The following is a 133,702-nucleotide window of genomic DNA, read 5'->3' on the forward strand; positions in this document are numbered from 1 at the left end:
ATGGATACAGCTCAGAACTCTAGTTTCAGCTGTGGTGTAAGGACTCAAGGACCTGACCGTTGAGGGAAGTGTCAGGCACAATTCCCAAATCTAGACAGTGAAGAATCCACACAGCTCCACTGAAGTTTCAGGGGCAGATTAGTTACCTTTTCCTTAATTTCTGCTTCACAATCACCCAGCTCAGGTTGCTAGTAATACCTGAAAGATGTTTTTGGTCCATCAAATCCATCAGATCCATCTCTTGCAGTCATTTCCAGAGCATCTGAAAGATCAGGCCTCTCGCAACTACTGCATGTACTCACCAATGATGTCCACTGGTGGTGGACACCAACCTGAGATGTTTGAAACTTGTTCTACTCTTGCACCATTTACCAGACCTGGAGCAGGTTTTTGAAACTTATAATTCCAGTTTACCAGGAGAATAGTCCCTGCCTTCTGAGACCTGCAGGGCATTGTGAGCTGGATCTTCTTCCGCCTCTTCTCTAGAACTTATTTGGCTGTGAAAATAGTGAAGTATTCACAAGGACAGAGGAAGGAAAAATAACTCCTTGGGCTGTTTAGGGCATCCTTATGAGAAACAAAAGAAAAGTGGTGACTGAAGGAGCTCAGGGCTGAGCTTTCTATCCACACCTATCCTCAGGGCTGAGGCACCTTGCATAGCATGACCAAAATCTGTCTGTCCAGGAGGCAAACACAGAACAGTCCCCCAGGCTGCAGCTAGTCATCCCCGTTTCAGCAGGGTTGTCAGCAGAGTGACAAAAAGGAGCTCAATTTGCTGCTTAAGAAATCCCAACTTATGTTCCCTGGGAGGCTGCCACAATCTTCCCAGGAGCAAGCTACCCAGAAGAGATGGGAAGAGCAGAAAGGAGAGCAATGCATGCCCTTACATTGAATCTATGCCTCCTTGCTTAAAAAGAATTAAAGATTCATTGAGCTAGAAGGAGAGGAAGATCAAAGGTGAGTATAATTTTTAGTTTAGTAGTGAGAGCACTTACCTAATCTGGAGTTTCAGTCTTCCTCCAAGAGCTGTTTGTGAATTCCAACCAGGAAGGTGAAGTACAAATGTAGCGTGAAAGAGAATGGGTGACTCTGGCATGCACAATTCCCCTTCCTGAAGGACTGTCTCAGCTGCTAAGCTAAAGCCTCTTCTGCACTGTCCCAATTTCTTTTCTCTCAGAAGATCTGTTTTCCACTCCTTCTCAGCTACACATCTTCAGCACAGACTTAGCCTATTGACCTGACACATGGTTTTCTCCATAACCAGTGAGACCTTGATCATCACCTGACCAAATGCATAATCCTGGCAGAAACAAGACCCACCAAGGTGGTGAAGTTTCTGGGCACATACACAAGTTAACTGCTGTACATTTTAGGTTCTTGGAAATTAAGTGTCTTCTGAGTTAGGTGTGTCTAGGATTGGACAGGAGCCTTTTTATTTCAGCACTGGATTTACATACCTAAATTCTGCTTCACACTCTTCCTTCAGATGTGAGGGTCAAGTTAATGACCCTGAACTTGAAAATGTAAGAAGAGCTGTACCAACTCAGACCTCTTATTTAGCAAAAATGTCGAGGTCAAAGTAAGTCTATAGTGATACTTCCCCAGCATTTCTGTCATCTTGCAGCAATCCATGGCTTAAGGTCTTCCTGAAATGCTTTTAACAAGCTGAAATTAAGATTACTGTGAGTAAAGGCACAGACCTTGGCTCAGTACTCTCACTCATCCCAGTGAGTAACTTTGTTCTGCTATCTTTTGTCATGAGGGATGGAAGGAATTTACGGATAACATTGCTCTCTGATCCTCTGAAGTGCTTCATTCATTGCCTTTCTCACATCACACAACTCACAGATCTTTCTCATTGCCAGAATTAATTATCTGGAACTCCATGTGTTCAACAGCTAGTTAAACATGATGTGTATAGTCCTTACATGAAAATGTTCACATTTCCTACTGAAAGAAAAAAAATATGAATCTGTTATGTTCAGAAAGTGTACAATGTTATTTCCATTCACAAAAATACAAAAGAGAATGATACTGACTATTATTGCTTACTTGAGGGAAGAGTTTAGTAATGGTTAGGCTTAATACATTAACTGCCATCATCTCCCACACACACTGGACGCTTCTAAGTGAGGCTTTCCAACAGTACTTGTCTTAACAGCATGAGGCTGAATCTACTTCCACTTTGTGGAGCCAGTGGATACATGGGGTCCTGCACACTACTACCTCAGACAAGGATATGAGCTGGCTCTCACCTTACTGTCTGTAAGGCTGAATTGCAGTAGCCCATAGAAAGTTGTGCTGCTGTAGTAACATATAAAATTTGGCCAAAGCAGCCAGAATCAGGCCCCCTGCTCTGCTACAGTATCTATTACAGGTCCTGCACAGGGAGAAGTTTGTGTACAATCCAAACAGACATTGCAGTTGGATAGGCTTTGTGGTAGGTATTGATCAGTGCTGCTATTTGCACTTTACCATATCCACTTGCTGTGCAAAGAAGACAAATTCTGCTGGCTCTCTCTTTGCATGGGGGTGTTAGGGGCAAGTACATTGAGCTGTGACAAGACCGCAGTTCACAAACTCCATACCTGCTGGAGAAATATCAAAAGATGTAGAGAGAATCAGTGACTACCAGATCACAGAACTGTAGAATGCTTTCACATCCCTAAAACAGATGCTGTTTTCCAAACTCAGGAGAGCTCAACCTATATTTTCTGGAAAAGGTCAATATTGAGCAACTGGACCACGCTTTCTGCTTCTGATCCAGACGACCTTTCTCCCTTGCCTTCTCTTAGAAGCAGGGTCATACTCTGAAGTCAATCCATCAAAGCTTAGATAAATTCTGTGGGAACAGCAAAAGCTCAGACAATGACTGAAGTTGATGCTGAAGATGCCTGGTCCAAACCTAATGTGGCTGCTCATGTTGCCAGGAAACTGTTAGGAAATGTACAGGACCAGCAGCTGCTACCTGGCCCTGGTAGCCAGGGTGATGGAGGAAATGTTACAGGAGCTCTAGGCTGTTTGGGAACTCCCTGTTCCCAGAGCAGATCTTCAGCCAGAGGTGCAGTAGGTTTAAAGAGAAACAGAACTGTCATTAACAAAAAAGGCAGGATCTGAGCAACATCACTTACCAAAAACTACCAGGGTTGAATGACATCTTTCTTAAAAACAGCAAATGAAAACGAAGCAAGAGGCCAAACTTCCTTGCCCTTAACCATCTGAAGGCTGGGATTTGTGTCACAGTGAGAGCAAAATCGAGCTCCTTTCCCAATTCTGTGCTTCACAGTATGTGTTTACAAAGTGCTTGAGGAGAAACAGGTTGGCCCTAGATTTGTCTTGTTCAATTTGTCTCCTTAGATAACTAATGTTTCTCCAGCGTGACTGCTGGAATAACTCTGTGCTATCTCTACAACTAAGCATCTGCTTTTTTTAATTGAGCTAGGGCCTTTTGTGCAGAATACAGACAATAATATTGTAGTTAAGTATTTTTATGGCAAAAATTAGAGTAATCCAAGTTTGAAGGCCCAGTATAAGAAAGAGATCCTTCCCTTGCCTTCTGAATATAGCTGGTGCACTCGGCCAAGTGCTCAGCAATGTGTGTGTATAAAACCAAATCCCTGGCAAGGGTCAGCCAAACCCCTGACTCCAACTGGAAGTCACTCATCTCCCTTCTGAACCCTCTGAAATGCCCATCAGGACTCAACTCTCAAGCCTTCACGCCTTCAGAAGAGGAAGGGGGAGGTTGGAAGTTCAGAGGACTGAAATCAGTCCATTTACCCAGATCACTTATCTTAATTTAGCAACCTTTCTACACCCAGCTATGAGGCTGATCATTTCTATTCTGTGAGTAGAAAAAATGCTGCAGGGAACTGATGTGCATGGGCAGCTGGTTTCACCAGGATGAAAAACACACATTAAAAATGCTTTTGAAGTGCATTTGGGCTTCCCTTTGGGAGTTTACAAAACCTGCAGTCAGGTACCAGAGAGAATTTGTCCCTTGAAGGGAAAGACAAGAATAAAATTAGTAAGCAATAATAACCAAACCTATAGGTGTGACAGATGGCATTGAATGGGCACCTGCTAGAATAACATTCAGTTACCACATTTAACTTTTACCTCACGTCCCCCAGAATTAAATGTGTTCTCCTGTTAATCATGTAGATTGAAGAGGAAGGCATGAGAATTTGAGCCCCAAATCTAAGGATGTTAGGAGTTGTCTTTACACCTCCATTGAGTGTAGGAAACACATGATGAGCAGGATGTAAAGTCAGAGGAAGGCATATGGATGAGGTGGGGCAGATGGTCTGACTCCATGATGCTTTGCTCTGGTTTACTGGAGTCATTCTGCTGAGAAGAGCCAGCTGTAAAGCTTACACAGACACAAGTTGCTTTCTTGTGTTCAGACAAACAGCCCCAGATGAAGAGGTTTGACCGCTCTGCCAGCAGTAAGGGTAATTTGAGGTGTTGGTAGAGAGGAAACAGAACTGGAGATGAAGGTCAAGGAGAATCAGTCCTGGTGCAGTGGCATGGATCAGCTGGACAAGCTGCCGTACCTCTGGGATACTCAGGGATTTAATAACCAGACTAACTGTGACAATTGTTTTTGAAAAAGCCTGGTTAAGCTGACAGAAAGAGTAACCAGAAGAGAAAACCACAGATTTCAGTAAAAACAAAGCTTTGAATAAGCACCAAACCAGAGTAGATAAGATGACTTTGTGAGAGCAAAATAAAACGTTTGATTAAAACGTGGTGAAATTGTCCCCAAATACATATCCATCTATGATGACACTTCAGTATAAACCCAAATTAAAAGCATGACAATGGGCTTTATTTAGAAATATCCTGACCTTTCTCATATGACTCTTGTCCTGCCTTCTCGTTACTTGTCATTCTCAGTCACTGCATCTTGCTTAAATGAAAAGTGTAAGCTCTCCAGGGCATGGGACTGCATCTCTCTTTTTTTCTTTTTTTCCTTTTTCTTCTTGTTTTTGGTTTTGTTGTTTGGTTATTTTTTTTAATCTGTTCTGTATAACAATGCATGCAGCAGGGAGACTCTTTAAACTGTTAAATAAAACACAAACAAAACATTTTATCTCCAGCTTTGAAACTTCATCGAATTTCTTCGCAAGAATTAAAAGCAAATCGACTCTAGTGTGGGTATAGGTAAGAAGCTGTTTGCTCATGTAAGTAAAAGTTGGGCTAAATAACAGTCACAGAGAAGCAGTGTTTGTTAAATCACTGAACGGTTCCTGGGGATGGATGAGCAGTGGAAGCCCATTGCTTGGGATTTTGAGAGCGAGGTGGGACAAAAGCAGAGACTGCACTGCAGGGCTCGGTGCGGTGCCCCGCTGGCAGGAAGACGAATGAGAAGCCCTAACAGTCTTCTCTATTTTGTTCTTCTATGATCCTTATAAGAGAGATTGATGCTGACAGCATCCAGGTGGTGCGTCCGTGACTCAGCTGTCACGTCACTGCTTACGGCTTAAAGCCAGTGAGTCAAGGAATGAAAAACAGGTGGAAGGAGGAGGAGAGCCCTCCTGAAGTGCTCACCTCCAGCCATCTCTCGCTAAGCGAGCAGGGCCAATTGCAGACCACAGGGAGACAGGAGAGGAGAGGCAATGACAGAAGGAACGGCTGGTCACCTTCCTCCAAGGGCAGCAGGGTTGCAAGCCATTCTCCACGCCTTGCATGGCGTGGAAGAAAAGCCTGGTGTGAGTTAATGGACTTTTGTGAGCCAGAAGTGCCCACTCTATGTGGTAGGTCTGGGACCCGCTGACTCTCATAACTATGCTCCTTTGGCAAAGCTGAGGATGAAGTAAATACTGAATCCACTTAGTTTAGACAGAAAAGATAACATCACAGATGCCTGGCCACGTATTTTCATCAATACATAGTTCACTGCTATGGATGTGATTTCAAGTGACATTCTGAGAAGTGGTCTGCTATGTACTAATGGCTGTGGCACCAGACACTGTTTCTCTCAAAAGCCAGGAAGTCCTAGAAGACAGAAACAAGACTCACTGGAGGCAGACTTCTCATTCAAGTGGCTTCTGAGGCACTGCTCTCTGTCTGAGAAGGTCCACAAAATTAATCTGCCACACCCAAGATCTAAACTTGAATCTCTTGGTTTTTTTGCCACTACCTTGTAATTTCCAGTAGCAGAAGGTGAATGGCATGGTCTAGAAGGTGAGCACTCCACTGCTGTCTCCAACTTTGGGCATGACCAAATTCTAACACATGGAAATCTCTCCAGGGGTGGAAACTTCATAGCCTCCCCCAGAATCCTTCTGAAATGCATCATAGTCTCTACTATTCACAAAAACATTTACCAGCATTTGGTGTTCTTTATTGTTCTTTCTTTACACACACACCCGCCCCTGCATTTTAAGCCTGTAATTAATTGTCTTGTCCATCACAGATAGAGACAGCAGGTAGCTCCCTCTCTTTTGGTGGTAGCCTTTCACACATTTGACTACTGCTACATTGCTTCCTTCATCAGTCTGTCCTTCAGAAGCTCAGTCCACTACACCTTTCTTCATCACTGTTTTTTTCTAGAGCTCTGGCCATTCCCATTGCTCCCCCTGAACCTTCTCTCATGTTCTTGACTGGATAGGGCTGGGTGATAGGTTGGACTGGATGATCTTGGAGGTCTCTTCCAACCTGGTTGATTCTATGATTCTATGATTCTTTTGATATGCAGTGCTCAAGCCTGAGCACAGGACTCTCTAGTCAAACCTGTCTACTCATCTGTTTCATAACAGCACATCCCTGTTGACTTGTATCCAGCTCGTGATTCCAGTCACCCACAAATCCTTCTCAGAAGAGCAGCCAGCACTCTGTACATCCCTGAATGCATCACCTCCAAGCTGTCCCTGATGAATGACACCCTGATCTCCTTCTCATGTTATCTCTGATTTGCCACTATTATTTGGACTTCTCAGCTTCTCCTTCAGCCTGCCAGCTGTCATCCCCTGCTTATAAGTCTAATAAGTGTTCCCCATCCCTTTGCCACTGTCTTTACAACCAATCTAAATAGTACCAGATGCCTAGGGAGTCCCAACTTCCCTTTTGGCAAAGACCAGCTGATACCTCCTTCTCCATTCAGCTCAGTTTTGTAACCATCCTACAACCTTTTGGATGTTCCTGCAAAGTAAGGAACAATCTTCTCTAGTTCCCTTACTCGAATATAATGTCTAACAGTTCTTAAACCTTTTTTAAAGTCCAGATATATGACACCTGCTGCTTCACTACACACACACAAAAAGAAGATTACATTGGTGAAACACAACCAATTCTTGCTGTAAAGAAAAGTGTGCTGAGTGTCATGTACCCCTTTACTAGAAGAGTTTTGCATGGTTTAATAGCTGCCAGGGAGGTTGGCATGCATTGGCACCCTCTTGTGCAAAGTGCCAAGCAAATGCTGAACCAAAAGATGGATCCTGTACCAACAAATTGACATTCTAATTATTTCATTTTCTCTCCCCCCCAAAAAAAAGAGAAAATGCCAATGCTTTCCTTATCAGATTTCATATTGAAACACCTAGAAAAACAAGAGTATTCATTCTGCAAACCAATTTTATTACAACATGGCCATTTCTTACCAAGAGGTCCCAAACAGGTACTAGTTATTGACATCACCTAAGTCTTGGTTTTAACTGCATTAAGTCTTGCTTAAGACTAACATAGATCATCTGTCTGCAGTCCCCTCACTGTCTGCTCGCTCACTGTCTGCTCCACCTAGGATGCAAGTCAGGCAGTTCTTCAGTTTTCAAACCTGTCTGCTTCCAGTATGAGTGACACATCTTATGGTGACACAACTGCTGCAGGGTCTGCAGGAATTGTCTGAAAGCCAAGAGTTCTGTCCAAAGGAAGGGGAAAAATGGCAAGGATATAGTTATGTGAAATGAATGAGTAAAAGGCATCAACTCCAAGACTGCAAGGCACCACAAGTGAAAACGTGTCGTTTTGCACTGCCCCTGCTCTGCAAAGTAAACCAGGTTTTAAAAGTGCTAAATCATGGCACTGGTTGTGGCAAGCAATGAAACCTGATCTTATTTTATGGCATTTTGATCTTCACAGACATGAGGACGACCATGATCAAACTAGAATATTTCCAACCAGATAGAGCCTGTATGTTTGCAGAGCACCTGTAACAGCAAAACGTGGGCTCTGGTGTTGCTTCTGGAACCAGAGAGTTAGCAAAAACTAATGTTGTTTGTACGTGCAAAGCATTTGGAATTAATTAAGATGTTGTGCTCTATTTAAGTGTGCTTTTAATTACTTTTGATTAGGATAAAGAGGATCATTTTCTTTTACCAATTCTCAGGGTATTCAGAACATCTGGAAACCAAAGTAATTCTTTGCACACCAAGTCATTACTGCAAGCTTCAACTTTTCCACAGAAAATGCTCCATGAGTAAGGAATGGCAGAGGAGAGGAGAGGAGAGGAGAGGAGAGGAGAGGAGAGGAGAGGAGAGGAGAGGAGAGGAGAGGAGAGGAGAGGAGAGGAGAGGAGAGGAGAGGAGAGGAGAGGAGAGGAGAGGAGAGGAGAGGAGAGGAGAGGAGAGGAGAGGAGAGGAAGGATGAGGAAGAGGAGGAGAGGAGAGGAGAGGAGAGGAGAGGAGAGGAGAGGAGAGGAGAGGAGAGGAGAGGAGAGGAGAGGAGAGGAGAGGAGAGGAGAGGAGAGGAGAGGAGAGGAGAGGAGAGGAGAGGAGAGGAGAGGAGAGGAGAGGAGAGGAGAGGAGAGGAGAGAGGAGAGAGGAGAGAGGAGAGAGGAGAGAGGAGAGAGGAGAGAGGAGAGAGGAGAGAGGAGAGAGGAGAGAGGAGAGAGGAGAGAGGAGAGAGGAGAGGGGAGAGAGGGGAGAGGGGAGAGGGGGAGAGGGGGAGAGGGGGAGAGGGGGAGAGGGGGAGAGGGGGAGAGGGGGAGAGGGGAAGAGGAAGAGGAGAGGGGAGGAGAGAGGAGGGGAGGAGAGGCTAGAGGGAAAAGAATCAGCAAGTCCATCTTCATCCTAGGATCCCAGCAAGCATATGATCTTTTACCATGGAAGGACTGCATTACAGAGAGAGCCCAGCCAGGCAGGGTTCCACCTGGCACCTACCAGCACCACGCTGCCCCAGCAGATCCATGCTGATGGAATCGGGAGGCAGGCACAGATGCCAGTGATTTACTGGGCGTGCAGGAGGCTGCTCACTTTAATATATGGCACATATGGCATGAGAGTGTTAATGGAATTTATACTATAAAAAAATTACCTCCACACAAAGTATGGAATTACTTGGGAGGATTTATGCAAGAGACATAAAATCCAGTGGAAACAGTGTAACCTTTCTGAGGCTTATTAAGTTTTCTTTTTATTTAGGGAAGTGTCTTAATTTATGGGAGGTGAATGCTGGGGGGGGGGGGGATCCTATAGATTCAGTCAGAACCTAGCTCTTGCTGTTTATAGACTACCCCAGGTACATTCTGCTCTTGTTTACATCAGGAGTAAAAGTATTTGAAGTCACTAGGCCAAATCTAAAATCATCTGCATGGCACTGTTGAATGGATACCAGCACTATGGTACCAGTTGAACCCTAAATGATGCTGATAATGAGGAGGGGAAATGGAAGTTAAAAAGTGTCAGTAGAAAAAAAAAAACAGAGAGAGAGAACATTTAAAAAAGCTTACTTTGTATCCTGCTTACTGTTGTTGTATCTGTTACATTAAATATACATCAAAGTAACACTCTTCTATCCTTGTCTGTGCCAAAGCAGTAAGATGCACAGCTCCCCGAGGACAATGGGGTTTCCTTGGAGCCTGCAGGACAGGATGGTGCTGGCTCCTTGGTGCCAAGGACAATCTTCAGCCAGGTGACTAAAGAAAAGATGACACTGCAGTAACCATGCTGCCTCTCCATCAGTGCTGACTCCACACCCACACTTTCCACCAAACCATGACAGTGTCCCTCAAAAAGTTGTTCCTACAAGAAGGCTTAAATTGATGCTGTGGTGAGAGGATAGTGTGCCCAAGGGTTACACCATCTCTGGCAGGACTGACTAGCCAGCAAAGACAATTTCAGTCAGCCACTGGGTATATCACAGCATCTGTAGCACAGAGTGGGGAGGTGGATAGAGGGGGGAAGTGCACAAATCCTTTGGAAAACAGGTTTCTGTTCTTCATCAGTCAACACATCTTACTTGGTGCATCTAAATACTGCACAAATTTCATCCTGTACTTTTCCACAGCTGTATCACTACAGCATCTTAATTTCTTGCAGACATTAACAAATGCAACCTTAAAATACCCCTTTGAGGTCAGCTGGGGTTATTAACTGGAGGTAACAGTAAATGAGCTCAAATAAATTTTGCTCTGGTAGTTTTCAACATCACTACCCCACTCCTCTGCTTCAGCTTCTCCCTAAAATCACTGCCATGCAGCTTGCAAAAGGGAACCAGAGCTGGCTCCCCAGTGCCTCCAGTCCCAGAACCAGTCAAAACAGCACTGGCAGAGGCTGGCATCTTGCAAATGAAACTGGTACATCAGCATCCCTGAAGCCCAGCACTGTGATACTGTGATACTGTGATAATAGGAACACAGAGAAATATCAGATGGTGTTGGACAGAGAGGCTCTGTCCCAGTCTTTGGAGACCTTGCCCCTGGAAATGGGTTTGAAGTGAAACAGTGTGTCTTCTCCTCTCATTTGTATAAGCAGAGGACTTTTATAATTCCTGAATGAGGAACTGCCCTGACCCCACCCAGCAGGGGAGAGTCCCGGGTGGGGCAACCAGCAGCAGGGGGAATATGTGCCTCAGACTCCAAATTTTGCCACTCTGGTGATGATTAGAACATGGCACATCCTGCCAGTGACCCTCAAGGAAGGCACAGACACAGGTTTCCTCAGCTGATTTCCCTGCTTCCTCCAGCCAAGGCAAATTAGGGTCAGCTGCTGGATTTGTGGGAGCATTCTCTTCTAGCCTTTTGGACCATCTCCTTCACCCTCACCTGCACCACTTCTGCTTTTTTTGCTGTTACTGTCCATCTGGTGCCTTTTTCTCCACCTGCCTCCATCCTGTCCTCCCTTCTCCATCCTCTGCTCCACATCTGTCTTGCTTCTCTCATGCTCCTATTCCAGCTCTTCAGGATCCACACCTCTCCCCACTCTGTCCAAATCCACCGAGGACTGTCCTCTATGCCAAACCTAACCCACAAATATCGTTTGCCACTTCCTCCTGCTTCACACACCTTCCTACAGCTGCAGCTCGGCATGGTCCATCCCTCCTGCATCCACCCTGGGAGCACAGAGAATACTGAGAGGCAGTCCTCAGGCTGTACCCATCATCCCAGTGGGATGGGCAGGGATAAAGAAAGCTTTCCCAATGAAGGTCTTTCCCATCACCTTTCAGATCAGTGCACACAACGCACAGGGACTGTGCTGGGCACTGACAGAATCCCTCACGATGGGAGCTGTTGCCTCCTCTGTCTCTCTGCTGTGCACAGGTGAGAATGTGAGAATCATAGAATCACAGAATCAACCAGGTTGGAAGAGACCTCCAAGATCATCCAGTCCAACCTAGCACCCAGCCCTATCCAATCAACTAGACCATGGCACTAAGTGAACTGAGACCTCTCAGGCTTATCAATTTACCCAGCCTGGGGTTTTAGAAAGGGATGATGTAGCCTGGAGAGCACCTCTGCCATCAAACTTGGAGCTTCCATTCCAAAGCATAGAGTTTCTTCTAGGCAAAATATCTGTAGCATTTTTTTTTCCAGCTCATGGCTGGTACATACTGTGGTGGGTTAAGGAACATCCCCCCCCCACACCTCACACACTAGTGAAATTTACCAGACCAGCTCAGACAGCTTGGAAATAAGATAAAGCTATATTTACAGCAAAGCTAAATTTACAAGAATATATACACAACATATTTACAAGTATTTGCAATTATATACAAATTAGAAATAATACAGAAATTCAAATTCCCTCCTGGACAACCAAGAGAAGCCCAGAAGGGGCTCAAAGCTACCCCCTCTCTCCCAGACAGCAAAGCTTACTTGTTATCAGTTAACCAAGGTTAGTGGAAAGATTAGCGCAAAGGACAAGTGTATAGATTCCAATGCCTGGGAGCAAAGAAGTCAAAAGAGAGACAAATTGTTTACACTTTGGCTTTTTACCCCTTTTAGCAAACCAGTGAATGAGATGAACTCTATCATTATTTTCTTTTTGCAACCAATGATCTAATTTCTCTCATTTGAATATTCCAATTAGCCTCAAGCCAGCACACATACACATGTCCATATTGCATTGGCTCCTATGTAGAAGTGTAAATTTTCAGCTAACAGAATGCAGTTATTTTGGGGAATAATTTGTCCAGGATTCCCCAGAATAACTGCATTCTGTTAGCTGAAAATTTGCAATACTGTGTACGAGCAGCAGTGTGTACCAGCCACAAGCTGAGGGGAAAAAAAACCTGTGCAGAGTGCTAATCATAGAATCATAGAATCAACCAGGTTGGAAGAGACCTCCAAGATCATCCAGTCCAACCTAGCACCCAGCCCTATCCAATCACATTTGATAAAGTTCTATTTGAATTAAAACCACAATCTCACAATGGGAAATGTTTACAAAACTTAACCACAGACATCATAGTCTTTGTTAAGTACAACAGGATAAGCACTGATTTCGACATCATTCTGTATCACAGAGAAATCTGAAAGCAATATTCATATTTCATTTATTCTTCAGTCCACCAAAACTCCCTTTCAAATCAAATCACTGTTAGCTGAAAGCAATTTTTTGTTACACACACACACCCCCAAAGAAAAAGGATCCTCACATTTGTTTTGCTTCCATCATTTCAGTCATACTTTTCACAGTTATTTCGAATGATGCCCTGCAAATCTTTCCTTGTGCTACAAAAGCATTTCAGCATCTCTCTGAACTCGTCTTTTTTTTCTCAGTGCCATTATCTCCTCAAGCTGTGCAACACGGTCATCTCTGCCTCTGCTCTCATACACAGCCACCCAGAATAAACAGAGGGAAAATATCAGCAAATGTGAGTCTTTCAACAAGGATCTTACACGTGCTTTCCAAACAGTGTCTGATGTGGTGTGTGGGTAGATCTGCCTTTGAAAGTGTCACTAAGGGGAGATGCCTGGAGGATTTCCCATCCTCCTAGTTTGCCAACACTGCCAGCATTTCCCTACAAGCACATTAGACAGATGGGTGGGCAGAATGGCTTTTACAAACTCCCAGCCAGGACTTCTGCAAAAGCTGTGTTTGCCTGCTTAACAGTTCTATAAATGGAAAAGAAGAGGGTGGGAAATGTAAGAAGCTCTCGGTCCTCGTAAGTGAGCAGCTTTAATTGCTTGTGCACAGCAGCTGGCGTGGTGGCACAGCCCTGAGCGGGGATGGAGGGGGCTTGGTGATGCAGAAGCACGGCCGCTGAGCCTCACAGAGCTGCCACAAAATCCCACCTCAATTCCAGCCTCCATTAGAAGCAAAATATGCAGAAGAAAGGTGCTGAAAGGATATAGTGGGCTTTTCTCATAGACCTGTCAGAATGGTTGTGTACTACACCCTGCAGAAATGAAGCCCAGCTATTTCAGGGTTGTGGGATCAGGTCGTCAGGCCAAGTCCACCTTGTCCCACATGCTGTGGTCCAGGTTCATTTGATGCCTTGCTTATTTGCTGACAACCATGGAGACCTCTTGGCTCATTTCAGTACCATCCTTGTTATTCATAATGCACAGTTTTAGACTTAGGCAGTGTTGTACAGGACATGTAAGTGTTGTACAGGACATGTAAAGCCAAAGCAATGGCTCTGACCCAGTTACGGTGGGGGCTGGCAGCCTGCAAATACCAAATCTCATCACTCGGTGACTCCAGCAATGGGCCAGGCAGGTGGTACTTTGGATAAGAGCTCTGCAGCAGAAGTATCTGATTCATTAAACTCTCTTCACATTCCTATATGATATTCACATATATTGTATGAAAACATATATTGTATATTTGGATTGTCTTAGTCACCTGTGGATGCATTACCTAGCCCCGTTCAGACCTCACAGTAAGGCATGTGTGATGCCTCCACTTGCCAGGGCTCTTGATGCTGGTGCTGATGAAGCCATCTCCACAAATTAACAAGCCAAATCTTGCTCCTGACTCATTGTGGCATTTCCTGAGGAATTCAAGAGGAAAAAGCACCAATGCAAAACCTAAGCGTGGCAGCAGGGCTGACACCAGCAGCTGTAGCCACACCAGAGGGCACAACAGAGGAGCAATTCAGCACAGCCAGAAGGATAACAAAGCACAGGACAATACTGAGCTGCCAAAAGTAAGGGCGACTCACAGGGGAGTGTATCAGTGCCTTTGGCTCCTTCCAGCCTCCAGGCTCTGCCTTGTCCCCCACTGCCATTTGCTGCTGTTGGGTTATTCAGATCCCTTTCTGTGACCATCCTGGCTACCAGGCAATGTGGTGAACCTGCTACAGCTGTTTTCTCGTAGGTACTGCAACGTAAAGGGGTTACACCCACAGTGCTTACTTCTTCCACATATATTGCTTGCAGTTTGGGATGGTGAAGTTGTGATGGGTGGAACTGCCCTTGTCCTTGGGCAAAGAAAGACCCAAGTCCAGTTACAGTTCTCCAGGCAGAGTGATGTATGTGCTTGACAAATCTTGGTTTAGGTCCTTCAGCATCAGAGTGATGGGAAAGGAAAGGAAAGGAAAGGAAAGGAAAGGAAAGGAAAGGAAAGGAAAGGAAAGGGAAAGGAAAGGAAAGGAAAGGAAAGGAAAGGAAAGGAAAGGAAAGGAAAGGAAAGGAAAGGAAAGGAAAGGAAAGGAAAGGAAAGGAAAGGAAAGGAAAGGAAAGGAAAGGAAAGGAAAGGAAAGGAAAGGAAAGGAAAGGAAAGGAAAGGAAAGGAAAGGAAAGGAAAGGAAAGGAAAGGAAAGGAAAGGAAAGGAAAGGAAAGGAAAGGAAAGGAAAGGAAAGGAAAGGAAAGGAAAGGAAAGGAAAGGAAAGGAAAGGAAAGGAGAGCAAAAGGAAGGGAAGGGAAGGGAAGGGAAGGGAAGGGAAGGGAAGGGAAGGGAAGGGAAGGGAAGGGAAGGGAAGGGAAGGGAAGGGAAGGGAAGGGAAGGGAAGGGAAGGGAAGGGAAGGGAAGGGAAGGGAAGGGAAGGGAAGGGAAGGGAAGGGAAGGGAAGGGAAGGGAAGGGAAGGGAAGGGAAGGGAAGGGAAGGGAAGGGAAGGGAAGAAAAAGGAAGGGAAGAAAAAGGAAGGGAATGGAAGGGAAGGAACAGGGAGGGGATTTTATGGCCCAAGCCCCCCATATTTCAGCTTCCTGGCACACTGGTTGGTATCAAGTGTCTGAGATGCCCAGGGCACACAGAAGGCTGCTCCAGACAAGAGGGAGCTGAGCACGAGTAAGCACAAATCACCTATGATTGCAAGGTGATCTTCTCTGGTTGCAAGAAGCCAGAGAAGAACAAAATCCTGCTGTCAAGCCAGCACTGGAGGACTTCTCTTGGACTTGAATACTGTTTTAAGAGAGCAAACCCCCTGTATCACTGCTCAGGAGACCATGACGTGTCCAGAGGCTGGCAGCAGCACCGGTCGCATGTCACTCAGCCCAGACGCAGAGCCGTGTGAGGCTCCCTTTGAGCGACAGCTCTGCAGTGGGAGCTGAGCTGCACAACCCTTCCTCCACAAAGACTGGGGGGGGGGGGGAAGAGACAGAGAGAGAAACAAAGCACTTCAAATTTGCCATTGCCTGTTTTTCATCTGTGCAATTCAGTTCATGCTTTTCTTGAGAACAGCAACATCCTCCAGAGTCTCCTTATAACCCTCCCTGGGAAGCCATGCCTCCTGCACCACGGCTGTTCCCACCCCACATCTCCAGCACACACAGCAGGGCTACTGCAAGGACTCTGGCTCCAAATCCTCCTCTCCTTCTCCCCATCACCCAGAAGAGATGTTGGCCTTAAATCAGTGCTGACTTTAACATTTTAATTACCTATATGGAGTTGTCCCCTCCTGGTTTTATTAAGTCAGTGACTATTTGGGATGTTTTGCATATTAGCATCAACACTACCTTGTATATTAGCATCAACACAACCTCTGATGCAGCAGCCATCAGAGGTTGAACCTGTCACAACTATATTCCAGTGTCACACCAGTAATCCTTTTCCCAGTTAATTGGCCCAGACATGCTGCACATACCATTGTATAAAGCTCTGGGTTTAGCTCTCTGGCAGTATGAACTAGAAACTGGCTTTGCTCCTGGGCTGCTGTCCTTATGCTAGCAGCATGGAGATTCCCAGGCTCATGTCAGACATGCTGGCATGCTCATACCAACCGAGCCCAGCACAGTGTGGGGAGCCTGGAGGGATGGGTACCAGGGTAAGGACACATGGAAAAAAAAAAAGATCAGAAACTGTGAAACCAGGGCAGCCAGGACACTAAGGAAGCAAGCTTCCTTCCACAGATCATATGCAAACAGTGTTGTTGCAAGGTCAGAGGGAGGAGGATAATTTGAAGCACCCACCCACATCACTGTTGTCCTCTGGGGAAACATTCCATCACCTATGGAGAGACTCCTAAACCAAGCCTTTAAATCAGGCACTTGAAAGCTAATTTAAGCTTTTAAGTGTGTGACAGAAATGGTTTCTTTTTCCCTGCCCTCAGGTTTGTTCACCTTATAAAGGCACAAAATAGTATGTTTTGAACACACTCTTACACATCTGTAGGTGAACTGTATATTGCACTGTTAATTGGGAATTAAAGATCTCTAACCCAGTAGCACCAAGATAGCAAATTCATGAAGCAATACAGCCTCTTTTCTGTTTCTCAGTATGTTATGCTCACTTAAATCCCCCAAAATGCCTGATAATTATCTCAGCCAGGTTTCCAGTGGAGTAGTACCAGCATCTACAACACATCTACATCTACATCCCCACAGAAGTGGGCTCCCCAAAAGTCTGCAGAGGAACTACTGACTCCCCTGTCAAGCACTCAGTGACCCAGTAACTCCACCAGGGCCATGGTGGAAAGGAAGGAGCTGCACTACAGGGCTGGAAAGGGCTGGGTCTCATCCCATCCCTTCCAAACCTATCAGGACCTCAAGTGAACCCCCTGATCCACATCAGTGCTATCAGAGGCAGCACAGGAAGCTGCGAGCTCTAAGGTTTGTTTCAGCTACTCCTGGCTCATGATGCTCGGCCATGAAGATCCAGCACAGGTTAATGGGCTGCAAACCGCCAGGAAGGGTTATTAGCTCCAGTAAAGATTGTGCACTATCAGTGCTTCTTGCCCTGGGATTTCTGACCTGCTACTAAGCTCACCTGTTCTGCAATTATTTTTTCCAGGAATCTCTATTTCCTTCCCTATCAACTTTCATCCAAGTCATTTGTTTGTCTTTTGATTCTCTCATTCCCTCTCCCAGCTGCAGGTTGTGATGCCTACCCTCTTCACTGGCACAGAGGCCCCATTCTCTTGCAGCAGCAAAGCAGCTTGTGTGGAGTGCTGGTGACATATTGTGGCTGGGCTGGTTAATCACACGTATTCCCAAGAGCTACCAAAGCTGTTTGGATCCGAAATCTGATCTAACAGAAAACACTCCTCCTGCTCCCTAAACCCCACACAAGCCAATGAGGGCTGGGGCTATCCCCCTGCTATAGGCTTAGCTCTTCTGGTATGGTAAAACATTGATGTCTGACAGGTTCTATAGTACTAATGTATAATTCTATACATGCATGGAGTGGTATTTAATACAAGGTCTCCACTTTAAAAAATATTCTGATTTAAGCTTGAATTTGTTGATATTTACATATAAAATTCTCAGCTTAAATTCTCAGGCCTGGCAGGCCCCACAGTCCACACTCTTAATTACGGCTCTGATGGGGCTCAGTGTATCACAGTATCACACAGTATCATCAGGGTTGGAAGAGACCTCACAGATCATCAAGTCCAACCCTTTACCACAGAGCTCAAGGCTATTGCTTAAATCTATTGACTTGATAACATTAAATATGCCTAATTACTTGCTCCTGACTAGTGTGGACATGTTGTGTGTAATTTACTCCATTCATAGAATCATAGAATGGTCTAAGTTGGAAGGGACCTCAAGGATCATCCAGTTCCAACCCCCTCCCGTAGGCAGGGACACTGCAGCAGTTGCTCCAGGGGGGAAGCATCCACAACCTCTGTGGGCAACCTGTTCCAGTGTCTCACCAGCATCACTGGAAAGAACTTCCTCCTAACATCTAGTCTAAACCTCCCTTCTTCCAGCTTACACTCACCCTATGCACTTCTGGGGCAGATCCTGGCTCTGTGTCTAATTTGTGTGTCATCAAACAAAATCTTAGGCACTATATGTAAGAGAATCATTTAAATTGGCATCACTGTACTGACTTGAGAAGAAAGGGCATGCTAAAGCCCGTGCATAAATTGGTATCAGTTTATGTATTAATTGTCATACGTTGATCAAGCCTGTATTTATGAACTTCACCGACCTGATCAAGCCTGTATTTATGAACTTCACCAACCTAGAGTCTAAAGAGACCTCCCCATATCAGCAACTCAAGAGCAGTTGCAGCATCTGTGAGTGCTCCCAGCAGAAAATGTTTCACCTACAGCATAGCTGCACAGAAGCACCCAGAAAATATTCCAGTCCTTCCTTGTGCCCTCGTGCCAAAGTGACATTTCAGAACTCCAATATCAAGTCATTTAAATACTGCCAGTTCATGCAGCATCTCAGTCTAACAGTAGGCTTACTTTTTCCTCAGAAGAGAGTAGTGTCTAATCATGTCAGGATTTTCTTAAGTAATTCTGCCTCAGGGTAAAGAGTAGTTTTTTACACAACAGCAATGGATCTATATGGCTTTAAGAGGCAGATTCTCCTAACGCTCAGGGCCTGGCTTAGAGGAGGCTCCTGAACTGATTCTGTCAAAAAGTGTTTGCATTTTCTTCAGGGCGAGTTAGAGAAGGGGAAAAAACCTAAATGCATTTTGACATTTGTATTTCGAGTGTTATCTGTCAAATATGCCGGGACCAGGTCACAAATTTCCCAGAGATTGCCCTGGCTATCCAGCCTATCAATAGCAATCTGGAGCTCATATGTGATCTGGGCACACTGATGGGGTGCAATGACAGGTTTTGCATTAGGATGGAGGAGAAGCAGGGGGCAGCTAACGGCATCTTTAAAATCGTATAAGAGCCTGCTCAGGCAGTGAGGTCTGACAGGCAGGTCGCAAAAAAACAGAGAGGAAACAGAAACCAGAAGGCAGCCCAAGGCCATGGCCATGCTACCTGGATCTGATCAGTGGCTTCATCACACGAGTCTTTCATCCTTTAAGATTTGTGCTGCTGTGGGCAAAATTACTCCGTAGGCAGTCCTGACCTTTCGCTTCCTATTTATACCTTAATTCGGAGCAAGGAACCTTTCCCAGTATCCATTTCTCTGAAACCAACCAGGACCAGAGGGACCACGCAGGGAAAGGCAAGCAATGTCACAGGGAGCTGAGGGATGCTGAGGACCAGAGCTGTCCCAGGTCAGGCATCTCCTGCAAAGCCCTGGTCTGACACCAGGACTGCTCTGGCAGGACAGACATCAGGACTTGCGGGTGCTGGTGGACGAGAAGCTCAACATGAGCCAGCAGTGTACACTTGCAGCCTGAAGGGCCAACCATATCCTGGGCTGCAGCAGGAGAAGTGTGGCCAGCAGGTCGAGGGAGGTGATTCTTCCCCTCTGCTCCACTCTGGTGATATCCCACCTGGAGAACTGTATCCAGTTCTGGAGCTCTCATTACAAGAAGGATGTGGAGATGCTGGAGCATGTCCAGAGAAGGGCCACTGGGATGATCAGAAGGCTGCAACACCTCTGCTGTGAGGACAGACTGAAAGAGTTGGGGCTGTTCAGTCTGGAGAAGAGGAGGCTCCGAGGTGACCTTCTTGTGGCCTTCCAGTATCTGAAGGGGTCTTACAAAAAAGCTGAGGAAGGACTTTTCAGGATATCAGGGAGTGACAGGACTAGGGGGAATGGGGAGAAGCTGGAGATGGGTAGGTTCAGACTGGACGTGAGGAGGAAGTTCTTCACCATGAGAGTGGTGAGACCCTGAAATGGGTTGCCCAGGGACGTGGTTGACACCCTGTTCCTGGAGGTGTTTAAGGCCAGGCTGGATGAGGCTCTGGCCAGCCTGATCTAGGGTAGGGTGTCCTTGCCCATGGCAGGGGGGATTGTTACTAGATGATCTTTGTGGTCCTTTCCAACCCTGACTGGTTCTAGAATTCTATGACTGCCCTGGCAGGACAAATAGCTCTTACTGAAGACATCCAAGAGCAGCCTTGCATATGCCTGTTCATAATCAGTAGCAGCAGAGGACAGAGGGTGTTTAGATTCTACCTTGCTTCATCTATTTAGTCCCCAGGTTCACTATTGATTCCACTTGTGACATTAGGCAAAAGCCCCCATCGACTACTGAACCATTTAGGATGATTTCTGATACTCCAGCAGCATCAAATTATATCTGCTTCAAGGTGATCTGCCAGCTCTGCCTCTCCATCACGCAGCACATGGCTGTTTCCAAAGCACCCAATTTCAACACTGTGTGCAGAGGAGATCTGCAGCTCCCATTATTACACAAAATTCAAATTCCATGTGCTGATTACATCCCTAGGTAGAACACATTGGCATCTCTAGCAAGCCAGCAAGAGCCCACCAAATCTTAGATGCTGCAGGTTGCATTAGCTGCATTGATTTGTAGACCAGGGATGCACAAACGGATGGCACACTGTACACTAACACTATAACAAAAATGCCAGCTAAATGGAATGCTGTGTAGAGAGATGTGAGTTGCTTCCAGGTGTAGTAATAGTCAGGCTGAACCGAGGGGAAAAGATGTTGGTGTGTTTGTCACTGAGTGTTCTTGAGATCCTGTGTGGTAAAGTGATGCTGATCTGTTTGACCACAGATGACATTATGCTTAATGAAAGCGTGCTTGCCCCAAGGTATTCCAGGGATCATCAATACCATGATTCCTGCTGCAGATGCTGACAACCATTTAATTATGGATGCTTAATCACTGGTGGTGGATTAGCCCCTGGTCTCCTCCAAACAGAGGCATGTACGTGCAGCAAAAGCTGAGTTTCAGAGCCCAGGCAGCTTTGATTTCCCATAAGGTTGTCCCTGCACAATGAATACCTTTCAATCACATCCAGGTGGATGGGCACAGACTTCAGTAGGTGTTTGCTTCTCACATAGTGAATCTTTCTTCAGAGCAAGGGCAGAGTCCACAAGAAATACTCAGCAATGGACTGCATTTTTGGAGGGTTTGAGAGATCAGTTTTGTGTACAACGAGCCAAGGTACCAGTTCAACATGTACTATTGCAGGGGGCACCACAATTCCCCCTGTGCCATATGACAAGGAGCATACGTGCCATATTCATCTCATCTGCCCCAAGGTTTCTGGGAAGGATGTTCTGTAAAGCTCCAAATCTTAAAAGCAGTTGACACTGTGTACCTCTTTTCCCTCTCAATTTAATTCCAGTCTGGCCCTGGTAGCTTCTACCCCCACAACCTCTAACTTACACTGCACACAACCAGTGCTAAGCTTTTGTAATCCTTCCTCCCCAGTGGGTTAAGATATTAATCACTGACACCATGAACAGGAATCATTGGCCACCACAAGATGGATGGAGTCCCTGGAGGGCAGGTGGGATGGTGAGGTGGCACACAGAATGACTCTCAAAATATAGCTACCATCTATTTCACAGTATTGATAGATCTGAATATCACCTCCGTACCTGTTAAGAATAGTTTACAACATTTAAGGGACTTTTAATACCCATGTTTTAGCTGTAATTCCACTTTCCCACCAAAATGTAATGTCTTCTGAATTCTTCATCAGTGCTGACAAAACCAGCTCCTGTTTCTCCATTCCAAAGAGGCAGAAATAACCTATTAATAAGAAGGAATATAAAGGGTAGATTCATTTTTTAGCAGCATCAAGATGGCAGAACCAGGATACAGAAAGAGATGTGAGTGCTATGGCATGGGCCCATCACAGGAGGTGTCACTGCCACTGCAGAGCAGAGCAGAAACAGTTCTTTTTTTATTGATTTTGTAATCAGATTGGTTCCCTGGCATCAGAACCACTGGGAATAAACCATAAGGGACAGTTTGGTGATGCAGCAGCAGCTTGGAAGAGCAGCAGGGACACTCACTGAAATAGCCAGACCATGCCAGGCAGGAGCAGCCCAAGTATTTAGTCCTGGAACAAAACTCAGTGCTTCTGTTCTGAAAAGCCTCCCAGCTCATCCCAGCACAGCCAGAAACCTCCAGCCAGGCCTGCACCTCCTAAAGCTGCAAAGTCATCAGCCTAGAACTGGCCTCCAGGCTCACCCAAACAGAAGATGTGTTCTGTTCTCCAGAGAGATGTATCAGTGCCGGGGAGTGCACTGACAGCCTAACAGAAAAAAACGGGGCTAGAGCTGAACATTTTGGAACATCTCGCTGTCACCTGGCCCAAATACAATCTTCTCCCAGCTGCAGAAATGGTTCCCTTGTCTGAGATCCCAGGGTGCAAACTCTGAGGAGCAGGACTGATACCATAACTTCAGCAACTCCCTTCTGTCACAGCATCAACCAGACCAAAAATGATGCTGACCACCATAAATGCTCTCAGCATCCTTCTGTCCAGGTGCAACTACATACAATGCAGTTTCCCTTTAGGGATGAGATCATGCCAATAGGACAACTCCAGAAATTCTTAGCAAGGTCATCCTAGGACAATCCACAGCCACTTGTACCTTGCTAACAGATCAGATAAATATTTAAATCACATGTTAACTTTCTCACCACCTACTTGTAAAGCATCCAGATCATCAGGAAATGCCTTCTGTAGCCCATCAGGGAGGTATCAGCCTGCCTGTTGGTCAGCATGGAGCTCCTTCCTGATGGTGAAGAGGAGTAATAGGCACCATAGGGGATGAAGGTATGTCCAGCAGAGTGCCAAGAGATGTATCCTCAGCGCCTTGTGCCAGTGCAGGGCTGACCACATGGGCTGGGACATGACTCCATCCTGCTCTGCCACTGCTGAGCTGAGCTGGGCAGTTGCAGAGATAGTTTGGTATCCGCTTAAAAATGCAATAAAACCCCTTCCTCTTGATGGACACATTTGCAGCATAAATAGTTATGTCCTCTTTATTTCACTCTGAGGTTTAATTAATATATAAATCAAACGCTTATAAAGCTCACAAATGCTTGGGAAGATGTAAAATTTAATTAGTTTCCCCACACAACTCCATATGTCAACTGTTAGCTCAATTACTCTTTGCCATGAAATACTGACTGCACTTTCCCATATTAGTAATTTTCCTCTATCTCAGAGTCATGGTTAATCAACACCCTGAACTCAACACACACACTCCTGTTAAATTAAATATTGAGCACAAGGAGCAAGAGCCTCTTTAATGAAATCACAGCTGGATTTTGTTCAGAAATGAGATTCTCATGCAATATTGGGGAAAATTACACGCTCAAAGGTGCAGGGCAGGTTATCGCCCCATGCTAGCATGTGCTACTGGACCAGCTCACAGGAGCTGCACCCCCGTGCTCAGGATCTCACATGGAGCACTGGAGGAAGAACATCCCTGTCTGAGTTTTCTTGGAGCGAGAGAGGGACAGAGCAGTTGCTGGTCAGGCAGGTGCTGGAGGAGATGAGTGGAATCTGAGAATGAATCATAGAATCACAGAATCAACCAGGTTGGAAGAGACCTCCGATCTCATCCAGTCCAACCTAGCACCCAGCCCTAGCCAGTCAACTAGACCATGGCACTAAGTGCTTCATCTAATCTTGTCTTGAACACCTCCAGGGACGGTGCCTCCACCACCTCCCTGGGCAGCCCATCCCAATGGCAAATCAATCTCTTTGGGAAGAACTTCCTCCTAACATCCAGCCTATACCTACCCTGGCACAACTTGAGACTGTGTCCCCTTGTTCTGTTGCTGGTTACCTGGGAGAAGAGACCAACCCCCACCTGGCTACAATGTCCCTTCAGGTAGTTGTAGACAGCAATGAGGTCCCCCCTGAGCCTCCTCTTCTCCAGGCTAAACAACCCCAGCTCCCTCAGCCTCTCCTCATAGGGTTTGTGTTCCAGGCTCTTCACCAGCCTTGTTGCCCTTCTCTGGACATGTTCCAGCGCCTCAACATCTCTCTTGAATTGAGGGGCCCAGAACTGGACACAGTACTCAAGGTGTGAACTGACCTGTGCTGAGTACAGGGGGAGAATAACCTCCCTTGTCCTACTGGCCACACTGTTCCTGATGCAGGCCAGGATGCCACTGGCTGAGTGAGAAGGCACAGGCACTAGATACGCTGTGATCAGCCCATGCACATGTGAAGTGCAGATTTGCAGCAGCTAAAAGACCACGGCAGACAAAAGTGTGTATGTTGAACACACATTAAAGCATGTTTATGTCAGCCCCCAGTCTGGCAGTGAGCCTCCGTACAAAGCAGCACCTCCACTGCATTTATTCCTATTTCAGTTTTTTCAAGTGACAACGAAATGTCAAGACCCTCATCTGGAAAAGGGTGAGTAAGCTCACCACCCTCCCGGGGCCCTGCTCCTCCCCATTGCCAGCCCCAGCAGAAGGGCTCACACCCAGGCTTTCTCCCCAGCCAGGCACGCCATGGGGTGACTTGGACGTGACCTTTGCTGGCTTGACCGCAGTGCCCAGCATGCTTGGTTGCTCCTGGCACAACAGCAGACCGGCAGCACCCCGGGGGCTCCCAGCCGAATCCATCCCACCCAGGTCAGATCCTGCCTGCCTGTGGGAAGCAGGGGGATATGGTCATGACTGTGACACTGTGGCCGATTGTTTGGCAGCAACGATGCCAGGGGCTGGATATGCTGTAGCAGAGAGTGTCACAGCCAAGGGGAAATTAAGAAAGCTGGGGGGATGCACTAAGCCCTTTTTCTGCCTTCAGGAAGACTCCCTTGGAATAAAGATGCCTTTAACACTAGAAAATACTTTATGCTCTTCTTTTTCTCGCTTCTACTGCATGCCTATATATAATGTTCCTGTCTGTGCTGAGAATACAAACTATTCATTTCCCCTAAAGCCATTTGCTTACCCATTTTGCTTTCCAAAGCTGGTGCAGGTGCAGATCCTGTCCACGACCATCGTGCCTGAGCCACCAGTGCTACCTGCCTTTGTGACTTCTGCTCAGAGTTATTTACATCAGGCTTTTACAGCCCAGGGAACATTTCCCCTTACTTTTGTTCTCAAGGAAAAGGCCTGCTTGTCACTGACCTCCTGGCTTGCCCCGGGAATTTGGGTGTTGCTCCCTTCCCTGTAATGAGGGAGATGCAGACCCTGCTACCAAACCTGAGATGCTGCTGGAAAGCTGTAATCCTTGAATGAAGCTCTCCTATTTTACTGTACACAGTACAAATCTCCCTTAAGCCCATGAGATCAAGTGAGAGTCCCATTTCCCTGTTCACTGTGACCACCACCAAAAAAAAATTACAATTTCAAGCATAAAACCACTCTGGAGTGTGGTTGTTGAGTTGGGTTTTTTAAGCCATACTGATAAAAAAAGAGCTGGAGCTCAGATGCAAAATAAAGCAATTTTCATCCTCTAACTTCTTTTTTTCAGACAACCAGCTTGTTTCCTTAATTCAAATTAGCTCTTCATATTCCAGTCCCATTTTATTTAATCATATTTTTTCAATTAAATTCAATTGTCTGTGATCTTCTTAACTTTCTGTGCTTCCCTGCATGTCTAATACTGACAAACTCTGCATTTTTTCCTTTCATTTCCCCTTTGTTTTTCAAGCTTGCAACATTTTGCTTAACCAAACCATCTTCTGGCAGAGCCATGGCTTGCTCTGATGCTGAGGCACATCTGTGTTGCCCAAATACAAGCAGTGGGTACTAAACCCACACTGCTGGGAGAAGGATATGTGTCCCACCAGCCATCTGTCTGTGCTTGATGTTGGGGCATTTGTGCTCCCCACGGACAGGGAGAACACCCAGAGCCATGGGACACAAGGCTGGGGCAGGCTTCCCATCTTCATTGTCCAAGCACTGGGTCAAAGCAAAAGGATTGCTCTTTTGCTCAAGTGTTTCTTCAAAACACAGCCTTTATTTCTTTAGACTTTCTGAAGGGATAGAAGGAAGTGTTTCAGGAAAAGCATGGTGTTAAATAGGGTTACAAGTGCCTGGGGGAGTTCAGACCAAGTCAGACTCTTAATATCAAGTGTCCAATATTCAATGCCTGCACTGCATCCATAGCATATATCCAAGCTATATACAAGATTTTTTATTCCTTAAGAAACTCTTTCACAGAGCTTTCTCCAGTACTCCCAGCACTCCAGACACAAAAGCACAGCTCACTGTCCCATACTAGGTTCAAACTCACCCCTCTTGCAAGCTATGCATCAACTCTGAAGGCCCACACATGTCTCCACAGCCAGCCCCTACCTTTGGTCAGAATGAAAGGAACCTGGACCACTCAACAGAGCGGAAAAGCAGCTGTCAGCAGTAGGGAGGATTTGGGGACAGGTTTTTCCACAGCTGTGAAGCACCCAGAGAGCAAAAGAACCTCATTGGAGGTGATAAAGCTGCCCCCTACTAAGAAAGCTGTTGGCAGTGGGCAGACTTGAGTACTGTGTTCAGTTCTGGGCCCCCCAGTTTAGGAGGGACATTGAGATGCTTGAGCATGTCCAGAGAAGGGCGACGAGGCTGGTGAGAGGCCTTGAGCACAGCCCTACGAGGAGAGGCTGAGGGAGCTGGGATTGTTTAGCCTGGAGAAGAGGAGGCTCAGGGGTGACCTCATTGCTGTCTACAACTACCTGAAGGGTGGCTGTGGCCAGGAGGAGGTTGCTCTCTTCTCTCAGGTGGCCAGCACCAGAACGAGAGGACACAGCCTCAGGCTGCGCCAGGGGAAATTTAGGCTGGAGGTGAGGAGAAAGTTCTTCACTGAGAGAGTCATTGGGCACTGGAATGGGCTGCCCGGGGAGGTGGTGGAGTCGCCATCCCTGGAGCTGTTCAAGGCAGGATTGGACGTGGCACTTGGTGCCATGGTCTAGCCTTGAGCTCTGTGGTAAAGGGTTGGACTTGATGATCTGTGAGGTCTCTTCCAACCCTGATGATACTGTGATACTGTGATACTTGAGACAACACTCTAGAAAAGGAATAAAGTCAGGAAAGGTGCAGCAGCCACAGAATAAACTTCTACTTATACAGAAACAATGTAGATTGTCAGCTACATCTTTATCTGGCCAATTCTCCCATGCAAGAGTGTAAAAAGCAGTTAGCATCTTGCCCTGCTCAGTGGCCACCAGACCTGGCATTTGCAGGGGAGATGCTCCTGCAGGGCTTGTTTGGTTACTGAATTGGGGGTGTTTTGCTGCTTTTAGGCTGTAGCAAAGTCTGGATGTTTCACTGGCAGTGTCACCACGATGCTTTCAGGCCTCCTGGAAAGGTTACAGGAACCAGAGGACCAGAGACCAGGTGAGGAAATTCTATTCCCACCACCTTTTTTAAATACTAATAAATGCTTAGTCTCTCTGGTTATGATAAAAAGCTGGAAACAGCCCCCAAGTGTATTTCAAAGCTGGAAGGACCAGGAGGCAAAGAAAAAAAGGCCCCCAGATTTATTATTTTATATAATCAGAGAATAATTGGCAAGCAGACGCTGTCTGCAGCGCACTGCCTTTGGGGACTCGGGATTTCTAATAAGAAATCCATGGGGGAATTAGACGTTGTTTCAGTGGTGTCATGGCTGACTTACAGGGATGCACCTGGAGCCAGAAACCACACTCCAAGTCATTGTACTTCACTAAAAGCAAAAAGAATGTAGGTGCCACTTGTAAATCCTTGCAAAAAGTGGGTCTGCTGTGGAAACAGCGATAGCCCCTTAATTATAGCAGCGCTTGTGGGAGCTGTGATAATTAGGATATTCTGGTGTTCTGGAAATCAAAGTGGTTTCTATTCTCTTCTTTAATTAATTCAGGCTTTTATCTGTGAAAGTGGAGATGAATTAAGGTCCTGCTCTGGGCAAAGCGCAATGATGCAGTCCCTGGCAGGATGAAGGCGCTGGACCCCAGGACTTGGGCAAAGTCTCTCGCACTGCAGCATCCCTGGCCTCCAGTTCTGAATACTTTGGGAAAACGAAGGGGAAAGGTTAGAGGGAGACATGCCCCAGGCAGGACTTGCCATGCTGCACACGTATCACAGGGACCTGCTGCATGAGGCCGTGTATCCCTGTATCCAAAGCAGAGGGCAGACGCCTGCCAGTGGGAATTCAAGGGTGGCAGCTTACAGACACTCAGCATTGTCACCTCCCCATGCTGGAAAAAGTGAGTCTACCTCTATAAAAATCATAGAAGAGGTATAAAAATACGATGTTTGTTTTTGCTTGCTCACTCAAAGTGAACTAATATTATATGTCCCTTTTATTTCCCCCTGGGAGGAGTTGATTTTAGGAGGTTTTCTCTGGCAAACCCCTAGGCCTGTGAAATCAATTTGAAAATCCATGCAACCGTTAGAAGATGACAACAGCAGCACTGGCCTTGTGGTAAGATCGTGCAATAGGACTAGACACCTTCATGATGTGAAATTGTGAGTGTGTGGATGGTAGGGGGAAGGTCTTAGCAGTAAGTGAAACCTCCAGGTGATTGGACAACCACAGTGCTGGAAAGAGGAGCATCTGCCACTCACCAGAGCTGAAGGCAGCAACCCAAGCCAATATATTGCAGTTAACCCCCACAGCTAATTAATCAAATTCAGCCCTGTCAATGTTATCAGGGAGCTGACTGGAAATGATTCTTCATGTCAAAGTTTATTTTTAGGTCCAATAAATGAGGACCCATCCTGGCCAAGCCATGCTCCAATATGGGGCATCTCCATCCCCTTGTCATTTCCCATGCAGTGAATTCTGCTGCAGGCTTCCAAACCACAGGCTCACCACTAGAGCTGTGCCCCAGAACAGCTTAGTGCTGAGTTAAAACTGTTCCACCCAGGAAGAAACTTCATTTCAACATCCACCTCGTTTCATTTCGGGTCTTTTCCTGGTTTATCCTACTAGATGGCGCCTGCACGACAGGCGGAGATGAGCCCGGCAGCGCCGAGCATCTCTTCCAGGTCTCCTCCGTGAAGGGCTGGCTGATAAATTAATTCTTTTCTCTGAAAACCAGGAGTTGTGAAAGCGATAACCTGCCAGGAGCAGATTAGCAGCAGCAGACCGTTTTCTGGTAGCGCTGTGTTAACCGTACTTTCCCACAGGCTCCCCCGGGGACACTTCTAGACCTCGGAGTGGGCATGAGGCTCAGCCAGAAGCTGAATCCGCAGGTACCCTCTGTGTGTGTGAGCCCTGTACAGACACTTCCAGACAGAGCATCCTCCTGAGAACCCTGGATGCATGGCTGTGATGCCAGAGCACTCAGGAGGCTGCTCAAGCTGGAAGTGTCTGGTACAGCCCATATGCCATCACCCAGGCTATTTAGGTGAGATGTGCCCAAAATTTCACCAGCATTTACAGGTCATGAGCAGGAGGCATGCAGCCGATGGGGAGGAGCAGGCAATCAGCGTGGATGCAGACTTCAATTGACTTTTAGGACCGTACAGCCACCATCACCCTCGCACAGCCCTTGGGTGGGAGGAGGGCTGTGAGGGTACGACCCATTGCTCCCCACCTGAGATACTCAGGGAAGGACACAGCAATGTGTTGTCCTGCCTGCAACCTGCCCACAAGCCGCTCCCCTCTGCCTGCCTCCTCTTCACAGCTCCGTGAGGATACAGCCAGATCCATCCCCAGCATCAAGAGGATTCAGTGTTACCCCCAGTACTTCCAGACAACCCCAACAGAGTCAAGGGGCAACAAAAGGTTCTTCAATGAACAAAGACACTATTTGCCCAATTCTGGCTTCATCGAGCTATCACAGCTTGCCCCACATTCACTTTTGCAGCTCATTTCCCTTGCACATGCCCTCTGTTTCACAATCGAGCTGAATTAATTTCTGGTCCTCATTTGCTGTCAATAATTAACCACACGTTATCAGTTCTTGCCTTTATTGTACATGCACCTTTCCAGCCCCTCAGCTCCTCTCTGGCCTCGATGATTTTGGCACAGCCAGACCACGTGCCAGTCTGGGTCATCGTACTGGTGAGCCTCCCTAAAGCTCCTGTTGTCCTTCTAACCCAATTTCCCAACACAATTGGTATCACTGGACCCCAAGAACACAGATTTCAGCCCAAAACTCAGCTCTGGAAAGGCCAGAGGAGCTACACTTACTGACTGCCTCACCAGATGGGTTTAGTTTGCAAGTGCTAGGTTTGCCAGTTACTACCCCTGGGGTTCAGGGGAAAGTGGCCATGACATTGTGGGTGGCAGGGTAAGATGGTGCCCTCAAGCTCTGTTACCTGAATTTGCTGGTATACAGCTGCTGCTGCCCAGTGCTGCCACACCCACTCAGGCCTCTGGTGCATGCTGGCCCTTGGGCTAGCACATGGATCTCTGTGATGCATCCAAGGGATGTGGATGCAAGGGGAAAGTGTCATGATGGGGTTGGGGACCACTGCCTTGCTGTATGGATACATGCCCTGGGACTTGAGAGGACCACTCAGCTTACTGATGAGATGCAGGGCAGGCAGGAAGCAAGCTGGCCTGGTACACCCTTCCATGTGGCCACCTCAGATGGTTTGAGTATCCCAGCATGAGGCCCAAGGCTCAGTGTCGGAGGTGGAGACTCTCCACAACTCCCTGGCCTAGCAGCCAGAATCTGACGAGGTTCATCTGCTCACCCTTGCCACACTGTGCTGGCACAAGGGCACTGACAAGTCTGCCAGTGTCAACATTGAGCAGCTCCAAAGCAACTGCCCAGCCCCATGGCAGGGAAAGATAGGGATGAGGGGACACAGGTGGCACCACTGCTGAGGGGACAGCAGGGGCACAGCCAGCTGGACACAGGGGCACAGATGGTGCTGCCAGAGAGCCACAGCTCCAACCACCAAGTGATAGGCCAGAAAAGACAACTGCTGGGAGAAGAAAAGTCCAGCTGACACAGGGAAAGCCCTTGCTCTGGACCAGCAAGCAGAGAGGAAATACAAACAACATACAAGCACGCTGGGTAGACGAGAAATTAAACCACTTTGCAAGCACACATCAGGTCTTCTCATCAAAATGGCAGTTCCTAAAGACATTTCCTGAGCAACCAACAAAGCCTGTCATGGACCAGGAGCTGAGGAGGTTACAATTACCTACTGAGACAACTGCAGGAAAAATTGGAACTGCAGGACTCAAACCCAGACAGAGCTGGCCGCTGGTTAGAAAAGAGGGAGAAAGGCAAAAAACGTGTGTTCATTTTGAGGCACTTCTTTGTGACAGAAAGGTAGAGAAAAGCAGAGGATACTTTAGTGAAAATGATAGGAATAAAGAGCAGAAATTGTTATTTGAAAAGGAAGTGAAATCTTTAAAAAGCAGAATTCATTGTTTTGGGATAAAGGAACCCCAGAAGGCTGGAAATGATCATAAACCCATAACAGTAATCTTATCCCCTGCAAGGGAAAGGTACAGAGACCCACATGGTGCAACCACAGCATTATGGGGACCTGAGAGATCAAAGAAGGATCACATAAAATTAATCTTAATGACCAAGGCAAACAAGATATTGACTAAGAGTTCTACAAATTAACTAAAAAGCAAGACTTCTTCTTCACATAACACAGGAGTGCAGGTTAAAACATACAGAAAGCACAGGAGAGTTCAACAATTTCAGGAAGAAAAACTTGAGTTGCCACAAAGGGCTGATCATAGCATACAAATTGTTGTTAAGATATGCATGAGGAGGCAGGGACCACCACAGGGAAGGGGGGGTAAGGAGTAATCTGGGTCACTCAGCAGCTTTCAGTCACAGATGGACTTCATAGAAGCATGATGAAGTACAGATATGCCAACGTTCCTCCTTCTCCGAACCATGCCAACAGTTTTTCTCACCTCTCCAGTATTCCCCAATATCCAGGCAGCTCTCAGCATCTCCGAGTTAGCAGCCTGAACATCCCTAGCTCCTGAAGCAAAAATGCAAGCTTTACCCAGCAATGCCATGTCTTCTCTGCAGCCTCCCCACATCAGCAGGTTTCTGTACCTCTCACTCTATGGGTGTAAGAGTGGATATGAGAAAGCAATGGGTAACCCCTCAAACTGAGAGGGTCCTAACTATACTCCACAAGCCCGGACTGCCCTGGCTGACAGCTGGTCCCATTTGCAGGAAGCACAGCAGAAGGAGGGGAGGGAACGCCTGTGGAGGATGGGCTGGGATCATCCAGAATGGAAAGAAGTGGGACAAGCCTCATCCCAAAAACACAATGCCCATGTGCAAGATGGGTGCAGAGGGGATGACAGCAAAGATCAGGAGGTCAGGAAAATCCTCCTAACTGCAGAGGCAGTGAAACACATCAGGCTCAGATATATGAGGCTGCACATCCCTCCATGTAGGTTTCAAACTCAGATCCAAGCAGCATCTCCACAGCTATGCCGCAGTTCAGGGACAATGCCTTCAGGTCCATCCTCTCCATGCTTCTCCCTTCCACTGACTGAATGAACCAAAGCTCCAGAGGGATTGCTTTTATTTTATTAAATCCCTGTGGGTTTGACCCAGTGTTTTGCCTGGAAACACTACTTTTAGTGCCAGCTCTCGGCAGCCTGACAGCGCACTGTTGCTGGCGTATCAGAGCGGGGCCAGGCGGCTGTATGAGGGCTGGTTCCGACCAGACAACTCTGCCAGAGCAGGGTTAAGAGCCATTATCTGCTGCACACGCCGAGGCACAGCTTTTAAGAGAAAGCATGCAGTCCTGATAGCACCGAGCCGCACCCTTCCATTAAAATGAAACGCTGGCTGGCTCTGAAATGCACTTATAAATAGAAATGTAAGTCTGCCTCAGACTACTGCCTGTAACGGATACCGCGTCCCTGCAGCGTCAGCGGTGATGCCCTCCTGCCCCTGCGTGTTTAATCTCCGCATGGCAATGCCACCTCTGGAGGGCAGCGCGGAGCGGGGACTCGGGATGGGGCCAAGGCTGGAGGGTTCACGGCTTCCACACGCTCCTCACCCTCGGGCCGGGCGGTGCGGGGCCACGCAGCGAGCCTGGCTGTATAGAACCGTTATGAGCCCGCGGTTCCGTGCCAGGCTGTGCCGAGACGGGACAGACGATGCCAAGCCACGCTGTGCTGTGCCGAGCCGTGCCGTCCTGGGCTATGCGGCCAGCCCGGCTACGCAGAACCGCGCTGGGCAGGGCCGCGCCGTGCCAAGACCAGTCGGACTGCGCCGCGCTGTTCTAGGCCATGCCATGTCGCATCGTTCCGCGCCGAGCCGGGCTGAGCGGCGCGGGTGCTTGGCGGCCGCCGCCGGGCACATGGGCAGGGGGGCGGAGCCCACGGGCTGACATCACCGCCCCCGCCTCACCGCTGCCGGACGGCTCCGCTCGCCTCCCGCCGTCCGCCGCCGCGCAGAGGTGAGCACCGCGGGGGGACGCGCACAGCGGGATTCGTCCTTCGGGGCCGGCGCGGCGCGGTTGCCCCACAGCCGAGGCCGGCGCCGGCGGGGCTCGAACTTGCAATCCTAGGGCCGCGGCGGGAGTGCAGTAGAGTGCCGGGCGGGGGTGTTTCTGCTCGGCTCGGCTCGGAGGCGCAGCCGGAGTGCCCCCGCTTGGGGTGGCCGTCCTGGGTCCTTGCCGCGCAGCACTCGGTTACGGGGCTCGGCCGCGGGGTTCCGGGACTAGTTGCCGGAGCGGTTTCTGGGGCGGTCTCGGCCGTGGCCGGAGTGGTGCAAGTGTTGGATTTGAGGCTGAGGCCAGGAATTGCCGAGTGAGCCGGTGTGTCCCAAACGCGGTGATCCTTAGGGAGAGGCCAGTGGGATGCAGGTCCAAGGGGCTGCTATGGGGAGTGTCAGCTGGAAGCATTTCCCGCGGCTTCAGGACACGTCCGTGCAGGTACAGGAAACTACCTGGCACCGGGCACAAACTCGCCTGCAGCCAGGCGTGTTATGCCCTTCCAAGTAGACTCGTGATGTGGTCCTGAGCGCGGTGGGGTGGATGCGCAAGTCAGGTTGTATTCCACAGAGAGCATCTTGTGCTAAGGTTCCACTCCTTCGTTTCTCGACTTGCCGGATGCTTTGAGAAGACGAGTGGCTTCTTCCAGACAGCGCTGATTTCTCAGCAGTGAGGTGTAGAATCATGGCCAGGGCCCACAGTCCCTCAGCAGCAGCAGCAGGAAGCACCTGTGTGATTCAGGTGCTGATGTGGGCACTTAGCAAAGGTGCAGGGAAGCTCTAGGAGGGGACAAAGTGAAGAAGGGTGAAACCTGCAAAGGGATTAGAGAAGTGGTTTTGTAGCAGGACCATGTCACAGGTGATGGGGGTCTTCAAGAAAAGACTGGATGAGGCACTTAGTGCTATGGTCTAGTTGATTGGTTAGGGCTGGGTGCTAGGTTGGACTGGATGATCTTGGAGGTCTCTTCCAACCTGATTGATTCTATGATTCTATGATTCTATGTGACCTGGGGTGGAACTGTCCCTGTTCTATGATCCTGTCTGGGGTGTAACCTCTGTCAGGGGGTGCATGGGGCCAGGACAGCCACGTTGCTGGATTAGAGGGAGCTTGGGAGAGCATTCATGTTTGTGAAGCGTGCACTCTGCTGAGCCCAGTGAAGGAAAGATGGGTACTGAGGACCCCAAATCCCTTCCCTTGGTATGGTCTAAACAAAACTAGTGCGCAGAAAATTGCCTCCCACGGCAAGAAACCGAAACTGAGAGACAGCAGGAAAGGAAGGCCATCACCCACAGCATCAATACTCCTATGGTCTGGCATCCTGAGGAGCTGGAGGACTAACAAGATTTAAATGGTCCATCAGCTTAAGTTTTCTTCTCTTGTAAAATCACATTTGCTGGGAGACAAATGCACAGTAATACAAGATCCCATAGTCAGTGCACATATTTAATTTCCTCTGTGATTGTGAAGAAGAAAATGCTGATGACTCAACAAGTCTTTGTTAAAAACAAAACAAAACCCAGACCAAACCCCAGGAAAACAAAGTTTTGGAAAGCATAATGTTTTTGTTGTTGTTCTTTGCTTTGTTTTTTTTTTTTTTTTTTGGGGGGGGGAGGTTGTTTGTTTTGCCTTTATTGTTAGGAACTCTGCTTTGACTGTGACCTTGTAACATCATATTCATAAATAGAAGCAGGTTTAGATTCAGGGGAAACACATTTTTCCCGATGGTAAAAGAAGTAGGCCAGCCCCACCAACTCTCTTGAGAAGTGGGAAAGGCACTGGCAGCTGTGGTTAGAGATGTCACAAACCAAGAATTCAACACCACCACCAATTTGTTATCCGTAAGATTACCATCACTAATTAGAATTAGCTTTTTTTTGTCAACCCCATGATGGAGGAAAGTGATAATTATCTACAAGTTTTTGTTTTCTGCTTCTTGGTAGTGTAGATTTCCTTGCAGGTGGATAAAGCAGCGTCTTCGTTTGGGTGAGATGTAGCTTAACTGAAAGGATAAAGCATTTTGAATGTATGTCAGTGCTGTGGGAGCCTGCATCCCATTCCCAAAAGCTCTTAGGTACTTCAGGGCCTAAATCACTTGAACATTTTCCCCAGGGTTTAAGGAACTGAGACATAAATTCCTTGAATCCTTTTTCCAGGTTCCCTGATTTTCTAGTGAGTCTAAAGCCTTGACTACAGTAACACATGCATTTCCATTTAGGTTGTCTGGCTGCACCACGGCAGTCTTTGGGGAAAATGCCCTAGGAGCTCCCCATAGATCACAGGCTTCAAGAGTCAGGATCTGCAGATAATGTGTCCACCACTGAAGTATACTGATGCCAGCTACTGATTGTGGGCAGACACTAATACATCCCAACATGCATTGCTTTGGGTACCTAGGATAAATTAACATTGCTTCAGGTACTAAGCATAAAGTAACATCTCACTCCAAGGGTGTCTTCTCCAAAGATGGGTGCAGGAGGCAGTGCTCCAGCAGAGCTGGCTTTAAAGAACACACTGAAGACCATCTAAGAGGGATCCCAGATGGACAGAATCAACTGAGCAGACAGCATCGGTTCTCTCTGCAGCAGCCAGTTGTAGCTGGGCACAGAATGGCTCTCAGGAGTGGTGGAGAGATACATGGTGTTTGTACTCATCCAGCACATGTGGCTCTCACCTTGGGGCTGGGGTCCTTGGAAGAAGGCGTGTTCTGTGCACACCTACATGTGCACATGTGTGCACACGTGCACCAGACTTCCCAGAGAAGGCACCCCTGAGTTGGAAGCTTCTGCTGTTGCTTTATACCAAGGTGTTCTGCTTCTCAGGCACCTCTCCTGCCCATCACAGCTGCTCAGCACAGTAGTTATGTCTATAACACGCCTTAAACATGCCCTAAGGAATGTAGTGTGCTCAGGCAAAGCAGGTGCTATGTTCAGAAGGCAAAATCATCACTGTAGTCATCCTTCTGTCATCTTTTCCTACTGGAGCCACCTGCTACCTTTCTCTTGCTTTTCCTCCAGCACTTCCCAGGTCAGTGACACCCTGTCTTCTTCCTTCTTCCATGTTGGTTTCATTATCTGCTTGCAGGAGTGAGGAAAAATAGAAATGTGAAAGAGATGGCCAGAACAGCACACACAGAGAGCAAGATGTTAGAAGTTTGGTGTTCCTCAACAAAAAAGACTGGGTGGATTCACCTTCTGTGCTGACCAACCTAAGCCCTGTGCTCCCTGGCCAAGGAGACCTGGGATGTCAGACCTATGACATGTTTCTGCCAGATACAGTGAGCTGACTTCTGGTGGAGATGATCTCTCACTCATCTGGATCCCCAAACAGGACCAGCTTCACAGCAGCTGCTGGGAAAGGCAGATGAGGCAGAGCATGGCCAGACACAAGCTTTGTTGCCTTTCCTGGGCAGACCATCTGATTTTCACCACTGTGCTTATTGAGGCTGGCTCAGAGTGCTGTGTGTCATGCCTGTGCTTCAAGGGAGGAAAACAAAGGATCAGCAGGAGCTGAGCTGACCTTGTGCCATTGGTTGTATCTTTCCTCCACCCCATACTGCCTCCTGGGCCGTCTTCTCTCTCCATGTGGTCCTATGCATCCTCTGAGTCACTGAGGGAGGCAAAATCAGAAAGGCAAGGGAATGCTGATCTTGGAGACCCTTCTAACAGGCACTGCAGCATGGCAATAGCCAATCCAAATATTTTTCATGCACACACAGTGCAATTCCTGCATGTCTTTCCTGGAAAGACGTAAAGAGGTTTCAAACAGTCAGAGCCTGCCAGCTCTCTGTGGTGACTGGTCTCACCATCTCCAAAGCCTTTGAGCTCCCAGCAAAACAGCACACACTACCTGGAGAGGAGCAGAAGATATTTTCTCCAGCTGTCTTGTTGCAGAAGCACCTTCTCCCATCATATCTGGCCTCAGGGCATCATTAACTCTACCTGAGAAGCTTCCACCATCCGAGGTTTTGGATGCTTCCCTGCTCTCCCTGCACTTTGGAGAGGAGATGGCTCAGCAATGGGTGAGCCTTTACTTGATAAGAACAACAAACAAATTGAGACCCCCCCCAAAAAAAAAAGCAAGAGAAGCCACATAAGACTTAAGTACAACATCTGAAGTTATAAACCATTCTTTTATGTCTCTTGAGAACTGTGAGATGATAAACAAGGAAAATAAACTTCTTATTCAGAGTCACATCAGCAGGATAAAGTCCCATGTGCTGTGTCAGCATCTGCTTTACCAAAACTACATCTATGCTCTCCACAATCTTATGCTCAAGCCTCTGGGTTTCTCAGGCTTTCAGATTCCTATTTTATGAAGTTTTATTACAGGGAAAGTTCTTGCCAGGCTTCTCATTATTCTATTGACATAACAGGCACAGGCATCAAGACCTTCTTATAGAAGAGCAGAGGAATCTCTTCAGATAAGGACTTTGCTGCAATGAAATGGTATTGTAAAAGTCCACAGCCCTTCAGGAACAAATCTGGGAGAAGCAATTTTGGGGTGGTCTCTGGCAGAACCTGCTGGGAGCTGTGCTTTGAACTACATGGGTCTGATGAAAAGACTGGGCCAGACATTTAGTTGCCAATTCCATATCGTAGGCAGGTTCCTTCTCAACTCAGCATTAACACTGCTTCTATAACCTTGGGAAAGGAAAATGTCCCTGAAAAGTGGCCACAGGTTGGTGTATTTATATAGGCAAACTGTAACCAAAATGTCTGAGCTCGTGTGGGGAAAAAAGAGCCTCTGCTGCCTGTATTGGAAATTCTGGTGGCCCTTTCTCTTCACTGTCCCCTGGTCTGAAATAGCATTTTTAATTTCGTTCATGGTGAAGAATATGTCACAGTCAGGGACATGCTTTTGGCTCCCCTGCTGGCTTCTGAAACCAACATCCTCAACACTGATAAATGTTTAGACCAGAGGCTGTACAGAGTGAGGAGGGTCAGTGGCTGTCAGCCCATGTTTTCATTAGCGGGTGATGGAGTAGGGAGGCATGTACTGAATTTGTAGGTGACACTGAGCTAGGAGAGACTGGAAACATTATAGAGGAGACAAACAATTAAAGATGATGCCAAACTGGGAGAGCTGCTTTTAAAAAAAAACAGGGTATGTGTTGTGTCCTGTGCGGTAGGACCAACTGACCGCGTGGACACTGGGTGAGCGACCGGCCAGGCAGCGGCCGCAGGGAGCCAGAGGAGGGGCACCATGCGCCCGTGAGTCAACAGTGTCACACAGTTGTGCAAAAGCAAACAGCCTGCTGGGATGAAGAAAGAGAAGCGGCACGTTGGGGAAGTGGTGTCTCTGCTCTGGCTGGTGTCTTTTGACGGATGGACTTAATGATCTTAGAGGTCTTTTCTAAACAAAGCAACTCTTGTCTGGTTTAGGGGCTTGGTTGGAAAATGCCGTTCTGGGCATTCTCCAAGAAAAAGGAGAAAAGGAAGAGAGGCTGAGTTGTCAGACATTCGGCAATAAGAGATTTGAGGGAAGAGCTGGGTTTCACTCATGTAGGAAAAGCTGAACAGAGACAAGAAACCCATTCTCAAATGCAAATGTGTCTGCAGAGGAGGAGGGGGCAAATCATTTGCCGTGTCCTTTGGGGGTAAGAGAGGAAATGATGAGGCTAATTGGATTGAGAGATACGGAGAGGAGAAAGCTGCAGGAGCTTATGGAAGTGGTTTTAACAGGTAAACACCTGATAAATGAGAGTATCAGATAAACACCTGTCCTAAGGCATGGTGAAGTAATGAGGACCTGTGGATGCTGAGTGCATCAGAGTGGAGAGCTGTGGCAGAGGGACATGTAGCAGCCTCCAGAGTCCTGCGGCAGGTTTAGGGTGACAGCAACGCTGCAGACCCCACAGCAGGTCCATCCCCACCATGTCACAGGGGACAGCCTCAGCACTCAATGATTCCTGCTCATGGCAAGACTGCTTCTCTCAGGGTAGCCTCTTATGCCACCTTCCTGCTCCAGAAGTAGAGGCACGGGGTGAAAAGCCCCCATTCCCCATCAGTGCTCCCTGCCCTTTGGGTGAAGGGGATGAAGGACGGTGGAGGGGGAAAGCCCAGCTTCCATCATTTCCTCATTCTCACCAGCTAGCTGGCATACTACTTTGGTTTGCAACATGGCTTTTCTGGATGAAGTAATATCTGTGGGTGATTTATCCCTCTTGCCAGTTCCTGGTTTGTATCATTGAGGAGTTAACTCTACTTTGGAAGGAGAAAGGGGGGAAAGGAGGAGCAAACCTGGTTTCCCCAATCCTTCCCTCACCTGCAGAGCAAAGGGTCTTTCTCAAGTCAGACTGGGCAGGACTGAAAGGTCTCATGAAGTGTGCATGGGAGCTGGATTTAAAGTAGCTTTAGATAAGCCTTTCTCTTACTTAAATCTTTCCTAGTCCCAACAGGTACATGGTACTTGTTGTGCTCCTCACAGAAGCACTCTGGGTGTGGGAAAGAGACCTAAATGCTTTCTTTTCCCTGGAAACAAAACAGCTCTAGCCAAAAAAGACCTGAGTGGAGACATCAGGCAGCAAATGCTCCTTTCCAGCTGGGGCTTCTGGAGGGTTAAAGCAGGAGATGCCAGCAGGCAGGGCACTGAGCAGAGGGCTCTGCAAACAGAAGCTGTAGGGCTTTGGCTTCATGGTACAAAGGTCCCTGCATGTAGACCAAAAGTCCCCTGTGGACAGAGATCACCCCTGTCTCTCCAGAATGTGTGTTTGTAGGACCACGCTCTACGGAGCTGGGTGCCAGCTGCAGCTAGAAGAGCCCAAAGGGACTGTCCTGATGCAGAAACCATGATGTTACTCTGCCATGACTTGACCAAGGGCTCTGCAACATCGTTTGATTTCTCCTGCAGCTTGGTGGTCTTTCAACCCACATGCTCATTAAAGGATGTAGATAATAATCATGTGCTTTAGCTCAAATAATGCCCAGCACAGAAGCTGAAGCACAGAGCAGGCTCTGTGATGACCTGCACAGAGTCAAATCCACAGCTACATGAGACTCAGTTGTGGTCAGTCTAAACCTAAAACCTGACCTCGAGTGAAAACATAAAAGCAATTGTTCTAGCTGTCTCAAGCTCTAGCCATGAAGCTGAGCTCAAAGACAAGCTTTTGTGCAAACAGGAACTAGTTTTGTTGCACATGAGATTTCTGCCCTGTTCTTCAGCATATTTTGTCTCAGCAATATGTTTAAAACATTGGTTTGTTGTTTGGTTTTTTGTTTGGGGTTTGGTTTGGTTTTTCACTAGAGTTACTATAAAGCTAAGTTGTCTTTTATCTGATAAATCTGAATACCAGGGCAGTGAAATGGGTCTTGATTTTTCTGGTCAGAACTGAAATGATGCCTTGTGCCTTGCCACCACATGCCCATCCCTCTTCAGGGTTTGCAACTCAAACATAGACAGACTGTGAGTTACAGAAACCAGCTAGGCTATCCTCCTGCACCAGGGAAAGTGAAAGGAGCCCAAAAAGATGGTCTTAATGTTAAAGATGTGGTCAAGGATATCAGGGTTGTCCCAGGCAAACTTGGTGGTGTCCTGTTATCATTGCTATCTTGGTCCCACACGTCTGTTGAAAGGGGATAAGGACAGAGCCAGCTCCCTGCTAGTGGTGGGAGATGATCTGCTTGGCAGATTGACTCTGCTATGAGCCTGGTGACACCTGAGTGGGCTCCTGCAGCCCAGCTCTGTCCAGAAAGGCTGTCCTGTGGCAAAACCTGAGTGAGGCCATTCAGTGTGGGCAAAGAGGCAGAAAAACCTTGTTTGCCTGGCACTGGGCCTAAGCTAACAGCCTCTGAGCTTATGCCAAGCCTCAGGTGCAAAATACGTTGAATTATCCATGTTTTTCTTCTGTGAGAGCCCCCTCCCTCTGCCTGGGCAACAGAGATTTGACTGCTTCATTTCACCTAGCTATTGCTTGTCTAATCCCGTTCTTTTGGGCAGGAGTGGCCTTCTGGCCAGTTTTGGTAGGGTGCCTGGCAGAAGGGAGCTCCCCATCTTGCTCGTTGCCCATCTCTGCTATTGTCCTGCAAATAACAACAGTAACTGTGATGCAGTCAGTGGACTGCAGACAGGAACAAGCATGCTACAGCTGGCTATTGCATCCCCACTCAGTGATACAAAGGTGTCATTGACAGTCTAGCTGAACAGCAGCCTTAGGTTGTATCAGATATTTTAATTAGGGAACTGCTTCCCATTTAGCATCGGAGTTAGTTTACTTCCACTGGGCTGTGCTTTAAATCATCTTGGGGCATCTTTGGTAAGAAACTGATCTTGAAGGGCAGGTGCCCTAACTCAGCAGGGATGCCATTCTCTTAGTGGCAAAGATCAATAAATGAGGTTTATTCAAGGCTGCAGCATGCTACATTTGTGTCCAAGCACAGGTCTCCTCTGCCTTCAGGTGACTCTGCAGTGTCCTAGCCACAGTGCTTCACACTGACCTTGGGTGGGTTGACTGTGCCGTGAAGAATTAGCTTTAGGAGGGAGAGTTTTAAGCAGACAACACATTGCCCATGGGTGCAGAAAAAGCATGAACACAATAAATGCAGGTGGTGGTGGGAGATGGGGGGTCATGCTCCACAGAGAAACAGAAGTGCAAAAAGCTGTTGCCCAATCAGACACTATTTCCAGGCATCTGTTAGGCAGAGACCGTGGCATCTGTGTAGGTAAAATGTGGTTATGGTGAAAGAGAGATTTTCTTCTTGTTTCTTGGGGCTATTTCAGTGTTTGGCAGCAGCGCAAAAGCAGTCAGCAGCCGGTGGCAGGGCCCAAGCTGCCGTCCCGCCAAGGGCTGTGCAGCAGGGACACATCCTACTCCAGAGCTCTGACAGTCAGAGCATGACTGAAACAATCACACCAAAACCCGCAGAAAAGATTCTGAGGCTTCTTGCTTTTTAACGATCCTGCTGACTTCAAAGGCCATTTAATTCTGTCATCCTTTTTAGTCACAATAACTGGAGACAGCAAAGCTGTTTATCTCCAAGCATTTCCAACATCTCTCTACATGTTCGGTGGCAGTTACAGGGCAGAGAAAACACACAACAAGAAAATCTGCTTGCAGCAAAATTCACATCCCAGTGGGAGCAAAGAGAGAGCTTTTGAGGTGCTTTAGATTGATTATGAAACGAGTCTGTGGGTGACAACTGCTTTATCACCCTGAACGTTGATTTCTTCCCTTGGCTGAGAGCCAGAGATGCATCTCTCTATTTCAGGATAACATTTTGTGTGTACAGGTGGTGGAAAAGGGTGGGGGAGTGGCAAGGGGCGTAAGAAAGAATTCTCCTCAGGCTGAACAATAGCATTACCTCTAGTACAAATAGTTCTGACCACAAATACGTTTGGGTGGAGCACTGCTTTACTTTTTTACAAAGTAAAGCAATGTGCCTTTGACAACGCATCTGATAAATGGGGGAGAAGGGGAAAAAAGCCATCTTTGAGACAGAGCTGCTTTCCTTTGCAATAGGGATTTTGCAGCACAGCTAGTTGTGGTTGAAGAGGACTGCATGTTGCTCTCCAGCCTGAGCTCCACCTTGAGGTTGCTCTTCATCTCTTCAAATCCCAGGTGGTCCCTTCACCCTCCTCCCCTGTGTGTTTCTTTTCCAAGCTGACTGTCCTTGTCGTTTCTCTTACTCTTTCCCTGTTCTAGCTTTTACTCCCTTTCTTGGCAGTGGAGAGAGCAGAACTGCTGTGTATCGAATATACAGTAATACAGTAGTGTTTTCTGTGTTGTCTGGTATACATTTCCCACTAATTCCTGGACGAAACATCTTACTGGCTGTGATACACAGGGAATATACCGTGCAGGGGTGTGTGCTCTGGCAGCAGCCTGGCACAGGCAGCATGACCAAATCAGCCTTGCAGCACACAAAAGTCTTCTGCAGGTCTGGAACAGAAGCAGGATCTTTCAGAAGCATGAGTAACTCTGAGTTTAACAGGACTCTCTTCCTCGCTTAGAGCATGACATAAAGTCTGTGTGATATGTGTGGAGCTGGGAAAAGAGTTCTTAAAGAGAATTCAACACTTCTTTGTCTCTTGTTTTCTCCCAAGAGCACTTCTTCCTTGCATATCTTTAGTCTTTGGGACAATGGGGTGCTTGGTGAGAGGCAAGAAGAGCAGCCATAGAAATAGCATTGTTACCAAATTGATTTTTTTCTGTATCCAAGACAGTGAATTATAGTTTCAAGGTCCAGCTTTCCATGAGGCACAGGACTGAGGCACATGATTGCTGCATGAGAGATCTTCCCTCCCAGTAGCTCAGGCTGTGTTTGATGTGAACCTGCCAAGGAACACCCAGATGGTATTTTGAGATCAATTTTCTGAGTGGTTTTAACATATTTAAAGCTCATTAAAGTGTACATACAGTTAGGGGGCTAATGCCTGTAGGCAGCTCTTGCCCTGTGTCAAGTTGGTGCTCAGGCACTTTGAATGAGGAGATCCTTCACAATAAAGATTGACTGTCCTAAATGATCACCATGCAGAAGCTCCATCTTCTCAATATTCATTCCCCTTCCCATGCCCTCACTTATGAGCATGTTGAACAACACAGATCCTCAGGGATAACCTGTTCTCATTGTCAACATTATTTACTTCTTCTTACCCTTTGTTTCTCATTGTTAACCATTAATGCAGAAGTGTCCTTCCTCTTTGCACTACTCCTGTGCCAACCCTGAATAGGGTAAAGGACATTTCTGAGAGCCTATGAAAAACACAGCCTGCACTGGGGTCCAGTCACCCCATCAGAGTGGTCACCTTCACTTTGAAAGAACTTGACTGCAAGCAAGACTGTACTCTGCCACAATTAAGTTATCTTGGTTCCCAGTATATCATGAGTTTGCTAATCATGGGCTTTATTATCTCTACCAGTGTGCCAAATACAAAAAACAGATGTCCTGGTGTGTAAATTCCCTGGGTGACCTCCCAAGCCCTTGAAAAATCTGCTTTTTAAGGAGTTTACCATTCCTGAAGGGCAAATTTGCCATTCCTAAAGTCAGGAGTCAGATTTGAGCCGCTGGTGGCACAGTCCATGAGCAGCCTGGCAGTTCCCTCCCCGAGTTTCTCCTGACCTCCAGGGCTGGCTGGCGTACTGCTTGTGGATTTATTGATCTGCTTAAAACCTCTCCATGACCTCAATATCTAATCTGTTACAGATAGCAGAGTGATACAGGGCAAAATTCATTAACGTTTGTAAACCTTATCAAGATCTTTCATGGGCAAATCCCATCGTATTTTAATACATGTTTTTAAATGTCACGAGTGAGTTCTCATTACTCATTGAAGGAAGAGCTGAAGCAGCTTGTCAGGCCTCAATATTGTTAACAGGCAAAGGTTGCAACTCTCTTCGTTTACCACTTCTAAGATGCTTTCGTTTCAACTCAGACTCTCTGCCTTTCTTCTGCTCTTGCAAGTCAGAAGCACCCCTGTCTTCTCTAAATGTGGGCTCAGGGTTCCCCAAGGCCCCCTGGCTCTGGGCTTTTCGGACGATACCTGATAGTTCCGTGGAGTGTCTTGAGAGTTGTTGGTTCTTGTTGCTGTAAACATTGACCTGGCTTTATAGCGTGAAATATCAGCATTAAGAACAGCAAAGGGTGCATGAGTCCATCGAGTAGATGTTGGCTCTCACATAGTTGGGAAACCGTTTGCTTTCCAGCCCAGTGTGGTGTTTTGGCCCCCTCCAATGGTGCTTGTGCATTACTGCACATGTGGTGGGTTTGGCAGATGGGTCCTGGGCTACTGGGCTTCTGTTCAAGTGGCATAAGGGGCATTTTTCCCCACGACCACAAATACAGCCTGGGACTCTGTGAGAGCTTCACAGTGAACTTGCATTTCCACTTGTTTTCCTTGACAGGATGTCCAGAGGAGACATGGCCAAACCCCTCCTGGGCCACGGAAGCATGGAGGGTGACTCCAGCGGCACGCCCGCGGCTGGGCGCACCGTTGGGGTGCTGGGGAGCGGGGACTTTGCACGGTCGTTGACCATCCGACTGGTGTGCTCCGGCTTCAAGGTGGTGGTTGGCAGCCGCAACCCGAAGCGAAAAGCCAACCTCTTCCCTTCCGCAGCAGAAGTCACCTTCCAGGCTGAAGCGGTGAAGAAGACAGATGTCATTTTTGTGGCTATTTTCAGGGAACATTACTCCACCCTCTGTGACTTGGCTGACGTGCTGGCAGGCAAGATCCTGGTGGATGTTAGTAACAACACTGAGATCAACCATCACAAAGAATCCAATGCTGAGTACTTGGCTTCCCTCTTCCCAGCCTGCACCGTGGTCAAAGGGTTTAATGTGCTTTCTGCGTGGACACTGCAGTCAGGTGCCAGGGATGGAAATAAGCAGGTATTGTTTTCTTCTCACAAGGGCCAAATCCCAACAGTTTCAGCAGCTGAGGTCTGGCAGTGTCAGCAAATGGCCTTAAGCTCCAGAAGAAGGGAGCATTCAGAGACCACCCCATAGCTTCTGCATTTCTTTGCTAAGAAATTAAGTACTCTGATTTACAGTATCACAGTATTATTAGGATTGGAAGAGACCTCACAGATCATCAAGTCCAACCCTTTACCACAGAGCTCAAGGCTAGACCATGGCACCAAGTGCCACGTCCAATCCTGCCTTGAACAGCTCCAGGGACGGCGACTCCACCACCTCCCCGGGCAGCCCATTCCAGTGTCCAATGACTCTCTCAGTGAAGAACTTTCTCCTCACCTCGAGCCTAAATTTCTCCTGTCACAGCCTGAGGCTGTGTCCTCTTGTTCTGGTGCTGGCCACCTGAGAGAAGAGAGCAACCTCCCCCTGGCCACAACCACCCCTCAGGTAGTTTTTCACACTCTGTAGTGTTGGAGCTTCTGCCTAAGTGAGGAGTCTTATTTAACTACCTGTTTACCTAAACACAGCCAGTAAAACAAACTGGTGGTGCAAACACGGAAGGAAGCCTGTGCAGGAGTGAGTTCTTTGGCAGCCGTGGTAAATCCCCATCAGGGAGCCTGACAGGAAGCGTGATGCTTAGTGGAATAATGTAGGCTCCTTCTAGCACAGCGTCCCTCCTGTCACACTGCTTCCCGGCAGTCTCACCTCTCTTTGCCCTGTGTGTATCTTTCTGTTCCTTGCAGGTTCTGCTTTGCTCAGATAACCAAGAGGCCAAGCGCATTGTAGCAGAAATTGCTCAAGTCATGGGGTTCTCCCCAGTGGACATGGGATGCATGTCATCAGCCTGCGAGATTGAGAACATTCCCCTGCGCCTCTTGCCAGCCTGGAAAATCCCCATCTTCTTGTCTCTGGGGCTCTTTCTTTGTTTCTTCACTTACAACCTGATCCGGCAGGTCATCCACCCTTACATCAGGGAGCAGAAGAACAAGTTGTACAAGATCCCCATCGAGGTGGTCAACACAACGCTGCCTTGCGTGGCCTATGTCATGCTGTCCCTTGTCTACCTGCCCGGGGTGGTGGCAGCCTGCTCGCAGCTCTACTACGGCACCAAATACAGGCGCTTTCCAGACTGGCTCGACCAGTGGCTCCAGCACCGAAAGCAGATTGGTCTCCTCAGCTTCTTCTGTGCAGCTTTGCATGCTGTGTACAGCCTCTGCCTGCCCATGCGCCGCTCCCACCGCTACCAGCTCATTGAGATGGCCGTCAAGCAGGTAATGTGGGTCCTCTTCAGGTCAGCACCTGTAGTAATCTACACACATCCAGATGTCAGATAGCAGGGGTAGTATCTTGGCTTTTGTATTCACAGTGGGAATAAGCTGTTCTCTGTATGAGCACTTCCTCCGTGGGGCAGCCACACATCACGTAGCAGGCATGCACCCATGCACAGTAAAGATCAGTCACTCCAGCAAGGTGTTCTCTGTTCATTTATAGCCAGGGTGAAAACTCCGTTCTATTGCTCCCCAGGAGCACAGGCATGCCTGTGAAAGCAGCCTTTCCCAGCACCTGGCGTTTTTGAGGCTAGGGCAGAGGCAAGAAAACATATTAGGAGGGAATGAATCCCGTGGTGGAGGGAGCAGAGTTACCTTCAACTTTTCTCCCTAGATTTTGGGAGATCTCTGTTTCTCACTCTGACCATATCATAACCCCAGGGCGGGGGTTGTTTTGTGGAATGTGTATCCCCATCTCACTGCCTCCAGGAGTTTTACAAAATGATGGCAAAGAACTTGTCTTAGTCTAAGAGAACAAGGAAATGGAAAATAACTTTGATATTCTTGGCAGTGTTTATCAAGCATGAGATTGCTACCTTCTGGCAACTAAGCCAACTCTCTAACTTGGCAGTGCCATGAGAAAATGGCATTCTGCCCTTCTGCCCCTAGCTTCTAGTTGCTCTGCCCTGCTCCATCCTGGGATGGCACAAGCTGAGTGGGGAACTTGATCTGCCTCACAACCAGTCTGCTTTCTATGCTGGGTTATCTTCCCTAGTGCTTCCAAATGCTTGTGCCAGCAGAGAGGAAGGAAGGGGCTGTTGAGGCAGATGGGAGCAGGATGGCTGGTATCAGCAGCAGTGCCTGTTCAAGGCATCCATCAGGCAACATCCCCAGCCTCTCAGCTCCAGCCCAGAGCAGGTCCTTCTCACATTGCCACAGTCACACATTAATTTCAGGCAAGCATCCTGTGTTCATTTCCTCTCTATCTCCTGTTTTATTGCAACATCTTTGTTTAGTAAATTAAACCCATTTAATGGGCTAAAAAGGATGGTTCTAAATGTTCCTCCTTGCCATGCAGCATAAAACCCATCATCCCTTCCATTAGCATGAACAATTTCCCCACTAAATGCACTTAAAACAAAGGTTATTAGGAGACTACTGTATAGTCAAGCATCTGTATTTGCTTTCTTGGCTTTAAACAGACTTCTCATTCTGTCTTTCCAAATGCAACTTTGGGGCTTGCTGCTGTGGTTAAGGGCTGTGGAAGTTGTAAGCATTCAGCAGTTATTCCCAGCAGGCTTCAGATCAGGTCTAGCTTTGGCCAAGTAGAAGTGGGATAGAAGAACATTTGCACACACCCCCAGACAGGCAAGAAGGTGTGAATAGGACCTGGTGTTCATCCAGGAAACCCTGCTTCCAAACCCAAACCAAATACAAATAAAATTCAGTTCCTCCGATCCTAAGTGCTCTGTTTTAACAAACATTCATTGTCACACCAGGCTATGGAGAAGAAGATGAATATCTGGGTAGAGGAGGAAGTCTGGAGGATGGAGATTTATCTCTCTGTTGGAATAATTGCCCTGGGCTTGCTGTCGTTACTTGCCATCACGTCACTTCCATCTATCGCAAACTCTCTCAACTGGAGGGAATTCAGTTTCATCCAGGTAAAGTTGACATTTGTTGGTGCCAAAGTGGTTCTGCAGTCAGAGTCAAGCCCTCCCACAGATGAGGGAGGGCAGATGTTGACATGCTGTCCCAGAACATCACTGCAAGGTGCACATTAGTACCAGGGGCGAAACCTGACACTCCGTACCTCCCTGTGCACCTTGGAGCTGTAGACCACTTCCCAGAAGACAAAGCCAAGTGGCAATGACAGTGGGATGTGGTGTATCCCAGGAGAGCTGTGTTGCTTTCACTCAGGGCTTGCCCAGTCTGCTGAGGGTGCTGCTGTCTTGGGGGGGAAGGGAAAATGTAATGTCATGAGCATCCACATGAGGATTAGCTGCAAGCTTTCCAAGGAGGGAGTCTTTAATGTCTTGGCTGAAGTTCTTTCTCACCCTGCAATTAGCAGCATTAGCTTGAGATCCTGAGAACAAAATACCCAGGACTTTGACTGCATGACACTCCCCTGCAGAGTCCTCTCCCTCCTTGCCTGGTGTCCAGGAGCAGCCCAGCCACTCACAGCTCAACACCTCCTGAAGTCACATGAGGTAGAAAAGCAGAAAGCCTTGGGGTGGTTTTGAGAGGGCAGGGATGTTCACTTCCATGAGCAAGAACCACCTTGGAGCCAGTCACATGTCAGTCATGCACAACATGTCAGAGCTGCTGCAAGGAGTTTGCACCAGGCTGTGGAGGGCAGGTAAGTAACCCACCAGGGAGGGCTGGCTGCAGGACACAGACCTGCCCTTGCATTTCACAGGGAATGAGGTTATAAAATCAAAAGCGCATGAGAGGCCAGTGCAGGAGAAGGTCAGGTTTGGCAGAGCTTGAATGCCACAGATGTTCAATAGACAGGATCAAAAAAAGCTTAGGCTGGTCTGTTAAAATGCCAGAGACCAAGAAACAGAGAGCTGGGTGTAATTTCAGCAGAAGGTCCATGTATGATTCTAAAGAGTGAGTTAGGAATCTTTCTCCAAACTCATTCAATGGTTTAGGCATCTTCTTCCCGATTGTAGCAATGTCCAAGCTCCCAAGGGCCAAATTCCCTTAGTAACTTGAGTCCACTACATGGGACGTTCACAAACCCCAAACTCAGGGGATGTAACATTCTTGGAGATGCACTTAGAACCAGGCATGGGCTAACTAACAAGGATAACAGGGAATGAGCCTTCACGTATTCCCTGCACATTAGAGCCAATTTTGAGGGCAGATTCCCCTCACCATGTCACTGTCATATCCTGTAGCCCTGAAACCCCTCCTTGCCTATGTCTCCTGTGTCACTATTGCTTAGTGGGCACCCAGCTTCAAGGCCTGCAGCACTGACCTGTGTGTCACCCTCACATGGATGATCCCCTGCAGGACTCTGTACCCCTGCATCTGCCCTGCAGAGCCTCTCCATGCATCACAGCAGTGCACACCTGACCCTTCAAAAGGGGAGGGCAGGGTCTGGGGATATGGGAGTGAATATCTGTCATCCAGCCTCTCCTGTTGAAGCTCTTCAGCAACATATAAATAATGCAGTATTTGTTAGAGCAGGAGTTGGCAACCTGCCCCACAGCTTCCCCCACAAGTGCCCCAAAGAGCTAGTCAGTTTGTATTTTCCCTTCTCTTCCTGTGGACTAGTGAGTAATTATTTACATTGAGCAGAAAAGCCTCACCAGGAGAGCTTGACCCCAAGAAATCATCCCTCAGGGAGAAGGGAAACCTGGCTTTAAACCATTCGCTCAGAGCAGACAATGGGAGAATGTTAATTCTTGCCACCATCTCTCGCAGGAGGGCTGCAGCCGCCGGCACATTGGCTAATCGATCCTGCCTTAGGCATCTTGTACTAAGAGTCACAGATGAAGGGAATTATCTCCTTGCAGCCTGGAAGCAGTTTTGGAACCCCCCCTTCATTCCTCTTTGGCTGCCCAGACAGCCTGGCAGCTGTCCTGGAAGGTGCTGGCATTGTGTGATGTAATATATACATCACGGCAGGTAGTGCTGCGGTCTCCTACCAGTGCATGTCATGCTACTGTTGCTGATGCCCCTTTGGGACCCCTTCCTGCATCATTCTGAGGGTATATCAACAGCTTTTGGCTGGCCCACATGGGAACTAGCTGGCTTAGTTCATGGAAAGACAGACCTATTTCTGTCCGTGTGGGATAAAGCGTGACAGGGCAACACAAGCTCCCAGCTGATCACATGCAGCAGAGGCACGGCTGGCTTGTGCCCTGCTGTGGAAATGTCATATCAAAAGTGCAGGTTAGAAATCCCTTAGCGTGTTAGCTTCTGGTTTTGGCGTTGGGTTGGTTTTGTTGTCTGTGGGTTTTTTTTCAGTGAGGACTCTTAAATTATTTCCTCCTCAGTAAGTTGGTGATGCAGTCAGGAGCAGGTACAACTACTGCTGCCAGGCTCCAGAGGTTAACACTTCACCACAGCGCAGTGTGAGCCTCCCAGCATTAATGCACAGCAGCACAGTGTAAATACAAGGGGTGAAGCACGAGGCTGATTTCTCAAATATCTGGGATGTTGAGCACTTGACCCTTTCACAGCACATCAGAGGCATCATACCTGGGAGGAGTGAAAGAGGGGAAATGCAGAGGGTAGCCAACCAGGCAGATGACTCCCAGACAATGTAGCAATTTATTGCCATCCCAGTTGAACTGGCTGGTGTGTTTGAGAGGCGCTGCACCAAAAGCTTTGTTTGAGAGAGGGCTGCAGTTTGTTGCAATTTCAAGACCACTTTAGTCCCCTCCTTACCCAGCATCCAAGTCTGACCTTTTCCAGCAGCAATGTATGCACCCGTATTAATGTCATCGGATGCTGCCACACTCTTCAAACACACATCTCTAGCCAGACAAGACAAAAATCCCTTTGGGATTGCTGCTAAGGTTTGAGGAATAAAACAGTTAATTTTTATTCCTTGAAGATGCACATTTCGATTAAATAAAGTTAAATTGGATACAGAGTTCCCCTCTATGTCCAGTTTTGATTAGCAGACCTCTAGGCAGTGGACAGCAGGAGTGATTCAAATGTAATTCAGTCTATGGGAGGCATTTTTAATGTTCCCCAGTGATTTACAAATCAGATCTAATTGGCTGAGAAGTACAAATGTGTATGGTGGCCTTTACCTTCCCATCCTGAGAAGTCCTCCTGGAATTTGAAGGTTGAATTGACCTGGTTTCTTTCTTAGCTTGTGCACCACAAGATATAAAGAATCTGTCATCAGCCCCTTTCTAACCCTGCCGTCAACGAAGTGTGATCCAGAGCTGCTTCCATGGAGCTAATGACTTCACAGGACTGACGGCAGCAGAAGTCGAAAACATATTTGGGTCAGGAAGGGGCTGTTTGCTTTGGATGCTGCCCAGGCATTTCTAAATGAGCCACACAGGACTGAATCACCTTGGATGATGCATTACAGGGAGCCTCGCAGACACCAAGGCGCTGTGGAGACCTAAGAGTTAATACAGAGCAGAAAATCCGTGCAAAGCCTGCGTTAGGAAGACACTATCTTCATGCCGCTCTTTTTCATGGAGGGCTTTAACACCTCCCATGGGTGGTGCTGCAACAGTGCAAAAGAAAACTCTGCCACTGCTGAAAACAAACAAGCAAACAAAAATAAACTAAACAAAACAAAACCCCAACCAAACAAAACCATTTCGTAGCCAGAAACTGCATTGAAAGCATAAATAAAAGCAGAGCTTCAAAACTCTGTGTGGTATCTAGGCTAAGCATGGTGGCCATACAACCCCCATGGGCCTTTCAGCAGCCTCTGCATTGTAGTACACGGAGTATATGGTGAGCTGTGTATACTAAGCCAAGATGCTACCAGCAGGATGTTTTAGTACTGACCAACCTGTGCCTGGCTGACAGCCTGTCTGGCAAGTGCAACCATCGAGCCCTGCTGAACGCAGGTCCTTCAGCCAGCATCAGCAGTGGGACCCCCTGGGCACCACCTGCTCACTAGACAGCCCCTCCTGTGTTACGAGTGGATGAAGCCACTGCTGCTGTCTGAGGAGCTGCACTGTTTCCAGCCACCAGCGGCTTATCGGTGCTTTTTTCTGCCAATTAGCTTTTTTGTTTCTTGCCCCCTGCTGTCTGCACACAAAGGTGGGTCACTGGGTGCCTGTGATGGTTCCTCACCTTTTGTCCTACTAATTTCCATTTCTACTTTCCCCCAGTACCATCAGCAACTGAAAGAGAACATGTAGAGGAACAAACTCATTATCTCCAGCTCCTATGTCTGCCGTGCACAGGGCCCTGCTCAGGCTGACTCCAAAAGCACCCTTCACCTAGGGCAGAAGGCATCTGCTGCCCTAGGGCTTCACCCTCTCCCCTTTCCCCTTGCCTTGCTTTACATCTCTGCTCTGCCAGATCAGTCTCAAGCTGGTGCTTGCAACCTTTTCCACTCAAGGGTTGGTTTTTTTTTGTGCCTGTTAGAGAGAAGCTCAGAGTCAATAAATGATGGCTGAGCTATCAGGTTCAGCTGTGATCATGGCATATTGCCACAAGCTCCTCCTTAATTTTCCAAGTGAAACCAATACTGACCCTATTCAGGGTTGCTGCTTGTTACAGCTTTGGTTTAGGAATAGCACATGGCTTCTGGTAAGGACAACTGTCCCCACAGAAAGGATGGGTGTGGGGATGTCTGCAGGACTGAGGTTCACTTCAGACATCTGCTCCTGACTCCTGGCACAACCTTGATTAATTAATGCTCAGTTGTAACACAGGGAAGAGTTCCCTACCTTAGCAGGAGGTCACACAGATGAAATCTTGGCAGGAGTCAGCAACACCCAGATAACTGCCTGGTAGGTGCTGAAGAAGTGAAGTGTTGAGATCTGGTAGCATGTTTTGGAGCTTTCCTGCTCTGCTCATTCCTGTCAGCTGCCTAAATGATTAGCTCTGAAGGTTAGAGGCATCTTGGCCTAGTTTGTTGGTAACAGCATGGTACATTTTTAAAGGTTTTTTAAATAGTTTCCCAATAATAAAACATGAGAAGAGATCCTTTGAATTGAGTCATTTTCCAGCTAAGAGTTTTAGAGAGAAAATAAGTAGTCCTTCCTCTTGTCTTGCTCTAATCCCTTCCCTACTGTGTCCTCTTTCCTGGGCATACCATCAGGAAGACCTTGCTGATCTCAGTCATGACTAGCTGCACCAAGCCAGATACTTTGACTTGTAAAGGCTTCCTTCTTTAAGGTAGGGACATCAGCAGCAAGTTTTTCCCCTGTATCTTGAAATTTGGTTATTGCAGGCTTAGACCAAGCATCCAGAGTGGAGCAGCAGTTAGACCTGTGCTTTTCTTTGAAAAAACAGCAGCAAAGGCTTGTACTTGAGATGCCCCCAGGGCTGAGTGCCTGGCTCCTGATGAGTGCCAGCGAGCAGAGGGAGCTGGCATAGTCTGCACTTCTGATCCTGACAGGAAAGCACCAGTGAGGGGACCACAATTTAAAATCCCTCTTGAGAGCAGCCCTCAGATGGGTCTCAAAATATTGAGGCATGTTGTTATCTCGATGGATGCTTGGGAGCCATGATCTCAGATGAAAATGGGGGAAGTTCTTGTCTCCAGAAGAGTGGCTGGGTTCTTGCTGCCTCCCTGAGTGGATAAAGTGCTCTTGACTCCCCATTTCAGTGACCTAGTCCATCATACTACCTGATTCTCTGGCTCACAAACCAACACAGATCTCTAGGACAGAGAAGGAAACTTTCAGGGCTGTTGCACAGCTCAGAACAGAGCACTTGTCCCTGCAGTTTCATTTTTCTGTAGGTGATGGCAGTTACCTGAAGGTATCTTTGCTCTGTGTGAAGCTACAGCTTCACTGACTTCTGATGGTGCCAAATGCTGGTCTGGAGCTGCCGCTTCACCCCACCAGTCAGCAGCCTCTCCTCAGCCGTGCACCAGCAGGCAGTGGAGCTGGCAGCTGTGGCTTGGGAGGTGCATTTGTGAGCTGCCTGCAGTTACTAGCTCAGCAGGGGCTGGGATCTGCTGATTCACATGGAGGCAGGAGCCCACCTCTCAGCTGAGTTGGCAGCATCTTCTGGGAAACTCCTGCTGAGTTTCTAATATCACACTTAACCTCTGATTAGAGAAAGAAAAATGCAGTCTGGCACACTACCCAGGAAAGGTTTCCAGTCACATCTGATTCTGTCCAAGAACCTCAGGAATACTCACTGCTTTCTCTGTGCTATGTGCACTCTGAAAATAGTGTAAAACAACATAGAAGACTATAGGCAGGCACAAGGTCCTCTGCTAACTGCTGTGTGTTTCTCTTCCTTTTAGTCCACACTTGGATTTATTGCCTTGGTAATCAGCACTCTGCACACGCTCACATATGGATGGTCAAGGGCCTTTGATGAGAACCAGTACAAATTTTACCTGCCTCCAACCTACACCCTCACACTGCTCGTCCCATGTACTGTGATCATAGCAAAAGTCATCTTCATTTTGCCCTGCATCCAGCAGAGACTTCTGCGGATCAGGAGGGGCTGGGAGAAGGGCAGATACGTGAAGTTTGTCCTGCCCAGTGCAACCGGGGAATTTTCCAGTGGAGAGACCTCTAGCAACGTCTAACAGAGCCCCAGCTGTGACAGAGGATATCAAAGCACTATCAACGTTTCTACGAAGGTGTTTCTTTTTGTTAAACACATGGATGTTTTGGTATCATTGTACTGTGGGCAGACAATAAAATGTGGTGACTTCAGAAAGTGGATGACTGCAAAACTAGTTTAGATAGTAGTAGTTAAATTGTATTGCTGGTTTGCAAGGACAATTACTGCCTTAAAAACGACTCTGAAAGCCAAGCTGGCAGCACTGATATTCATGGGAGATTGGCAGACTCTTGTTAGTCAGATCAGTCACTGGAGGTGCTGGGTGGCAGCTCCCCTGACCAGGACTTTTCATTGCTTTCCTAGCTGCTCTCGTCAATTTCAACGGGGTTTTCGTTGTCACTGTTGTTGTTGGGGGTTTAAATATGAATTGGGAAGGTTATGAAAGGAAAAAGATCCTGCCTGTTGAATGTCTAGATGATGAATTGTCTGTGGTCTTGGGTCTCCTCAGTTAACAGAATGACAAGTAAGAACACCAATATCCACATCATGTAGCATCTGCAGATTTTACTAAAAGCATCCAAACTTGACAGCATGGCCAAATATCCTGATTCTCTCACACACAGACAGCACTTCTGGTCCTCTAAGCTGTGCCTGGTGCACTTTTATAAGCTACAGAAATATAACACCTTTTCCAGCAGTAGAAAAGCATTTGAAGAGTGGTGTTCCTAGCATTACACATCTGCTCTGCCATAAAAGCTGCTGCTGCGTGTTCTGTGTTTTTACTAAGCCAAAGTTTCCAGCAGTATTTGATGGAAATAGAGTGAAGTTAATTATCAGACAGACCTGCTGCTTCATAAAATTACATGAAGAAAATCAAGGCCTTCCAGCTGGCCTTACATCAAATAATGGGATGAAGCTCTTAGAAGCCATTGTCACCTTAACACGTTCATTTACACAGGGAAAACAGCAGCTTTATATGGTCTTGCAAAGAGATCAGCTAGTTTTGACCACAACATGAAAATACAGCAGTTGTGCATTCTAGGCAGAGTCCTTTATTGTCTTGACCTTAAAAAGTCATTTGCTACATCACAAAGCAGGTATCATAACCCTATTCTGAATTCACACCCACTTTGGACATGGGCAATGAAGATTTCTATCCTACTTTCATTTTCTACCTGTCACTTTCTACGCCTTCAAGCTCTTGCTCTTTATCAGAATAATTCTTTAGGTTCTGGACATCCAAATCCCCAAATAGAGAACAGCCATTCACAAAAACTCATTTAAAAGCAAGCAATCAGGGTGACATAAGTCTACCTCAGTAAGGTCAGGTGCAAGGACATTGGCTAGAATAGCTTCGCTTGAGCAAGCTGTTCTAGTGGGAGGTGTCCCTGCCTATGGCAGGGGGTTGGAACTGGATGATCTTTGAGGTCTCTTCCAACCTAAACCATTTTATGATCTTCCTACAGTTAAGTGGTCAGCATTGCTTTGAAAAACAGCCATCAGCATCAAATGAGGCATGGTTCATGGGACTAGAAAATACCTACCACTAAACCAGTTAATATAAATGGAAGAGAGCCAAATGATCCATTTTGGGGTGCATATGCCCTTCTACAAGCCAACTTTGCTGCTGTAGCCTGAATGATTTCTACATAGTAAACCTTAAGATTTCCCTGTATAGCTTCAAAATGAACAGCAATATTCTCCAAACATTGCTCATGGTGTCAGTGATGATATTGAGAGGGTTTAGTTCTTGTTTAAGGCTTACAGTGAAGTCTCCAAACACCACTTCCTTTCATTGTCTAGGGAGAGATCAACATGAGGGAAATGCCTGAATTTCATAATGGGCTGAGTTTTTCATGTAGTGGGGTTTTCTTGGCAACACAGGGCAAGTACCATCCTTTTCCACTGTCCCTTTCATACAGCTTTCCCCATCAACCACTACAACCTACCCCAGGGCAGCACCTGATCAAATCACTCAACAAGCAGATCAACTACCCAGCACTTTCTATTTCTGCTTGAATGGTAGGTTAGGTTTCTGCATGGATTTGAGACAGTCTCACCTGAGTATAATTCCACCAGTATAATTCCAGTTGAATTCATACTTCAGGGAAGACTGGATTCAGCAAGCTTGTTCTTTTAATCTTCTCCTGTATTTCATCATCAACACAGAAGCACAAGCTTGCACATTTTCTAGTTACAGTAGTGGTTCCCAGTGCCTTTTTCCCACCTAAGGTTCTTTCCACATCTTTAGGTCAGAGAAGGCCACTGCCTGGTGGAAGAAAACAGGGAAGAGAAAAAAAATGACTAGGAGACAGGTAAAGAGCATTAGCCAGGCTTGCAGGCTTTGTCTTGAAGGGGAAAGGTGTGGTTTTGTTGTGAGTCATGCAATGCTGAAGACTTTTCTTTCTGCCCAGCAGATGTAAGGTTTACACCTTTGTTTACATGACTTTCACACCCACATGCCCTTCCCCATTGATGGCAGAAGGACAGTTTTCATGAGCAGGAGCAGAGTAAGGCACCTGGACCTTCCTGGCAAGCTGGCTCTGTTAGTGAGTCAGCATGGTACTTTTCAGATGGACACAAGCCCAGATGGACAGGCAGGCCAGCTCTAAATCCCCACAGCTACTGCAGCTCCATGGAGTCTGAACAAAAGGTTGCTCCACTGCCTCCAGATACTGCCTGTGCCAACAGACTGTCCAGCCAGTCACCTTTTAAAGACTGAGACCCATTCCTCTAACTGCAGAACACCATTTCAGATAGTGCCTTCTGCAGGCATCTGCTCCTGAAATCATTTGACACAACAGTTTGCCTAATATCTTCTGGTTTGGGAGTGCTGAAAAGTAGTTTGAGAAATTTTTCAGTTACCTTTTCCCTATACATTGTTTTTTATTAATCTGAATAGGGGGGGTTGTGGGGCTTGCTTAAAATTTACCTATTGACTGGTTTTGTACCTGGAGTTTCTTTCTCTGTATATTTGTACACACACACACATATATATAATACTGGAGAATATATAGCTGGAATGTAAATTCTTTATATTATATTTTTCTGTATTACCTCCTATGTGCCTCTGGAATATGTAAGAACCAACTGAAAAGCTGTAAGAGTAAAGCCAGTTATGATCACTGGAATCTGTTGTTATATAAAAGATATTCTGAACAGGTCAGTAGAATTATATCAGCAATCGTTCGAGTCTTTTTTCCCACTCCTTCCCCTAAACAATCTCATTACTCTAACAGCAGTAGTAAAGCAATGTGGCTATCATAGAATCATAGAATCATCCAGGTTGGAAGAGACCTCCAAGATCATCCAGTCCAACCTAGCACCCAGCCCTATCCAATCAACTAGACCATGGCACTAAGTGCCTCATCCAGGCTTTGCTTGAAGACCCCCAGGGACGGTGCCTCCACCACCTCCCTGGGCAGCCCATTCCAATGCCAATCACTCTCTCTGTGAAGAACTTCTTCCTAACATCCAGCCTATACCTACCCTGGCACAACTTGAGACTGTGTCCCCTTGTTCTATTGCTGGTTACCTGGGAGAAGAGGCCAGCCCCCACCTGGCTACAATGCCCCTTCAGGTAGTTGTAGACAGTAATAAGATCACCCCTGAGCCTCCTCTTCTCCAGGCTAAACAGGCCCAGCTGCCTCAACCTCTCCTCATAGGGTTTGTGTTCAGGCCCCTCACCAGCTTTGTTGCCCTTCTCTGGACATGTTCCAGCACCTCAACATCTCTCTTGAATTGAGGGGCCCAGAACTGGACACAGTACTCAAGGTGTGGCCTGACCAGTGCTGAGTACAGGGGCAGAATAACCTCCCTTGTCCTACTGGCCACACTGTTCCTGATGCAGGCCAGGATGCTATTGGCTCTCTTGGCCACCTGGGCACACTGCTGGCTCATCTTCAGCTACTATCTATCAGTACCCCCAGGTCCCTTTCCTCCTGGCTGCTCTCCAGCCACTCAGTCCCCAGCCTGTAGTGCTGCTTGGGGTTGTTGTGGCCAAAGTGCAGAACCCTGCACTTGGCCTTGTTAAATCTCATCCCATTGGCCTCTGCCCACCCATCCAGCCTGTCCAGGTCCCTCTGCAGGGCTCTCCTACCTTCCAACAGATCACCTGCTCCCAGCTTGGTGTCATCTGCAAACTTACTGATGCTGGACTCAATCCCCTCGTCCAGGTCATCAATAAAGATATTGAACAGGACTGGGCCCAGCACTGATCCCTGGGGAACACCACTAGTGACAGCTGCCAACTGGATGTGGCACCATTCACCACCACTCTCTGGGCTCTGCCATCCAGCCAGTTCTTGATCCAGCACAGAGTGAATCTGTCCAAACCATGAGCTGCCAGCTTGGCTAAGAGCTTCTTGTGGCAGACAGTGTCAAAGGCTTTGCTGAAGTCCAAGTAGACTACATCCACAGCCTTCCCCACATTCACCAGGCAGGTAACCTGATCATAAAAGGAGATCAGGTTGGTGAGGCAGGACCTGCCCTTCCTAAACCCATGCTGGCTGGGCCTGATCCCTTGGCTATCCTGTAGGTGCTTTGTGATGGCACCCAAGATTACCTGTTCCATCACCTTGCCTGGCACTGAGGTCAGGCTCACAGGTCTGTAGTTTTCTGGCTCCTCCTTACGACCCTTCTTGTGAATGAGTATCACATTGGCCAGCTTCCAGTCTTCAGGGACCTCTGGGAAGTAAAACCTACTACAGCCAGCAGCTAGTGAAGTCTGCTTGTCAAGCTAATAACTGAAAATGATCATTGCTATGACCCCATGGTGCCAGGGCCTCAATTATAGAGTTGCTATGCATGTGGGAGGGCACAAGTGGGTACAGACACACCTTCCATTACAAGAAGCTAGTGATACTACACAGCACTTGTACCACAGGGTCAAACAAGCTTAATTCATTAAAGAGAAAGGGCTGTTGATACAGAGTTCAAGAAAGTGGGAATTCCAAATGAGAATTTATAGGACGGGAAAAGAGAGTTTTAATGCTACAAATTTGTTCTCTGTTTCTTAAGTCATTTCTTCATAGAAGTGTCATGCCAGATCAACTAACTTCTAGGTCTGCAGCGTAGCATTTTAATGAGCTAATTTGTAAGTGGATTTTAATGAGTTCATTTAAATTCTTGTGCTGAAGATTAACCTCTGCAGGTACGGTTCGCTCACTCCTCCCGTTTCATAATACAGGGCTTTTAACAGTGCAATTGGTTTCTTGCTCTTCAGGGATTTACTTGCAAAGTGATATATCAAACTACAGTTACATCTCTACAGGGGACACACTTGCTTCAGCACCCCTGTATTTCCTCCAGTCTTTCCAAAAGAGACAGTGCAACTGCCTTGACCTGCTACAGTCAGCCACAAAACTCTGGTGTTATTCTTGAGCTCAACATGTCACACACAGAGGTAGTGGGACCTGCAGACCATGCTTCAGGTTTGAGGAACAAGGTTTGTTAGACTAGGACAGTTTTCTTGTATCTACTCATTTCACTTAATAAGCAGCATCAGTTTTGCAGAATTTCTTCATGAGGTTTTTAAGTGCAAGTCAGAACCATGCCTAATTTAAAGCTGGGCATACAACATACAGCAGGTAGATACCATTTGTGATTAGGGACAGTTCTTGTGTGCAGGAGTTTCAAAATCAAAGACTAAAAGCAACTTGTGTGTGGCTAGGCAGGAGGATCACTTATTACAAGCCACAGCATTACCAGAACATTTCAAAGACTTAAAGCAGCACTACTGTGGTCCCCCTAGAAAGATAAACTGCTTTAGATTTAGAAACCTCAGCACTGGATGATCCACTACAGCTGCTGTTCAGCTGCTAAGTTACTCATTATCTGTTTCCTATATCTGATCTGCAATTAGCTAGCTTCAGCTGCTGCATGCCAGCTTGCTGGCTTAAAGAGATACCTACAATCAGATGTTTAAGTAGCTGTCTCCTTCAGTGCTCAATGCTGCTGTAAAAGGTTCAAGCCTGCTCTCACAAACTCAGGTTTATTTAGTTTGGGAGACATGGAGAAGAGGAGTAGTGTGAAGAAATGTCCACGATACTAACAGTTAGAATGTAAGGCTTTCCTTTCTAGATTGCTGCTTTGACTCTAGAATCAGCTGACGTCCTCCAGTTGCATGGAGAAGTTACATGCAAAGAAAGAGCCAAAGATGTGACAACCTTGGAGTAGTATGAAAAATGGCCTAACACCACACCTTCCCTAGGCTTCAGCTGGAGAGCAGAATGAAGCTCTCCCAAGGTGCAGAATCAGAGCTGATAGCAGAAGTTCTTACAGTACTTCTTGACACTCCTGGTACACAACACTGCCAGAGAGCAGAAATAGACATACAAAGGTAAATTCTTATGCTATCTGTCATACTGAGCTCTGGAACAGATGCACTACCATGTGAATCTCTCACTCCTCTGGCTATCTGCTTTTGGCCTACTACAAAGGAAAGAACTTATTGCTTGGAGGAAGAGAGGATGTTAGCAAATGGAAGGTACAATCCCTATTTTATCAAAAAATATCCCAGTTACAGAAAGCTGAAAGCTCTGTACCTCATCCTCTCACCCTTTGCACCACCAGCCTAAACATCCATGCTCTAAGATCGGGTCCTGATCCCCAAAGAATCAGAACTGGGTGCTGCACAAAAAGAAGAGAAGCAAGAATAACACTTCCCAATTAAGTTGCACCACCATGCTGGCTGCACCCATGCACGCAGTAGATCTTCCCCTGCAGACAGCACAAGACCGCACAGCTGCAGTTTCCCATGCAACACCTATGGATTGTGAGTAGCATTTGAGGGTTATGATAGTTAGGAATCAAGAAGCATGACACCAATGCTGTGAGGCTAGAAGAAACAAACTAAAGCAGCAGCCCAAAACAGGAGGAGCAAGAATTCAGATCACCCAGGCTCTACCTGCCCCTCAACTTCCTTTTCTTCCATAGTCTCTCTTCTACAGAAGGCTCAGGGGGGACCTCATTGCTGTCTACAACTACCTGAAGGAAGGTTGTAGCCAGGTGGGGGGTGGTCTCTTCTCCCAGGCAACCAGCAATAGAACAAGGAGACACAGTCTCAAGTTGTGCCAGGGGAAGTATAGGCTGGATGTTAGGAGGAAGTTCTTCACAGAGAGAGTGATTGGCATTGGAATGGGCTGCCCAGGGAGGTGGTGGAGTCACCATCCCTGGAGGTGTTCAAGAAAAGCCTGGATGAGGCACTTAATGCCATGATCTAATTGACTGGCTAGGGCTGGGTGCTAGGTTGGACTGGATGATCTTGGAGGTCTCTTCCAACCTGGCTGCTCTATGATTCTCCCTGGCATCTGCAAGCTGCTGCAAGAAAAGTGGCAGGAATCTCAGCAGAAAGCTTTGTCACACCTTGTCCCTGTGCAACAATTCAAATTTACCCTGTTAACCAGGCAGCATCTATGCACACTTCAATCACTGACAGCATTAAGCTGTGCATGGTGCTTGGGTTTGGGCTCTGAAACTCATATCCCATCTCAGCTCATGACAGCTCAGAAAGCATGGCCAGAGAACGCAGTGCCAGGTTCCCCTCAGCCCTCACTCTACAAGGAAGAAATAGCAGGAGCTCAGGGTCAGAAGCATGGAGGATAACATTTGTTGTATGTTTAAGCTCTGTTGCTGAAGAGGTTTTGCTCTGCTTCGCATGTGTGTCTGTTCTGGGTGGTTTTCCTCATGTTACTGGAAAAAGAAGGGGGGGCGGGGAGGGCATATTTGAAGTCTGCTTTACAAATCCCCATCAAATTAACACTGATCTTCTCCAGACAATTCTTCAAACGAATGTTCTGCAAATGCCTCCTCACAGCATGCCAAGATTTAGATCTGCTGGAACTGGCTCTGCAAAGGATGCTGCTCTCTAACAAGAGGAATCTAAGCCCTGATACCAGTTCAATTTGCCGCTTTTTGGTTTTAATATAAAAAGAAATACTTTCTGCAAGGAAAGGTTCAGCTTTCATCACCACAGCCCTAGCACAGAATTTGCAGGCTAAACCAATTCACAGATAAGCACTCTTCATAAGCATTACATATTTCTTGGCTGACACAGGTCCTGGAGAATGAAAGAACAGGCTGTGCTGACATCTGGTGGCTTTCTCTGCAGACAGTTTATGGCAATAGCTTTTGGCTTTTCACTGCTTTGGATTTTTTAATTTATGGGTTTGGGTTTTTTTTTATTCCTGATGTAATTTCTCTCATTTCTTTTCAGGACACAAAGGATTCTGCTAAAAATATTTTTTGTTTCTATTGACCAGTGTCCTATGTAAATCCTCCTGTAAAGCAAGAAAGGATCTTTTGTTATGCACTGTTAGTGACTGTATTAAAAATCTCCTCTTTGTTTCAAAGCATCTTTCTTCTGGAATACAAAGGGAAAAAAATGCATTTGCTGTCAGAGGAAGTGCTGCTATTGCATATCAAACGAGGGGCAAATCTAACCACTAAAACACTGCAAATTAGCAGAGGTGTCAGCAAGTACAGGGAAGTGGCTGGGAAAACATGCAAAGGTGTGTCTGTTTCTCTAATTCGATGGGAAAAGCAAAGTCAATGCCCTGATAATATGAAAAGTAGCACAGTTGTCTGCTGGGCTGCTGCACATGGTGAATGAGTCTGCCTGACTCATTCAACATGTGCAAATCTGTGCCAAGTAGTACTATGAAAGGGAAGTCCTGGAAGGTGAATCAGGTGGCAAGCAGGAAGACTGAGCTCAGTCTAGGCTGTTCACTAAACAGAAGTGCACACTTGCCTTAAGCATTTGCAATGCTTAAGAGGGACTTGAGGGTGCTGGTGGACAAGAAGCGCAACGTGAGCCAGCAGTGTGCACTTGCAGCCCAGAGAGACAACCAGATCCTGGGCTGCAGCAGGAGAAGTGTGGCCAGCAGGTCGAGGGAGCTGATTCTTCCCCACTGCTCTGCTCTGGTGATATCCCACCTGGAGTACTGCATCCAGTTCTGGAGCCCAGATTATAAGAAGAATGTGGACATGCTGGAGTGTGTCCAGAGAAGGGCCACTGGGATGATCAGAGGGCTGCAGCACCTCTGCTATGAGGACAGACTGAAAGAGTTGGGGCTGTTCAGTCTAGAGAAGAGGAGGCTCCAAGGTGACCTTATTGTGGCCTCCCAGGATCTGAAAGGGGCCTCCAAAAAAGCTGAGGAAGGACTTTTCAGGATATCAGGAAGTGACAGGACTAAGGGGAATGGAGCAAAGCTGGAGGTGGTTAGGTTCAGACTGGATGTGAGGAGGAAGTTCTTCACCATGAGAGTGTTGAGAGCCTGGAATAGGTTGCCCAGGGAGGTGGTTGAGGCCCTGTCCCTGAAGGTGTTTAAGGCCAGGCTGGATGGGGCTCTGGCCAGCCTGATCTATGGTAGGGTGTCCCTGCCCATGGCAGGGGGCTTGGAACTACATGATCCTTGTGTTCCCTTCCAACCCTGACTGATTCTACGATTCAATGCCTCCAGCCAGTTGCTGTGGCTCTAAAGCCAGGATCCTATCAGCCATATGACATGAAGAATGAGTGTCATATGACATGAAGAATGAGTATCACATGTTCTGCTTTTTCCTACTTGATTTCTGGACACTCAGGATTAGTGTGGCTATTAGCTTCCAAGGCCAGTACCCACAGATGCACTGGCATGGCTGCAGTAGCTCTTGGATTGTTACCTGCAAGCTCGTTTTAAGTTGTGATCTGTCAGGGGACATGCAGAATACTCCCTCAAGGAGTGAAAGAGAAAACCACACCTTACAGCTTATCTCTGGATCCCCTTTAAGACAGCATGTCTACATCAAATAAAGCAGTTCCCCAAGTTCAAGAACGGTACATATCAGATCTTTGAGACTCCTTTATGCCTTTAGTAACTATCAACCTTTAACTCAGCTATCCACATCAGCTTAGCTCTTGCTTCAAGAGGAAACAGTGCATTTTTCTGTCTGGAGGTAGCACAACCTGTTGCATGCAGACACTCTATCATGACAAAAGCAGAAAAAAAACAAGACATCTACTCCAGCAGTTTATGAGTTCAATTCCAAACAATCATTAAAATGCACTCCACCAATTTCATACCTTTAGTGCTGTAAAAACCAGCACTACTCCACCACTTCTTTGCCAGTGATGTTGTACATTCAAGACTTTGCATGTTTATTCAGTTGCACTCTTACCACTTCTTCAGGGCAATTAATTTCCTAGTTTCCTCTTTTCTCCTTTAGTAGTTACTCTTCCACATCCCTAACCAAAACTTCAGTCTCTCTGAAGTTGTGTTTTCTCCAAGAAAAACACAAGCCCCACACACCTCCTGGCCTCCAGTTTGACTGCCTTTCCCTGTTGCTGTGCTATAACCCAGGAGACGTTGCATCTGTCAGCATGCACACTGGATGCTGCTCTTGCTTTGTTTGGAAATAAATAACTGAATAAATGATGGTACCTTACACTGAAAGATAAATCCTTTTTAACCTCATCATGTCCAAGAACACTAGCATAACTATGATTTATCCCATCACACATTATGGAGAAGTCAACAGTAACTGCCAGCTAATGCAGTTCATTTTGTTAGGTACATAGCACGGTACCTACTCTGTAGGTGGTTTCCTTCATTAGAAAGAGAACTTCATAACAACACAGGCAAAGATATCTCAATCTTTAGTTTTATTAGCCAGTGCTCACAGATTTCACTTAGTACTCAACAATCTTGGAATCAACCCTACTTTGACACAAAGATATACTATATCCTGTCAAAAAAAATCAGGAACAGCATCTCTCTTAAGTGGTTAATTATTGTCTATGGCTTAGTGGGGCCTATTTGAAAGAAGCACTGTTAAAGATCCAACTAAAAAAAATGGGAGAAAAATACTGCAGGAACAAACCATTTTACCAAGTAGAGCTATTGTGAGCATTACAAAAGGCTCTACTGTGCTGCTGCAGAAAGGAGCCAATGAAGTGCCCCTGCCAGAGAAAACTGAGCTCACAAAGCTCTTCCCTTAGAAAGAATGTAAACTGGAATGCCAGGAACAGCACTCTTTAATATTTGCATTAAAACACTTACCGTTCTCTCACTGATGCTGTAGAATTGCTCCTCCACAGTGCCACACTAAATGTGGCACCGTACATTTGTACTGGCCCAGAAAGGCTACTTCTTGAAATGTGGTGACACTTTCAAACACCAATGCCTTAGAGAAAAAGACCACAAAACCAACTCAAATCCATCTGAAAGGGCTAGAGACAAAATTCACATCCCAGAATAGAAGGGGAGAATTACAGTGTTTGTTCAGTCAGAAAGCCTGAATACATTGACAGACATCACCTTGGTAGGGCAGCCTGAGACACTGATCTCTCCAGTATGCCATCTAATTCCCACAGAATTATCTTCATTATGGTAAATATGGCTAAACACAGCTAGTATACTCTGAAGTAAAACGTGTTAGCTTAAACCATCTGAGAAGATGAGTACAAGCTCTTCCTAGCCAGATTAATCTGCAAACAAGACAGAGTGTGTAAGAAAGTAGCTGAGATGTGGACCCAGGCCTGGGGAGAAAGCAACAGAATGGCAACTTGGACAGGAAGAGGAGGCAAGTAGTAAATTCTCCTCCCAAATTAATCAGAGCATGTACAAGAGCATTCAAATTCCAAAAGAACACAACTGACTCCAGTAACAGAGGACATCTCCTTACAAGTTAAAGATACAATCACCCTTTTAATTGCAGATGACAAAGTGGTAATCCTGCTTTCACAAGAGATTAAAACTCTGCTTGAAGCAAGGCTACCAAAATCAGTCTAACCCAGAGAATTGTCAGAAAGATTGAAGAAAATTAAGTGGGAACAACACCTGGAGATTTCTTTGGCCCTGCATCTGAAGTACTACACTTTCATTTAGACATTTTGGAAATGACACATCTGTTTTCACTACTACATGACAACAGAAATACATGCATAAAGAAATAACATCCAAAGCTCTAGGAGATGGTAAACTTACTTTTCTGGAAAGTCTCTTGTGAAAATAGTGTCAGCTCTCACCCATAGCTGAGGGTAGATGTGTGGGTCTAAAGCAATTGCCCATGAGGCCTCATTTAGTTTAGCAGAGCCTACGCCCAAACAGTGTGCCAAGGCAGACAGCCAGCATCACTTTTATCATAGTGAAGAGAGGCTTAAAGGCACAGTGTTCCATCTTGGTACTCCCTTAAAAGCAGTTTCATAAGCAGTATCTATCTAAAAGTACTTCACTGGATGCATGTTTATTTCTTCTTGTCCTTGACTTAGTTAATGTAGTAGGAAAGCCTGCAATTACCAAGAAGTAACACAGCAACAGAGTATTTGGCTCTTGGAAAGCAGGAAAGAATCAGTTCCAGTCTTGAAGACATGTGGCTCACAGACAGGGACTCTCCTTGGAAAAATACAATCATTCAAGTTTTATTCTTAAAACTGAAATCATAAGCTTTCACTCAATTTGGAAAAGAGCCTAATTGCCACTTACACACACTGATGTCCTGGCAGAACTCAGATTGCTACCTCTTACATTAAGGTGTCTCCCTGAAGTAAAGCTAGAAAGAGGAGAGCTGGTGCTCGAACACAAAAGCCTCCCAACAGTCATTTGTCCCTTCCAGCATGCTAAAGAGGGCTAGAAGAGAGTATAAAGGAAAGCATTCACCAGCGAAGAGCATGAAACACTTGCCAGTCTGCACCATTCTACACAACAGCAATCAAACATGAAATGAGAGAAGTAAGGCTATGGCTTGAAACAAAGAGATTCTCTTCTCGATCTCTCTGAAATACCCAGTGACTTTTCCACTTTCATTAGAAGCTAGCGCTGTGATGGAATCTACTGTGCTTTGTATCATCTCCATACACAGCTAATGTCTGCTGCAGGATCCAGCAACTCGTGTCACAAGTCAGAGATTGCACGGCCTGCACTGAAAGAGGCAAGCAAAGGAAAAAGAAATGCAAGTTAAGGAAAAGAAAGTCACTTATGTCCTACACTTTTCCTTCTCTCAGTCTTTTCATATTGACAGAAATTAATTTCTATAGGAAGGGAATTGCACTGTTTGCAAAGCAATCCTCTAGGATTTATTGATCTTTAAGCAAAATCTCATTAAGCAGAATAAGGAAAATTTACAACAGGTATGGGAAAACAAAACAATCTCTTGGGATCTTCACCAGGCTGAAACAGGATTAGCTTTGTAGTTTCTGTAATCTTCCTCACAGAAGAATGCTAATTCGGTCTCATTTGCTAGGAAATAAAACACAACACCACAACTTAGCATACTAGCAAATGAACCACCCAACAGCCAGCTATTTCAAATCACAGAAGACAATTGGCATATTCTTGGTCAAAGACAATTATAAATCACACCCTCCCCCCCTCCCCCCATATTTTTTTTGCAATGAAGATTCAGGTATCAAAGATGTCATTTAACATTGTTAAAAACAAACAAACAAAACCCCCAAACCAACCAACCACTCACAGAAAAACCCCAACCAAAACCCAAGCACCTGGATATATAGAAGTAAATATGTACACAATCCCCCTCAAGATTCAACGCAGCTTTCAGTATTGTTTCTACAAGCATTCAGTAAACTAAGTGATTGTTTTTCTAATGTCTTCAAATGCTAGAAGAACAATGCAGCTTGATTTTCTCTCTTTTTCTGTGTGTTTTTCTGTTAGGAAAGGGGAAAAGAAACTATTTTTTTCCTTTACATTAGCCTGTAGGTACAATAATTTAATACTGAGTGGATCAGTAGAATATTTTACAGATCACTTTACATTCTCCCTCATGACCCATCAAAATATGTGTCTGAAGAAGTTAATTTTTTGCCCTGCTGATGATTAATTCATGAGGCTTCAACAATATGCAAAGTGAAAGACACAAATTGGCTTCTCCAGCAATACCTTCAAATACCTCTAATTATTCACAGGGGATATGGCAGAGCTAAAGGACCCACAAAGGTTCAGAGCAGTCACAATTCTTTCAACCCAGTAGGTCAAGGACTTCCTCTTCTAAAACAGTAAGTCAGCAACATTACTAATTCAGAAGAGAGACAAATCTGATGGAAAGCCTTCACAATTATTAAACATCGAATTCTTTAAGGTGCTGAGCCAATAAGTTCCACACTCGTTTTTTAAATTAAACCTGAAGTTAATGAAGTCTGCCTGTCTTGTAAAGAAGAAGGGAGGGGGGGGGGGGGACGTGGGGAGAAGAGCAGAAAGGGGTTTAGAATCCCAAGTAGAAAACAGACAAGATTTTGCAATGAATACTGAATGCTTTATTAACATACACCCTGCTCTTAAATTTTTTGCTGACTAGATAATAGCTGTAATAATAATCACTACCACAGAGGCTTTCCCGAGGATACTTATCTAATGTCCTCATAATTTATAACTCTCTAACCCAACCCTATGAAGTGCCAAGGGCAATCAACTACAGCTTAGGAAAAAAAATGTTCTGCATGTGTCAGAACTTCCTGTATTTTCTAACAGCAGTTCTCCGTTTTGAGTAACTCTTGCCCAGACCACATAGTGGGAAAATGTAATATGGCAATAGGAGATTTCAGATCTTCTTACTGAAGCAAATGAGAACATGTAAAAATGAGGATTAGTGGTATATGTTATCATACTTCACTTCCTTGGTTTCCATTTCTTCTTGAAGGAGGAGGGTTCCTTCAAGAATTGACCAGAAAGACCCCACTCCCAACTCAGCTAATTGACTAGAAAGACCCCACTCCTAACTCAGCCAATTTTCCCATCCAGATATGCTGGAACATATCAAAACTTAAAATGGTATAAGGGCACACTGCATTTTACAAAGCAAGAGGTTTTCTTTTCTGCCATAAATGCCCACTACATACTGAGTAACTGCTGTTAGCTGCTCTGAAAAAAAACTAAAAGCAGCTTTAAATTGTCTTCCCTGCATAAGCCACCCTTCTTTGTACAGAGACACTGAAGAGGCTGGTCTATTCCAATTTTCTTTCACTGTAACATTTACACTGGGATTTTGACACTTTTTTGGAGATTGGATCCAACTATTTCAGTCTTATAGCTACAAACCTAGTTTCAAAGACTCATACCAGGCAGCTCTGCAGAACACGGCTTTTAATTCAGCACCTGATGCTGCCATCAGTCCCTTTCCTGAACTGCATTGTCTCTTTTGTCCTAAGTATGTAAAAATCATGCTCAAATCCATCTTCTGCTAACTAAAGTACAAATCTGTAAGACTTGAGTGCCAGTCAGATTCCCAAGGAGTCTTTTTTCCCCACATAAAAAGACCTGGTTTAGTACAAAGAGCCAGCAAATAACTATAATTCCTATTACAGAAACACCCAAAGACCTTCAGGAAATGTATACTGAGGCCACTTGCAGTGCATTCTAGAGAAACACGTTAAAGAGACATCCCATGGCACTCAAAACCAGGAAGTAAGTGGCAGGAAACAAAAGAGCCAAAAAAACTATGAGAAAGAAATCCCATTCTCTAGCTGGGAAGCAATGGGAGGATGTGGGGAACAACGGGGAGCTTTCTCTCTGGCACCCCTGCACTTAGAGCACAGGCAGTTACTCGTTCCAGCGAGGCAGATCAGATTCAAATGAGCGAATGTCCATATCAAGGTGGAATGCAACTACATCCCCTAAGTACCCTGCTGCCACAAGGTCATTCAGTCACGTTTATGAGAAGCCCAAAGGACATCCAGGGACCATCAATTTTATCATGACAGACATTTCTTTACATTACCAAAAGACATGCCCTATATGTAGTCCCCTGTAAAAATGTGAGAAATCATGTCAAGTTTCAACTCCTTGCTATGTTCAGCACATTCTCTAAATGAAACTGCTTGAGCTTTCCTGAGCAATCTGGCTATCAGGCACTGTATGCTGCACATTAAACAAGTGTAATCTTATTTCATTATTCCGTGCTGGTTCCACTACTTACATTTCAAACCAAAACATCAGTTTAAATGTTACTGATAAGACTAAGCAGACACGGTACTAATAACCTATCTGTCAATCATTTAAAATTACTCTCAGCAGAATTATAAGCATACCCTCTAAAAATCACAATTTGCATTCTGAGCATTTGGAGTGCAGATACCTGCTGCCCTCAGTCCAATGATTTGAATGTACATTATCCCTCCTTCTTCCCTGAATAATTATCAAGTAGTGTAAAGAGCATGAGGAATAGCATTTACTTTTCAGCAGGCTATCCAAACATAATCAGCCACTTATCAGTTTAATGACAACCACAATGAACAGCACCTTCAGTCAATACAAATGTGCTCCTACCTACTCCAGCTGCTTTCAGCGTACTGTCTTCTTTCAAAATCAGTTTGTCATCATCTTCCAAACCCACTACAAGTTCACCAGTCTACAAATCAGAGAACAAGAATACAAAGAGTTAGAATTTACTGACTGCCTCTGCGCCAGTCTTGTTTGACAGTGCAGAGATCTGCCCGTATTAAAGCTTGTAAAAGGGGAAGAATACAGCTCATTATCATACCTTAGATTTGTGTGCTTGATGAATAATCTTCATTGTATCTGAAAGAAAATACAATGTTTTCCTAAAATAAGGCTTAATAGGCAGTTAACACTGAAAGCTATACTTGGAGAATGGAGACAAAGGGGTAAGGTTCAAAATCTACTATTAGGAACCATTTTGTGCATTGCACTTAAAAGAGAAGAAAATATCTTAATTCCCCAGTCCTGCAGGCACAGTCTTAAATCAGTCAATCCAGCATTAAGGTACCCCATACTGTTGGGTGTCTGTCTGCTGGCTGAACCACAATAACTAATGACCATTCCAATTGCCAGCCAAAGCGTATCAATTTAAATGCCAGTTAGGATGTTTTAACTAGCAGGTTTTACACAGGCGATTGGAGAAGGACAAATAACATTTATACACTGGCAGCTACTACAGTTAAGTTGATAGGCAGCAAATGATTAAGACAGACTAACATCATCACTTCATATCATTTCTTAACATCTTCCTTCTCATGAAGAAAGTACACACAGTAGAAATTTCAAACATGTGTAGCCTCTGCAATAACATTTATCTCTGATGTGTTTGTGCAGTGTTGCATGCTAAGAAACTATGATATAAAAAGAAGAAAAGTATGCCTTTTCTCTGGCAATACAGGCAGGGCTTTGTTAACAGAAGGGGAAAACAGCCAAAAGTAACGTGGTCAATAAGGCAAGTAGATGAGTGCAAAGGATCCAGAAAGAATGGAATTCTGAAGATGCCCTCACAGGACTTTAAAATGTTTTTAATAAGTTTTTAAAAAGGCAAAAAACTGAACTTTGAAGCCTCTTTGAGAAAAATCACAAGACCATATCAGTTCCTTCCCAGCAAAGAAGCCAAAAAACAGTTCTGCTTGCCTGGTCGCTTTCTGATCTATCTGTACACTAACTGAATGCTGTATGTTGAAATAGCTTGGTAAGAGAATTAAGCAAAAAAGTTAAATATAGGATAAATCAGCTTTCAAACTACTGAGAGCAAGTATCCAGGTGTTCAGAATTACAGAGATTACATTCTCATTCTAAAGTACTCTCATACTACCATATGCTCTTTAACATTTCAAACGTTATATAAGGTAAAAAGCCCACTCTGCATTCCCACTGCAGAGGTCCCTGAGAAGGCAGCTTTAGCCTACTATTAATTGCAGTATTGCAAGCAAGACATATATTGCAATAAATTGCAATTACCAGGCTTCATCTTGCATAGAATCATTACAAAAAGACCAAGAAATCACAGCAAAAACACACTGCATTATGAACCCTTTCCACCAGAATAATTACAATCCAGCCTTTGCCTCTTAGATTTAAGCTTCTCCACTACTGTGTCACATTCCCCTTCCTCTCATCTTGCCCAGTCATACTCTGAACTATTGTCTCAATTTCACTTGTTCACAACTTTACTACTGGCATAGAGCAGTTTACTCTGTCTTCATCTGAGCTATTAAATGACTTCTCTTCTAAAAATGAAATTGCAGCCTCTTCTCATCATAACTAAAGCTTTATGTTCTCTCAGCAGACTTTGCTATTTCATCCCCATTTATTCCCTCTCAATCATATTCCGAAATTTTTATCTTCCCTCTTCTGGAAACAGATCTTCTGTGACAATAGATAAGAAATCATTCTCTAAGTCTAATTCTGTGAAGTATCTACCATACTGCTCTACATTAATGAAAAAAAAATCCCTGGGAAACAGTTTATGAGACAAGTTGACACCTAGGCTACAACCATCAGTGAAAAGATGGCAATGATAGAAGAGTCAACGAGGAGAGTTCTACAACAAGAATGATTTGTCCAAAGAAATCAAAAGAATGAAAGTCATAAGCTTTGAGATGTGAGGTAGAGCACCAAGCCAAGAAGAAAAATGTGCTATCATACATGACGTTGAGAGAACCAAGTGATGTTGAATTCTGGAGAGAAGGAAGCTGAAATACACAAGGTGAGAGATAGCCAGGCCCAACTGAGATTTATTTTGGCACTGCCAAATAAAGCAGAAAGAAAAATTTCTTACTTTGTGCAGAAGGCTCACTACCCTTTCACCACCAAAATACTGTCTCCTACAAAAAGGAGAGTAGAGCACACAAGAGATGTCAAAAACAAGAACCTGGATGATTCACAGCCTGAGGGGAAGGTGAGGAACTTGGCTTTGATTTTTTCACTGTGAAAATTTCCATGCAGCTAGCAACACCCCACTACAAGTAGACCTCCACTAACTTGTGTAACAGGTTTCAAAAGTCCTGCAGCGTCTTTCATCCACATTATGCTCTGTCCTACACAGCATCATCACATGCTCAGCCACAACATATGCCTTGGGAAAAAAGATCTCTAAGCAATGAAACCAGCAACAGAGATAGGACCCTGTCATCTACCCAAAGCCGCAGATATTAGAGGCTGAAAGGGCACCTCCAAATTCAAACTTACTGGTACTGAGATTTTAAGACCTTAAGTAAAATATTCAAAATAACAGTGGCAAGGACTTGAATGTTACTAACAGAGCACAGATCTTAACTGCTAACACTTTCCCTGCTTCCACTTTGCAGTCATCTGTTTCACCATTAGCAGTAATACAAAATTAAATGCATGGTTTTGCTTTGTTTTTTTTTCAAACAGGCAAACAGACTATCACCATTAAGTAGCCTTCTTGTTCAATTCTTTGAGTCACTGTAGAGGAAGGAGTCTGTCAACTCCAGGAACATGGAAGACAGGGGATCACTTGCAGCAAAACTCCAAGGGAACTTTATGAATTGCAAAGTTTAGGAAAAGGTCTGTTACTGACATCTGATTTAACAAACTCCAAGAAAGGAAGTAATTCAGTCTATTCTGAAAGTGTATTCTGTCCCAAACACACGTTCACCACAATCTTTAGGAAAAGGAAATATACACCTGGCTTTACATTAGAGGGTAAAGTCAGCCTTAATTTCACACCAGGCTATTTCATTCCATCAGCTTGTATTTAAGAGCTTTCATAAATACTTTGACCAGATTTTTCCTGTTTCTTTTGTACCATGTAAATTATTTAAGCATGTCTTAAGCATTTTCCATTTACTGCCTTCAGCTCCCACTTCACCATCCTTTCTGACTCTGTAATTGGTAAATAGATATTGAAATACACAAGCCCATAGAGAGCCACAATTTCAAAGTGGTTAAGATCACAAGCTGCTCACTAGAGTAAAAAAAAAAAAAAGTTAAAAGGCACTTATGAAAGTAATAAAAAATTAATACCAAACCCCATCAGTACCAATTAGCAAATAATTGGTAATTCAAAGATTAATACAAGACTTCAAAACAAGGGTCAAGTTCAGTAGATATGATCCCAGCAGTGTAACTCCTGCTACAAAATCAGGATAGGGTTGCAAGTGTAGGCAGGCATGGCCACTAGCATGAGTATTCTACAGCAGTTGTGTTTTGAATTGTATAGAAAGTTGTATAAAGTATTATATCTGCATTTTAGAGGAACTAAAACAAGGGGGGGAAAGGGAAAGAAAAAACCCCACGTACCATATTTGTAATTCTTGAAAGGAGGAGGAAGTCCTGTTCTTGAAGTCACGTCTTTTAAAACAAAAGCAGTGAGTTAAAACAAAGTTGTCTTATTTATTTCCCTTATTTTATTTTCCAAAAGATACTCTTTACATCAAAATTAATTTACAACACAGGAAGCTTGTCTGAACATAAACAAGAACCTTTGGATCAGATTCTACAGTTGACTGACTTTACTTGGGCATGAAGTCCCTCTGAAGAAAATGTCCTACAGGGAGAGGGAGTCAGTGCAAGCAAGACGTGATCACGGGAGTCTGAGCCTCCAGAAATCTGCCAGGAGCACCCTGTTAATGGTTTGCACAGCACCTCTCCCTGCTTTATGCAAACAGCTGACAACTGCCATTGGTAACTGTTCAGTAAACATAGCCATGGGAACAAGCCACAAAAAGGAAGCCCTACTGTAGAGAATTACCTCTTTGGTCACATGCAGGACACAGCCCAAACTCTCCCATTAAACAGATTATGGTGAAAGATGGAACACAGTTGTTGGACAAGGAACAGCACTAGCCACCTGTGGAATGAGTTTCCAAAAAGCCTTATTCAAGACACTAGCTTTGTCTCAAATAACAGCAACTTGCAGCACTACAGACATCAAAAGCAAGTTTCTTAATATTGCTTTGGTTTGGTTTTTATTCTTCATAACAGCAGCTGTACCATATGTTCTGAAAGTGCTTTTAATTTTCTAAAGGCATCCTAGGGTCTTACCATGCCCATCTCTGTGTGGAAGGTGCTAAAAGCAAAATGCAGCCATGAGGCCCAGGGCAATGTTCTAGGAGTTGCTCAAATGTTATCAGATGTAACAGTTTGAGACTTGTTGAAGTTGACTTCATGCAAAAAAAAAAAATCACATGATGTTATTCTGCACTCTTTGAATGTCTCCATTTAGGTGTGACAAAATACACCTGCAAGATTGGGATAACCCCCAAACTACTGACTCCCCGAGTGGGCTGGTATACATTAATTAACATTTAGACACACTGACACTTTCAACTAGGCTTCTAAAACATAAAGCCCATAGATGAATAAATCTGCACCACAAAGCTCAAGATGGAGACAGAAACTCTGAAGCAAACATGCACAGTGAGACCTCACAGTGTCAAAAACAATTTTTCAAGGTCCTCTTTTCTCACAAATAGCAAACAGACTTGAGTTCCCACATTCCACATATTGGTGTAGTTCCTAAGGATCAAAGGCTCTCTTAAATTCTATTAATTTATTCCCATTAATTTGTGAATAGCTGCCTGACAGCACCACTCAAGGAGCCTGAGGCACTGAGCCAAACGCAGCAAAGCCCTCATCTCTTTTTGACTAATCGTGGGGATTTGGGCAGGGGGAGCAGTCTACCCAAATTTAGGCATGGCACACTAACCATGGAAGCTCTTATTAACTCCAGACTTCTCATCCAAGGGAGGAGAGCAACATAGGGGATGTAAACACAAATCTGGCATCTCTACCAAAGCCAGAGAAGTCTCTCTCATTTGTTCCCCTCCACTTTCTTGTGCAGAGACAGCAACACATTGGACTGAAACGAATGAATAAGACAACTACCCCTTACCCTTCTGCACAAAAGTAATGAACTGCTTTACTGTTTGATCCAAGTTAACTCCATGATACACCACAGGTCTGAAATTCCGGTGTTCAAAAGAGCGAACAAGGCGAACTGTGATGGTTGAGCTTTCTGCTGACATGAGAATTAAATTCTGAATAACCTGGAAAACATTAAAGAGAGGAATTATTGCCTTTTCTCTGTGTACCAGCACAGCTAGAAAACAAGGGACAGGCAGGCCTCATGCAAAGATTAAAACACGGTCAGAAATTCAATAGCATTGTCTTAGAGGACTTCACTTTTCATGTTTCTACAGAAGCAGTAACATAAAGGATTACCTAGGATACTATTGGTACTGTACATCAAATAGTCCAGTATTTTCACCTGTGCTGTGTGCTACAGCACCAGAATCCCTGTTAAAGACAGAAAAATGTCATTAATAAATGCAAGTACATCATTTGGTTTTTAAGTACATGGAGATTTCACCCGCTGGGTGAGTAACCTTGCGCTCTAAAAGAATGTATTAACATGAACAAAATAAAAACCTTTTTAATATACTTGTGTTGTAGAGAACATAATACCCTGAAAAATGCCTAAGCTCTTACACAACACTCATTTCACTTCCCTACAGAAAGTGGAAAAACCTCCCCCATATACACATGCCAACAATTCTCCTGGTATAGTGCTACCGAATTAAAGAGGCTCATTTAATTTGTAATAGTAGGTCTCTAGAATGCCTCTGCAGGGCTTGTGCTGCTTTAACAGTTAGTCAAACCTACAATGGAATTGCCTTATCAACTCAAGCCCCTCTTAGAATCAACCAGGTTGGAAGAGACCTCCAAGATCATCCAGTCCAACCTAGCACCCAGCCCTAGCCAGTCAACTAGACCATGGCACTAAGTGCCTCATTCAGTCTTTTCTTGAAGACCCCCAGGGACGGTGCCTCCACCACCTCCCTGGGCAGCCCATTCCAATGCCAATCACTCTCTCTGTGAAGAACTTCTTCCTAATATCCAGCCTATACCTACCCTGGCACAACTTGAGACTGTGTCCCCTTGTTCTATTGCTGGTTACCTGGGAGAAGAGGCCACCCCCCACCTGGCTACAATGCCCCTTCAGGTAGTTGTAGACAGTAATAAGATCACCCCTGAGCCTCCTCTTCTCCAGGCTAAACAGGCCCAGCTCCCTCAGCCTCTCCTCATAGGATTTGTGTTCCAGGTCCCTCACCAGCTTTGTTGCCCTTCTCTGGACATGCTCCAGCACCTCAACATCTTTCTTGAATTGAGGGGCCCAGAACTGGACACTGTACTCAAGGTGTGGCCTGACCAGTGCTGAGTACAGGGGAAGAATAACCTCCCTTGTCCTACTGGCCACACTGTTCCTGATGCAGGCCAGGATGCCATTGGCTCTCTTGGCCACCTGGGCACACTGCTGCCTCATCTTCAGCCTACTATCTACCAGTACCCCCAGGTCCCTTTCCTCCTGGCTGCTCTCCAGCCACTCAGTCCCCAGCCTATAGCGCTTCAAACAAGCCCATGTATTGTTCCACTGGGGGGCTGGGGTTTTTTTCCCCCTCCACAGGAAGATGAGCTATTTCCTACACCCTCAGTCTTCTCTGATTTTGGTGCCAGGTATTCCTCTACTACCTTTCTTTCTGCTCACCCACTAAACAGCCATGGCTGCTGCAGCATCAAGGGAAAACTTCAGCAACATCAGTGAGGGCCCAGTATGACCTTTGCATCTCCTATCCCTTTGAAGCCCCCCACCCTCCCCTTTTTATTCCAGGGATATGCATGGAGATTAAGTGCTCCAGCGTTATTAGGTAAAAAGCAACATCCCAGCCATTACTGTATTTCTCTTCTCTGTATCCTGGGGAAAGAAAACCAGCAATATTTCCTTCTGCTTTCTGCAGAATGGGGGTACAGACCTTCCACATCACAACACAACTCACTTTTACCCACCCCCCTTAGTTAATAATTCACAGAGTTTTAATCCCATTCTCATTGTAAATAAATGGACATGCACAAATAAAAGATGCCAATGAATAAACGCCTGCTGTCTGCCTGAGAATGACTCCATCCACATTAAACAGCAAAGATGAGTATTTTCTTGATGCTACGCCCCACAAGTTTCAGATCTGGAAGGGATGGTGTTCAACTCATTTTCTTCTTAGCAGAATGGAACAACACAATAGGGACACAGATCTGGGAGCACAGACAATTACAAATCGCCAGTTTAACACCTTTGCTGTACAGCCCTAACAGACTGCTCCCACCTGGGACCAGAACCAACCCAGGAGACCAGCGTCTCCCCACAGGGCAGATTCTCCTCATGGGAGGCACCAACGGCCAACAGCTCTCCCGAGGAGGAACCTCCAGACACCTGCCCAACCGCTGCAGAAAGGAGGGCTCCTCATCACCCCAGCACATCTCCTTCAGACCGATCACCTCCCATCCACGTTCACACTCACACCCCGCCCCTCCCAAAAGCGGCCTTTGACAACCCTCAGCCTCCTACCGACACCCCCGCCGGCACTTCCGCGACTCTGCGACTGTCCCGCCTCACAGAGCCCCTCCAATCCCGTTCTTTCGGTGCCACCCACCGCGCCGAGAGATTGGCTGGAGGCCGCCCTGTCCCCGCCGCCTCAGCCGCCGAGCCGAGGAAGCAGTGCTCAGAATGCAGCCCTGGTGCCAGCGCTCGTCGCGGGTACCCCGAAACCCGCCCATCCTGCGCCGCCTCTGCATTGGCCCTTTGCCTGGCTTCTCCCCGCCCCCGGCAGGTGCCTATTGGCGGCCTTGGCGACCGTGGCGCTGTGATTGGCCAGCAGGCGGTCTGGCGAGCGGTGAAGCGGGCGAGCGGCGGGGGTGGCGCGGCAGACGTCCGGGGTTCGGGACCGCGCTGGGCTCGTCGAGATGTCTGAGGTACGGGCTGACCCGGGAGGGGGCTGCGGGGACCCCGGGTGGGCGGCGGCGGAACTCTGCGGATTCTCACCCCTGCCCCGCCTCGGGGCCTTCCCCCGCTTTAGGCTGCGTTCCAGAAGGCCGCTGAGGAGGTAAAGCAGCTCAAGTCCCAGCCGACAGACCAGGAGATGCTCGACATCTACAGCCACTACAAACAGGCCACGGTGGGCGACGTAAACACGGGTGGGTACCGTCTCTGCCCCCGTTGGACGTGGAGGTGGTGACAGCGGTGGGCAGGCAGTGCGGCCCCGCGTTCCTCTTGGCTCCTGCCTCGCTGCCAGGGTCCTCCACGGACGAGGACGATGCAGCTGCGGCCTGAGCCTGAGCTGGAGACACTGTAGGAGGCAAAACCTCTCCCCTAGTGCGTGTCTCGCTTCGTGCAATCCTGCAGCTTAACAAAAATGACTCAATACCGACTTGGCACGTATTCATATGCATGCAGACATGAGATGGCCTGATAAGGGTTTGTGCAACTTGCGGTTTTTTGATTAACCCAGTTGCAATCCTCTAATTCGTGTAGCAGTGATCTGAGAATCCTTTGCATTAGCTTTGTGCAAATACTGCACTTGGGATATTTTGAGACCCCTGTCAGTAAGCAGCTGCCTGGTTCAAGGGACACTGCTTTAATGCAAACGCTTCTTAAAGAGGCTTAAACAGCAGGGCATACTACACAAGTGTGGAATTGCAATACTTGAGAGGGGGACAATTTGTTCAAACTGTATTGGCTAAAAATAGTAGTGGAAAGCCTAACCAGAACGGGAGACAACTTTTGTACAGCTGCAATTAAATATCATGCCTTGGAAGGACTGTAGCAGAAGTATCTATGCAAAATCCTGTCTCCTGCTTCTTTTAGTGCACTTCTGTCACTGGCACCTCAGCCTAGGTGTAACATTTAGAATAAAGTCTGTCTCTGCTGACCTTATGTAGCATTACTTAAGTGACTAGAATTAGAAAGGAGGAAGGTCATTTGTTTGGAACACTGGCCTCCTGATTCAGTTACTGGTGAAGTTTCTTTGGTGTTGGTTGAATTAAAAGCTGGCAGTGAAGTATACAGGATATGGTAAGTGTGGGTGTTTTCAGCCTTTTTCCCAAGATGGGCAGTATGGAGAGAGAGGGGAAAAAAAGACTTTGTTTTTAATATACAATCCTTTTGGTGTGGCTTGGCCCCAGCATTATTAGTGTTTGCAAAAGTGAAATGGTGTTCTAGAACTGTTAATGCACCAACTTTTCTCTAAGTTGCTGCATTGTTGTGAAGCAGTAGCTGATGAGAGTTGGCTAGAACAGCACTTGGTGTAGGAGCAAGCTAAATGGGTTTCTGTTGAAGTGAAATGGAGCTGCCAACTAGGTCTCCAGGTCACGGTGCCATGTGAGCAGTGTGAGGGTATTTTTGTGGCTAGTGTACAGTCTCCTGTCCAGTTCCATTTGTCAATCCTAAGAATTGTGTTTAAGGAGACCGAGAGGAAGTGAAAACACAGAGGGGGCTTTGTGAAGTATATGCACTGGTTGTTCTGGCAGCTGTCACTTTTACCAGAAAGCAATAAAACTAATACACAACCATAATCGACATTATACTGTATCTGAAGTTTAGTTTCAGTCATTCAATTTCATTTCTTCTCTTTGGCCACAAGGTAGCCTGCAATGAAGCGAGTTAAAATTCAGAGCTCATACAGAAGAGGTGAAGAACTTTGTTAGAAACATAATACTAAGCTGTAAAATACTAACTTTTGTTTTCCTGTGTCTGTATGTAAGGACCTTAGGGCATTTCTGCTTTACTTTAGAGATGATGTTCTTTATCTGATAGCTGTCATGCGACAGCAGTCTCTTTAGATAAGCGTGGCAAACCCAAATTACACTATTTGCTTTTCTGCTCAAATGCTGCTTTCTTAAGGGAAATCAACAGACAGTATCTCTGTTGCCATATGCTCCCTTGACGTGATCTCCTGACTGCAGGTTAGTAAGTAACAGCTGCAAAGATGAAACATTGTATTTATTGTAGTGAAGAGCTAAATAGCCTTCAGGAAAACCTACATCCCTATCACACAAACAATTCTGCACCTTACCCTGTCTCTTTCAGATCGCCCTGGTATGCTGGACTTCAAAGGCAAAGCAAAGTGGGATGCCTGGAATGCACTGAAAGGTAAGTGCCTAAAAAGTAAATGAAACCAGAGCCAAACTAGACAGGAAAGTGTATGTGGTTCAGCAAGAGATAAAATAGTATTCTTACAAGATAGGAGTTCTAGAAGTCCAGAATGCTCTGATAATAAAATCTTACATTTGATTACCTCTGCAGGGCTGAATTAAGCCTGGAAAATGTAGCCTGTGTGAAAGGGAATTAAATATGAAAAACTCCCACTTGGCCCAAGCAGAAACCTAAATCTCTGTTTGCCAGGTCCCATCCTAGTACCTTAGACTAAGATCTCTCTCCAGTTGTTTCTTCTGAAGCTTTCCTAGCTGGAAAATGCAACTGGGCTTTCTGCTCCAAAAGAGTAAACAAGTGGCCTAATCTAGGAAAATGGGGTGTGATAGGGAGTTTGATGTTTTAAGGAGCCAGAACTACATCTCACTGCAGTTTAAGCTGATTGAATAGCTTTTCTATAATACTTGGGAATGGTGCTAACAGAACCAATGTGTTTTCTTGCTTGTCTATACAAATACAATTTGCTTTGAAATGCTGTTTTTTTTTACACTTGCTGAACATGTTTGTTTGAAACTTCAATACTAGATTAACATCCAGGTGACCACCTTTAGCCTCTTTGCTGTCTGGTAGTGTGCTGCTGCATGCTCTAACAAGGAATTCTGATATGCATGTAAAATGTGTATTAATCTGTAGAAGGTATCTGACTGCCTCCTGTGTTCTGTCCTTCAGGAATGTCCAAAGAAGATGCAATGAAAGCTTATATAGCAAAAGTGGAAGAATTAAAGGGCAAATATGGCATCTGAGGACTGGATATAGCAGCCACTTGCACGCCTGAAACATGCCTTATTTCTACTACTGTGGAAAAAACTGGTTTCTGAGAATAATTTTAAACATCTAGTATACTTATTGTTGGTTCTCCTCATACCTGTAGTGCAGGAGCTGTGTACCCGCCTAATGTACTGACACGTTATAAATTCCTTCTGGGAACAAAATCTGGAACTCATTAAAGTGCATTTGGTACTTGAGCTGTTGTGGTGGTCGTCCCTTAGAGCTTATGCTTCCATTGTCATGTTGCAGCTGTCAAACCCTCCTTTGCAAGGCCGAGGCCGGTCGTTGTGCCACTAGAGGGGGCTAGGTACTCTGTTTCGGTGTGTGTCCAGACTCCACTGCTTTCCCTCCTTTCTCGAATAGATGAATGGCAACCCAAAATGCTAGGTCACCACAAAGGTTGTGGTGAAGAGGCCAGGTATAACGCTGTGTATACTGAGAACACAGTGCTCGATATTTGCTTTCAGAGACTTAATTGCCAAATCTTTCATAGAACACTTTTTGAAAATGCTATTTCTCAACAACGTTAGGCTTCTGGAGAGAAATCACTCAGCAAATGAACACAAACCCATCCCTGTGGAAGAAAAGGTTCCACAGAGCTCTTGATGCCCTTTGCTCTGCTGTTGTAAGTACCAAGTACTGGTGTTGTCACGTACAGAGGCTGTAGTGAGAAGTAAATCAGATATAGTCTGATAGGCTTCACACTGGTAAGGCTGTGCAGACAGGACTTGTGATCATCAGCAAAACTCTTACTACAAACCCCACAGTTCTGACCATCTCTAGCAGGCTTTTACCCGGTTTTGGTCTGCTTAACATAGTCTGCTGGAGTTGCTGATGCTGAAAATAGAGATGCTGCTTTTTAAATGTGCCATTAAACTATTCCAGCACAAAGCATATGAGAAAGCCCAACCTTAAATAGGGATAAAGCATTCTCATTCTCGCTGTGCTGGTTAGCATATGAACAGGTGAAGACTTCAAATGACACTCAAATAAGCAATTGATTTATAGAAATATATAGGGATTAAATCTATCTTTGCATATTTGTCTAGCTAAGTTACACAGCATATAATATCTAACTTGTATCTCCTTATGCCACTGGTAAGTGTTGGACATAACTTTATTTCACATGCTTTCAAAAATTATAACTTACTCCTTCGCTGCTTTTAATGGCAAATGCTACTGGAGCTACTTGTTTGTGCTTTAAAATGTGTTTAGGACAATGAAGAGTTTGTTTCATTTTCCATAAGGAGAAAGGTTTACTCTTGTTCTGGGTGAGTAATAAAAGCACTAGATTTGTTTATGTCTTGCATCCTCAGTTACTTATTTAAGATCATGTTAATTACCTTCAGTTCACAGGAGAGGGTAAGAACAGGTGTTCAGAGCAAGAGGTGTTTTTAGCCCTTTCTCCGCCCTCAATTCTACAGCCAGCTCCATCTTCACAAATATCTTCTTGAAGCCAGTTAGTCTTGGAGGATTCCACCAAGCCACAGCAGTATGTAGCTCATACTGGCAAATGTTCATTTACTGCATGCACTGTGAGCATGCTGTGTTGCACTAACATACTTTCTGTCGAAACAGTAGAATTGGATTCCATCTAAAGAGAGTGGGCTGCTAGTAGCCAATTCTGTGTCATAATACTCATCTGGTTGTATTTCCCCTGTGAGACTTAACTAATTGTTAGAGTTCAGTTCTGCTTTCTCATACCTATCTGGCATTAGGAAAACATAGCTGTGTACACAGGGCTTATCCTAGAGAGTGATGGATCTTGGCCAGGCTTTCATACTTTGCCTCATGATTACAAATGATGCTATTTCACAGTATCACAGTATCACCAAGGTTGGAAGAGACCTCACAGATCATCAAGTCCAACCCTTTACCACAGTGCCCAAGGCTAGACCATGGCACCAAGTGCCACATCCAACCTTGCCTTGAACTGCCCCAGGGACGATGACTCCATTTGCCACTCAGTACAAGTGGCTGAGAGAACTCCACCGCGGGTGCCTTTATTTAGGTACTTTATTTTTACTGTGGTAGCACCTTCCCATCTGCATTTTCACCTTCCCTAGGAAAGTAACATCTGTGGTCTCACTATTTAGCATGCCCTTTGGCAGTGAATCTGGCCTCAGGAGAGACAAACGAAATTCAAGCTATGAAAGTAAGAGCTAGACAGTAAGAGGGTGCACAAAAGACACTAAGGCAGAAACAAAGGTGCTGATGTCTGTGCACACTGGTAATGAGAGGCAGCAAACTAAGTTGGCACTGTGGGTGCTGACACTACAGGGAGAGTGTTAGAAAAGACTGAGCTGGGTTAGTTGTGCAGCAGCAGGATGTGTCTGTAAATGTATGCAGTGTTGAGCTGTCTGAAAATATTGCTGTCTTACTGTCCACGTAGTGCTTGCTGGTACAGAGTATGGGACTCCTGGGTTGCATAAATAATGCTTTGAAAGTAGTGATGCTAGGGCAGTGGTGGTTTGAGAACATCTACGGACAGATTTGTAGGTAGAGGTAATTGCTTTTACTACATTATTAAGGTAGTAAAACTAGACTATCGTTAAGCTATACACTCTTGAGATTTCAAACAAGGAGCAAGTCTCAAACCAAAATACAGCTCTAGAACTATTGCTCTGCCCAAAGTAAGGTAGTCTTGATGGAGGAGCAGATGCTTTTGATGGCTAGGCAGCGCTGCAAAACAGGCAACTCTGACACGCGTACAGGGAGTTGCTGCTATTTCCTCTGTATTAGATCAAAGAAAGGCCAGCAACATCCTGATCCTTGGTGTGCTTGCAGAGGGGAAGAGACGTGTGCTGAGACAAGCCCAACGCGGCAGAGGTCAGAGGCCAGCTGACACACATACACTCAGGTCTGGTTTGCTGAGTTTGCAGAGTGTGCAGGACAGAATCTGGACTTTGGATGTGGCAGTAATAAATGTTAACTTGTGTTTGATAAGACAGTGTTCCTTCTCTTGTGCTTCTACTATTAGTTCTTGCACAGAGAAACAAGTTGAATGGCACTCAGTAGAACTAGAGATAAGCTGTAAAGGGAATGTTGTTTTCCTTGCTATTTTTCCTGCAGATTTTCCTTGCACTTGCCAAACATATGTGAAGGTGCTGCACTCCTAGCAGAGCTCTAACAAATCAGTACTTGTGTGCTGTTTAAGGCCCAGAACAGATTTTTCAACCCTGTGAAGTTGAGTTTGCTGTTCGACTAACAAACACTCCAAGGCTAGCTGCAGTGTGCCACAGTTTGTCAAAATTCTTCAGCCCTCAGTTGGAGTGATCTGGTTTCACAATGCAAGTATTTTAACCTTTGAACTTATTTGACCCTGATGATACTGCTAAAAATAAATAACAACTGTATTTACCACTGTTTAAAATGTTTGCTCTGCCCCCTTAATGCTCAGAGAAAACAATGTTGGGCAGTACCCCTCTGGGGTGACTGGACAGCTGAGCAGTCCTGTGGGATTGATTGTAAGTTTGGGCAAACAAACAAGAAAATATGGTTTTGTCTTGAATAGGTTTCTGAATACAACAGGTGTCACCCAAACAGGGTTATGCAGTCTTCCAAGCTGTCAAAGCTGCTTAGAGGTAAGATAGGTCGGTGTTACATCGGTATTACAGAAACAAGACATTTGAGAGTCACAGTAATAAGCTCAGAAGTGTAAAAATTGATAGAACAAACAAAAGGTAAAATCTGATTTAATTTACTGAGTTTTAGTACCTCCAAAACTGGGTGTATAAACTAGCCAATCTTCAGCTGCTCAGTCTTCATCTGCTCATTTAGAATGTAAATAACTTTATTCTAAGTATGAATCTCATCATCTAAAGAAAGAGTTTGTAATTCCTCTAGAACCAGCATATCTGTGAAAGTTAAACATAGCTTTGTTGTGTTACTCTAGAATTGAACATTCACTGAAAGCTTGGTTGCAGTGGTCTTTAAACTTTTATTCCCATATTCACCAGTGGCTACTGGATTTTGCTTGTTAGACTCAGTACATATACACCTATTTCTCAAGGTCTGGCACTTTGAGACTTTGGGACATGCCCAAAGCATTAAGTCTGTAGTATAGTAAAGATCTTGTTTGTCTCCAAAATCAGGTCTTCTGTCTGGTAAGACACCTTGAAATAAGGATCTGACAAAAATGATGGTTTAAATACCAGATCATTTCCTACGCCAAGAATTAAGGACATGATCAGAAACAATTTTATTCATCAGGCAAATGAACTTACTGAAGTAACCAAACTGATTAAATGAGCCTGGACTGGTTGTGACTCAGTCACTTGTGTTACGCTTTGTCTCAAAGTGAAATACTTCAGGTAACTGTTCCTTGGCTCCCTGGTGACCCTCAGACTCTAATCCTGAACCTTTTCTGGATTTCTGTAGGAGAAAGGCTGGAACAGATTCCTCAGTGTTAAACTTTCTGTGGTTTTAAGTGAACCAGATGAAACTCTTTCCACATTTTACAGCACTCTCTGGTAATTTCCATTATTTATGAACACATTTCCCTGAAAACTTTCTCTCCAGGGATAGGATGTGAAATACTCTCTTAAACAATAGAGAAAAGAGACTTTCTAAACAAAATAATGAAACTGGCAACATCCCAAGAAACTTACATTAACACAGCTGAACAGAAAATACATCTGAAGTTCTTTAAAGGTCATTTATTGTGTTACCATGTAGGTAATGGATTTTTCAGGGGGAAAAAAAAAAGTCTTATTTTTCTTGTTAAAGGACTGGACTCTTTTTATTGTAAAACATTGTTTTCACATGTGATTTTTCAAAATAACCTCAAAGTATTTTTCCACTATTCTCTTCAAGTGATTCTGTTGGGGGTGGGGGTGTTATATCTTTAGAAGATGAAGGATATTTTTTGCTTGTTTTGTTACGAGACAATGAAAATTAACTGGTTTAGCCATTTGGAAAAGATGCACAGTTTTAGTAGGCTTCACGAATGCAGACATCTTTACCATAAGATATCTCCAGCCAAGCAACAACAGAAACAAAGTGCTCATAAACTGTTAGTAACCATTCTATTTGCATAGCTGTTACAATCACTCTTCTCTAGGTGAGTTTAGTAAGGAGTGAATCCTAAAGCACCTATTCAATGTTCTTATTAGTTACAGGTCAAGTTTCATTCTGGCTTATATTTGGGAAAACCAAATACAAAGTATTGAAGAACTCTTGTATTTGCAGCAAAGGAGCCATCACCAAACTGTCCTTTTCCTCCATGAACTAACTTGGTAGATAACTATATCTCTACTGAAGGACCCAAATGTCACCCTTGTAACCATTTTTCCAACATAAGTATGACAGGAATCAGTTTTGCTTTTAAAAGCAACCCCTTTAAGTTCCTCGTTCTACAAAGCTTTCAGTGCATGTTTACTCATGTGAGACTTACTACAGGCTTTTACAGGGGGAAAAAATACATATATATATATTATTCAGATGGATACTACTAAAAATTATTGTTTTAAATGCCTAAAGTCATTATAATGACTCACATGTTTTAAAGGCCAATCTATGGTTAACAATTTTGCTAATTAGGGGCCAAACTGCCTAATGCTTTACAGGATTGAGCCTATGTTAAAGAAAGTGTAAGTCATGTGAGGTTTTTGGCAGGTAAGAGTCAGTTTATTTTGTCTGGCCCAAACCTGCAGCTGCTTGGCATGGTTTGTGCAAGCAGTATTTGTTTAGTTCATGCTGTAAATGAGACAAAACCTGCTTGTGCTTTTTGAGATGAAAATGCATAAATATTGTTAAATTCAGAACTTCGAAGTGGAAGGGTATGGTCAAGTCTGAATGCTGCAATATGGGAATGATGCTTAACCCGTGGAATAAAGAGTCGAGGGTGTTTGTAAAGTTCATATCAGCTGATGAACCTAAAATGAAAGTAAGGGCAAGAATTAAGTCTGCTAGCTTGGATAACATGCATAGAAAACAAAGCAAAAACAAAAGTTGCAGATCAGAAACTCACAGAAGATTGAACAGCAGACCTTGCAAAATCTTTCCTTGTGTTGCTAAAGTGGAAAATCCCAACTGAGTGTTTGATAGAAATATAATCTAATATTGTATACAACTTTGAAGAGAAACAATTAAACAAAAGTTTGCAGGAAGAGAGAATGAAAAAGGTCATATTTTAGTTGATTACAAGGGTAGGTTGGACTCAATGATCCTAGAGGTCTTTTCCAACCTGGTTAATTCTGGGAACTTATCACTAAAATGTGAAGTGCAAAACCTGAATATACTGTTCAGAATGCTCACTAGTAACAAAATGCCTGCAGCCAAATCACAGCAGATATATATATATATATATATATATATATATATATATATTTGTCTTTTAAAAGGAAACACAGAAATCCCTCATGAGATTGTGTAGAGATTAAAACAACAAGACAATCTGTACAGACAACTTGTTTTGTTCAGAAATGGAAGCTGGTGAAAGGATGAAGTTACAATAACTTCTACCACCCCGTGGTGGAGAAGGAGGCCCTTCCAACTCCTTTTGAGTAGAAAGGGAGTGGTTGAATCCTAACTCCATCATTGTGAGAGATCTGGGCTCATCGTGGGCTCAGAACAAGTCTATCCATGGGAGCCTGTGGAGTCACTGCAGACCTCTTCACTGGAATCGAAACCAGAATTTGGCAGTAACACACGAGTTTCTGACCTGACGACACAGCAAAACCCAATTTTCTTGGGCTCTCTTCTATCCAGGTTGTTTCTGACCCAACAACAACACAGAAAAAGGCAGCAAGCAATCAGTAATTTATTAGAGGATGGCAAAACATGAGTGAGAAAAAAAGATCAAGGACATAAAGCTTTATGAGCAGAGGAGGTTTTGCTGACAATATAGATAGAGATATAAGGCTAAGTACTCTGGTAACAGATAAGAGAGCATGCACACAGCCCAAGGTGAGAGGCCACAATCACAGCGAGCAGGGAGGAGAACCGGTGTCCGAGTGGCTTTGGAAACACAAACACTGGGAGCAGACACCGCCGGGCAGTGACAGGGGACGGGCAGGACAGGGTGGTACAGTGTTCTGTGACTGGAAACTGTGCATAGTTCTGCATCCCCGGGAATGGTTCCGAGATGGTTTCACTATGTTCTGAGTCTGGGTGTGACTGTGCACAGCTCTGCGACCCCAGAAACTGTTCTGGAGCGGTGTCACTGCGTTTTGAAGCGCAGAGTCTGGCTGTGCACAGCCCTGCACCCACGGGAACTCCTTCGGAGCGGTGCAAGGGGTATCTGCAACACACTTCTGCAATACCCGCCCCCCAAACGGCTCTCGGGCTTGTTCCATGTCCCACGAAAGCCTGTCATCGGGCTTATACAGACAGCCTCGAGAAACAAGGCTGGAGCTCCTCAGCAGCCGGTGGCACACGAAGGGGGGATAAGGCTGCAGCACGGCAAGAGGAGCCGCTGCCGCCCGGGACTCCATCTCCCAGAGCGACCATACTCTAGGCCGGGCGTGGGCAAGCCTGTGCCCTGGGTCAGGGCTGAGCTGCCTTCCCCCTCTGCACCAGGCCACGTCGGGGAGCGCAGCAGCCTTGCCCGACTCCGCCCGCCAGGGCTGAGCTGCTGACTCAGCCGCGGGGGGGCCCGAAGGGCGCCCCGGCCCCGCAGGCGTGGCGGGTTGGAGGGCTGCCCGCCGCCCTCCGGGGACATAAAAGCCGCGGCCAGAGGCTGCCTTCGTCTTTTGGCACGGCCGGCATCATGACAGCCATCGGGGCGCAGGTACGTCGTCGCCCGGCCGAGACGGGGATATTGGGAAGGCTCCGGTTGCCCGGACCGCGCATCGCTACCCCATGCGGTTGTCGCTTCGGCTTGTCTCTGTGCGACCGAAGTGGCCCCGACCCTCCCCACAGCTATGGGGTGCAACCAGAGGGATTCCCCCCCCCTTCCCCTGGCGGGCGGCACCTCCCGCGGTCCGTGGCACACCGGTTCCCGCTGCGGAGCTGCACCCGCTTTTCCCGCCGCACCTAGCTCCTTAGTACCGCCGCGCAAGGCTGGAGCAAGATGTGGGCTGCTTGACTTGCCCATTAACGAAATTTTGGTCTCCTTCCGCGACTTTCGAGGAGTCGGGGAGCGTGCGTTGCCCACACGGGTCAGCGGGGGCTGCAGTCGGAGACCTGCAGCCGCGGGTAAGCTGAGCCGTGAGGTTGAGGAGCTGAGTGCGCACCGCTGCTACTGCCGGCAAGAGCAGGGAAGGCTGGCTGGCTGCAATCTAGGAAAGCTGTGGGAAAAGAAGGGCAGTGCTAGCAACTGGGTACCCCTCCGCCCCGCTTCCCTCCTCCCCCGGCCCAGCCGTCGGCCTCCATCCTCCCAGGGGCCGGTGGTTTCCTCCAGCCCTGCCAAAGCAGGAGGCTGTGCTGCGGGAGCTTTGGGGCAGGGATCTTTCCTAGCCTGGAGCTTTTGTGATTCCCGAACCCAAGCCTTGACGTGGGAGCATTGTTTGTGCAGCCAGGGAACCGGGATAGCTTCACCCACCCTTCCTTTCTTTTGGCTATGGCTTGTAACTGGTGCCGTAGCCTGCGAGAGGGGTTTGATGTGCAGAGTCAAATCACTTCAAACGCTGAAGTACCACATCTTTGTTCCTCTGGCTACATTTCACTCTTAAGTAGTGCCGTTAACTCAAGTGTTTTCTTTCCCCCACTATCCTGTAAGGCACAGAGGCTGCTGGCCCACCGGAGACCACAAAAGTCCTTCTTTGAGACGCTCATCAGGAGCCTGATCATCTTGTGCGTGGCAATAGCAGTGGTCTTGTCGTCCATCTCCATCTGCGATGGCCGCTGGCTCTTTGCGAGGGGTCAGCTCTTTGGACTGTGGCACTTCTGCACCGCGAACAATGGCAGCGTCCTGAAGTGTGTCACTGACCTCAGCCTCGCCAAGGTGGAGGGGCTGAGCGTGGGGGTGATCCCAATAAGAAGCATGGTGGCCTTTGCTGTTGTGGTAGCCATATTTGGCCTGGAGCTGCTGATGGTGTCTCAAGTCTGTGAGGATGCCAATGCAAGGCGGAAGTGGTCAATGGGCTCAATTCTCATCCTTGGCTCGTTTTTACTGTCAGCCACTGGGGTTCTGAGCTTCTCCATCCTCGTGAAGGATCACCTCACCTTCACCGGCTTCACACTGACCTACTGGTGTGAATTCATTGCTGCCTTTCTCTTCTTCCTTAATGGAATCAGTGGACTTCACATCAACAGCCTCACACACCCCAGGAACAGGGTGGGCAAAATCTAGGCACAAAGGGTGTACCTCTGTCTTTATGTAAACAGCTTTGCCAATTAGAGTGGAAAAAAAGGGAGCCTAATGAAGTTTGAAAAGGACATCGAGTCTTAAATTGTGTGCAAGGAGCAGAGGCATGAGTCAGTCTTGGTGCCTGCAGAAGGCATACCCACCCACTGGGCAGTATGGAGAGCTGCACAACATGGGCAGAGCAGAGATTGGACTGGCTACTACTGCAATGTGTTTTCCTAAAGGAGTGGATTAAAGAAGAAGGTGTCCCGCTGGACCTGCACAGGGGTGACAGACTGATCTACATCGTGGGCTGTCCTGTGGCTTGCAGAAAGCCTGTACTACTATGGGTTTGGTGTTGCTATGCTTTCTTCCATACTCAGTCTAGAGCCTGCAAAGAGTATGACACATCATTGGTGTGTTTTATGGCTTTGCTCTGTCTCAAGGACAGATGATTTGTGGCTGGCCACACTCAGTGGTGTGAAGTATTGAAAATCTTCATTGGATCTCACACCTTCACTGCTCTTTCAAAAGTGAAGGCATACAGTTCTCAGTATAGTTACTAATTTTGTTTCTTGCTGGCACACTCCCTGTATCTGTCCTTTACTCAGTTTATTCTGGGACACTTCTGGCAAAGGTGCAGGGAGAAGTAGCTGTCTTGGGGCCAGCAGAAGGTGCTGGTTGATGCAGGTATATAGGAAAGAGTTGTAACTCCTTCCTCAGACAGGAGAGCTTATTCCCGAGCTCACAGCCTCTCCTCACTGGCACTGCTCCTCTGCCACCTGCGTAAGACACAGCCTAGCCTGACTTCCTCACAGTCCTTGCAAAGTTCACAGTATTTGGGCATTTCTCTTCTGGTTTCTTTTCTGTCCCTTTGAGGCAAGAGGAACAAGCTCTACAGGGGCTTTAGGTGTACATTGTGGCTGGGCAGACGGTGCTGACAGCCTCTCTGCTCCTTCAGAGTGAGTTTCAGCTGTCTGAATTTCCTGCAGGACAATGGGAAATCTGCTCATCCTGTAGCTGAGAGTCTCCTGTAGCATTTGTTCTGGAGGAGAAAGCTCTAAATTCTCCCAAACAGACCAGGTCCTTTTCTTCCCCTGATTAACGGTGGACCTGGGAGGAAGAGCCACCCATGATTGCCTAAGGTGGGGGTGGGTTGATGAGGGCAGTTCTAATCTGCCATCGCTGATGGAAATACAAAGAAACTTGACTAAAATTATATTAAAGCTCCTTGTCCTTCTGCCAGCGCCTGAGTCACAATCTCTAAAGTTACTGCAGCCTCGAAATTCCCCATGATATGTGATGTAAAACGAGAGAAGACTCGGCAGGATACCTCAGAGGCTCATTGCCCTACATGTGTTGTCCCTGTCCACCTTACAGCACTGAGTTGTCTTCTGAACATTCTGGAGTGTCTGGTTTATTGTTTTCTATCTGCTGGTAAAGCTGCCTGCGCGCTTGTAGGACGAATGTTTCTACCTGTTTCATCTCTGTAGCTTGTCTGATAGCTGTTGAGCAAGGTTTTGCTTTCCCCTGCAGCAACAATACAAAGTTCTGATGATGCAATGTTTCACCTGGAACAAAGGCATCGTAGCACAGAGGCTGAGAAGGCTGTGCAGGCAAGCTATGAGTAAACAGCTTTGTCTCTGAAAACGAAGACTTAAGTACTGTCTGAGCATCCCTGCAGGCCTGCTGAATGTGCTCCTATGGACAGACTCACCTTCATGAAAACAGTCTATTCGTCCTCAGATTTCCATAACTTTTAAAGACAAGACTAATAAGCCTGTTTTGCAATACAGTTTCAGACAAGGCTTGCTCTCGGACAGTGCCAGTTGTGCTTTCACACATGAATCAGCCCCTCCTTCTGGCAAGATGATGGCCAGACCTGTGCTATGCAGCCAACTCCTGAAACTCTGGGAATTTTGGGGGCTCTGTCAGGGTTTCAAGTTTCTTGGTTCACACTCAAGAACAAGGACTTGTGCCCTTAACCTGCCTCTGGAAAACTGCACTGTGATTGTGTGTCTTCGTGAGGGTGCTTTTGATTTGCTGAATTCCACTGTTGGAAGACATGCTGGTGGGCTGAACTTGCAGATGCTTGCATGAACAGTGCTGTTGCCTTTAGCAGAGCCACTTAGCACAGAAAGAGACTGTGGAGTCCCATCTGAAACTTGGACTTTGGTATCATGAGGTGGTAAAGTGCCTTGACTAACCAATAAATCAGTTGCGGTGCCCAGAGGTGTCCATGCCAGGCAAGACTGTTGCCCTACATGAGATTAAAGGTGTCTACAGCTCTAGAAGCATGGATGTAGTGAGTGCCTTCTTGGTGACATCCAAAATGAGAAATCAATTCTGCATGTACTCCCCTTAGTGCTAGTGGGAGGCTGTGCCCCAGTCACTTCCCTGGGGGAAGGCAGCATTGCCAGACTGAGTCCTAAGCTGGTGCCTCCCACTCGGGTTAGAGTGAGGCAGTGGACAATTGACCATTGAGTTCACACAAGACTCGGTGCAATTGTGAGTGGTTTTTAGGATGCCCTGTACTAGCTGAAGAAGAAGCCTTTTGTTAGGGGAGGTGAGGAATCCTCTAAGGAATACACAGTAACTTTTATTTCCCCATCTGGCTTTGTGTCTTACTTACTGACTTACTGATTCTGGGAGAAGATGTGTTTTTGATGGCTCGGTATTACAAAACAGGGTTGGTTGTCTTGTAGGCTGCCTTATATACAGCAGCCTGCCAGCAATTGATAACTGTTTTCTGAAGCCCCTGGAAAGTGACAAGCAATATTCCTGAAGTTTCTTAAATAAATTCCTTTCAAATAAGACAACTCTAATTCTTTTATCACTTAGATATTGGGGTGCAGATTTAAGGGGATGAGTAGTGCTTACATAATCTTCCAGGCACCATTCTGTGTGTTTACCCATCTAGACTGATGAAGAAACAGCTGCTTGGTGCTTTGCTGAGCTCTGAGCAAGGAAGCTGGGGCCACTGCACACTCCCCTCCTTTCCCCTCCAGCTTGTCCACACCAGCCCAAACAGCCATCACTGCTTTCTTGTCTTGCAAAACAAGAGGAGCAGTCAGCTGTGCTGCTTCGTGGGAATTAGAGATAACCTTGTAGGCTCTTAATGATTTCCTGCTGTTGCATGTGCTCTGTTTACCAGCTAAAGAGCTCTTTCCTGTGTCCTTCACCTCCCTTTTCCCACACTGCATCCTATGTTTGAAGCATCCTTGCCCTTTCCCCAGCTCTGCTTATTTGAACTGCAGAAGTGGTATCTGAGTACAAATGTATTTATACCTTTTTTTCCAAGCTCCCTGTATATAACAATGGTTTAGTTAAATATCAGAAAAACAAATTTCCAGCTTCACCACTGAATTGATGTAATCTCCAGTAGATTAATTAGCACCCAGTGTTTGCTTCATGATGGGAGAGGTCATGGGCCTGTCTGGGATAGTTTAATGTCTCTTACAGCAGGGTATTGGACATAATCTCTTGTTAATGAACTGTTTAGACTTGCACAGTTAGTAACTTTAACTGCAAATCGGTGAACAAAGCATTGCTGTGGGATATAAGAATAAGGAAATGGATCAATGATTTTTTAAAACCCAGGACCTGCTGGCTAGGAAGATGTCATGGATTGCCACAGGTATTTAGATTTTAAGTACCTTAATCATCTGTGTTTGGAGGGACACCTGATTTGGGGGTTGAGCTTTGCTTGCTTTTGTGAGTCAGAGGAAAGGTGATCACAGAAGAACAACTGTACTCCTTTCTCCTTTCTTCTCCTTTCTTCTGCTGGGGCCTATGGTAAACAGGTAATGGCTCTTCTTTTAAACCGTCCACATTAACTTGCCTAATAAAGAGAGGTCTGCCCGGGGGGGGTGTCCTGGAAAGGCTGTTGACTGGATTTCTGGGGCCTCTCACCTTCACACTGGAAAAGTCCCATCTCAGCTCACCCAATGCCCAGTAAGATATTGCACAATGTAATTATGCATTGCACAGCAACAGGGCTTTTTTGCTTCAGATGATCTTTCTTGAAACTTCCTTGTTGCTGTGTTGGGAGAGAAAACCAATCATTTCCTCTTAAATCGAGCCTTAGGTCTTAGATAACTGATGTTCAGGCTGCTGCAGCTGCTGCCTGCACTGGCTTGCAGAACGTCTCAGGGCACTTGAACTGAGTAGCCAGAGGCTGTCACCAGTGTCCCAGAACAATGATAGCCATGACTTGTCTAAAAGATGGTACTGAAGTTCTATTTACTGATAACAAATGCCTGCTTTACGTTGGTTACTGAGAACACAGACGAAATAAGTGAACTCTGAATATGGAGCCTGCATCAGTAGTTTTAAGCCACTGAGTCTGGAGTCTGCTTGCCTTGCACCGGTTCATCTGCTTTTTGCATTGCTCACTGTGTTTACTTTCCTGTTCCTCTCCCTCTGCTTATAAACATGTCAGCATTCCCAGAGCTGAGTAACTCTTTTCTCTAGTATTCTTCAGCACAGTTATTCAAGAGGAGTCTCCAGCAGCAAAGTGTGGTTTTGCATTGCCTGTGCAGAAGACAGGTGAGATAAGAACCAGTCCCACTATGGTGGTGTTTCTTAGCAGGATTCTGCATCCAGATCACAGCACTGTAATGCTCTGGCATCTCTCCAAGCAGACTTGCTTTTCCCCATGAGCCAAAGACTCCAAAGGCCAGCTGATGTAGAGGGCTTTATGGAACCTCAGCCTTTCATACAGGCCAGGCTAGTGCTTGATGCCAGAAACAAACATGTAATATAGACTCTGGAAGCACTTCCTAGTTTTGAATGTTTCAGGAAAGTCAAATTAAACCAAAATGGCCATGTAGAACCATAACTTATGATAGAACTCTTTTTTTTTTTTTTTTTTTTGCATATATACAAAAGCCAGAATCATTTTATTACAGGCCTTGTGGTTCATCCCTGTTTCACAAGGACTCGTGTACAAATGGGTATCACATGCAGCCTGGGATCCACCCAACCGTCTGCTGGTCTTACCTATGCACTGCAGAGCTGAGCTTTTGCACTGGCTTGTGGGAGAGGCAGTAATTGCACCAGATATAATTAATTATAAGTTATTGTATCTCTGAATCAGTGTTTCTTCGTTTGAGATGGAAGAAGACACTTGCATTTAAAACAAACAGCTGCTTTGGCTCAGCTGATAAAGATTTCATTCTCAAACTGAGAATGTAAAAATTGCTTCGCTCTTCTTGGCCTTATTTGTAGGCCAGAGAGAAAAATAGGCTAATGATTGTATGTTTTTGGAAGTATCTGCCTTGCTAGCTGTGCTGGAACAGTGAACCCTCAAGAAGGTTTGAGACTCTGCTTTGCTCGGGTAAGTCACACCAATATGCATGGATGACTTTCACTTCTTCCTTGGTCATGAGACTGACTTCACTTCTACTCTTCCTTCCACTTGCTTTGGCTGAGTTCTAAAGGACAAAAATCAACTCAAAACGTTGCATTTCCAAAAACATATCTTCAAAATTAATTCCTTTTATATCTGATTTCCATAAACCCCTCCCTGTCTTTAAAGAATTTCAACTCTTCCACTGCTGGGTGACCTGCATCAGCAGGCAAGGCAAACTCTGTAGGAGAGGCCAGAGCAAAGGCAAACACCTCTCTCCTGTCCAGGTACCCTTCCTCACCTGGCTGCTAGCAGTGGAGCTGCCACCTGCCCCACGAGGGAGGAAACATTGTACTATGAACTGTCAGCACCAGCAGAGAGAGAAAGGTATTTTCACTGAACCTCGGGGTTTGAAACAGTGCTAATAGCACTCCAAAACCTGCTTCTGCACAGGTAATTTAGCTTAGAAAACGTTCCTTTGAATGTCTCTCCATGTTTGCCTTTTGGTAAGATGGCAGAAGTCTGCCGTGACAAAACCTTGTTGGAGCAGTTTTGGCAGAGCATTTGGGGAATGCCACTGGGTCAGTGTTTGACATACCATGCACGTTTTACCAATGCCTTGTAGGTGATTGAGAGGGGACAAATGTGATAAATGCCCTTCGATTGCAGTCATCTTGAAGAAGAACAGGAAAGAATTTCCCCAGCCGGAGAAATGTAGATACAAAACCAAGTAGGAGGCTTGATTGCATTTGTCTAATGAATTCTTTTATCCATTTCCCATACAAACCAGGGAAATTTGCTTAACAATTTTATCCTTAAGAACATAAAGCTGTAATAGAAGCTTAGATAGATACCTTGTGACAGCATATTACAGTGCACAGTCTTGCAGATTTCAGACACTGAGTGATCAAAGAGATTTTTGCCAGCTACTATGGTGGGTTTTTTTCTAGATACATTGTACTGTCCAGGTTAGTTGAGTTTTAAATGTCTAAAGGGCTTTCATTGCTTCCTTTGAAAGATTAGCTGGACAAGTCTCAGGTACAGGCACAATAGGAAAGAGCCACCTTACTGAAGCTTCCTTGGCCACCTTCTAATACACTTAAATATTTTTTTACCCCTTCAAAAATACATGAAGATCCAGATTGGATCATTCTTACCTCCAAGGTCTCCACTGTTAGAACAGGTAAAGGAAGAAAACTGCCTGAAACTGTCACTGGAGCATACCCGAGCAATGGATATGCAGTCAGAGAGGAAACGGGAGCTCAGCCATGTTTTATGATCTCAGTGTCCATCACCACAAAAGAAAGACTTTGAATCTTGGTAAATGTTATGGATTAGCTAAATTCATGTTTCAAACCCATGGGCTAAGCTAAAGGGTGGCTGCTTAGTGAGGATGTGGAGTCTCCTTCTCTGGACTTATTCAAAACCCACCTAGATGCATTCCTACTCTGGCAGGGGGCTGGGCTGGATGATCTCTTGAGGTCACTTCCTACACCTAACATTCTGTAATAACTTTCATCATACAAAATTTTATATCCTCCAAGCTTCAATATAAAAAGGAATAGAGAACATTTAAAACTCACCAGGCTGGCTTAGCCTGGAACATGTTGGAAAGGCACATGGAAGATGAAAGGTCACATTTAAGGTAGAAATAGCAGCTGAAAAATATTGGTGTGGAAAGAAGCACAAATGACTGTGGCCAGAAACCCAAAGAAGGGCATAATGTTTAGGCCCGTTTTGCCTTGCAAAATAACTCTGCTGCTACACAGGATACAAATGAACACATGTGCTTCAAGAGCCATTGATCTGCAGCCAAGCCCCACTTTCAGATACATACACAAGACTCCCAGCACAGTCCATGGGACTTAACCATGTGTATCTGAGCATGGAGGTATCCTCTAGGCATACAGCGTTAAAGCACGCTTGATCTTTGGAGGGTGCTCTGGTGCTCTCTCCAGTGCTCTGCTGGGTTTGACCTCACCATCTGCATCTCTTGAGTCAAGCCACTTCCTCCATTACTTGCTGTGGTGCTCAGATGTTGTCTCAAGTGTTTGGTTAAATGCCACTGCCTCCATTTTCTCTTAACTTCCAGCTGAACCTGAGTAGAAAGGTCACAAAAGACTTAGTTCAGATAGTTTATCTTGGAGCCCTGTGTTGTGGAGAGCAGTATAACAGGAAAAGGAGGGCAGGTTACCTTTGCCAAGGTTTGGATTTATTTATTTAACCCCTGGTTTGAAGGGTTTGGGTAGGGCTTGTCTCATGTCATTTCTGATGATATTGTTGTTGCAACCACACAATTTTCTGTTCATCTGTTTTTCTGTTTAATTGCAAGTGAAATTGCTCAGAGGGTTTATCTACCCTTAGCAAGTGTTTGGTTCAGATTTTTCAAGTTTTGTATTTTACTTTTAAAACAGGACAGTTTGGCACCCTAACGTAAAAACCAACCAAACCAAAAAAAAACCAAAACCAAAAAAACACAAGAGGCAGATGTTCTTTTCTAAGCGTTTTCTGGGCCTTGTTAAAGGATTAGTCAAAGTATTTTGAGCCCTTTCTCCATCTCAGTGTGACTTTTTCTTACAGTTTCAGGCAGTAATGGTTAGGGGGGTTTCCTTCCAGTAAGACTGGATACAACTTTTGACAGATTCCCTCTCAAGGATCAAGCAAAGAAAACAGGCAGAAGATGACAGATAATGGCACCATTCATCAGAACCAGTTGATTGCCAGTGTGACCCTGTGTGGGATGGTACTCCCACCCTGCGTTCCCAGACAGTAATAAGCCATCTGATTTATGAAAGGGCTGCAATAGTTGAGAGGTGAAGTTTGTATCTGGCATATAATTACTTAGGCTTGCCAAGTCTAGGAGGTATTTCACAAGTGACACCAGGTAGGTGGGAAGAAAACCCTCAGATGAAACATGTAATCCATTGGAGAATATTTCCTACTTAGCAATAAAAATGAATGTTACATGCACAAAACTCACCTCACCATTAAGAAAACAATAAAGCACAGCCACGACAAAGCCCTAAAAGATAAAAGAATCACGGTCACAGAATTAGAACTGCAGTTTCAGCTTTTGAATGGGGACAAGGCATCTCAAGGGAAATTGACAGCTTGCTTTTGCCATGGGGACTCTGCTCTGTTGCAGAGTTATGTGTTGTTTCTTATTCTTGTTTTGAATAACACTTTGTCAAATATTACCTGGAATGATCCAAGAGCCAATTCAAAAAACAGCTGAATCTCCATTGCGCCGCTGCTTGCATCTTCAGGGAAAAAAGCAAAGACAATGTAGTGGATCCCAAAAAGAGGGATGAGGAGGAGTGTTGACTTTGCAAGTCTCCTGAGAACAAAAACAGAGGGGTAAAGTCAGTGTAGAAAGGTGAAAGAGAAGTCTGGATGGGTTCACATGGCATAAAGTGGTGATGTAAGGAACGTACTTGTATTGGTTGACATCATTACTTCGTCTTTCAGGTGAGCTGAGCTTCCTCATCAAGATTCTTAAAATATTGACAAAAAGAATGAAATTAATCTGAAAAAAAAAAAAAAAAAGTAAACAGAAGGATGGACATGACAAATAAAATAATAATACCAAATAACAAAACCAGAGCCAAATAACCATTTATGTAACTGCCAGATATCAGTGGAGGCAGTTTGGTGCGTTTTGTCTGGGCAGGCAGAATAGAGGGGCTGGAGCTGGCCTGGCTCATGCCCCTGTCCTCATTCTAGTCCCTCTCTCTATTCCTGCCTTTCCAGCCTGCTTGGCCACCCTATGCTTGAGTTCTAGCTGCTTTCCTCACTGACTTGCCACAAGTTTAACTACAGGGATGATCAGCATTTAGAATCCACTCACACCACCAAAAGCAGGGAAGCCAGGTGCATCAGTAGGATCCCTTCTGGCTGCATGGTTCAGACAACCTCTGTGCAGTCTGGCCCCACTTTGAATGCCAGTAAAAGGGCAGCACTGAAGTTCGTTAACTAGGACTGCAATCACCATTTGCTCTCCACCAAAAGACACAGCGTGGTGGAGGCAAAGCGGTTAGAAATCGGAATACGAAAGTCACACTGAAGTCTTCCTTTTGCGTTCCCCCCGATTGGATGTCAGATTAAAACGTGCATCTGCTGCTGGGTCTGGGTGGAGGTGAAGCAATAGATGTTTCTGCTCGTTCGACCCTCAGGCAAGGAGCAGGAAGGCAGGGGAGGCAAAGCCGGCCTGAGCAAGCCTCTCCCACGGCCAGCAGGGAGTAACCACTTGGGACTGACCTCTGGTTTATCTGCTGTTTGCCTCAGGGCTCCATGCATCACCCTGCGCTACTCCCGCATCTACACAGCTCTCTGACGGGCACCAGCACCCCTTTTCCTATATCCTGTACAGTGGTGTGCCCTTAAACCTTCCTTGCACCTGGAAGCACCATGGAAGTGGTGTGTCCCCATCATAGTAGCTTGTACATGTCTGTAGGTGATGCAGCAGGGCTCCGAGGTGCTGGGTTTCCCTAAGGGAAGCAAGTCTACTGTAGATGGGACAGGCTCAGGATGTCCTTGGGTTCCCTAAATTATTGGATGAAAAGGGAACAACTGTCTGCGTGGTCAGGGCTGCTGAGGGTGCCTGGGGAAGGCTGTCTGCTTTGGGAACTGGGGAGGAGCGAGGAAAGGAGGGGAGCTAAGGATGAGGAACGTGAAGGAAAGACTGAAGTGATTTGTGGCGTTGGTGGGGGAAAAGAGGTTCAGGTTTGGAGATTCTGGGGGTTTTAAACCACTAGGACAGCCATGAGCAGCGTAGGCTGACTAGGACTTCTTGCAGAGGAAAACTACTGGGAAAGGGGGGGATGGTGAGATTCATGCTGCGAGGGATCTCCCGCTAGCAGCACAGCAATGAATGTTAGCCCAGGAGCACAAAGGAGTTTATCGGTGTTGATTTTCTGTTCTTTGAACTGCTAACGACCGTGTGCTGTGAGGAATAAAGAGATTAGATCTGAATTCTGAAGGACTAGCAGTTTGTTTGTCTATGGCTATGGGCTGGAGAAAAGCCTCTTTTAGGCAAAGAGGCAGAGTCATGCAGGCGGCTCTGTCCTAAGTGGCTAAGCTGGGTGTGATCAGGACTTGGAGGAACTTCGAAGGGGATAGCGGGTAGTGGCAGTCAAAAGATAAATTAAGATTGGGCTCTTTGCCTCGAAGAATGTCTGGGCCTTGATGGCAATTAAATATTACTGAATGGCTCCTGGAGTTGTTTTATTAAATAAGTAAATGTTGTGGCTGCGTTAAGTTGATCCTGAATCAATTGTGCGGTCTCCTGCTTGTCTTCAGTTGAAGGATTGGGTTCAAAGATTGCTCAGTGGTAAATGGAATCAGAGCTGTAACTCACCGTTTCTGCTGCTTGACTTTCCAAGAGAACGTGCAAGTGCCGCAGCTTGTCTTTTGCAAACATAGTGGCTCATGCTGGCAACACTGAAACCTGAACCGACTTTTGAGTTCTCGTTTGGAGTGTCAGAGGACTACTTGACAGTAACTAGCAGTTTGCATGTTTTCATACTTGGGTTTTGGATAGATCATTGCAGAGCAGTCTGTCCCAGAGAATCTCTGTCGGGCGGAACTCCAACAAGCAGCTCCAGCCTCTTGGTACCTAAGGTTCTGAGCACCAGCAAGTGCTCAGACTCTAGGTGCTGAGTATCGTGCGTACCAAACTATTCTTGCCATTACTGCCTTGTACCGAGCAAGTTTACATTGAGCGTCAGTGCCTCTGCCCTATTTCAGTGAGCAATGCCATAGTAGTCTAATTGCAGTCCATTAACACAGAGTGCATGCAGCCTGTGACCTGCTTTCATTGCTGAAAACAAAAGCTAGTGGTCGTGTAGTGCAAGTTGGTTTTGGCTTTGCTAAGAGGGGCATTGACCGGGAGACACAAAGGCGATTGTACTGAAATGTACAGCCACTTCGTTTCTCCTCCACAGCCTTCCTTCAAACAGTCCAAAACAAGCTTCCACAAGCCAGCCAAGTTCATATGAAATCAACAGGATGTGGAAACCTGATCTTCTTCAAGCTCTTGCTTCTTGGGAGGACATTCTAGCTTTCCTTGTGAACTTAGCTTCGGGGCATTAGTTACTGACTAAATCCTGCTGAGCAGAAGTTGCTTAAGCAGTAATTCATGTGACACAAGTGCAGACACATGTCTAAGATCAGTTCATTAACACACTTCTAAAGCATGTTGAGTACATGACTTCACAACATTTGAAAATACAGTTTGAATCTGTTTGTCCCAGAAAAGACTTACGAAAATAGAGAAAACTATAGGGCCTCTAATGATCCACCAGGTATTAGCGTTAGTGTTGATGTCCCAACACCTGTGAAAATAGAAGAGAAGGTGCAGTCAGTTATCAAAACACTGGTGTCTTTTCAAAGAGGTTTAGTCTGTTTCACACTTCAGATAGACCCCTATTCATTCAACAAAATGAATTTCTCCATTCTCACTTAGCAATCTAACATTTTTGACAGAAAGCTGTTCACCTGCAGTGGACGAAAGTATATCCTGCCTTTAAAGTGAAACTACTGTGCAAAATTGTGTAAGGGAGCAGAGAAAGGAGTAAAGTTTCACCATGAAGAAAGTCAAATCCAGATGTTGAAAACATCATGGGTTGAACTCGTACTTGAAGGCTATCTCCTACCCCTGAAAATGACAAAATGAAATTCGAGGCCTTTTCTCAAGCTGCTGAGCTGGAGCTCTACTCCCACATGCACTAGGATCCAGGCTTGCACCACAGCAGGGTGGTAGTTGGTTTGCTTAGCTGGCAGTGGTTTAGAAATGAGCAGAACACTGTGCAACAACCTGTATGGGACTGCATGCTTCCCTTGGAGTGCCACCTTCCCCTATTGCTCCCAACTCACCCGATATTCTCATGGAGCTGCCTAGCAGTCGCCCACGCAGCCACAAATACGGTTGGGGCACCTGCAGTTGGAAAAGCTAGTTACTGCTCCACAAATCCACTCCAAAGGCAAAACAAACCCACAGTTCTTCTTACTGAAATAATTAGAACCATACCCCATCCGAGGGCGATGAACCACCAGAGGAACTTCCTTTCCGAGAAGAAAGAAATAACCAGGAGAGTGTGGAGGTATAGTCCCTCCACAAGGAGCCAGCTGTAGTTAGACATGATACAGTACTGAAAGAAGACCATGGTGAGCTTACACCCAACCTGAGGAAAGAGAGGGTAATTAGCTTCGACCTGGATTTGTGTCTACCTTCAATCAAAGGGAATGATCTGTAGATAAATCCTGGGAAATGGATATTTTGTAGCAACTAAAGGACTAAACTGATGTTTTTAAGACAGGCATTTACATGACAAGAAAGCAGGACTGGCACTCCTAAACTCACTCATCAGCTGCCTCACTAGAAGGGACCAAAAGGGTACTGATAGATAGTAAGCTGAAGATGAGCCAGCAGTGTGCCCAGGTGGCCAAGAGAGCCAATGGCATCCTGGACTGCATCAGGAACAGTGTGGCCAGTAGGACAAGGGAGGTTATTCTGCCCCTGTACTCAGCACTGGTCAGACCACACCTTGAGTGCTGTGTCCAGTTCTGGGCCCCTCAATTCAAGAAGGATGTTGAGGTGCTGAAACATGTCCAGAGAAGGGCAACAAAGCTGGTGAGGGGCCTGGAGCACAAACCCTATGAGGAGAGGTTGAGGGAGCTGGGGGTGTTTAGCCTGGAGAAGAGGAAGCTCAGGGGTGATCTTATTACTGTCTACAACTACCTGAAGGGGCATTGTAGCCAGGTGGGGGGTGGCCTCTTCTCCCAGGTAACCAGCAATAGAACAAGGGGACACAGTCTCAAGTTGTGCCAGGGTAGGTATAGGCTGGATATTAGGAAGAAGTTCTTCACAGAGAGAGTGATTTCCCATTGGAATGGGCTGCCCAGGGAGGTGGTGGAGGCACCGTCCCTGGGGGTATTCAAGAAAAGCCTGGATGAGGCACTTAGTGCCATGGTCTAGTTGACTGGCTAGGGCTGGGTGCTAGGTTGGACTGGATGATCTTGGAGGTCTCTTCCAACCTGGTTGCTTCTATGATTCTATGATTCTATGCACACATGTTTGTTTACTGTCTCTTAGAGGAGTTCCACTACTACTACTACAACCTTATTAGTATCAATAGCACTAATATTGTCTTACAGAAGCACATGGATGTATTTGTCAGTCTTTTTTTCGTCTGAACAAGGGTCAATAATGATAAGGTAAGATGTGCTCCAAAGGTTGATTTTTTTTTTCAGCCACAAACCCAGAGCAATACTGGGCAGGGTGAACAAACAAACAACCCCCCCTTTTTAATGTGTTTATTTCTCTCCCTAATTCTTTGGGTTTAGGTTTAAAGCACTGAACGTCATCTCCTGTGCTCCTCCCTCCCAGTTTTCAAGATAGATTGCTGTCAATAAAAAGAAAAAAAAGGAAAAAAATTACAAAAAAAAAAATTGGGAGGTTGTTTTTGCATGTTCTCTGGGTGCAAAACGTTTCTTACTGTCAGATGTCACACAGCGATACACGTCAGCAATATTTAGTGTGTTCTTCTACTTTTCCTGCCTTCCTTGTCTAAAATCCATGTAAGAATCTCCACTCTGGTTGTTCATGAAGTGTTCACACCCACATTTAGGCACTTCTGGGTCAGCATGCTGAACCCCTGGTGCCTCGTGTGACCATACAGTCAATGCAATCAAGATGATGAATGCAGGTGCCTACTTCAGACTAACTTAGATGCCTTCTACTCCAATACTTACAAAGGCATCTGTAGACAGGAGGAACTACATCTGGATTTCTGTGTGTGTGATTCAGCCTGGGCTGCTTGTGTGGCCCCATGCCATTATCACCCACCTCAAACAGGGGCATTTCTGCCAGGAACAACCAGCATACAAGATAGAGCAGTGGAGGTCTTCTCCCTTAACCCCTCGTGCTGAATGGAAAGCTGAGACAGGTATTTCCTTCCCTGCAAACTAACTCCTGCTGGGATCCTCCAGGCAGACTGAGGCATGGAGCAAGCTGGAAGGTGAGAGGGTTACCGTGTATGACCCGCAGTAATTTGTGTCTTCAGAAGAAAACAGAATGGCATCCTTGATGAAGTTGGATGAGGCTCTCAAAATGAATGATGTGAAGAGATGCATATGGATGTAGTTCCTTGTACAGCGAAGTCTTCTGTTACAAAAAGAGACAGAGACCCTGTGAAGCGACATCCCTAGCCAACACAGACAGCTTTCAATACTAAACCAACAAATTAGGAAAGCTGTTTTTCTGTCTGTGAAAGGAAGACTAAGACATTTCCAAGGAGCAATATCCTAGAGAAGGCCTTACAAAGGCAAGGCTACCTCTGCCCACTCAGGTGCTAAACCAAGCTGAACATTGCCAGAAGAACTGCAATTTCACACCAATATTTTAGATGTAGCTTCCCTCCCTTCTGGAGTAATATGAGCCCAAGGTCTTTATCCACACCTTGGTGGATTTATTTGGTTTGTCTACACAATGCACTTGTGCCTGCAATGTTTTCTGCTTTAAGTTGCCATATAATCAGGGTCCAGAGGCCATGCAGCCTGAGGACGAGTTTGCAAAGTAGCTGGTGTTCCCTCTGCCCAGAGGTGCCGCCCTGACACTTACTGTAAGGGGAATTAATTTCACTGAATAAGCAGCAAAGTACAAATTCCAGATTATAAGGATGCGTGAAGATTGTCTGACTGTCTGACTGTCAAATCACTGCTGTAAACATGAAATACCTTCCCAGAAATCAGTGCAGCTGCACTAGGAGCAAAGTTTCAGCCACAGTCTTAAGTGGAGAAAAGAACAGTGGAAGAAAAGATAGTGCCCAAGGGACACTGAAGTCATGGGAAGACCTCAGAAGGGAGGTTGTGCAACTGCAAGTCAGCAAAATACATCCAGCTAGTGACACTTTGGAAAGGACAGGAGAACACAACATGAGGAGTAGCCCTGACACCTTGTAGGAGTCTAGGAGTCTAAACTCAGAGATATTTTTTTGTGAGTGATTCCTGTGAAGGTTTTCATACCTCCTTAACTTTTTAACTTGCCCTGAAAGCCAACAGAAGAATTTGTGTCACTTGAGGTGACCAGAAGTCTTGGCCAAACACAAAGCAGAGATGCTTCTTCTCACCTAAAAGAGACCAAGACTGCTAAGGCTATCATCAGCGTCACGAGTGAGGTGCAGTATCCAATGGTGTACATGATCTTCAAAGTCATGAAATAGGAACGCTGCAGGGGAACATATATTCACATCTTTACCATTGACTGGCTGGTAGAAATCAACTCATACCAAGAGGAAGATGTCTCCTCCTATTTAACAAATTACTTTTCTTGTAAGACCAGCTACTGAAATTTTACCCTGAGCAACCCATTCCAATCATTTGGAGGAAGCACTTACGCTGAAAAATACCTGCAACAGTAACCCCACCCCAGATAAGTCACAACATCATTTGGTCTCTGCTTAAAATACTCCCCCTCCAGGACCCCAGAGCAGCATATCTGTGACACAGGCACTCAGACTCACTCTCGCCTCATTTGTTGTGTCATTGACATTGTAGCCACAAGCGATATCGGGTCTTGGATATGGATCTGACCAACCCTCACTGGTACAGTTTCGGTAGACAAAACCTGTGGTGATAATAACAACAACAACAACAACAAAAAAAAAAAAAAAAAAGAGGACAAAGCCAGGTGTAATCATTTCCAGTTATACCTTTGCTCTCCTCAGGGCATCAGTCACCAATTCACAGGCTTGCTCCAAGTCAAAGAGAATATTTCCCCCCAGGCAGTGCACTCTGCATAGCTGGAGGTGAAGTGCAGCTGAGCTGATTATGTTGATACTTGCCCAGTGTACTTGTGTGGGTCATAATATTGTTTGCCAACTCAGGAATGCCTGTGACGGATGTGTTTTTGTTAATTGCAACATAAATAATACTGTTCAGTACATCTGGTGTTTCTTGGCCAGTATTCCAAGATCAGCAAACACATGACTTGTTCAATCACAGATTCATACTCCACTCAAATCTGATACTTTCCTGAGTGTTCCCACCTCCTTTCTGTGGATTGTCATGGTCTGAAGAGAACACAGAACTTCAGATGGTCACAGATTTTTGATGAGATTTAAATGAAAAATAAAAGACTTCTCACCAGAGACAGGTCTGGGCAGCTATTATTTTACACTGTTGATTTTCTTGCTTACATGCAAAAGGTTAGGATGGGATTCCCTTTGCTTATGTTAGACTTCCAAAAATTAAAGGCTGCAGTTCAACTGTGCCACTCATGACTGTCTTCCTAGTCAGTGGAGAAAGGAGGCATCTGCAGAATTCATCTCATTTTGTGACTGACATCTGCAGTGGGCAGTTTATCTGACCCACTTCTGCTGGTACATCAGACTTTTAGGCTCCTAAAGCTGAGCAAGATGGCTCCCCAGCAAAGCTGCACATGGTCAAATAGAACAAGTTTTCAGATTTCCATATTCATATTTTGCACTGAAGTAGCAGAAGAAAATTACTATAGCAGGCATGTAGGTTATGTGCTGAAGAGAACAGAAACTTACAAAGAAGCAAAACCACTTCCCAGTGTCCTAATCACAGTCATATGTCAGGTGGTAGCCATGCTTTAGAAACACGAGTGAAACCCTGGCCTTGCTACAGCAAGGGCAATACTGGCAAGGATTTGCAGAGCTCTTCTTAGTAGAAGCCTTGCAAAAAGGCACCATACAAGTCTATTTTTTGCCCACACATTTAGCCATGGGGACTCTAGGGCATCTATCTCCTGCAAAACATCTCCACAGCATCGAGGGAAGAGAGAGAGATTTGTATGCAGTAGTGTTACGTTCTCTGGAGCCCTGCTGGGTCTGCCAGGACAGTCAGAGCTCCTGCTATCTCTAGGCTAATTCTGCTGACCTGACAGCGTGTCTGCACTTGATTTGAACTCACTTATCTAAAACTGAAGGCAAACATGGTGAGATCTCCACACGGGAAGAACCCTGGGTGTGTCAGCATCAAACTCTTATTTCGATGCTTTTATGAACATCTTGTTCCATCTTAGCATCTTTGAAAGGACCTGGCCTGTTTTTTAAGCTACATCTTCTATGCCCAGTTGCAATGTCCACAGCCTGCCTTGGGACTCAGCAAGGGAGTGGTATGGTGGCAAATTTTGTACTTCAGCTTCAATTAACACATGTACTTAGAGCAGAGAGTTGTGCTTGTAAACATGCCTGTAACTGTGTTTTGCCTGAGGATGTCAAAGTAAATCAGACAAGAAGAGCTGCAGCTCTGTGTTGGTGTGTGCATGTGATTGAGTTAGGTGCAAAGCATGGGAGATGTTGCAGGGCATATTATAGTGGTGGATGTGAACATAGTTTTAACAAGGCTAAAACTGCAGCATGGCCCACCCAAACCAGAATTGGGGTTTGCAGTCTGTCTGATGTTGGTGTCTGGTATTTACTGGTGTCTTGGAGGTTTTTGGAGTTGCCTAGGCAAGAGGGAACATTGCCTAAAGGGATAGCCATGGAACAAGGGCTATCTGATGTGACCTTCTCCTCTGCCTTTGAATCTCCACACTCTTCATACCTTAATTCATTTCCTGCCTGAGACATGATGTGCAGGTCTGGATGTGAACTTCAGTTATGTTACTTTGTTCCATATTATTTTGTTTCTTTGGTCTGTTTTGTGGGAAGGGGGCAGACAGTTTGAGTTGCAAATCTAAGACTAGATGTTAGCACAAAGCTCAGCAGCGTTTAGACCAGGGCTTGGTCAGAAATCAGAGCTATCTGCATCCCTTAGCATATGGCTATGTGGCATCTGTGGCTGCCCATCTGCTTTGTAATTGGTGAGAAGAGAAAACTTCTTTTTTTTTGCAAGCAAACAAATCTTTGCTTTTCTTTTGCAAAACTGCTTCAAACAGAGCAACAACTACAGCAGTAATTAAACAGGAGTCACAAGGCAACCACAGTAGAGTCAGAGAATAATGTGTCTATGAGAATGAGAACAAACTATTGCTGACTTTGACCCAAAATGCCAGATACAGAGACTGAAATAAGATACAAATGCCAATAGACCATGTCTTGGGTTTTGAACACTGTCACTTTGAATGTTGCTTATCAGAAGTGGCTCAGCTTGGCTTCCCGATAAGGAGGGCAACTAAAGTTTAAAGCTGTTAGACTACCTCCAAGATAATGCAATGTGCGGTTTGAGATGCAATTATGACCTTTGGATGTACAAATCTCTGTCTTTCCTGCCCTGTGCAGAGCCCAGAGGCAGGGAGTAGTTCCCCCTAGTGGTTGTACCGGCACGGATTTAATTTAAGGCATTTAAGGGATGGTATCGCCGTGCTAAAGATTCGCGAGTGCATGCCAGATGGATGATTTCTTTAGTGATCTGTGGCTTTGTGTAGTTTATCCTCTGTCTTTAAACCAGATTATAGGATTCAGAGGGCAGCTACTGTTCATGTGTAGAAAAAGTACCACAGTATTTAATTTAATCTGGATGATCTATGTCTAATTTTATTTAAAGAGCACTAAGTGCTTCTCCTCTGACTTATCTAATATTTATTAGACAATCTAATACTCTGTCTCCTGTTCCTCCCTTCATAAAATGAATCTGTCTGCTTTTCTGTAAGTACTGGACCTCATTAATCCCTGTCCTATAACTGAAGAATTCAAAAGCCTCTTCTGATTTGAGTCATTAACTCACTAAAGAGAAATGTAAGCACATTTCTTGGGCATTGCTGAAAAGTAGAAATGAAAAGAAAGTAGGCAGAAACTCCTTAATGGCTTATGATTATGATTACTGTAGCATAGTGGAAATAAATTTCACTTCATTTCTAGCTTTTCCCCTTTTTCATTTCAGAAAAAGGACAGTGAATGTTGCTTGAGCTCATCTGGTTTTGAGTAAGCTGTTTAGAATGCCGTGAAACCTGAATTCTTCTGAACTTATGCCATTTGTGTGGGGTCTGCCACAGCCATGCAATGATCCCCAGTGCAGGTTTCCTCCTGATGAAGGTATAAAATAAATATTTTCCCCTTGCCTGGCTGGCTGCTTTGCCAAAACTTGTATGACCTTAATACAATGTGAAATATTTTCCATGTCAAGCTCATCTGAGATCAGCCACTGGCTCTAGGAGTGATTAGAAGGGGGAAGATGGAAAGCAATACATAAATACAGAGCCTGAGTGGAGTAAACTCTGTCCCTTAAGAAACCATGCTGAAACCATGCTAAAACCCTCTTTTTCAGGATAGCATTTACTTCTTGCACTTTTCTCCACCTGGCTAAGAAAAACAAATGCTTGAAATATCTTGCTACTTCAATTCTGGGCTTTGCCATGTTTAGCTTAGTGTTGGAAATTGAGCTGCAAAGTGACCACTGTTTTTTAAAAGAAGCAGGGACACAATTTCATATCAAGTTCATATCAAGTTCATATCAAGTACCTGATAGTGGCACCTTTGTAAATAACATATTTTAGAATAAATAACAGTTAAAAAACCACCTCCATAAGAAAAGCATCCTTTGAGTGGGTACCTTTTTTCCCAGTCAGCATCTGGAAGAATTCAGGGCAGTGAGCATTGACAGTCTGTCCCACAGCTGAGGAAGGCCAGCAGCTCATGTTATCCCACATTCCAGCACATCTGCCTGAGAGGGCAAAAATGAAACACTGTTCAGCTTCTCCCAGTGACTAAACACCATGAAACTTCTCCCAGCTACAGAACAGTGTGAAACACTTCCAATCAAGGCAATACCATGCAATGTTTCCCAAGGACCAAGGCAGCTATGAGAACAAAGATGCTCAGTGCCCTGGAAAGCAAGGTGGATGAGACAGAGCAAGTCCTGCTGAGACCTATTGAGACCTGGATAGGATGTAAGATCCTGCTTGCTTCAAATCAGCACCAGCAAGCTCTAGCCCTGTCTCATTCTGGTCCTTGACTCCACTGGTGTCTGCTAGCCAAAGAGCAACCTGGGGCGTTGTGAACTTTGTGTCAGGCCCTTGGCTACCCATCTATCTTCTGGTAATTATTGGATGCCCTGGAAAGATGAAAGAAACCAGATATGTGGTTTTTTAATCTCACTTTTCAGTGAGATTAAAGCTTCCACTTTAATTCACCCTGTTTTTCTTACATAATCCTTTTGTAAACAGAAGAAGATACAACTTGACTAGGAGTTTAAACAGCTTCAGAATGATAGTGGGCAAGGCAGAGATAGGAACGGCATTAAAGTCATCCTTGTGTCACCACAAATACTCTTCTGCGTGTTCATCTCTCCCATCACACCAAGACTGTACTGCAGTGAAGAACTGCAACAGATCACTTATCAGGCTTGGCTGAAGGTCTCAGTGGCTTTTCTGCTGCAGGAGAGCAAAACTTTGCCAAGCTCTGTCAGTCTCTGGGACTGTAAAGTGAAGGTCATCACATTTACATGCCAGAGCAAAACGTGGATACACACCAATATTTTGGCAAAAGCTGCCCATATGGTTATTCTTTCAAAGGCCAGGTCTGTGATATGCCTGTTGGAGGGCCCACCCCAGAGCAGCCACTGAACAGCACAATCCTGTAGCTCAATTGCCCTCCTTGCACTTTCTGCCATCTAAGGCCTCTATCAGCTGCAGGAACTGTCCCAAAGTGCCCAGATTCACTCCATTTCCTTCAGTTAGGTGCAAGGGCTGCTTATTTTAAGGCTGGGATTGTCATGGTCCCCCCATAGAGTCAGGGTGTGAGGGAGGCTTTTCCAGCCGTACTCTCGGCTTGACTGTGTTACTCTTTAGTAGAGGCACACCAGGGAGCCAAGGGTCAGTGGTGTCACAACATAATAATCATAGAATCATAGAATCAACCAGGTTGGAAGAGACCTCCAAGATCAGCCAGTCCAACCTATCACCCAGCCCTATCCAATCAACTAGACCATGGCACTAAGTGCCTCATCCAGGCTTTTCTTGAAGACCCCCAGGGACGGTGCCTCCACCACCTCCCTGGGCAGCCCATTCCAATGGGAAATCACTCTCTCTGGGAAGAACTTCTTCCAAATATCCAGCCTATACCTACCCTGGCACAACTTGAGACTGTGTCCCCTTGTTCTATTGCTGGTTGCCTGGGAGAAGAGGCCACCCCCAGATTCGACATTTTGCTTAGGTGCTGGAAGCTAGATGGATGAATTTTGGCACGTGCTACAGAGCATCAATGAATAAGACCTACAGTTCGTGCCACAGAGAGAGTGTCTGTCTTATTTTGCTCTTCTCCAGACACAAGTGGAAATCATTTAGGCCGGTTCCTTTTTGCCTCTGCTCACTGTCACTGGTTTTAGCAAAGCCTTCTCTGTGGGTTTTGTAACATGGCAGGTGAAAAAGAGGCGATTGGAGCGTGCCAGGACCACCCTATGCCTGGCAAGTCCTCATATGAGTCGAATGTTCTGCACACGCACTGAAAATGGAGGGGAGGAAGTGCTGAGTGCTTTCTTCCGATGTTTCATGCTTTATAAGGCCAGACTCCATTAGCCTGACACAAGTATTTACATTTCCAGAAATGTATTGGTTTCCTCCTGCACAACAGTCCTAGTGCCTGCAAATACAAAGCTTTTCACAGACTCACCACCTCTGCTCTTGTGTCCTTCCCGCGCCAATGTTTATGTGGCTTGGTAACTATTTAAACCGTTTAATTCAAAGCATCACTTTAATGGGAAATGAAGCATGACATTGGGTGGTATTTATGCCTTAGTCATTGCTGCACTGTTTGGACTATCAGGCCTTCATGCCAATGCCATGCCAAAGCACAAAACCCTCAAATCAGACTCAATTCACAGAACAACCTGGCAAAAGCAAAATCATTATGTTAGAACGGTCTTCCCCGGGAGGACAAAGCAAAAAGCACTCAAGTCATTCCTCCTGCAGGTGGGCTTCTTGCCCACAGAGCAAAGACAGTGCAACATGCTCCTACCTCACTAAAGAGCCTCCTGGATGGAGGCAGAGCACGGCAGCACCTCCCTGACATCCTTGTCATCTTTGACAACTCCCTTAAGTGGCCAACAGACTATTTACCCCAGAAGGCACACATAGTGTGGTCACGACCAGAGGTCTCAGGTCTCCAGCAGCTTCCCTCCCCTGTTACCTTCACCTGAGAGAAGTATCCCATCTTCACTCTTGCACGGAAAAGAGCATAGCTATGAGTTGGGCTATGCTAATGTAACACTTCTCCGAGCTAAAGGTATCACAACGGCAGAGTTCTCTTTTCCATATGCTGCAGAAGGATGTGAAACACTTACTGCTCAGGTACTTTGTGCCTAATTCTACCACAACTAGTCCTGTGAATTTGTGCCATTTTTACAGAGATGTGAGCACTGCAGGAGGGATGGCACCACAGAAGCCTGTCCCGTGCTTTGTTTCTGACTGGCTGGAGTATGGAAGGCGACCTACACCCTGCAAAGACACCTTTCTTTCTCTCTGTGTGACCCACCAAGGGCTTTGTTTCTCTCCTCTTCAAATGGAAGTTCTTGCAGGCAATTTTTTGCACACAGACCTCAGACATGCAGATAATCAATGGCTGGAGGTATTTGCAGATGCATTATTTCCCAGAATAAAATAATTACTCCATCATTTACCAAGGCAATAACACTTCCTTGAATAAACACTGGTCTAAGGAAATCCCTGGGCTCTCCCCATTACTTGGGTGAAGCTGTGCATCTTACCTCTGTTTACTTTCTTGGGGTTTTACTGCCAGGAGAAGGTGCATTAGCAGAGGTACAGAGACAGAGAGGGCTTAGTCACTACCCACTTTCAGCTTAAAACTTTCTGCTACATGGACAATCCTGAGCCAACAACAGTATGTCTTGTTTGATCTGACTTGTAATGTTAAAAGAGCAATGTTGACAGCCACTGGAAATGCTTTGTTCAAGGTTTAACACAGTCCTGTCTATACTTTTATCTTACCTCTCTGTAGATTTGGGTAGCAGAGCACAACAGATAGAATTATTCTGTTTAAGAATTTCCAGTAGCAAAAGGCCTCAGGAGAATTTTAAAGATTTGGATCCAACTTAAAATCAGATTAAGCCTCTGCTAAGAAACTAGTACTTGCTTAAAATAAGAATGATAGTATCTGTAAAATGTTACTGCCTGCTAAGGCTGGACTACACCTGCACTATCCAGTGAAGTTTAACTTGTTTGCATCTTTGGAGCTCTGGTGCAGAGCAAACACAGAGCTCAACACTACAGCCATGTCACAGGATCAAAGCAGAAAATCAGATAGATTGTCAAACCACTCTCATCTTTGGTGAAGGACACGAGGGAAGGAAACAACCAATCTTGATTTATTCATATCATCAAGCCTTTTGCATGCAACGAGACAGATCTGTATTCTGAAGTAACTGGCAACCTGCCATAAGGGACCTTGTCATTGCTACATGGACATAATGCCCTGAAGTTGTGCTCACACTCATCAATCTGCAAGGCTCATGAGAATAAAACAGAATAAAATACCAGACATCTGAAGAAACCAGGCAAAAGACCTTTCCTCTGAGTTCTAACCTTGGGCCAGGTCATAGTGAAACAGTTCTGTGCCTTCCATACTCTCTAGCAGAAAGAGGAAGCCTAAGAAACTAAGTAAACTCGATTCTGGCTACGTGCAACATCTTATCTTCAGCCAGCACACCCTGCATACAGCACATCTCACAGGCACTCCTTTCCTTCACTTTACACACTGGTGAGGACCTTGCCAGGTCATGGTCCACAAAAGTCACCCTGAACAGTCTGCAAGATGCTGCAAATGACACAAACCCATCCTTAGATGTGATGGGTGGCCATGGCCAAAAAATAGTCACATCTGTTGCCACTATCCAATATGCTCTGTGAGATGCTGACCCAGCTGCATGCTGGGGGAGCCAACACTCAGTTCATAGGCAAGCTTCAATAATTGCTTGCAGTTATCTGCCTGAGACCCCTTGCACATGAACACACTTACTCATATGTGAGAGGAGAGATGCCTATATGATGAGGATTCAGAACCACACAAGACCTCAGCAGGCCAAAAATCTCCTTTATATAATGGTAAATACTCTTTGATATGCAAGAGTTCTGTTACATGCAATAAGTTAGAGCAAAAAGGAAGCAATGAGGACCTTCAGGCCACATGATTTAAATGTTGGCTGCTGGTATTCATTGATTTTGAAAGCAAATATACTTAAGTAAGTTTACACTTACTGGGCTGACTTTATACAACTGTAATTATCCAAGATAAGAATAACAAATCCTCTGCAATTTGTAAGATTTTGTTGTTGATATACTTCTTAGTTGCAAGGACTGCACTTGAGCAGCTGAATTAGAAGACTCCTACATTTGCTGTCACAGTACGGTCAGAATTCCACTCTTGGAGCCCTATATCAGATCTTACCTGGTTTTCTGCTCCTATGTGAGAGATGCATGCAAGATGCATGCCTCCTATAGGAAGGGTTGTGGAGATAACTGATTCTGAGGTCAACCAGTTTAATTGAGAGCATTTTTTACTGTGTATATTGACTTAGCCCTTACCTGAGCTCAGGAGCTGATCATTTTCAGGTGTTCTGTTCTTTGCCTCCAGCAACAGTGTCTTAGCACAGTTTTCCTCCTCCTTTTTCAGGACACTCAGGAGGTCACAGACAGGGGGGACAGCTCTGACCTGCAAATTTTAAAAGCAGTAAAATCACTTCTCTTAAAGCTTATTTCTATGATTATATCCCTTTGATGGGATTCACCCTTCTGATGTAATTCCATCAACTGATTGTGGGTAACATTTCCTTGAAATACAGTCATTTTTCCCAATTAAATCTGTTTTTTTATAGTAGCAGCAGGCAAGCACAGACGGAGTTTCTGCCTTTTCCCTTTTGCTGACATTACTGTTATTGAGAAAAATGAATGTGTTATTCTGCTAAATTAAGTACACAGGCAGGATGCTGTTCCAAAAGACTGCAGAAACATCCAGAGCACTGCAACAGAGAATTAATTACTTGCCCCTGGCAATGTTAAACCATAGACTTGGCAGGTTATTTTCCCAGGCATAAGTGATTCAAATACCTCCATTGGTTGCAGACCACTGAAGCCTGTTTCACTGCTACCGATCAGGAAGCTGCAGGAGCTGATCTGAAAACAGAATCTTGCCCAATTTTGCAAGATCCCAGACAGTAATTTGTCCTAAGATAATTTTCTCCTCTTCCTGTCCTGACCCATGCTCTTCTCTCACAAAGCAATGTGGAAATGTTACTCTTAAGTCTGATGCAGTAATTAAATGCACCCTTTGTGTCATACACAGCTGGACCAAAATGAATGTACATACCAGCTACTAACCATTAAAATGGCATGTATTAAAAGAAGTCATTACAAAATTATTTGCAGTACAGGGTCCCAGTTTTGCCTTGTGTTAAAAAACTATTTCTACCATTTATGTTATTTTACCAGTTTCTACAGTTTTGGGGTATTAAAAAAACCCCTGAAATGGATTCCCTTTATAACAGATGCAAAAATTCCATTCTCATGAACAAAGCTAAATATCTTCATAAATCCCCACTATGGAACTTGCAGGTGCATACTTTTATGTGCCTATGTACACACGTACTTAAAAGATTAAAAGCAAGTCATCAAGATGCACTATCTGAAAAGCATCATCAGCATCATATTACTACTCAATGAATCTTGTGGCATTGGTGATCACTTGCAGATTAGATTTAGGAGAGAGAACGATCGCTGAAAACCTTGTAATGAGAATTATTCATTTTCTACTAATACATTTTAGCCTAACAAAAATCAGAGACTACATTTCCAGGGATTGCATCTGGAAGTATTCTAGGTATTGTATTTCTGAACAAAGTTTGATCTCTTCAGCAGTGTATCTTGCCTCATCTAATTGGTTTGTTGTGTTTAACCTCAGCATCTTCCTCCTTTGTCTTTGTGCATCATGAACTAAATAAGCTGAAAACTATTTGGTTTTGGATAACATAATGAATTTTCTGGAATCACACATGCAAAGAATTCAGATGAAATAAACTATCCTCTGATGCCAGGATTCAAATGCATATTTAATCCACATATTGTCTTGGGTGGGTGGGGAATAATAGATTTTTAAAATCAATTTATTTTTTGAAAAAAATGCAAATGTCTGTCTGAAATTTAATTGCATTTCAATTACATTTCAATTGTTAGCTGAAGGTTGAATTTGATCATTTCTAAATACTGACTTTTTTTTTTAATGTGTATTATTAATTATTCTCTACTTTTAGCTGCATAATTACCAACAGTAAAGCAATTTCATACTTCTTCAGAGTACACAAATACAACAACCCCAAGCAGTGCTACAGGCTGGGGACTGAGTGGCTGGAAAGCAACCAGGAAGAAAGGGACCTGGGGGTACTGGTAGATAGTAGCTGAACATGAGCCAGCAGTGTGCCCAGGTGGCCAAGAGAGCCAATGGCATCCTGGCCTGCATCAGGAACAGTGTGGCCAGTAGGGCAAGGGAGGTTATTCTGCCCCTGTACTCAACACTGGTCAGGCCACACCTTGAGTGCTGTGTCCAGTTCTGGGCTCCTCAATTCAAGAAAGATGTTGAGGTGCTGGAACATGTCCAGAGAAGGGCAACGAAGCTGGTGAGAGGCCTGGAACACAGCCCTATGAGGAGAGGCTGAGAGAGCTGGGGTTGTTTAGCCTGGAGAAGAGGAGGCTCAGGGGGGACCTCATTGCTGTCTACAACTACCTGAAGGGACATTATAGCCAGGTGGAGGATGGCCTCTTCTGCCAGGCAAGCAGCAACAGAACAAGGGGACACAGACTCAAGTTGTGCCAGGGCAGGTATAGGCTGGATGTTAGGAGGAAGTTCTTGCCAGAGAGAGTGATTTCCCATTGGAATGGGCTGCCCAGAGAGATGGTGGAGTTGCCATCCCTGGAGGTGTGCACGAAAAGCCTGGATGAGACACTTAGTGCCATGGTCTAGTTGACTGGATAGGGCTGGGTGCGAGGTTGGACTGGATAATCTTGGAGGTCTCTTCCAACCTGGTTGATTCCATGATTCTATGATTCTATGAAATGTGACAGTTAAGACCCACAACCTACTTCTTCCACATTATGTCTGTCCGAAAGTTGCCTTAAAAACACATTAGCTGCACATGAGTCATTCCAGATGATACTGAACATATGTAAAAATAAATGCTAGCAACCACATCAGAAATAATCTCTGAAACAGGAAAAAAATTTCACCTTAAAAAAAGCTACACATGCTGTGGGCACTGTTTTCTTTTAGGAAATGTAGGTTGTAAGAAAGGTTTTGCTTTAGAGATTTCAAGCCTATGAGATTTCTTGATTGCTAGGCTGAGGGTGCATGCATTCAGCACATTTTGCTGTAAAGGCCACCTTGGTGATCTGGTACAGCATTGTTTTCGACGTAAAATTTGTTACTCAAGCACGAATATGGTGCAGTTAATGCCTTATGATTACTGTTTCATCCCACCAAGTGATGTCCACAGTAATCTTCTCATACCACTGTCTGCTAATAGATGTGCAGGTAACAGTATTTTAAAGCCAGAGAGAACAGCCTTCAGGTGCTGTTTCTCACTAATGTTGCCCCTTGGTCAGTCTTTGCCAATGCTGGCGTCTGATGAGGCAGGCTGGGGAGAAGCAGGGCTGTCACAGGACCACCACAGCTGTTCACCAAGTGACAGGGAATCCCACTTCCCATGCCACGGGCAGATAATCCAATGCTGCTACCAACTGCATTTTGTCTCACTCATGTTTACACCTGCAGTGGGGAGCATGAGCAAACAACTGCCCCTACACCATGAAATCACAGAAGAGAATGGGTTCCTCTGTGTGCTGTTTCTTCACCTTTTCCAAAGAGTTTGCTGAAACAACTTCCAGCTCACAGGCTGTCAGGTTTTGATGAGGGGGCAAGATATCCTCATATTTTGCTTAAAGACAAAATAAGATACCAAATCTATTCAAACAGAAATAGCTGTGATAACAAGATGTCCAGAATGGGCAGAAAGCTGCACTTGGTGATATTGACAGCAGCAGCCAACCAGCTTTTAACTTGTGAAATGAACAGATCTAAATGCTATTTAATATAAACAACCTTTGCAGCCACAGAATTCACAGCTATTTAATTTGAGAGCAAGTGGGTTTAGTTCAATAAGAGAATTAAAATGAGGGGGAAAATGATGCCTGGAAAAATCAGAACAGGTGTTTTGAAGGATCAGAAAAAGAACAAGTGCCACAGATGCTCTCAGTGGCACCCTGAGCACTGACATCTATGTACAGAGTCCTTTAAGTAGTACTAAAAATAAGAAACCAAAAGAAGAAGAAAACCATCACAGTCACTATCTATATTGTGGAAGACAATGAAAACACAAAAATGTTTGCAGGTTGCATTCACTCTGCAATTTAAATGTCTAGGCTGAAGTCAGGTTTTCTCAAGAGTTTGAACCAAAACCCCTCCTGGGACAAGCAGATTTATTTTTCCATTACAGTGGTGAGAGTTTGATCCTCTCCCAACTTCTCACACTCAGACTGAACACATTTCAATCTTGGGTTTATATGCTTTCGAAATCTAAGTAAGCTGAGCGGCACCTGGAGATCAGAGGCAAGGTTCAGCTGTCCTTCCTGATGGGTCAGAGCACCCACAGCTCTGGCAATCAGCAAAGCAATAAAGCTGAAAGAAAGAAATCGAACTCTGTGGGTCAAACATTGCTCTGCATCCCTTTAATCTGACTCAAGGGAGGCATTGGTAGAGGTAGGTACTCCCCCTTAGGAGATTGCTTACTGATATAAACTGGCAAAAATTCTCTAAATGGCATCATTTTTTTTCTTCTTCATCACAGAACCTGTTATGTTTACCAAAGCAGGTTCGTAACACAGCAGTATTTACATAGCAGGCATCCAGCATCAGGCATCTGACCAGTGTTGATTAGTGCAGGAAGTAGCAGAACTAAGAATAAAGTTAAAACAAAATAATAATCCCAGATTCTACACAGACCTTTTTAAACAAAGACACCACTACTTCATGGAATAGAGGTGCACTTAGAAAACATGTGATTTCATGCATTTGGGAATAAATAGCTCTGAGTACCTACCAGGACAGCTGAAATCCAGAAGATCATTACCCAGATGGTCCACATAGTCAATCACAGTCTGTTTCCTTCATCCCTTGTGCATCAGAGGTCACTGGGCTGTTTGTATGCTCTCCAGCGTGGTTCTTAGCTTCATCCCTTTCCCTCCTTGCTTTTTTTTCTTCCCAGCTTTGACCATCCTTAGCCAATGTTTCTCTCCATCTGCTGAGCCTCAGAAAGCATCAGCAATGACAGGGCACCCCCACACACATCCCCACCCCCCCCGCCCCATCCACCCTCCAAGCTTGCCTCCTCCTCTGCAGAAGCCTCCTGTCCCAAGAATAATAGCACCTCTGTTCAGCATATTCCTACTATCGCCTGCCTCCCTTCCCAGCTATTATTCACTGTTATCGATGGGTGTCGCTGAGCAATGATCATTCCTCATGCTCCCATGATAAGGGACCAAGCAGGACTCCCATGCAAGATGTCAGTGCCACAGTGGTAGAGGTAATCAATCAAAGGGAAACACAGCCCCAGAATACGTGCCCTGCTGAGAAACAGAGTTGGAAGAATGTGATTCAGGCTGCCTGCACTGCATCTGCTCTTGACAGCTCTGCACATGCCTCCCTCAGCGAGCACACATCTCCGAGAGCCAGAAATCAGGAGGATGTTGGCGCCTGCTGCAGGAGCGCTGCCTACCCCTGCCTCTCACCCAGCCTCGGTGAGCACAACTGCCAGAGTTGAAGAAAAGCTAGAGTCTGGGACAGGCATCAGAGCAAAAGGGCAAGCAGAGGGTCTGCTCTTCCCATGTTTTCCAAAGAGAACTTGAAATGCTCCCTGTACTTCATCTTCTCATCCAACTTCCAGAGAAACAGTTTTCACTTTGTCTTGATGCTACAAGTGGCAAGATGTCATTGTGTTTGGATCCCTGCAGTACCTTGCTGGTGGGATTTAGATCCCAGCTGTCCCGGGTTCCCTATAGACAGCTCCCCAGCAGTTTCCTCTCCTGGCAGCAAAGCACTCTGTTACTCCAGATTTTGTTTCTGTAGCAAAACCCTTGTAAAGGGGCTATGTGCTTAACTCGGGTGTTGGGTTCCAGCCACCAAGACAGGTGCTCCAAACCCTTGCTTGTCACTTGTAAGCATGGTAGTGAATACGGCTGCGTAAAACAGAGCTGGTATTTACACAGTTCACTAGTGCTCTATCTCAAAGTGCTGCAGTCCTCAGTTTGTCCTGAACTGTCTTTTACCACCTATTCCAATTTACTATCACACATCATCACAGACAGATCCCACATGATGAGGGGCTGCTCAGATCTACCAGTAAAGTCAATTACTATGGCAACGAATATGCCTCATTACCTGTGCACCAGCCACTGCAGTAAGCAAGCTTGCTGAGCAGCACAGTGAAGGAATCCAGGTGCTTCCCTGTCCTCTGCTTACTCTTACTATGTATCTCCATATGTGCTCCTTAAGACCACTGAATTGCAATGCCCTCTGTTTCCCTACACACCATCCCCCCTCTCTGCCCACATCCCCAGTGCAGGAGTCTGGCCAGTGGCAGCAGCTGCTCTAACCCCACGCTGCATCTGTCCTGCTCAACTGCCCCTTTTGCGTGCACTGCCTGTCCAGCTGCCACACTCACATGGCCTCATTTCCCTTGCAAAGAGCAAATGTTTCAGTCTTCCTTGCCTCTGTACACACTAAACTTGTAGTAACTTTAATTTTTTGAAAGAACTCTGCTTTCCCACAGAGTTTGGTTGAAGCTGGTCAATTTGTTAAAAGGGGGTCTGAGAGGCAGCCAGGCAATAACATTACATTAGTCTGAAGAAACCACATTGGCAGTGTAGCATCATCTTGTTGGGGTGCCAAGCCATTCTCTATCTTCCTTTGGCTCAAGGAATATTTTATTATTCCATTCATATTGTAACAACTTCCCCTGAAAGCCACCACTCTTGCTTGCATTTGTGGAATTGAGGAAGCTTTGCTCCTGAACATACTTCTAAACATGGAACATTTTCTAAGAATCATAGAATTGTTTTAGTTGGAGAAGTCCAACCATTATCTAACTCTACCATGTCTGTTGCTAAAACATATCCCTTACCACCACATCACCTCATCTTTTAAATACCTCCAAGGATGGGGATACAACTACCTCCCTAGGGACCCTATCCCAGTGTTTGATAATCCTTTCAGTCCAGAAATTTCTTCCAATATCCAATCTAAACCTCCCGAGGGGCAACTTGAGGACATTTTCTCTCATCCTACAATGTTACTAGGGAGAAGAGAATGACACTCACCTCTCTGCAATCTCCTTTCAGGTAGTCGTAGTTGGTTGCCTGTGAGTTTCAGAGAGATGTTGCATTTAAACACTCACGCTCTGAATGAAGAGTAATATTTTGTGACCCTATCTTTATATTCATGTGCAGGCTGAGTATTTGAAAGAAGCTGGATGCAAAAAAAAAAACCCCACCCTGGGAAATTGCCACCTGTTCAAACCGTTGCTTGACTCACAGCACAGCAGATGTCAGTGCAGCAGGACAGACAGCACACAGGCTGGGAAACCTAAGAGCAGCAACAGACTACAGAGAATTATTACTAAGAATTCAGGTCTCCTGAAATGAGGAATTTGTTTAATTAAACAACGCAGCACTGCACGTGCCTGTGTGCTTCTACCTTCATTCTTACTCAGCAGCTGTAGTTAAGATTTGTCACAGCTGGAATCTATGTCTGTCACCTAAACCAGAAATGAAACATCAGAATTTATTCATGCAACATGAATAATAAGACTTTTACTTATAAATTTAGGATTAAATGAAAGACAACACCCTGCTGTGTATTACTCTGATTATAGGATTGTTTACACATCAAACGCTAGCCAAGTTTGATGTTAAATATTTATTTATTAATGCTTTAAAATTCCATTAGTATTTCAGTCCAATAACTCACTTTTTCTCCCTCCTTTACTAAATAATTAAATTGATTGCAATGCCTCTACAGACCGACAAGGGTGAGACACATTTTTCATCTGACATTTGGAATATAGAGATAAAGCTGAGTTGAGAATCACCTATTGAAATCCTTGCTCATGATCTTAATCGATACTAGCCTTCCCAAAGAAGTCTGCAGATGTGTTGGCTGATAATCCCCTCTGTCCACCCATCTCTTCCACAGATTTGCAACCTCTCAGGAAAACTTACAGAGTACTTCTCTAGAGATGCCTCATGTTCAGCTCCTATGACATACAAGTGGAAATGGATTCTGGCTTACGCTCAGCTCCCACTGTCCAAACAGACAGCTGTACATGCAACTCGCGTTTCGGTGGGAGGGGAAATATGTTACTATGCTATTTGCTGTACTGTGTTCCCACGGCCTTTTCTTGGAAACAGGAACAGAGAACCAGCAAATCCATGGACCTAAACAAGTTAATTGTGGAACGCTGTGATTAAGTTCTGGAGCTGGCAAGTCTATCTTTGCTGCCAAGCTGTGCCATGCAAAAACCATAGCATTTTGCTGAGGCATCTCACCTTGCCCCGAGGAGCCAATTCTGGCAGCACAGTCCCCTTTCCTGTAGATCCTTTCTGCAAGAGAAAAGAATGTTAACCATTTACTCAGCTTGCCAGGTGGAGAATAAACTGTCTGTGTTAGCCTTTTTACTCAGATGAGATGAATGGATAGCTTGGGAAACTGCTAGCTTGATTTCTCCCCTGATGTTTGGAAGGGTTAAAGTTTCACCAAAGGCAGAGAGACTGATATGTGGAACTTCAGAAGAAAGAGATGCATGCACCCGGGAAAAGGAGGCTGAGATAGTTGTTGTAGCAGGCAGGAGGTGTTTCAAGCCTTTAGGGTGATGTAGCACACACAGATATGGAGGTGAGGATCAGCTTCAACCAAAAAACCTGCTGTGAAATGCTGTGATGGTGAGCTGCAGGACTTCACACGGTAGGGTAGTGAGATGCAGGATGGTGTAGTAGCCGATTATGAACTTTCTCCTAAACACAGCTTGAATGCAGTCATTATTGGGCATCTCTCTCCAGCCTTCTCAGGGATGCCTACATCATTTTCTCCTAATCAACAGCAATTACATTTTACTAAGTATAGGAACTATGTTCTGGGAGCTAAATAGTATGATCTAAAGTTTTTCTTCCTTTTCTCTTCAAAGGGAGCATTTGCACTACTTGTAGTCACAATTTACTGCTGTGTTAGAAAAGCTGAAATAGAAGGACTTTATTTTTAGAATGCATAAGGGGATAAAAAAAAAAAAGTTCTGGAAGTAATTCTGCCTCTCTATATTAAGACTATATTTAAGACATGATGAGGAAAAAAAAAACCCAAACAAAAAAACACCAAGGCTATGAACACGGTTTGTCCCAAATGCACATTCATGCCCAAGACAAATATGATACACTCACAATGGAAGGAGCTGAGGCAATTGATACTCTTCAATTTCATTGTTGTTGCCTACTGAAGGATATCAGTGGAGGATTTTTTGGTGTTAATCTTTCTCTCTGGCTTCTCCATTAACTCTGTTTGGAGCCTAAAGGGCTTACAGGTTTGGGACAAAACTTAAAAAGGATGATGGGGAATAAAATAGATGGTCTCTACCCAAACTAGCTCTGTTTTACTTTGAATTTCTTGTTCTCATTACCGTATTCAGATTGCCTGGCTGAAGGAAAAGGGGAAAAAAAATAATCCTTTTCCTTCTTCTCTGTGCATGTGCAGGTAAAAGTAAAATCATTTGTGGATGGTAAAAGCAATAGAGCAATGCACTGAAAAATGTTTCCAGAATTATTTTTCAATGGATTTCTCTTTAAATACTAAAAAGTGATAATATATAGGCAATAAGAGGGGGGGGGGGGGGGGAAGAGATGGTCTTTCTAGAAAATATTATAACAAATCTTTCAGTCTGTTTTAAGCCAGTGCAGGTGCCAGTGCATAGAATCATAGAATTATAGAATCAACCAGGTTGGAAGAGACCTCCAAGATCATCCAGTCCAACCTAGCACCCAGCCCTAGCCAGTCAACTAGACCATGGCACTAAGTGCTTCATTCAGGCTTTTCTTGAACACCTCCAGGGACAGCAACTCCACCACCTCCCTGGGCAGCCCATTCCAATGCCAATCACTCTATCTGGGAAGAACTTCCTCCTAACATCCAGCCTATACCTCCCCTGGCACAACTTGAGACTGTGTCCCCTTGTTTTGTTGCTGGTTGCCTGGGAGAAGAGGCCACCCCCCACCTGGCTACAGCCTCCTTTCAGGTAGTTGTAGACAGCAATGAGGTCCCCCCTGAGCCTCCTCTTCTCCAGGCTAAACACCCCCAGCTCCCTCAGCCTCTCCTCATAGGGTTTATGTTCCAGGCCCTTCAGCAGCTTTGTTGCTCTTCTCTGGACACGTTCCATGAACCTGGGTGGCTTCATGTCACCACCTCACCTCAGTGAAGAACCTTCCATTTGAGCCTTACAGAATCACAGAATGCTTTGTGTTGGAAGAGACCTTAAAGGTCACCCATCCCAACACATCCAGTTCAGCTGCTATGCCAGGACATCTTCAACCAGCTCAGGCTGCTCAGAGCCCTGTCCAACCTGACCTGAAATGAGCCCAGGGGTGAGGCATCTCTCAGCTCTCCGGGCAACCTGAGTCAGTGTTTTGACACCTTGTCAAGGTCCGGAGGAGAGGAGCAGAGATTAACAGTATCTCTGTCCAGAGGAGCTAGACCAGTTCTTATGGATTCCGTGTTGTGAAATTAAGGTGCAAACGAGACCAAATATCACCATGAAACTGTTTATTAAAGGATAAGGTTGGGCAAAACGGAGGGAGAGAGGGGAGAAGGGGGGAGAGAGAAAGATAAAAGAGATCGATGGAGAAGAAAAGAAGGAGCAGGGAAGGGGAAAAGGCTGTGAGCATATTACCCTCAGTCGCAGATGAAGGAGTGAGAGAGAGAGACAGGTGCGTGGCCCAGGGATGATCTTCTGCTGAGTTTGTCAGAGATTCTTCAGGTGGTGTGCAGCTGTGGTGGCCTGGTGATGGTCTGCCCTCGGTGGTCCGATGGAGGTGGTGGTCCGCTGGGAATGCCACTGATGGTGCGGTGGGAATACCACTGGTGGGGATGCCACCCTTGGTCTGGTGGGGATGCCACACTTTGGCAGGCCTTTCTCCTGCCTTTTTATACAGTTTTCTGCTCAGTGTCCAGCTGCAGCCCCCCCAGGGCATCTTCCTGTGCATTCTCACACATTCGCAGGGGTCCGGCGTCGCCGGGGGGAGGGCCTCCGCCCTCTCTCGGCTACACCTGTCCACACCCTGCATACACAGCCCTTGGGGGCAGCTGAGATAAGGTGGAGGCTTCCTGGGCAGTCCAGCCAGGGTGAGGTCTAGGAGTTTCAAAGGTATTGTCTGTTGATTTGCATCTCTGAGCTTTTGGGCCAAGCACCGAGTCTGAGTCCCAGAAGTAACAAGATTAAGGAGGGACAATGCAATCTTCGTTGATTAAGGAGGGACGATGCAATCTTTATCTTTGTTGATTAACAAGAGAGAGGATCAGACTCTCACACACCTTCATAACAAAAAAAGAAAGTACAGCTCTCTAGTTTAAATGTAGCCTTGTTTAGTTTAAAAGCACTACCCTTTGTCCTGTTACAAAGGCCTTGAGCACAAGCCCTACGAGGAGAGGCTGAGGGAGCTGGGATTGTTTAGCCTGGAGAAGAGGAGGCTCAGGGGTGACCTCATTGCTGTCTATAACTACCTGAGGGGTGGTTGTGGCCAGGAGGAGGTTGCTCTCTTCTCTCAGGTGGCCAGCACCAGAATGAGAGGACACAGCCTCAGGCTGCGCCAGGGGAAATTTAGGCTTGAGGTGAGGAGAAAGTTCTTCACTGAGAGAGTCATTGGGCACTGGAATGGGCTGCCCGGGGAGGTGGTGGAGTCGCCGTCCCTGGGGCTGTTCAAGGCAGGATTGGATGTGGCACTTGGTGCCATGGTCTAGCCTTGAGCTCTGTGGTAAAGGGTTGGACTTGATGATCTATGAGGTCTCTTCCAACCTTGGTGATACTGTGATACTGTGATACTGTGATACTGTGATACAACAGGTCCTGCTCCAAACATTGTCCCCGTATTTCTTGCAGTCCTCCTTTAAGTACTGAACAGCTACAATGAAAGCAATTTATAACAAAATCATAGGATCGTTTTGGTTGGAAAAGTCTTCTAAGAGCATTGAGCCCAGCCGTCAACCTAGGACCCCCCTGGCCATTAAACCACGTCCCGAAGAGTGGTTTTAAGCAAAATGCAGTCCTGCCGTGCCTGCGGCCACGCTGTTGATGCTGCAAAGGACGCTAACAAGGGAACAGAACTGAGGTTTAGTCTGAGTGTGAGTGTTCCTTCTGCCGCCAGAGACGGCTGACCTGCAGCTGAGGGCTGCTCGCTCCCCGCCCCGAGAGGCCGCTCCCGAGCGCGGCGAGCGGCCGCAGGACCGACTGCCCCTCCCGGCCGGCAGCGGCGCGGCCCGCCCGCGCTGCCCAGTTGCCTCGCAACCGCCGCGCTGCTGAGGGCCGGCCCGGCCCGCGCCAAGCCGGGCTGGGTGTGTGGTGCCGGGCCGCGGGTGTGGGTGTTCAGTGCCGGCCGCGGAGCACCGCCAGCCTCCGTGAGGGGACGAGCGGGCTTAGCAGGAGTTCGCTGCGGGCCGTGAGGACGGCGGCGAGCGCATCGGCCTGCGGCGCGGCGCCTCGCCTGCGGAGGCCCCTTCGGCACCTACGGCATCCTTCCGACCGCGCTGGGGTTTGAGGAGTGTGCGGCACCGGCAGGGGTACGTGTTGTACAAGTAAAAGCCCTTCAGCTGGCTAAGAAACTCTGCTAGCCTAGTTACAAGGAGTGGACTTTAAAAAGCACGTCGGTGCTTTTGCAAGTCTGACTCAGTACTCAGTGGCATTAAACCGCACCGCTTTCTGGTGGTCAGGTGTGCCAGCAGCTGTGTGAGGGGTTGCAGGGCGCAAGTGCTGACAGAGGACCCCGGCCTGACGGGATTTAGAGTGAGTTTTGCTATGGCCCCCAAGGGAAGCAGGATTTCGGAGTCCCTGAATTCTCCTGTTGGTGGCTTTACAGAAAATAGTATCGTGTAAAGGATAGACACAGGTATCCTGGGAAGTTTAAGAACATAGAGCCATAGAATCAAGGAGCTTCTGAAGGAATTACAGACAGAAAAAGAGGATGTATCACCTTTGGAAACAAAGGGAAGTATCCCAGGAGGAGTTCAAGGATGTTGCTATGTCTTGTAGGAAAAAAATAGAGAGGCAAAGGCCCATTTAGAACTTAGGCTGGCCACTGCTGTTAAGGAGAATAAAAAATGTTTCTATAAATAGATTAATGGCAAAAGAAGGGGCAAGGACAACCTCCACTCTTTATTAGATGGAGAGGGGAATATAGTAACAAAAGATGAGGAAAAGACAGAGGCACTTAACACCTTTGCCTCAATCTTAAATAGTGGGGCAGGTTGTCTCCAGGACAGCTGGCCTTCTGAACCAGGGAGCAGTATAGGCCCCCTGTAATCCAGGAGGAAGCAGTAAGGGACCTGCTGAGCCACTTGGATCTTCACAAGTCCATGGAACCAGATGGGAGCCATCCAAGGGTGCTGAGAGAGCTGGCAGATGAGCTGGCCAAGCCACTCTCCATCATTTATCAACACTCCTGACTCATTGGAGAGCTCCCCAGAGACTGGAAGCTGCCAATGTGATGCCCATCCACAAGAAGGGCTGGAAGGAGGAACCAGGAAATTACAGAGCCGTCAGCCTGACCTCAGTGCCAGGCAAGGTGATGGAACAGGTGATCTTGAGTGCCATCACAAAGCACCTGCAGGATGGCCAAGGGATCAAGCCCAGCCAGAATGGATTTAGGAAGGGCAGATTCTGCCTGACCAATCTGATCTCCTTTTATGATCAGGTTACCTGCCTGGTGCATATGGGGAAAGCTGTGGTTGTAATCTAGCCGGACTGCAGCAAAGCCTTTGACACCATCTGCCACAAGCAGCTCCTGGCAAATCTGGCAGCTTGTGGCTTGGACAGATTCCCTGTGATATGGGTCAAGAACCGTCTGGAGGGCCAGGCCCAGAGAGTGGTGTTGAATGGTGCCACATGCAGTTGGCAGCCAGTCACTAGCAGTGTCTCCCAAGGATCAGTGTTGGGCTCAGTCCTGTTCAATATCTTTATTGATAATCTGGACCAGGAATTTGAGTCCAACATCAGTAAGCTTGCAGATCACACCAAGCTAGGAGCAGGTGTCAATCTGTTGGAAGGCAGGAGAGCCCTGCAGAGGGACCTGGACAGGCTGGATGGGAGGGCAGAGGCCAATGGGATGAGATTTAACAAGGCCAAGTACAGAGTTCTGCACTTTGGCCACAACAACCCAAGCAGTGCTACAGGATGGGGATAGAGTGGTTGGACAACAGCCAGGCAGAAAGGGACCTGAGGGTACTGGTAGAGAGTAGCTGAACATGAGCCAGCAGTGTGCCCAGGTGGCCAAGAGAGCCAATGGCATCCTGGCCTGTATCAGGAGCAGTGTGACCAGAAGGACAAGGGAGGTTATTCTGCCCCTGTACTCAGTACTAGTCAGGCCACACCTTGAGTCCAGTTATGGGCCCCTCAATTCAAGAGAGATGTTGAGATACTGGAACGTGTCCAGAGAAGTGCAACAAAGCTGGTGAAAGGCCTGGAACACAAACCCTGTGAGGAGAGGCTGAGAGAGCTGGGGTTGTTTAGCCTGGAGAAGAGGAGGCTCAGGGGTGACCTCATTGCTGTCTACAACTACCTGAAGGGAGGCTGTAGCCAGGTGAGGGTTGGTCTCTTCTGCCAGGCAACCAGCAACAGGACAAGGGGACACAGTCTCAAGTTATGCCAGGAGAGGTATAGTTTGGATGTTAGGAGGAAGTTCTTGACAGAGAGAGTGATTTGCCACTGGAATGGGCTGCCCAGGGATGTGGTGCAGTCGCTGTCCCTGGAGGTGTTCAAGAAAAGCCTGAATGAGGCACTTAGTGTCATGGTCTAGTTTATTGGACAGGGTTGGGTGATAGGTTAGACTGGATGATCTTGGAGGTCTCTTCCAAACTGGTTGATTCTATGATAGAATGTCAGAGCTGGAAGGGACCTTGAAAGATCATCTGGTCCAGCCCCACTGCTAGAGCAGGATCACCTAGAGCAGATCACACAGGAATGTATCCAGACAGTTCTTGAGTATCTCCAGAGAGAGAGATTCCACAACCTCCCTGGGCAGCTGGTTCCAGTGCTCTGTCATTGTCACACTGAAAAAAATTCTTCCTCAGGTTCACATGGAACCTTCTGTGCCTCAACTTCCAGCCATTGCCCCTTGTCCTGTCACTGGGCATCACCAAGAAGAGTCTGGCTCTATCCTCCTGGTGCTCACCCCTTACATGTTTATAAATGTTAATGAGGTCGCATCAGTTCATCAGTCAGATTGTAGGACCTTGGCACATAAACATCTGTTCTGTCTTAGCCCTTTGAGGAATACTGGAATGTGTGACAAGTGTTGGCAATTGGTGATGACATCATCCTTTTAAATTGCTGATAAGATTATACTGGGAATCCTTTGCTAATATAAGGCTGTCTACAGCCTCTCAGAACTTGCCTTCCTGATAAGGAATGCAAACCAAGAGAAGGTTGCATAAATTAAGGTTGAACAACAGGAGTAGAAGAATGTAAGTCCTGTGTTAAGAAAATTTCTATTGTGTTTTTGTCAGTTTGGTTGGTCTCATTAGCTCAGAATAAACTTACTGTGGTGCACAATAATATATTTCCTCATACAGATTTTCTGTTGCAAGTGGAAAATTTGTACTTGCAGCCTTAGAGTGGAAAATATTTTTGAGGTCAGGGTACTGGTAGCACATTATTTTATAGTTCCTGTTTGTTTGTTATTTAATGCTGCACAAAGCTGCAAACCAAAACAGCATTTCATGAGCTGGAAGTAGCTCTGAGCTTCTGCTTGAAAGAGCTAAAGCAGACTGGAAAACCAGACAAATACTATAGATTAAACCATAAAATGTGATGGAGAAGGTGGACCTTTTCAGTCCTCAAAGTGCTGATTCAACAATGTTTGGTATCAGTTTGGTGCTTCCCTCTGCCCTACTTCCCTCAAGCTTTTATTGATCAGGTTGAAGCCCTTTAAGATTATTCAAGTCAGTATGTGTGTTAAAATGATAAACACAATACCACTTCTAGTACTATTGACTCAACTTTGAATCTTGAAGTGCTGCTGCACTGTTGATCGTACAATTGGACTCTGTTGTCACAGTATCACAGTATCATCAGGGTTGGAAGAGACCTCACAGATCATCAAGTCCAACCCTTTACCACAGAGCTCAAGGCTAGACCATGGCACTAAGTGCCACATCCAACCTTGCCTTGAACAGCTCCAGGGATGGCGACTCCACCACCTCCCCGGGCAGCCCATTCCAGTGTCCAATGACTCTCTCAGTGAAGAACTTTCTCCTCACCTCGAGCCTAAATTTCCCCTGGCGCAGCCTGAGGCTGTGTCCAAGCATCTAATAAGCTTTTGTGCCACTGCTCCAGGAGCAGCAAGGTGCCTCCATGACTGGAGCCTGGCAGGAGGAATCTGTGTTGTCTAGCATTGGGTGGGTTCATGTGTGCATTGATATTAATGTGGCATCATCATGAGCTTCTCACCCACCTTTCTGGTCCTGAAGAGAAACCACAAAATGACAGAGTTTCAGCTGCCTTCTTGAGCACTGAAAAGCCCAGCATGGCCTTTGCACTCAGTCATTTTCCCAAAAGTATCTTGTCTTTTTTTCCTCTGTGTGCAGTTCTCTGGTTAGTAGGAGAGGCAAGGGCTATTCGCTGTATTTAGGGAAGATAATTTCTTCTGGATGGATTGTATCTGGTGCCCTTATTGTGTAATAGTTGCACTTGTCATTAGAGAATTTTATGTTCTGATAACTGTGCTTACTTAACACAGGATCTATAATACCCATGGCCTTCTGGGTTTACAGTTATCTTCACTAAACAAATAATCCAGATGATGCTATCCAAACAAAAGACTCAAATGCCAATTTTCTTATCCCTCATATTAATATTTAAAAACTAAATGTTAGCCTGCAAGTTAACCCAGACACTGAGGAGAGATTGGAAGAACATCTCTGCAGGAATCAGTTTGGATAGTGGAATTATCAGAAGAACCTTCTCTATGCTTCAGGACATGAAGGAAGAGAGAGATGTTTCACAGAGTCCTGAAAGTCAAGTGTCCCCAACAACCCCTAGAACAAATGA

General features: G+C 45.7%; 5 protein-coding genes across 6 annotated transcripts; 3 read left to right on the forward strand and 2 right to left on the reverse strand.

The window, feature by feature from the left end:
• Positions 1–45,357: 45,357 nt before the first annotated feature.
• Positions 45,358–58,494, forward strand: STEAP3 (STEAP3 metalloreductase). The gene is made up of 4 exons (XM_064156411.1): positions 45,358–45,840; positions 46,608–47,135; positions 48,632–48,796; positions 55,051–58,494. The coding sequence occupies exons 1-4, from the start codon at positions 45,358–45,360 to the stop codon at positions 55,339–55,341; spliced, it is 1,467 nt and encodes a 488-aa protein (XP_064012481.1). The 3' UTR covers positions 55,342–58,494.
• A 9,856-nt stretch (positions 58,495–68,350) lies between these two features.
• Positions 68,351–79,580, reverse strand: C2H2orf76 (chromosome 2 C2orf76 homolog). 2 transcript variants are annotated; one of them, XM_064156433.1, is made up of 7 exons: positions 79,489–79,580; positions 77,225–77,299; positions 76,896–77,049; positions 75,302–75,352; positions 71,793–71,830; positions 71,579–71,660; positions 68,351–68,536 (listed from the first exon to the last, which is right to left on the reverse strand). In XM_064156433.1, exons 3-7 carry the CDS (start codon positions 77,026–77,028, stop codon positions 68,460–68,462), a joined length of 381 nt encoding a protein of 126 aa, XP_064012503.1. In that variant the 5' UTR covers positions 77,029–77,049; positions 77,225–77,299; positions 79,489–79,580; the 3' UTR covers positions 68,351–68,459. The 2 variants fall into 2 exon arrangements, with proteins under 2 accessions (XP_064012503.1, XP_064012494.1); XM_064156424.1 differs by lacking the exon at positions 79,489–79,580 and adding an exon at positions 79,404–79,484.
• A 101-nt stretch (positions 79,581–79,681) lies between these two features.
• DBI (diazepam binding inhibitor, acyl-CoA binding protein) lies at positions 79,682–83,008 on the forward strand. Its single transcript, XM_064156446.1, has 4 exons — positions 79,682–79,807; positions 79,912–80,029; positions 81,921–81,983; positions 82,713–83,008. The coding sequence occupies exons 1-4, from the start codon at positions 79,799–79,801 to the stop codon at positions 82,784–82,786; spliced, it is 264 nt and encodes an 87-aa protein (XP_064012516.1). The 5' UTR covers positions 79,682–79,798; the 3' UTR covers positions 82,787–83,008.
• Positions 83,009–90,516: 7,508 nt separating this feature from the next.
• TMEM37 (transmembrane protein 37) lies at positions 90,517–94,859 on the forward strand. Its single transcript, XM_064156461.1, has 2 exons — positions 90,517–90,543; positions 91,474–94,859. Exons 1-2 carry the CDS (start codon positions 90,523–90,525, stop codon positions 92,044–92,046), a joined length of 594 nt encoding a protein of 197 aa, XP_064012531.1. The 5' UTR covers positions 90,517–90,522; the 3' UTR covers positions 92,047–94,859.
• Positions 94,860–98,998: 4,139 nt separating this feature from the next.
• SCTR (secretin receptor) lies at positions 98,999–121,669 on the reverse strand. The gene is given in 15 exon segments (XM_064166482.1): positions 98,999–99,488; positions 100,371–100,412; positions 100,589–100,727; positions 100,825–100,916; positions 103,653–103,722; positions 104,264–104,324; positions 104,418–104,571; positions 106,421–106,553; positions 107,518–107,615; positions 107,911–108,014; positions 111,908–112,018; positions 116,892–117,018; positions 121,451–121,552; positions 121,555–121,605; positions 121,607–121,669. Coding segments are annotated over 15 exon segments (1,533 nt in total). The 3' UTR covers positions 98,999–99,302.
• Between the last annotated feature and the right edge of the window lie 12,033 nt (positions 121,670–133,702).

The sequence above is a fragment of the Pogoniulus pusillus genome, chromosome 2 (assembly GCF_015220805.1).
Source record: "Pogoniulus pusillus isolate bPogPus1 chromosome 2, bPogPus1.pri, whole genome shotgun sequence".
In the NCBI taxonomy this organism is placed as follows: Eukaryota; Metazoa; Chordata; class Aves; order Piciformes; family Lybiidae; genus Pogoniulus; species Pogoniulus pusillus.

Excerpts from the sequence above, each read along its gene's own strand:
- DBI (XM_064156446.1), top strand. Across the intron at positions 80,030-81,920 it reads GGTGGGCGACGTAAACACGG|ATCGCCCTGGTATGCTGGAC; the intron begins GTGGGTACCGTC and ends TGTCTCTTTCAG. Across the intron at positions 81,984-82,712 it reads TGCCTGGAATGCACTGAAAG|GAATGTCCAAAGAAGATGCA; the intron begins GTAAGTGCCTAA and ends TCTGTCCTTCAG.
- C2H2orf76 (XM_064156433.1), bottom strand. The coding sequence starts at position 77,028 with ATGTCAGCAGAAAGCTCAACCATCACAGTTCGCCTTGTTCGCTCTTTT. Across the intron at positions 75,353-76,895 it reads CATTACTTTTGTGCAGAAGG|ACGTGACTTCAAGAACAGGA; the intron begins GTAAGGGGTAGT and ends TTGTTTTAAAAG. Across the intron at positions 71,831-75,301 it reads TTTCAAGAATTACAAATATG|ATACAATGAAGATTATTCAT; the intron begins GTACGTGGGGTT and ends ATTTTCTTTCAG.
- STEAP3 (XM_064156411.1), top strand. The coding sequence starts at position 45,358 with ATGTCCAGAGGAGACATGGCCAAACCCCTCCTGGGCCACGGAAGCATG. Across the intron at positions 45,841-46,607 it reads CCAGGGATGGAAATAAGCAG|GTTCTGCTTTGCTCAGATAA; the intron begins GTATTGTTTTCT and ends TGTTCCTTGCAG. Across the intron at positions 48,797-55,050 it reads GGGAATTCAGTTTCATCCAG|TCCACACTTGGATTTATTGC; the intron begins GTAAAGTTGACA and ends TCTTCCTTTTAG.
- TMEM37 (XM_064156461.1), top strand. The coding sequence starts at position 90,523 with ATGACAGCCATCGGGGCGCAG. Across the intron at positions 90,544-91,473 it reads TGACAGCCATCGGGGCGCAG|GCACAGAGGCTGCTGGCCCA; the intron begins GTACGTCGTCGC and ends CTATCCTGTAAG.